The 126,833-nt window shown below is 41.0% G+C and overlaps 9 protein-coding genes across 11 annotated transcripts; 3 read left to right on the top strand and 6 right to left on the bottom strand.

Moving 5' to 3' along the window:
• Positions 1–2,297: 2,297 nt before the first annotated feature.
• tmem271 (transmembrane protein 271) lies at positions 2,298–3,089 on the bottom strand. Its single transcript, XM_029511980.1, has one exon. The coding sequence runs from the start codon at positions 3,087–3,089 to the stop codon at positions 2,298–2,300; it is 792 nt and encodes a 263-aa protein (XP_029367840.1).
• A 6,979-nt stretch (positions 3,090–10,068) lies between these two features.
• On the bottom strand, positions 10,069–13,728 carry fnta (farnesyltransferase, CAAX box, subunit alpha). The gene is made up of 9 exons (XM_029512781.1): positions 13,574–13,728; positions 13,064–13,149; positions 12,675–12,789; positions 12,320–12,424; positions 12,019–12,145; positions 11,629–11,777; positions 11,359–11,421; positions 10,806–10,998; positions 10,069–10,682 (listed from the first exon to the last, which is right to left on the bottom strand). Exons 1-9 carry the CDS (start codon positions 13,699–13,701, stop codon positions 10,515–10,517), a joined length of 1,134 nt encoding a protein of 377 aa, XP_029368641.1. The 5' UTR covers positions 13,702–13,728; the 3' UTR covers positions 10,069–10,514.
• Positions 13,729–14,668: 940 nt separating this feature from the next.
• On the bottom strand, positions 14,669–21,768 carry aup1 (AUP1 lipid droplet regulating VLDL assembly factor). 2 transcript variants are annotated; one of them, XM_029512479.1, is made up of 12 exons: positions 21,494–21,768; positions 20,217–20,354; positions 19,758–19,908; positions 18,996–19,183; positions 18,384–18,456; positions 17,750–17,823; positions 17,317–17,383; positions 16,995–17,097; positions 16,749–16,907; positions 16,468–16,604; positions 16,106–16,194; positions 14,669–15,012 (listed from the first exon to the last, which is right to left on the bottom strand). In XM_029512479.1, exons 1-12 carry the CDS (start codon positions 21,532–21,534, stop codon positions 14,967–14,969), a joined length of 1,266 nt encoding a protein of 421 aa, XP_029368339.1. In that variant the 5' UTR covers positions 21,535–21,768; the 3' UTR covers positions 14,669–14,966. The 2 variants fall into 2 exon arrangements, with proteins under 2 accessions (XP_029368339.1, XP_029368340.1); XM_029512480.1 differs by having other exon boundaries at positions 16,749–16,886.
• A 656-nt stretch (positions 21,769–22,424) lies between these two features.
• On the top strand, positions 22,425–28,726 carry ctsf (cathepsin F). The gene is made up of 14 exons (XM_029512387.1): positions 22,425–22,837; positions 23,383–23,493; positions 23,926–24,007; positions 24,753–24,814; positions 24,987–25,059; positions 25,421–25,534; positions 25,686–25,834; positions 25,950–26,046; positions 26,163–26,243; positions 26,358–26,477; positions 26,614–26,678; positions 26,910–27,000; positions 27,162–27,220; positions 27,924–28,726. Exons 1-14 carry the CDS (start codon positions 22,589–22,591, stop codon positions 27,996–27,998), a joined length of 1,428 nt encoding a protein of 475 aa, XP_029368247.1. The 5' UTR covers positions 22,425–22,588; the 3' UTR covers positions 27,999–28,726.
• Positions 28,727–29,163: 437 nt separating this feature from the next.
• Positions 29,164–34,650, top strand: eif1ad (eukaryotic translation initiation factor 1A domain containing). The gene is made up of 5 exons (XM_029512482.1): positions 29,164–29,302; positions 29,605–29,723; positions 29,813–29,921; positions 32,054–32,162; positions 32,242–34,650. Exons 2-5 carry the CDS (start codon positions 29,637–29,639, stop codon positions 32,441–32,443), a joined length of 507 nt encoding a protein of 168 aa, XP_029368342.1. The 5' UTR covers positions 29,164–29,302; positions 29,605–29,636; the 3' UTR covers positions 32,444–34,650.
• A 120-nt stretch (positions 34,651–34,770) lies between these two features.
• LOC115049606 (N-acetyllactosaminide beta-1,3-N-acetylglucosaminyltransferase 2-like) lies at positions 34,771–35,985 on the bottom strand. Its single transcript, XM_029511979.1, has one exon. The coding sequence runs from the start codon at positions 35,983–35,985 to the stop codon at positions 34,771–34,773; it is 1,215 nt and encodes a 404-aa protein (XP_029367839.1).
• A 5,332-nt stretch (positions 35,986–41,317) lies between these two features.
• Positions 41,318–87,774, bottom strand: nrg2b (neuregulin 2b). Its single transcript, XM_029511978.1, has 12 exons — positions 87,363–87,774; positions 64,281–64,443; positions 62,120–62,238; positions 60,939–61,062; positions 54,781–54,839; positions 51,409–51,432; positions 48,559–48,661; positions 47,170–47,299; positions 45,881–46,008; positions 45,203–45,418; positions 44,169–44,352; positions 41,318–41,797 (listed from the first exon to the last, which is right to left on the bottom strand). Exons 1-12 carry the CDS (start codon positions 87,772–87,774, stop codon positions 41,318–41,320), a joined length of 2,142 nt encoding a protein of 713 aa, XP_029367838.1.
• A 3,760-nt stretch (positions 87,775–91,534) lies between these two features.
• On the top strand, positions 91,535–94,693 carry purab (purine-rich element binding protein Ab). The gene has a single exon (XM_029512854.1). It carries the CDS (start codon positions 91,598–91,600, stop codon positions 92,441–92,443), a length of 846 nt encoding a protein of 281 aa, XP_029368714.1. The 5' UTR covers positions 91,535–91,597; the 3' UTR covers positions 92,444–94,693.
• An 8,168-nt stretch (positions 94,694–102,861) lies between these two features.
• On the bottom strand, positions 102,862–118,687 carry psd2 (pleckstrin and Sec7 domain containing 2). 2 transcript variants are annotated; one of them, XM_029513040.1, is made up of 13 exons: positions 118,393–118,687; positions 112,614–112,811; positions 112,262–112,342; positions 111,477–111,628; positions 110,215–110,273; positions 108,698–108,787; positions 108,483–108,526; positions 108,181–108,371; positions 107,988–108,058; positions 107,373–107,530; positions 106,409–106,553; positions 105,942–106,085; positions 102,862–105,675 (listed from the first exon to the last, which is right to left on the bottom strand). In XM_029513040.1, exons 1-13 carry the CDS (start codon positions 118,440–118,442, stop codon positions 105,445–105,447), a joined length of 1,614 nt encoding a protein of 537 aa, XP_029368900.1. In that variant the 5' UTR covers positions 118,443–118,687; the 3' UTR covers positions 102,862–105,444. The 2 variants fall into 2 exon arrangements, with proteins under 2 accessions (XP_029368900.1, XP_029368901.1); XM_029513041.1 differs by having other exon boundaries at positions 111,516–111,628.
• Positions 118,688–126,833: the final 8,146 nt, after the last annotated feature.

The following is a 126,833-nucleotide window of genomic DNA, read 5'->3' as shown; positions in this document are numbered from 1 at the left end:
AGCTGATAGAACCATCAGACAGAAGTTTAATTCTCCATCTAAAGTTCTGCATCATTTATATCCTAAAGACCAAAAGCGGTTGAGTTAAACCAAATGAGCTCTTTCTCATCTTATTTTGACTTCAGTCGTTGAAGACCGTATCGTTTTTCTTAAGTAAGCAGCTCCGTGCTTAGTAAAAGTATCTAATGGAGGTTGCACTGATGATCTTCACCAACTGTGACATTTCACTGTATTTCAGAGAGGAACAGCAGAAAACATTGAGGTGAAAGTGAAGTTAAATCTAAATTTCTATAGCACCGCCAATGTTTTACACACAGATTGAAAAGTAAAAGTAAAAAAAAAAAACAACAAACAATCACAGCAGGTCCCCTGAAACAGATCCAGGCCAGCTAATTCATTAAACCCAGTGTGATACTGCTGACCTGGACCAGTGCGCTCCAGGTTGATGACTTGCTGCTGGCAAGGACACACTCTTTATTTCTGCTGCCGGGTCTGTCTTGTGTTCAAAGGAGTCTGAACCTGAAGCTTTCTGCTGATGGATGCTGCAGGTGACTTCCCCTCCTGCTCTTAACACCCCACCATGAAACTTTTAGGATGTCAGCTTCCTCGTGACCTCTTTTGTTCTCCAGTTGGCTGTTGGGTTAATCTTGGTGAAGCTGTATTTTTACAGGCAGAAACCTTAAGTAGGAAAGAAAAATAAGAGGGTTCTGTTTTTCCTTTTAAGCCTTAGCCTGTATTCAGCTGTAGCATGCAAAGCCCAGCCTAAGTAGAATGAGTGAGTGGTAAGCATCCTCACACGGTTTGAAAAGGATAAGAGGAGGATTATTGCACTGAGCCACTAAAATACTTCTTAAAGTTTTTCTGCCAAAGTGCCCCTGGAGAAACATTTGGCCACGGATGCTCATTTGAGGGCTTTATTTTCAGGGAAAATGGACCGTTTCAATTTCATTTACCACAGAACACTGTTGTTTGAAGGGGGGCCCGTAATGATCACAGCCAAATCTATCATTATATTTTTCCGTCACTGTTCTGGCCATTAAGTGAAATTAGTAACAGTGAGGTTGAAAAGGTTCTGATGGTCCAGGGAGGATCCGTGCTGAGAGCTGATGTGTTTGTAGGCGCGTGTGTGTGTGTGGTGGAGTTCATGAATGATTGCAACTCTCATCACATGGAACAATATGGGAAACGCTGCTGCACAGTTTGATTCTTTTAAATTGGAAACTGCTGGACCACCGTCCGCCTGCATCATATCAGGACAGCCCGGTCGAGCAACTGCATTAAAGGAGCCTCTAAAATAGTAGAGTTTGTGTTATTGTATCATTACCTAACCCGCCTGGTTTTTTTTTGGTTTTAAAGCAAACATCCCTCCGTATCACCCTGAACCCCACAGGATCATGTGATGTGTCATCGATACGAGCTGTGAATGACCAGTTTTACATGTAATTCAGGTTGCAGGCCATTAATGTCTGGAAGATTAATCCTGACGGTTTCACAATGATGTAATCAAATGATCTCAGCTTGAGCTTGAAGGCGACAGAAAGTGTTGAAAGCTGTGGAGCTTTACAGATGTTTGCCAGGCCAGCATTATAAGACGGTGTCATGTTGCTGGATGCTTTTATACTCATGATGAATATTTAGACTTCTGCTGCTGGCTCGTTCTATTAAAAGTCTACTTTTTCGATTCTCCCAACTATATGGAAGTGAGTTAAAAATGTGGAGTGGAGGCCGCACACTGGGTCACATGCTGAGCACGTTGGAGTTTTTTCTTTGTTTGGTTTTTTGTATAATGACACTCCTGACACTTTCCCAGATGATGTTGACCTATGAATTAGCCACAAAGTAGTTAAAAGAAATGAACTTTTGACAACATCAACCAGCTCTCCAAAAGCTAAACTTGGAGCAGCTTCACGACGTCAGATGAGGTTAAATGCACTTTTTATTCACAGGTAAAAATGTTAACAGCAAACATTCAAAACACAAACTGCTTTTTTTTTTCTTTTTTTTTTTTTTTTTTCATACTAGCAAGCTGTTGCGTTTGTGGGCCTTGATCTGTCTGCCTGTCTGGGCCTGGATCACTTTGAACTGCTCCTCTACATCAGTCTGACTGGGGATGAACAGTATGAGCTACCGGGGCAGGTGTGACCTCAGAAAACATCAGCATGAGAAGCCGCTGGCCTCCAGAGGAACTTACTGTTTTCTGTTTGTTTGTTTGTTTCTTGGAGAGGATGAGAGGAGCGGGCTGTTGAGGCACAAAGTCACTGATTGTCACAGCAGAGGAGAGCGCTGCTCCAGAGCGGCTATGTGTTGCATGCCTCGGCGGGGAAAATGTCTTCGTATGCGGGCGGCAGTTCGCTGGGGAGCGGGTAGGAGAAAGGGAAGCAGTGGTTCAGCTCCGGGTCCGTGGGCGAGTATCCCGGCAGCTCGATTGACGGATGTCCCCCGCACTGCACTTCTGCACCTGTCTCATCAAACACGTTAAAAACACCCAGGTTGATGTAAGACACCGGCTGGAAATCCGCCGAGGAGCAGTCCCGCTCCTCGTTGAAGAGGATCGCTCCGGCTCTCTGTCTCTGACACTGGCGGCTCCTAGAAAACTGCGCTGTTTTGTACCTTTGGATGACCACCAGGTTGATGAGCCCGAGGAGACACTCCAAGGTGCTGAGAACAGTGGAGATGACCAGACTCCGCTGATAATCCCTCAGCTGCTCGCAGGCAGGGTTCACAAGCACAGAGTGGAAGCAGTAATGGGAATATTTCCTCTCCACCAGAGAAGCCGTGTCCCCGTCCAGCACCGCGCCGGAGAAGGCGGTGAGGACCCCCAACAAGAAGACCACAACACCGAGGAGAAAGAAATTCCTGCAGCCGGGCTTCTCCGTGCAACAGAGCAACGCGGAGCTCAGCAACACCTGCCCGATTCCCACAAGTATCCCGGAGTAGAAAGCTCCGGCCGCGGCGCCGAGGTGGAAATGCGCTTTCACCATAGATCCCAGTAAGACGCATCTTAATCCAACGACAACTTCGCTCAGGGCGCACACGAAGAGGAGGGTGCTGGAGAAGACGGCGCACAGTCCTTTCCCACTCAACTTCATTATATTCCACCTCTGCCGCTCTCGATCCCTCTCCCTCCTTCCTCATCCTCCTTGGTGCTCTCCTCCGTCTCCTCTGGAAGCACGCTCACATCGGGACATCATCTGCCGGTGGCTCCGCTTCAGAGCGGCCGATCCTCGCCGCTGTGGCGTCTCTCTGGCATCCCCACCGCTTTACAGGAATATATAAATAATTAATGGCAACAACCTAAGCCTTTTTTTTTTGCCTCTTATCGATGGCTGTAGCTCAGGATCACCTAACCGCCCATCAGGCTCTTGAGGCACTCTCCTCAGCAAAAGTTTTTTCCTCCTGTCTCCTCCTGAGCAGAGAGGTTCATCTGCAGTCAGTCCGCCGGGGTTGAATGATGTGTGGCGTGTTTTTTGGTTGTTTTTTTTTTTATGTGGTAGAGAAGGAGGCGGATGCTCGAGCTTGAGATGTCTGAATGTCCTGTGGACCACTGACCCACCGGCCTTCAATCCCCCCAGCACTCCTACAGGGGCTTTAAGTGCGCTTCGTTGTGAGGGTTAAATGGAAACGTGAATAAACGACCAAAAAACAACAACAGAAAAATATAAATAAATAAAACAACGACATCGAAAACAAAACAACCATCTAAAGTAAAGTGGTTTTTTAGGATCATTGATTTCTTTACAGCCATTTAAAGCCTCGTGGTAAAATTACTTTGATAGAAGTGACTGTCGGAAATTACCTCTAATTTGTGCTAATGGTAAACTGGAGGCAGTTTGGGCGGAATCATGTCTTCTGTATCACTTCAGTGTGTTATAATTTAGCTCAACTCATTCCCGTGGTCGTTATATGGACTCCATACATACTGTGATACCATCCTTTCATATTTCCTGGTGAGGGCTGGAGTTTGTCACGCGGATGTTTGTGGAAACCAGAAACAGCAGCATCAATAATGGAGCAGAGGATGAGCTCTGTCCGTGGTGCTGAAACGGCCGGCAGGGCCAGATGGCCGCTGACTTCTCAACATCTTTCCTCTCAGTCAGCATCCTAAAAAAACACGAGGCCTTTCAGGAGAAACCAGACCTTCACGTTGCACAGACATAATAACGTGTTGTGTATGTGGGGACACAAATGCGGGCCTTTTTAATGCCCAAACGACCTTGTGAATTTTAGGGAGAGAAAACATAAGATGTGGAAGTACTACAAGGCAAATTTTGCGAGAAGAAATTCTCGCGTTACATGAAGGCGATGACACTTTGGAGAAGTTCATATGTCATAGTAAAGAAAGTAAACAATACTTGACAGTGATATCCAAGATGATTCCTGTTAAAAGAAAACCAGGCAAAGCAGATTAACAGGATTCTCCATAACTCATTAAGTTTAATTGATTTTACATGGGCAAGCAGAGCCTTTCACTATGTATGTGAAACGTTTGACATGCGATGATGGGTAAAAGATAGTCATCAAGTCATAAAGCCATCACAGTTCATCCTATGGGAACAATGAATACCTGTAGAATACCTTGTACTGGCTTTCTTCAAGTAAATGCTGAGTTCACACAGTGTGTGAAAAACAATGGCCTCCCACTTAGAAGAAAAAGTCAGGGGGTCACCAAACGTATTCACCTTCACCCTCCAGGAACTGTGAACATTCATGTGTCAGACTACACAGATAGTTCATCTGTGTAGGCTGGACTGATGTAAGGTTTTGGTTAGCATATAGCCTCAACCCTACAGGCTTACTATCACAGAAAATCCAAATGTGTCATTGAACCAGTGTTAGCTGAAACACTGAATGACCAAGTTGACAAATTTCAAGGATACGTGAAAGTGATCTGAGTTGGAAAATTCTTTAATTGATTCTTAGATGTGATTTTTTTTCCAGTTCATTAACACTGGATGTGAAGAACTTTCAGAGGATGAGCAAGAGTGTTTGACTTAATGAACCAAACATTTGAACAGATGCAGGTGCAAGAATTACACCAGGGAAAGCTCTCACTCATTCATTCATCACAATGAGCCACCTCATTGACTGTACCAGTAGAGCTGCCAGTAAGTAAGTGAGGTTGTGAGAGTGTGTGTGTGAGAGAGAGAGTCTAATTAGGTCATTATTACTTTGCATAGGTTTACAGAGAAGAGAAGACTCTGTGAATGACAAGATGACGATCTGCTGAATGGCTGATCGATTGGCACTTGCTGTGAGTGTGGGTCGGTTCACTGGCAGTAAAGTGAATGTCGACACCATCAGCAGCAATAGTGAAAAAGAATCGAGCCATTACGTCACATTCTTTGACCCAAACAAGCTCAACTTCAGCAAAAAAAAACAGACAAGCCTGAGCCCTCCCGTCTGTTACAGAATTGCGTAACGTCCGTTCTTTGCTGATCAGGAGATTTAAAGTCATTTCTACATTTGTTGTTCCATAATGTGGGCGTTGTGAGGCCTTTTGAGACTGTGACTGTGATCACAAGCTTTACAAATAGACTTGGACCTGGCTTTGGTTAAAGCGTATGTACCCAGCATGCATTTCAATTTTGGGAAAACTCAATTGTCTGACAAATTTGATGAAGGAGTAGTTGTTGACAGCATATGCCTTTGGTAAGGAGACAAGGAGAGCACCGCTCACCTCCATAACATAGACTATTTCTCTTTGTTGCTCACAAACTTGGAAGGTGCTGCTACTGAAGAGGAAAGTAATTCCCATCCTCCCCCCTGACATCACTGCAAGAGATGGAGGGCTGCTGCAGAATCAAATGTATTTAAGCAGTAAAAAGAAAAACACACAAAACACGAACATACACTATTTACTGACACACAAACATTCAGACAGGTTTCTCATGTTGTATGAAAAAAAAAATCACCTTTTCTCCTTCAAGAACAGGTTTTTAACTTACATCAGTACAAGTTGCAGTGTGTGTCTGTGTGTGTGTGTGTGTGTGTGTGTGTGTGTGTGTGTGTGTGTGTGTGTGTGTGTGCGTGTGCGTGTGTGCGTGCGTGCGTGTTTAGGGCCCATTGGCTCAGCTGTGCCAAGAGTCAGCTGTGAAGGGACTGCCTTGGCATCTCAGCTGCAGTTTTACAGCAGCAGTTACAACAGCAATGACAAGTCAACCTGTAAAATCCTGTGTTAGCCTATAAATATTAATGAGTCCAGAAGAGTGCGCACTCTTGCTGCCTGGAACTGGGAGGGAGAACATTGAAAAGAGGAATTGTCTGAGAACTGCATAGAATCAATACAAAGGTGGACCACTTGTCTGGACCACAGACAGGGCTCTTCAGGTGAGCAGGACTTTAAGGAATATAAAGAAGCAAAATGGGCAGAGAGCAAGAGTCTTATTTAAAGCTGCACCGAACAATATTTTTATATCAATAGTGGATTAAATGACTATGTGTCATGCGAAAGGAGTTACCTGTAGTTACTAACCCACCAGCACCGGGCTCAGAACTGCCCCACAGAGCTTTTTGGTGGTTGTGACCAAACCATAGCTAAAAGGAAAATGAATTGGATTTAAACTCGTCAGTTAACCAAAGACACCTTATTTCCCTGTGACAGCCGAACATTTGAAGATTTTTGAAGCAAAGTCAAAGAAACCTTTCTTCATCACTTATTTTGTGAACTTCAGAGGAACGGCAATAATGCCAAGGAACAGATACTAAGTAATTCATGGTTTTGCCAGTTGTTACAGTTTTATGTGGTGATAAGATGCTGTGATCTGATCTTGAACTTGCTGTTTCCTCCAAGTTGCCAAAAATGAAGTGATGCAGCTTAAAGTGCGATATTGGGAGAATCTGAGCATCTTGGGTTAAATGATATGAATTTATTATGATGTTTTTGTAGCTTGACTCTTCATTTAGAGGTGTGATATAACTGGAAGTTTCCCTTGTTGAGAAAACCAAAAATAGACCAGTAGAAAGGGTTCTATGGAGCATTAAGCTCACTATTACTTACAGTAAGTGGTTTTGAAAGGTTGTGTCACCATGTGGAGAATAACAATCTGGAAGAAACGCTGAATCTTCAGACATCAGTTCAATGACACACGGTCTCCATTTTTAGTCACTAGAAACACAAAACTAACTTTATTTCCTCCCATAATCTAAATCAAAAGGCAATTTAACGTTAAACACTTTCTCTGGTCATTTTAATTTGCACTTCTTTATGTAATAATAAACTTCATTGCCCATCTATGAATATTTTAATTGGTTTCCAGGAAGTGATTTTTAATCAGAAAACTCCTGTAAAAATATTTTTCATGGAGTAAAAGTTACATAAAGAGCCATGTAAGGGTGAATGTTTCCCACACTAGGCTAAGCCATGGAATTGGTTATTATTACAGACTGACAACAGTTTGTGCTGGAGCAGAGTCTGTTCATGCAGCTTATATCATTTTGTTATGCTCAAAAAAAAAAGTCAATTATAAATCATCCTTTAGGCACTGGCTGGTCGGTCTGGGGACAGCAGACGCATAAACTTGATTAATACCTTCAGTACATTTCCTACACATTCAGTCCCCTCACCGTGTCTGTTCCCAGGACAGTGTGATGGGTTAGCTGTGTGGATAACACTGCTTCAACAGCCACATGGACGAAGCTGAGACGCAGAGCTGTTTGACAGAACGTATACCTACAAGAAACAGTTCTTATTTTCATTCAGCCCTATATATACCAGACCAACTACTGGCTTAGTGCTTAAAGTAGCTTTGAAAATGAGCCAGAAACTCATTTGTCAGTTTTGTAGTTAACACTAATGCTGCTTAATACAGCAGTCCTGCAGTCAATTCTGCTTTCAAGAAGGTTATAATGGTCTGCATTAGGTTCAGCTGGGTGGAGCTCAGCTTAGTACATCTTACATCTTTAGAAAGCTGGATGCTGTGGGTTTTATTAAGCTTTACTCTAACAGTGGTAAAAAGGGCATTTGTTTGGTGCTATTTCCTGCCAGATATTCATATATTTTATCTGAGGGTGTATGTAGGTTCAACTCAAACTACAGCACTTTTTCTTAAATTCTAATGAACAAACATGTAATTCAGTGTAGTGGTGTTTCTCAGTTTCTGAACGCTGGAGCTTGGTGGTACTGAGAAATGAGACCAGCTGACTTTTTGTCTCTTTCCTTATTTTAATTTGCTTCTGGTCCAACCAGCAAGGGCCAAATTGCCAAAAGGGAACCACTACTAGCAACATTCAGTGTTCAGCTCAGTGTAACTTTTTGTATATTTCCCTTTACCTGAGATGCTTTTGCAGGGTTAAAGAGGGTGAGAAGAGAGCTTTTTGAATGTGGTGCTTTCTTGACAGATGGGATTCACCTTGGCCTGCTGTGTATTATCAGCTTTGTAGTTTCCTAATAAAATATGTGTATTACAGCAGTGCATGAGGCAGCATAGAAATATGAGTCTTTTTTCAGGTTCTTGTGCATTTGAATATTTTTTGATCACATTAAAAAACGTTTTTAACTTTACTACATGGGAACTTTGTTGTCTGTTTGTTCCACAGTTGAATCAGCTGGAAAGGACAGTCAGATGACTTGATCCACTCATGTAATCCAGATGTTGTGAGGTTAGAGAGGCCAGCTGACAGGGAGGACAGTTATGAATTAATCTGTCTTGCTGCTTTTGCCAAACATGTAGATTTTTGCAAAATTTCTGTACCAAATGGAACATCACATATTTAGAACAATAAGGGCCCAACATGGTACTGATGCTCTTGCTGTGTCAGTGTAAATAAATAGCTGACTCTATGGTAGATTAGCTTTCTTTTCCCCCATTTATAAGAAACTGATGTGGAGACCGTGCCCCAGTACACCTGCCTGTTGTTCATCACCAGCCTGTGGCTCCACTAGGCTTCATAACTGTGGTCATGGACATCTGAAAAGGAGACAGATTTCCAGCTGCTGCTTGCCTTCTTTAATGTTGTTAGGACTTGTGCTGGGTTTAATTTGTATTTCAATTATGCACTGTCTGGGACCTTTTTTTTTAACCACTAGGGAGCAGTGTCCTCCATACAATACCCAAAATGATGCCGCAGGTGTGTGGTTAATTTTGTATAAATAGCTGAAACTTTGAGGCTAATATTTATATTCATTTATATTGTGGCCTGGGTGGTTTTCTCCAGCATTTTTATTTCAGGACACAAAGATGTAGTTGTAGCCAACAATTATGCCACATTAGACAATCTGACTCACATCATTTGCCTGTTATGTCAGTACACAGCCATGTCATTACTGCTCATGACGTGAACATACTGATGTCAGAGTCCTCTGGGCTAATCACAAAAAGCAGAAAAGCAAATATTAAGTATTCAGAGAATGAGTAATTACAAACTGCAGGCTGCTTGGTTAGACTAGGGGGATGAAGTGTCGTAGTGTCAGCAGAAGTAGAAACAGCTGCATCTAGTGGACTTAATCTATTTCCTAGCTCCAAGGGAGTCCAGGACATGAGGCTGAGACTTTCAATGCATGTTGTATGCACAGGGGCTGGTTAGTTCACTTTTATCCTGGCCGCACAGCTCAAGACCAATGCGTGCAAAAAAAAAAAAAAAAACCCAAACAAACAAAAAAAAAAACTCAGTATAGGCTGCAAAATTACTTGTCTGCATGCACTTCATCCTCCCAGCTTCTTTATTATGACTGGTATATTTAGTTTTAAAACGCTGCCTTTCATTTTTCACTACGCTCTCTGTCTCATGAATTATTAGAGTAAATTCAAACTAATGTTCAAAGACTTGTAGGATGAGTGGCTTTACAGCAAGACTGATGTGGCTTAATTAAAGTAACATTAGATTCACACTGTGACAATACAAAAATGTCCTGTATAAGGAAAACTCCTATACAATATCTCACACACACACACACACACACACACACACACACACACACACACACACACACACACACACACACACACACACACACACACACACACACACACACACACACACACACACACACACACACACACACACACACACACACACACACACACACACACACACACACACACACACACACACACACACGAGTACTCCTGCTGGTAGAAATTGTTAAATTTAATCAGATATTAATTCAAGGACCTACAATGCCAAAGACTACAAATTGGATATTAGTGTGCTTGCAGACCCACAAACACGTGTTATCAGTACCCTTGGCTGGGGACTACTGTGAGTCTAAACAAAGCTGTCAGTAACCTGGATGAATGTATGACACTATCCCATGCACAACAATATAGTGAGGTCTGGAATTGAAAACAAAAATAATCCCAAGTAACATAGGTAGATTTCAGTAAGCAGGAGATTTACTGAAATATAGTGAGAAGTATTATTTGAGTAGCAAAACACCTGTTAACCTTGAAGTCTTTCCCTACGCAATCATATTTAAACACCTGCACCAATATATATTATAGCATAATATCAAACTTGGATTGAGTCTGCCAAGAATGTTGTTGAATGAGGGAGGAGTGCAAATAGTTCCCAGAGGTTTAGCTCATTTGGTGCTGCGCAGGTGCAGGTGCTGATGGTTCAGTGTTTCCTGCCAAAGGCCCATTGGAGGGATCACTGCTCCCATATTTGCCCTTTAAGGAACGTCCCAAAAACAGCCAGTACTCCTTGCGGATGGTGTCCTTCTCCTCTGCTAGAAGTTCACAAATCTTCCACGCAGGTGCAAACACAACAAGGGTGAGAAAAGAATAAGTACATTAATATTATAAAAGGTAAAAGTCTAAGTTGCAACTGTTTCTAATGATATATTTTCGATTAAAAGAAGCTTCTACCTCGAGAGCCTTTTTTAAAGTTTCCTTTTGTTCCTCTTCTTCAACATGGTCCTTTTGGCTGTTGCTCTCCAAAGCATCCTCATAGCAATCGAACAAAAATGCTAGAAGGTAAGGTGAGCAGTATGCCTCCTTTAGCTCCAGGACACTCTCCACCAGGCCTGACTGAGATGACAGACCTCCGTCTTGCAGCATCCTTGAGGAGAAGGAAGAAAAGGAGAAAAAGAAAGGAAAAAAAAAAAAAATAAGGATACTGTCGGTGAGCTTTTCCATTTTTAATAACAGTCTCCACTGAGTTGCTCCCCTCTAGCATGCCATATATTCTGGATGTCTGAATAAGGAAGGCACATAAAAATCAGTGATTCTGCTAGAAAAAATGAAGGAAAAAAAAAATCTTTTGTGGCAGCTTTGAAGAGGATAAACGTGCGAGTGTACACAAGCGCGCACACACACACACATATATATGCATATATACACACATATGATAAAATATGCTATTTGCAGATCTCACATTTACTGTAATAAAAATATTTTTGATTTGAGTTTTTCATCTTACCCTTTCAAATAGTTCCATGCACTTTCATTGTGAGGCGCCTTTCTTATCTGACTCAGACAATACCTTGGATTAATAAAAAGGAAAATAAAGGAACAAATATTAGCAAATCTGATGAGTATTACACTAGAAAAACAAACAAAAAAAACCCAGGAACTGTTCTGTCTTGAAACATTTAGATATGTAGGGAAATCAGATCATATAAATATAAGCTATTTAAAGTAGTTTAATGTAAAGTGCAGATTAACTGTAACCCAAAGAAATACTACTCACTGAATCTCTCTTCCCACTATGGCTGGATCCGAGAAACCTGTAGTGTGAGAAATCACAAAATGCCTCTGGTTCCACGCGGAGTTATTCCTCACATCTTCTTCCAAAAGATTCTCCACAAACTCCAGCTCATTATCCCACAGTTTGTACTCCTGAAAATTAAATAAAAATGTTGGCATCAAGCTTGTTTATGTAATCATGTAGTGCTTTTAGCGGTGGACCTGCCCTGCTGGAAACAAAGAGTGACTAAAGACAGAGTCAAACAAGACACCAACAAATATCCAAATGAATAAGTGAAACATTCAGTTTGGCAGAGAAGCCCACTGTGGGCAGAAAACTGGACGTCACTCCTCAGTGTGAATGCCAAACTCTGCTAAGAGCTCCAACACCTACCTGGATGACCCACTGTCTGTGCTGCCAAGCGTGGTAGTTCTTTGCATCTTGGCTGAGAATGTCTGCAATGAACTCCAGCTCCTCTGAGGGGTCATTCAACCATTCGACCACCATACGTCTGTGATGCCTGGAAGAGGAATTAGGAAACCCATCCTTATATTTAATGTTTTCATTAAACAGAATGATTTTTGAGATGTCCTGCTACCATCTGCCCTCCTCTTCTGGCCCCTCCCCCCTTACTGTCACATGATTTAACAGTGGATAGACAGGTTTAACTTGAAATGTAATGGCCAGCACTCACCAGACTTGATAGTTTTTTGGCTGCTCCTCAATGATGGCAGTGATGTACCTCATCTCCTCCCTTAGGTCCTTCGATAGGGTTTGCAGTAGGACCCGCCGATAATGCCTGCACATTATCAAACACAGATTTGGTTTACGCTTCATTTTGTTGAGGATACAGTCATTTTCAAACATAAACTTATGCAACGTTGTCTCTCAATTTCATTTACATATAGTGTGATTGAAACATGAAATGTTAGACATAGAGTCTAACGCTTTCTTTATAAGTATCATTTGGGAAGTAACTCATATGAAAATAAAATACTACAAGATACCAAATATTAGCCCTCTGCGCTCAAAACAAGCAGCAAACTCACCAAACTGTATAATTTGCAGCATTTAGCTCAATGGCATCAGCAGTCAAGGCAAAGGCCCGCTCACTTCTTTCATCATTCTTCAGGAGTGCACGGAAATAGTCATAAACATCTGCGACTGTTGGAAGAATTATACTTACAATTATAATTGTGGAATTCAACAGTATATCTCTGACCGAGACCGCTGCTGGTCATCTGTTAGGGATGGATGTCTGCAGTACTAAAACCATGACCTGCATGAACTATTACTGATCTGAAGATTTGAAACATATAATGTTGAGCAATTGGTATCATAGGGGGTTGGAGTTAGGGTTGTGGCTCTGCAGGGGTCTGTTTGTGTTTGGTGTCCTTCAGTACTCGACGTGAAATCCATCTCTGTGTAACAATCTTACACTTCTCTGAGTAGGCGATCTTCACCACAGGATTTGGTCCATCATCCTGAGGAACAGGCTCCAGGTCAGCCCACTCCTTTCTGTCTCTGAAACGCAAGAACACGGAGGGGGGATTATTGGCTGCTGACCCGCAACACCGCCAGAAGGAGGCTCATGCGACTGACTCCCCTCAGCCTGAGCTGACCGCCTTCTCGAACAAATTAAATAGAGGACATGTAAATCAAAGCTGCAGTGCTTGTTGTAACGCTGCGTCGGCAAATTGAAGCTGCACCTCGGTGAGTTTGTGAAATGCTCCTATTTGGGGCGGGGAATGAATGACAAAGCACATCCATTAGCCGGTTTATGTCGATTTAAACAAGGTCAATGTCGCAAACATTAGACAGACATTACCGGACACTAAAGTAGTTAGCAATGATCATTTTGTTGTTGCGAACTAATGTTACTGGAAGGAAACACAAAGTTGACCGTTGGAGCAGCTGCCAAGGTAACACAAACATTTGAGAACGCTACCTGTAAAACAAGTATCGAGTCGGATCGACGGCATAATCCTCCCCGAGCTGCTCCTCGGCCTCTACATCAAACTCCTTGTCCTCTTTGGCCCCTACAGACTCATTTGAAGTCTCTTCTACACCTGACATCGCTAACTTGCTAGCTGGAAGCGTCTGTATTCAGAGACAGGAAGTAAACGTCATATCCGGCGAACGCTGCCTTTACGGACGTTGGGAAACGTATCATTTATAAACGCTGTTTTTTGGGTTTATAATTTAAGCAAATGATATGATAGGTGATCCCCAAACAATTTTTGGGGCTTCAGATAAAGTTCAAAGCGATGCTAAATTGAAAAGCATATCCGATGCTGTGAAAATATAAAATAATCTGCTTTTCTGAACATCTCCTGCCAAGATGTGACGTTCAAGGGACAGTTTCCTGCCCATGAGCAACCTGTCGAAACTTCTACCATCAAAGTTTAGCTAAGTTTTAACATCATGTGGGCAGTCTGTTCAGTGTTCTGCGTACAGATGTTTTTGTTATTGTCTTTCAGCGTTCAAATCGTATTAATAAGGGTTTTTTTTTTTTTTTTGGTGCTTAGATTAAACCAGTGGCTCCTGAGGTCCGTTTCAACAGGATGAGGTGCTGGAGTTGTGTGTCAATATAGTAATGGTTCTGTAAATTTGCATCAAGACTCAGCTTTGTGTAACTTCCCTTCGTTTTCTCCTAAACAAATATACTCAAAATGTATGAATTACCGTAAGTCACTAGTCTCCACTCTTGGCAGTTGATGTGATTCTGTGATACATCCTCCTGAAGCTGAAGAAGACAGCAGAGATGACAGACTTTCTCTCCAAGTGTTTGGGGACCACAGAGCTTCAACAGCACAAGTGGAAATCTATTTTCTCGGCTCCCTCTTATGGTAGGATTTGGCTATCCTGTCATAATTAAATGAAAATCTAAGTCTGAACAACTGAAACACAAAGCAATCAACTTTTGCCAAAGCCCATTTACAAGGCAGTCTTCAAAATTATATTAATGTTGGAACATTTGAATAAAGTCTGACTTCCAAAATAGTGAGAGAACTATGATGTATTTGAAATTATTTTGTAGACACAAGGTCAAGCTGAACTTTATTTTCATCAATGACTCTGGACATTATAAAAATAAATAGATGATTCACAGTCAGTGGATCATTTTACAAATTGTTATCAAAATTATGTATCAGCCCAGAATGAAGAATTAAAGACATGCATAATAACCATTGCATCAACTTATACATTTTCTGAATACTTAACAAAATGTGTTTTGTGACCAAACCTGTTGACAGAATATAAAATCACCATTCAAATTAGACAGCTAAGCAAGAACTTCGTTCTGACAAATTTTCAATGATGGCTTGACCAAAGTGTGTTCAGTGACTGTCGTCTTGATCCAACCCATGTTTTTCAATGTAGCGTCTGGAAGAAAAAAAAAAAAACATGTAAAACAAACAGTCAGCATTTATTTCACTAAATAAGAAATAAGTTTACTCCCTTTTTACACACGCGGAACTTACAGAACTGCCTCTGGACTCACCCTTGTTATAACAAATTTGGTCATTATCAATGCTTTTTTTTTTTTTGTTAGAGAGACTAGTTAAGCTAGCTTTTGAAATGAATGGTACCAATAAATATTGCACAACATCCCTGTGGGATGTTTTTTCCATGCAAGTTTTAGATATCCAGCCATTATTTTGCCATACGTTTGGAGTTGTATTTTAAGCAACTCTGCACATTTAAGTCCAAAAATTAACTCACCTTTAATCCTGTATAACTATTTCTGGCCCAGAAGTTTGCTAATAACCCTTTTAAGGTTTCAGCAACGGGTTGCTAACTTTATATGTTGGTTGTTTGTGATGTGCATTTGGTGTACAATGAGTTTGTCAGATATTTTTGCAGAAGACTATTGGCAAATCTAAAAAATGCCACTAATGTGAGATAAACAGACATGTGGGCAGAGAAACCAAACTAAGAAGTTATAAGACATTAGCAACGTCTTAAGAAAAAGAGACAACACAGTACAAAATCTAAGATTGGTCATTCTACTTGTCAAGCGATGACTTGCTCCTTCATTGCTCTGTCAGATACTCTCTGGATTTCAAAAATAAATCCACATGGTGAAAATTAGCAGACTGGGTAATTTTTGCATGCCACTGTTGCCTTCCACATCTGTAACACTATTTAGAATCAATGTTGAGTGACAGACACAACCCTAATTTAGTAACTCTCAAACCAAATGAACATTACATAACTGTTCATTCCTGCACAACTGCAAGATGTTGTGCATAATGAAGCAGGGTTGGATCTATTGAGGTGTCTTATTAACATGAGCTGAACAGACATGGAGCATTTCCAATCATTTCAGAAATATGATGTACCTTAAGGTACACGATAACTAACTGCATCTTAAAACAACTCTCTTATATATCTTTAAAGTTATTTGTGCCTTGCCCCCAAAATGAAAAAAATCCAAAAATATTTTTTAAATAATAATAAAAAAAAAAAAACCCACCTTCTTGCAAAATTATAAAGGGCTTCTTTTCTCTCTTGGAGTGACAAATGTCTGTCAGCTGGTGATTTCCCAAAAGATTTGGCAACAGGCTGTGCATGAAAAAAAAAACAAAAAACAAAAACAGCACACACACAAAAAAAAAAACCCATTAAAAACAAAGTCAATGATACATGTACTGCACAAATTAAATCAATTTAAATGCATAACATAAGATATTATGAAATTAATATTCCTATGTGCAGGCAAAGATGCTATTTATAAATCCCATGAAAACTAAAGAATACTTATTCATATATTCACAGAACATGGATCCTACATAATACATAAATATGCTAGAGAGCTAAGAGATCAAAGCATCAGACCTTTATGGTAGGAGGAGACCCAGAAGAGTAGGAACTAATCTTTGAAGGTCCGAATGTAGAAGTCGCAGTGGCTTCCAATGTTTCGTCCTTGTTCTCCAGTAGATTTGTTATGGTGGTGTCCACACAATTAGTTTTTGCTGTGTATTCAACAGACAACTGTAAGTGCACATAGAGTTGAAGAAAGAAATAACAGAATGTGCAGAGCAAAGTGGAAAAAAGCTCCAAAGAGGTGGCAGGGATATTGGATCTAAAAATAAATGTGCATTGAAACTGTGTCAAACCTAAGTCCTTCGCAATGACATTCAGTGGCACATGAGGCAGCACATCCTTCACTTGTTGCGCCATCTTTGCAATCCTACGATCATCTGTGCCCAAACTCTGGACCATGAACCCAAGTCCGATGGAGCTAGGTCTGACACCTAGTGTAAGGAAAAGAGATGCTGACATCTCCAAAAAAAAAAAGACCACTGTCTGAAACTTAAGAAGTACAGAAAAGAAAGTATTGTGAGTTTATGTTTTCTACTTACTTGTAGATGTTTGTGGTATGCTGTGTCTTTTCCTTTTGATGTGCTCTGCTTTATCAGCTTTAGTAATCTTGGTGGAGACCAAACCAAGTTCACTTGCTAATAGCTGAAAAACAAGATACACATTAAAAACTCACTAAAATTATATCTGCACCTATGAAGCAAAATGACAAGGCATTGATGATACAGCTGGACTAAATATAGACTATAATTATGACTCCTTATAATTTGCCCAAGAGGGATATGGATGTAGACACTGGAGTCGGGGAAATGCATTGACTTCAAAACTATATGCATCCACTCAACCAGTAAACATAGGTTTTACCTCCTGGACTTTGTTGGCAACTTCCTGTGTGGACTCGCCATCTTGTCTGGAAACTGGTGGAAGCCAACTGAGAAGAAAATCATAAGCAAAACAAGTACTGTTAAGAAAATGAATGCATCAAAAATTATGGCAGAAGAAAAGGGTTCAAAATCACCAGATGACTATTGAACAACTAATTTAAAACCAAATGAAATGTATGCTGACAAATCTGCATTACTTCCCAGAGATGATGGTCTTGGGGTTGGGACTTGTTTCAAAACTAAATGTCATCAGCTTTTGTTTTGTTTACTTGGTGGATCTAGATCAAGAAACTTGCATCTCTACAAAATCATCTTTATTTAAAAATAAACTAAAACTACTGGTTATGTGAATATTGTGATTTAATTTTAAAAATCAGTTGCTGGTAGAAATAATGATACAAATTATTTAGTACCTTACATGATACACTGTACATGGCGCAAAAAATGTCCACAAGAGCTCCACCAGCCAACTGGACTCGGGTGTATTCTGTGAACAAACAAGAGCCAGCAGTCAGTCCCAGTGGTTCATTACATGGTAACCTAACATGCCCTAAATTCATCTATGTAAGCACAGACAGGCAGAGAAAGGATGAAGACAATAATAGCTGTAGCGAGGTGTCCTGGAGACTCAAACAATCCTGCAACAAATAATAACTTTGCCAATAGTAAAAATCTAAATATTAGCCGTTGCTGCACAGCAACAAAAGAATTACTTTGGATCCTGAGATGGCTGGATGGATTAAATTTAAGCAGCTTGCAGCTACTTACAGGAAATTTCACTCATTTTGTATTGATTTTCCGCATCTAAGAAATGCATTATTCTCCTTTTTCGATTTTCTTACCTCCTCTCTATACTGACATTTTGCATTTTAGTAAGCTGTTAAAATCAGTCATATTGTTACATTTTAGTTTAGATGTCATTACTTAAGGAATACCAATAAATTATCTGAGCTGTATATTCTGTTAACACAACATAGTCTCAATAATGTTGCCATTATTTTATTATTTTTCTTTCTTGTCTTAAAGGTCTAGTTAAAGTTGCTTTACCAAAGCAATCCATGGTCTGGTCACCCGTAACGCCACAGGCTGGATGGAGTCAGTCAGGGAAAAAGGCCAGGAACTGTGAGGAAAGTCATTATACATTAGGTAGATAAGCGAATAGAAGGAAAATTGTCCCTTTACTCGACATTTATTCTAAAATATTTCTGCAGTTAATACCATCAGTGAGATAAAAGAGTAGAATGTGAAGCAAACTGTCAGTAATATGTTTCATGCAAATTTAATCACTGTGAAAAATTATTCTCATTTTGACTGTCAGAGCTCTGTGAAGAAAAGAACTGCTGCAGTTTCACTTTCTTACATGAATGTTCCCATCAAGTCCCATAGAGGGAAATTTGTGCAGGGAAACATCCACCAAAGCAATTTGTCGCCAGTTGCAAACTGCCATGGATGACGGATAAAAATTTGGTCCTGGTTTCATAACTTTTACAAAACTTTCATCTTGAGTCGCTATGCTCAAAATACAGATGGATCCCAACAGTTACTGTTGTACTTTAGCTAGTTTGGTTGGTAAATGTAAAACTATCACCCAAAAACAGAAACAGGAGAGCAATAATTTTAATTATTGCTGTATTAATTTTCTGCTGTGTGAAAGTTTACCTAAATTTGAGCAGGCCAGCACGGCCGTTTGTGGTGTCCTCTTCAGGAAACAGGAGCAAAGGTGCGGTGCCTTCAGTAGAACAGTATCTCTGAAGAGACTCTCCTATGGCTCCTTGTCCAGATGCTGAATTGATTTCAAAGAAGCCTCTTGCCCAACACAAAAACCCTGTGGAGCCTTCCAGCTGGGGCTAATGAGTAGAAAGACAAGATCGCCAAACAACACAAATACCATATTCAACAATACACAAAACAATATGCTGCACAAAACAAAAAACACATAGAACACAGAATGTCAGAGGAAAAATAAGATGGCCCAGACAGTGAGCAACTACGACGACACGCATTCCCGTGCACAAATATGCATTTGTCATCTACTGCTTCCAAACACAAATTGCTTTCATCATTGCACTTTCAGCGGAAGATTATCTGTGCTTCTAAAGTTAAACTGACACGGTGATTTAAAAGGTTTATAATTTCTCCAGCTGTTAAAACAAAGCACAATAAAACTACAGGGCATTGGCACATCTTAAGGCTGAGCTGTGTCTATTAGAGCTGTAATCTACACAGCTTTCAGTTAGACATTGCTCAGTTTTTAACATGATAAGATTTTTCAGAAGTATGCAAACATCAGCAATTACATCACTGCAGATGTCAATTAGTGCAGCAAGTGTGTCACTCATGCAGTCAGCATGTAGTGTTTCAATGGTGGAGGGCTGCCTGAAATCATAAAAAAATCTGTAAAATGTCAAGTTAAACACTCACAGTGTTGCAGGGCGTCAGAAGGTTGATAATGTTGTGGTCAAAGACTGTCACGTGATTGCATATGTACAGCTTGGTGTTCTTGTCTCTGGAGCGATGATTTTTCTGTCTCACGTGCATTCCCAAGACTGAGCACATAACTCTCACAATAAATCTGTGTAAAAGACACATTTGAAAAACACTTAGCTGCCATTTTCCTTCAGGGTTTTTATTGGAGGGGCTTAATTTAATGCAATCACTCTAGTGTGAGAGGTGGCCATTGCAGAGTGAATTGGATAGTTGGATAGAAAGTATGCATAGATGTGTGTTTTAGCATTAACCATGTAATTTCACAGAGCTTATGATTTTTATGCATGACACAAATGTGATTACTACCACAGGCACTGCTGCCCCAACTACAATAAGTATTACTGCTGAGACAAACAACATTGAAATATACTGACAATATAGAAAAATACTTGCCTTCTAATAAAACTTTCTGGAAGTGCACAGCTCACCAAAAACACGTGTATACCAATAAAAATCCGTATTAACATCAAGCAAATGCCAATTGGAAAGTAAATCATCAACAGCAGGAGAACAACTGCATCCTTGGGGAACCTGGACAAGACAGACAGTACATTTTTAAAGAAAGTATTATTTCACTGCTGGTGATATCTTGACAAGCAACACTGATCTCACTAACAGGTAGCAATGATGGAAAAAAACCTTACTCAAGGAAGAAAATCACAAGACATGTCTGGACTCCATTCTGTTACTTCATGTGCATGTACGGACTCACCAAATAAACGCAAATACACATAACCACATGAAAGATAAAATACTTAATATAAAAACGTCACAGTCTGCAACTGATGCAGAAAAAACTGCTGGTAACTTTTTTTACTTTTTTCACACCTGCTAGAAAACGCTTCAGTGTGGTTTTGAATAAATCTCCTATTTTTAGAGTCAGATCCATCCATGCCTTTCTCTATAGAATCGGCATATCTGTGAGTTTCATTCTGACATGTAACCACAGCCTGTCCCTCTGTTATTACACGTGTCACACACTGGCTGGTTTGACCTTTAGCTGCTAGAGAACATCTAAGATTTCCAATACTGTTCCGACCAACATCATAATAACTACTACTGCACGGAGAGGTCTTATGTCCCGCCTGTATTTGATATATGGGTCATCTATATTTGGTACAGACGAGGCAAAACATTTACCTTGCAGAGCTTACCTTCCAGATCTGTTATTACTGTCACAGTTACTAGATCACTATAATCCTAATACACAGCAGAATAAGCATTACCTGGACTATTAACTCCAGTGTTAAAAAAATTGGGCCAAATACAAAACTTCATGGGTTACTGTCAGGACGGTTGAAATTTCACATCGCCAAATTTAACAACTGTCCGAGGCTAAGCTAGCTAGCCCGACAACCTTTCAGCTAATGACAGCGTAACGTGATTGACAATAGCTTTATACAAGGTAACATGTTAATTTTAAGTAAAACCTCAATATTATCTTCAAGAGGGCACAGGTAGCTAGCTACCACTAGCTAACTACCTGTATGTTTTACAGGCGGTCTAATGTTGGCTAGCAAAGGCTTCGTGTTGCCGCTAACAGTGCATTGTATTTATTGGACTCACAGTTAAGAGCGTATTAATGTTATCACTGTGGCTAATTGGCACGAGCTAAAGGCTAAAGGTTACCCGATCATCTTTCATCGGCTATCTGCAGTTAGCTGACTTACCGACGGAAGTCAAACATATCTTCAATCCCCCGAGTCTCCATGTCTGCCAGTCAGACCTTCACTCAGACGCTAATGCTAAGACGACAACCTGATCCCTAAAAATAACTTAGTCATAACGTTCACGACAACAGTTTTGTGACCCGGTGGGGAAAATAACTGCTATCGTCACTGCTCATCCGATGAAAATGTTATCAAGGCAGACGGACGGGCAGTCTAACAGTGTTAGCTTAGCAACAGATGTTTCTGACCGCGGTGCTAGCAGCGCTAGCGGCTCTCGTCCACAGAAACAAACACCAAACTTCCGGCTGCAATACTCAAGAATAAAAGTCCCCCGGAAAACGAAAAACACGACTGTCAGAAGCACTTTCAAAATAAACCTCCCACCCTTTCCGCGCGTTATAAAACCAAATTACGGTATTTTGTTGCCATCTAGTGGTTGGACTTGAAACAGGCGACCGGACACCCATTACAGTGGTGGTGTTATTTTTTTTAACCCTGATTTTTAGATGTGACTAATACACACCGTTTCTATCTCATTATTGTAAATGATCAGTGAAATAATCAAAGGTCCAAGCCTTTGCTGCTCTATGAAGGGATGACAACTGCTTGGAGATAGGGAGCTGATATGGTATAATATACGGGATAATGAGGGCATGTATTGAAAATGATCCCTCTGGTCTGTCAGTGTCAAAATTAGACTAGACTATATTACCCAGTTTGCTCTGCCTGAACCTCCCGCCACTGCCCCACTTAATGAGAGCGACACACTTTGGTATATGTCATCATTGTCGTCACCAATATCTCCATCTTACTGTTTAGTTTTTTTTTTAATTTGTTGAGAATAAGATTGTGTGGCTTGTTGTTGTATCTTGATGGGGTGATATTTACAGTGTGGCTCTTGAACAGACCCCGCCCAGTGATGCTCACTGTCTCCTCCCACGGCTTCATCCCAGACCTGTTTGGCAACAACACCGAGGCTCTTGTATAAACGCTGCTGATAACTTCGTATCGATCTGTCCTCTGGGAAGGCAAACATCGCTGTATTTAACTGAGCTCGGATCGGACATCGGTCCCTTTTTCTCTTGACAGCACAACATGGTGCTCTGGTTCCGCTCCTGTCCGGTAACGCTGTGGCTGGCACTGGCCGCCCTGCTGAGCACGGTGCTCGGGCTCGGCGAGGACCTGGACCGGCCTCTCTTCGGGCCTCCTGGCTCCCCCATCCGGCTGCATGAGTCCGACCCGGGCCTGAAGAAGGCTCTGGACTTCGCCGAGGAGCGCTATAACCGGGGCTCAAACGCAATGCACTTCCGCAGGGTCAGCCAGTTCATCTCTGCAACCAAACAGGTACCATAAACACATCGTCTTTATGTATTCTCAATATAATGTCGACATTTTCGGTGGCAGCATAGATAGATTTACTGTGAGTGCCCCATTTAGTGGTGTTGATTGTCTGTAAACAACAGAGATAAACCAAGAGGCCGGAAACAACATGGATTACCTTCAAAATAATGGCACAACGCAGTCACTGCGCAATAACGGTGACATAAACAACACTGTCTGAGTGTTCATTATTTCCTTCTGAGCGGAAGTCACATCACTGAGTTGAACCTGGTTTCTTTGGGCTTGATAGCACGATTAAAGGGCCAAAGTGTTGTCATTCCCTGCACATCCATGGCAGCTCCAAAGAAACATCCAGATGCTGCAATACATTCAACATAGTTTTACACAAAGCAGAGAGGCTAGATATCACTGAAATACAGCGGTCATGTGACCATCAATGTACAAAGCTGCAGCACAATCAGCATCATTCCTGAATATATGTGTCATGGCAAGTTTTCTTGTTTATACGTTAAAAATGGCCACTGTATGTGTTTGGGTCTGTTTTCTAGCTGGTTAAGGGAATCCGCTACACTATAACAGTGGAAGTGAGTAACACTCAGTGTAAGAAGTCTGCCATGCTCAGGACATGTGACTTCTATCCGGAGACACAGAAACTCAAGGTATGATATGAGGGTGTGTATGTGTGCGTGTGTATGAGAGAGAAAGAGATGAAGGGAAATCAGGCCATTGCCTTGGTTTTAAATGAGCAGATTCCTCCAATAAGTTTGTAATATTTCATAATGGAAATGTGCTTTAACTCTGTATCGATTTATTATTGCAACAGTTCTGTTTGTTCAGCAGACACATCACCAGTTAAATGATCTTGTGACTTGAGTGAACCCGTGCACGCTCATGCCATGTGCCCTCATGGATGCACACACTTGGTTGGAGATTATCCATTTTATCCAAAGAAATACACAAATGCTCTAATTGGAGCAGTATCATTTTGAAAAATTTAAAGAAATACACAAGAATGATAATATAATAGTTTAATCAGATCAATGCAATGGTCTTACATCTGCATCAGCTTTGATTGTTTCTGTCTATTTCAGACAGAGCTGTGTGTGTTTGAAGTGTGGGACGTTCCCTGGCAGGGCACCTTGACTCTGCTCAAACAGAAGTGCATGCCTAAAGGTCAGTCAGCAACCAAATAAAGTGATCACTCAACATGACAAATTCTGACGGAAGAACAGAGTTGTGAGACAGTGAATGTAGTATCTTTTTTATCTTTAGTCATAGTCCAAGAGGTCTAGGTTGATTACTATTTGTGTCTATGTGATTTCAGATTATTACTTCCCCTGTAAGGACAGCAATATTTTTTCATAAGACAATGACCCAATCCAACTGATGATCTTTAATGTTGTTTTTGCATCACTGTTGTATCGATTGGCACTAATCATGCCAGGCCAACCAAGGACCTTGTCACTCAGAAAGACTATTTAAATATTATCCTCATTTTGACCTTAACTTGAACCTTAAAAATTATGTTGCCAGAAAAAGTAACTGACCTTCATGCCTTGGGTATTATGTAACTAAAATGTTTACTAACTTGGTCAATAAGTGACACATTATACCAATGAGATCGATGAGGTAAAACTTTATGAGCCCAGTTACTGATGTACAGTTCATTTCTATTCTCAATATAAAAAAAAAACAACAACAACAAAACCAGTCAGAATTTATTTAAGTCTCCTGTCTTTGTTGCCCTGCTTTGTAATTAAGTGCTTTACTTAATCATGTGAAAATTCAGATTCCATTTAGCAGACTTAGTTGGAAAACCAGTCAATGCACTTTGAAAGGCATGAAGCATGAATATAGATGTGATCTTGTAGAACATTTACCATGTTTTCAATAATGGCTCTCCTCTTATCCTCATCAGTTGAATCTCAAGTGGAAGAAACCAACAAGGTGGAGGATCCGTCCACCAGCCAGGCTTCAAAGGTATAAACAATGTCACTGTCGGACTAATAACAGAACTGACAGCAAAATGTTGTTCGTGTTCAAGTTTGGACTTCCTATTTGTGTCTTCTCTCCAATTTGTTGGAAACTACTCTACTGCTGATTTGAACTTGGCTTGTGTTGTTCATACTGTCTTTTTTGTTTTGCTAAGCAGGAGTCTGTAGAGCTATTGGGACATTTCAAAGAGTTCATGGTTAAATTCAATAAGGTTTACAGCAGCCAGGAGGGTGAGTGACACTTAAGCACACCTTTAATCTACCAGGTATTGTGTTCCTGTGTAAAAACCAACCTGACATAGATTGTTTGCACTAGTTAGTTATGTGTTAGTGTGAATAAATGTTTCCCAATTAGATACAGAGAGAAGCCAAGATGAGATACTGAATATAACATACCCAAGACAGTTAAACACAAAATAAATTATTAATATTCATACACAGAGGAGCTGTTTATATCTCAGTGTTTATCATCTAACTTTACACATGCGTTGTTGTATAGAGAATTGAATTAAGACATGTTATCAATGAAAAAATTAAGTCTATGAGCTAGTAAAGCAGTCCTCTCATATCCATTTGACCTTTGACCTTCCAGAGACAGACCGTCGTTTACAAATCTTCCACGAGAACCTCAAGATGGCCAACAAGCTCCAGGCTTTGGATCAGGGTTCAGCTGAATATGGCGTTACCAAGTTCAGTGACCTCACTGGTATGTGTCTGGTTGTGCTTGTATTTGCACACAACGCTCAATGAGGAAATGTATCTTCTCCTTTTTGTGTCTTTGCATCAGCTTTTCTTAACAAAAATAATTCTCTTATGTAACACGAGCATTGCACTGTTTTCCATCTGTTTGTCTCCAGAGGAGGAGTTTCGCTCTACATACTTGAACCCACTGCTCAGCCAGTGGACTCTACAGCGACACATGAAACAGGCCCCTCCTGCCCGTGGTCCCGCCCCTGCCAGCTGGGATTGGCGAGATCACGGAGCTGTCAGTCCCGTTAAGAACCAGGTATCAACATACGGAGTTGATTATGGTGCAGTTGTTCCCATTATCATTCTAATTAATGAATAAATTACAGATCCTGCAAATGTCATACTGATTCATGGGGGTGTGTTTCTTGCAGGGTATGTGTGGATCCTGCTGGGCGTTTTCTGTTACAGGCAACATTGAAGGCCAGTGGTTCCTGAAAAATGGAAAATTGCTGTCACTTTCTGAACAAGGTAACTATAACACATACACACAAACAAACATAGATGATAAAATAATTCAATTCTCCTGCAGGAAAAAACTGTTTATAGCACTAATTTGATTGGTATATTGATTTGTTCCCTCACAGAGCTGGTTGACTGCGATGGTGTCGACCAGGCGTGCAGAGGAGGGCTGCCCTCAAATGCTTATGAAGCCATTGAGAAGCTTGGTGAGAGTGAAATGATTGGATGGGTTTGTTTTTTTTTTTTTTTTTTTGTGCTGAATGCTGATTCTGTGTGAGCACTTTTAACCATTTAATCTCGCTCCCTCATGTGTGGTTTAGGTGGTCTGGAGACGGAGACTGACTACTCTTACACCGGCCAGAAGCAGACTTGTGACTTTGCCACAAACAAAGTGGCTGCCTATATCAACAGCTCTATGGAACTGTCCAAAGATGAAAAGGGTGAGTGGGAAAAAAAAGATAGAAAGAAGAGATTTTCTCTTAATATATACACAAAGTAAATCTTGCATGATTATTTGTAATTAAAAATTTCAGATGTGGCTGTTGAATTGACTAATTCTGAGTCTGTTTTCCCCAGAAATCGCAGCTTGGCTCGCTGAGAACGGACCAGTCTCTGTTGCTCTGAATGCTTTTGCAATGCAGGTAAATATTCACAACCCTTCACAACAATGAATGGATCACTAACATTAGATCCATTTACCACACTTATATCAACTTCATATACATCAAGATATAAAACAAAAATCACATGAAAAAAATCAAACAAAAATAATCCAGTGGAAACGACAATGTCAATGACAATGTCATTTCCACTGGATTGTAATTATCAGCATATATTCTTATTCTATTCAATTTTATTCTTAATTTCTGTAGTTCTACAAGAGGGGTGTGTCTCACCCTTTTAAGATCTTCTGCAACCCCTGGATGATCGACCATGCTGTGCTGCTGGTGGGATATGGAGAGCGTACGTTTTTCTTTTCTATATTATTTTATCCTCTTTTCATTTACTCCGTTTCACTAAACAGGACAAACACGTTTCTGTCCTGTTTATTACCATAAAAATATTAAAATTTTGTGTGTTAAGATGAAATCAAGCCCATTATGTGGACGTTTCTGTAATTTCAGGTAAAGGTATCCCATTCTGGGCCATCAAAAACAGCTGGGGAGAGGATTATGGAGAGCAGGTAAGTCAGTGAAGCTAAAACTAATGATTGCTTTCATTATATATGATTGTGCCAATTAATTTCTTGGAAGAATTATTTAATTGAGGGCAGCACTGCAGCATAGTGGTTAGTCCTATTGCCTCACAGCAAGAAAGTCGCGGGTTCAGTTCCCAGCCCGGAGTCGGCATATTCTCCCCGTGCCTGCGTGGGTTTCCTCCCAGCGTCCAAAGACATCATGTTTGGGTTACTTTGTGACTCTAAACTGTCTGTAGGTCTGAGTGTGAGTGTGAATGGTTGTTGGTCTCTGTCTGTCTCTGTGTGTTGGCCCTGTGATGGACTGGTGACCTGTCCAGGGTGACCCCGCCCTCACCCAGAGTGAGCTGGGATTGGCTCCAGCACCCCACAGAGACCCAGAAATGAATAAATGGTTGAAGATGAGTGTGTGTGTCTGTAAAATGTCGCCAATGTACTCAAATAGAATTCAGTGTCACAGACAGGTAAATATGTTTCAACTTCATGTCAAGACATCAAGACAGTCTGGCTCTTGGGTTGCCTTTTACTTTATTTTGAATAAATTTGTTGTCGTTCTAGATGACAGGTTGAAAAAGGAACGATAAAAATTAAGTTACTTTTCCCCTTTGTTGCGGTCCATTTAAGATTGTGTGTGTTTTGTTTCTCTCCCTATCCTTTTCTCTCTGTCTTTGTCTCGCTCTCTCTCTCACAGGGTTACTACTACCTTTACAGAGGGTCCAACGCATGTGGAATCAACAAGATGTGCTCATCTGCTGTTGTCAATTAAATAGCAAATACCCATTTTCAAACATACACACACCATCGCATTACATCTACTACAGCCGTACTGTACCTCTTCAAAGCACATTTGATCCAGTATGCGTGAAGAGTATCACACTAAGTCCTGCTGAAGCTACTTCTCCGTTAAACCAGAGTAGTGTTAAACCTCTCTACCTACCACCTGATAGCACTTTATCAAAAACATACCAGCTCTGATAAACCACATATAACTCATCATGGCTAATTTAAAATAGATTTTTTGCAGTTTTCATTCCAATAGTCCTGCAGGTCATAATGACTTTTGTGTTTTAGGCACAGTAATGGAACCCATCTGCGATCAGGTGTGTGCACTGATAGGTGCGGCCCTATACCTCCTCAGTTTTCTTTGATGTTTTCTTGCTAGGATTTCTCTGAATATTGTGAGATTGTTGAGGTGGGGTTTGGAAAGATTGCGGGTTTTCCATGTAGTGGTTTGTACAGTGTTACAGAACTGCAGTGCAATTGTTCTAACTAATAACTGCTGAGGTGAAAAATGAAGATTAAATTTAAAAAGAAATTGTGGAATCCTGTCTTGTTGATGTTCCTTTCTTAGATAACTGTAACCAAAAAAAAAAAACAAAAAACAAAACTGTCAACATAGACTCATAATAAATGTATGTTTACTTTGGTGGACATTACAATCAACATTATGTGAGATTGCAGTAGGGTTAGGGTTAAATAGGGTTAAATAATTTCATTTGTCGCTCTTATTTTGTCAGCATCGGAAAGTGATGAATGATTAACAGACCAGTAGCTAAAAGTATGAAAAAAAGTATAGATTCGAAATCTACCATCAATAAAGACAACCCTTTCTTATTCGTGTCGCACTTAACTGAACACTAATGATCTTTAATGTTGCTCAAGTTGAGATTTTATAAAACTCTATTTCCCACAATGCAACTCTCATACCCATGCAACAATTAAACCTGCGTTGAGCTTTAGGTTTGGAGGACAAAATCGGATAATGAATGGCGATTGATATTGTGTCGCGACAAAGTACCTATCTAAGTATATAATGTTAATTTATATATGTGATTAGACACAAACAGGTTGCCCTTTAGCCCATAGATTACAAAAAAAAACACGGAAAGAATGTTTTATTTTGAAAAGCGTGACCTGGTGGATCCCGGAACTGAAATATCTACTGTTGCCAGAAAACCGTGGCGTGTGGCTCAGTTTACTGATATTCGTCCCAAAGTTATCCGCTGTCGGTCTGATCCTTCAACATCGCCTGCTTCCATCGGACACAGTCACGTCTCGTCTTCTATCAAGGTGAGTATTTTACCTGAGCTGAGCGCGAGGATGCGTGTTGACACAGTAACAGTTAGCGTTCGCAGCTAACTCACTACCATTCATGTTTATGGAAGCTGTGAGCAAAGTTGATTTAGAAGAGGTGAAATGCAATCATTCTTTGGGCCATCGTAGGAAACACGAGGAAGCTGGTAACCAGCTAGTGTTAGCTTAGCTATCAACTCGTGTTTCGTACGTCACAGCACGAGTTGTTTGTTGACCATCCCCTTAACGCCAGTGGTCCAGTGATCGTCACAACTTTGACCTTTGACCTCTCTTCTCAGCTGGAGAAGGCACTTGAAGCTCACAGTTTATAATGTCACAGGCCACCAAACGCAAACACGTTGTCAAGGAGGTTCTTGGAGACTTTGTCACTCTGACGGAAAACCAGCAGATTGTGAAGGTGAGCAGTGTTCGCTGCATTAACCAAATGGACACCGAACAAGCTCCATCTCTGGTCTAACTGCCCCCATCCTCCTCATGCCTGTGCAGATTACTGGTAGCCGTGGCAACAACCTCCATGAGACAGTCACTGCTATGGGCGAGACCTTCCTGGTGAGCATGCCCACCAAGTTCCGCAAGAACATCTGGATCAAGAGAGGTAACTCCATAAATGCCAAACAATTAAATATGTCCTTCAGCTCAGAAGTGAAATGAAAGTTGTATCTGCCTCTAAATTTTTAGAAACTGATTTGATTAAATAGAAATTATAATGCGTGAATATCTGTATCAGTAACAGTTTTTCTGTTCAAACAAATGTCATAGTGTCCATATCTTCAGTCTGGCCCTCTTTTGGAGAAAATAGCTTCATTCAAACAGCACAAACATGTCAAACAGTCCAGCATTGGAAACGAGGCAAAGTGTTAAACATGACATGCACAATTCTAGTCATTATTTATCAAAATGAAAGTTCGTTTCAAATTAGTTTAAAAATGCACTGCAAAAATATCACTAGTCTGATCTTTTAGTTGAACTACTGATAGATAACCCAGTAATATATTTCTAATGTGAGTGCATGTAGAAATTTTGGTCTGAAATATTTTTTAACAAATACTGCTGTGAGATGATAGCAGATGATGTTTTTGAAGAGAATATGTTTCTATTATCTCAATAAAACAGGCCAAGATCAGCCATTAGAGTGATGATATATTGGTTATTGCTGGCTGAAAGAGATTTCGTCTTTGCTTATTTGCTTCTTTCGGGAAACTTCTCACAGACTCTGTATCACAGAATCATCTCCACAGATACCCAGTGGGTTTTAAAATCATTTATATAGTATGTGCAAGTGTTTGGATTGTAGCACCTGGAGGGAAACCATGCAAACTACCACCACTGATATTGCCATTAGAATTATTGTTGTTATTGGTGGTAGTAGTAGTAGTAGTAGTATAGGTCTGGACTTCTCAACACCTGTGCTTACACACAAGAATAAAAATGAAAAGTGCAAAGCCCACCATTTAAATATTTAAATTTCCCTTAAAACACTCCATAACCATAAAAACTGATAAAACAACATCCTGGCATGTTCACACTTTTCATCAAAAGCATTTTAATTCACAATGACCTTTCCCTGCTCACAAAGAGCTCTTGACCAACAACATGACTAAGAATGGCACAACACCAAGGGGCACACAGCAGGAAAGGAGTTGTCCTGAGGCAACATTTCTAAAACATCTGGACACATTTATGCCACTTTTTAAACAGTGCCCATCTGCAAAATGTCCACACAGCTCTCCACATCTACAGAGAGACGACTACAACCACAATCGCTGGAACATAACAGAGTACACAAACACAACCGCAAAGCCAAGTATCTAATTATCTCCACACAAACACATGATGGGTGATACAGGAGGACAAACGGATGCTTCCAGTTTGTCAGCAACATGCTGTCCTTAGACACATTTAAAATATGTATTCACCAAATAGTCAGGTTATTATTATCGAATAATAAACTTTTTCTCGCTATTAGAATGTATCATTTATCATTTACTTACATCATTCACTTTATTTTCGAAGCACTTTTCAGAACTTAGAGGTATAAATGGCCATTTTTAAAATCTGGCTTTATGTTGACAGTTTTTAACAATAAGGGGTGCTACCTAACACACTTTTAGGAAAAGTCAAAGACTGGAGGGCTTGAATATTTCAAAAAAGAAAAAAGTTACATACAATTAAGAGACAGCTGCGGGTAAATTTTTACTAGTGCCAAGTATCTAATTATCTCCACACAAACGCATGATGGGTGACACAGGAGGACAACATGACAGAATTAATTTCTACTCACCATTCACTAAGGGCGAGTCTTCTGGTGTCGGGCTTGTGTTGGAATCCGGAAGTGCCAGCAAAGACAGGCAAAGTGCAGACAGTTTCTTTCCTACAATCTACATGTAAATCAGGCATAGTGCGTTAGGGTTAGCATGACTCCAAACAATACAATAAAACTGATCAGCTTAAATATTAGGACAGCCATTGTTTCTCTGTGACTTACAGGTTAGGATAGCCAGTGGAAGAGCATAAGACCACATGACAGCTTTCTTCTGTGAGTTGAAGTGGGGCAGACTTTTAGTCCTTGCAGGTCATCTGTTGGAGTAGGAGGGTTTACAGTTTTGCACCTAAATTCAATCTGAGGGATGTGGCCTGATGAGTTTTTTAGTTGCTGTTGTTTGTTTGTTTGGTTGGTTGGTTTTTTTGGGGGGATGGACAAATTGCGTGTGCTCTGTGATCCTCAAGGTGACTATGTGATTGTGGATCCTATCGAGGAAGGAGAGAAGGTGAAGGCGGAGATCAGCTTCATCCTCTACAAAGATCACATTCAGTACCTGCAGAAACAGCAACTCTGGTGAGTGTGAACTCACGCAAAGATGGCATTAGTTTGTCAAGTGTTGGAGTGGTGGTGATGTTCCCTTCATTCTCTCCAGGCCAGACGGGTTTATGGATGAGTCACAAGTGCAGGACAAAATAAACAAACAGCAGGAGACAGAAGAAAAAGATGAGGAAGAGGAAGAAAGTGACTCTGAAGATGACGAGAGCGACCTCTTTGTGAACACCAACCGCTGTAACTACCAATGCAGTGACAGTGAAGAGGAGGAGGACAGTGAGGAAGAAAATGAGGAAAAATAGGGAAGGACATGAAATAGTTAATGGCAGGAGCACAGAAGAAACAAATGAGAGAGAGAGTTGTGAAAATCATGCGGCAGCTGCTTTGCTGTTACCTCTGACTGATATGAGGTGGCCCTCGTGCTACAGCTCCGTCTGCGGTTGTTGTTTCACAGCCTGTTGGAGTCATTAAATGGCTGTGCTCAGTGAGTGGACCTGAATTTACAAGAAATGGACAAAATAAATCCTGGTAAAATTGTTTTCTAACTGAAATTGATCAGTAAGTTAAAATTCATCAGAAATTGAATAAGAATTCTGTGATTTTCTATTTCTTCTCTTGCTGAAAATCTATCACAAATGTAAGTCTTGTAACATACTGACTTCTAATGAAGTCATTGCTGTATTTGCCATAACATTACACACCCAGGCAACACAGTATCTTTGCAATATCATGCTAATGTAAACTGTGATGTCTACCCATCTTCCTCCATGGAACAAATTAAATGTGTTAGAAACACAAAAATGGCACCACAAAAAAAGTTACTCTCACAGTTGGGTAAAAATTACATGTTTATGTTTACTTTGTTTATTTGGTGAATTGAAATGTGTCAAGTAGTTAGACTCCCCATTCCTGTCTAACCAGTAGGGTGATGTTTTAACTCATGTCTGTCAGACATGAAATTAAGAGTGAAATGGCTCTAAATAGGCAGTTTCCTTTGTCATAAGCATAAGAAGATGTTGTCAGGTTGCTCTACTTTCAGCCAACATTGCATCAGACTTGATAGTTGCTCACTGTGACTGATCTCTGCTGCATCCTCCATTTAACATTCCTGACTCTTGTAATAACAACAAACTATTTGGAAATAGTTTCATTCTTGAGTCTGACTTCACCTGTTCATGTTGCAGTAGGAGAGTTCAACATGTAGTCGCAAATATTTAAGTCCACACAGAAAAATTATGCAGAGGCACATATATGGAAATAAACAGGCATACATCATGTGTACCGTCACAATATATACCAAGACATAAAGCTGCGGAGGAGTTTTCTCCTATTTCTATTGGAACCAGTTCTACTGCATGCCTAAACAGAAATTATCAAAACCGCATACACATGTACAGAGACTCTGAATGTTTATCTTACTATAATTAACTGTTTTAGTGGCTTTGTGTTTCTAGGAAGCCCAAAATGCTTTAAACTGTCATAGAAATATTAATTATTAGATCTGGAAGTGTTTGTAAATCATGCTTATTTATGATGGTTGCTAAAAAACAAAAAAAAACAGCTGCCGCTACATTCTTAAAACTATTTAGATGAGCCAAAGATTCAGGAGGATGACATACTCGGAGGTGAAAATTGCCCAATTAATGCATTATCTCTGTATCACGTTTAGTCTCATTTGGGCATCATGTTATGTATCTTAACAAAAAGAGTATTAATGCAGGGTGAATTTCCATAGGCCTACCAGGCTGTCCCATTTACTCTCTTGTATTTATTGTGAAAACAGCCTCTATCACACATCAGAATAGGCAGACTTTTGTGTTGGTATGAGCACTGTTGTTTCATCCTTCTCTGAAATTTCTCGCTAACCAATTTCTCTGAAATTCCTGTGACACATATAGAGATTCACCCTTTTTAAGAAAGGTCAACTCTCTATGTTTGTTTGGGGTGGAAAAAAAGATAGAACAGGGAGTATTGAAAGCTTATTGTGAGATGAATTAACCACAAATAGGTCACAGCAATGTAGAAAAATGTATTTTATACTTCCATCACACTGTCTGATTGATGATGTAAACGTACAGTGTTGACCTGCAAAAGTAACTCAATGACTGTAAATTCATCTTAACTCTTAGCTTGTTTTGACTCCTGGCTGCTGATGTAGGAAATTGATGCTCAAAGCACATGAATGGGGGAGTTCACTGATTCAATGACTCTGCATGCTGCTGTTACAGCACCACAGTGTTTCAGCCAGAGATGAAATTGTCACTTTGCACCTAGCATTATCATCTATCTCTCACAGCAGCTGCAAATCTGACACACAGAGATCAAACAGTCTAATGAATGGTTAGCAGGGATTGGACAAACATGTAGAAGTAAGATTTTTTTATTTATTTATTTATTTTTTTTACAAAATATCCTTTCCTTGTAGTAGAAAGATTGAATTATCAAATATCAGTAATTCATTCCTTGTGTATCACCCCAGAACCTGGATTCATGAAGTAAACAAAGGAATGTAAATAAATACAGCCACAAGTCAACACGCTTCACTTCTTTAAAACTGCAGCAGGAAATGTTTATGTCTCTACTAGGTCTTTACTATCTTTAGGCATCTTGGCTTGTTTGTCATCTTCTCTTAGCTCCTCAGAGGCATGTCCTTACACTGGGTGTATGTGTTATTCATGTCAGCCCACAGTTTTATCAACTGTTGGGGGCTTCTTTTGTGGACCAGCATGATTCTGTGGTACAAACAGGGCTCTCCCTTCTCCTTTTTAGGAAAGTCAAATGTTAGGAAGGCCGGGTGGTGAATGGGGGACGCATTCAGCTGAAACATACACATACCTACATAAACATCATCGATGGGGAACAGGTGAATCTTTTTAGACATGTTGTATAGCCGTTTGGTCAACAGGCCTGAGTACACCACCCCACCCCCACCTGCATATAGGGGATAGGTGCCCTTGTAGAAACTGTGAGGGATATAGTATTTGGAGCTGCTGAGTCGGTTTGGTGTGGCTCCACGTATAACATCTCCAACCATAAAGTCTTTCATGGTGCTGCGTGCTTTTGGCTCCTTTAGCAGCTCTTTCAGGTGGGTTATCATTTTCGGGGTGTTGACAAAGACATCCTCGTCTCCCTTAAACACAAAGTGAGTCCGGTCACAGGAGTTTGAGAACCACCTCCAAAAGAGCACATCCTTCAAGGTGAGGTTGAAAAATGTGTCTCTGAAGTCCCACTGCAGAATGTCTCCATAAAGATTATTCTCTTGCTGCAATAACTCTGATATATTTACACCCAGCTCCTCTGGGTTTTCTTTGCCAAGCAAGAACACCCTGCGGACGAATGCTCCACCTTCTTTTCCTCTGCTGCTGTTTGGCCTGTGCGCTGCCACCCACCCTTGCTTACCCCAGGTCTGTCGAATGGCCTGCCGGTTCTTAAAGTTCAGCTCCTTTGTTTTTATTGCCAAGAGTAGCAGAGAGGCCTCCTTCTTCTGTTTTGCTCCAACCCCACACACTCCATTTGGTTCGATGAGGGTTGGGTAGTCTCTTTTTTGCATGTTTCTCACAAAGTCTTGTATCTGTTGTGGTAGCTTGTCAAAGTTTCTCTTTATGCTATTCACGTCGCTAACCTCAGAGAAACTTTGCCTTAGTAGGAACTCATAAGAGGTGCTTTTGTTAAATCTCCTCTTGCTGCTGTTGGGGTGCAGCATTGGGTTAAAATGCTGGTCAGTGATTTTTTGGAGATGGTTCCAAAAGGGTTCCAGATTCGAGTCAAGCTCCCAGAAAGACTGAGGAACTGGGACAGGGTGGCTCTTGTTTAAATTTTGTGAGGCTTCAAAATAAGGATTCATATTCTCCACAGTCCTGGACAAGATGTGATGTATGTGCAAACACATGGTGAGAGCTGTGTATGTGAGCAGCAGGGCCAGGACGATACATGGACTGCACACACAGATTAGCACTTTACGCCAGTGACAATGGTACTGTCCCATTCAAACTGCAAATATAAAATACAACGGCATTAGAGTTAGTGCACACAATGTCCCATGAATTAGTCACACAATAACATAAATTGTCAACGATGAGAGAGAAAGGAAAACGATGTCCAAATTTGTCTAGTCCATAAGAGAGGATGAGTGTATACTTGAATGTTAACTAAACAATTTCCCCCAAAGTATCCCCCCAAAGGCAGATTGTGACTTCAGCAGATGGATTTCGCCCAACTGCGTCAACATTTATGCAGCATTTATGTTGGATAACCTGATAGTATGGAGCACGAATGACATAGCAGGTAGAGCATGTGTCCAACTAAACAGGAGGCAAGATCCTCATCAGTGAAAATGGTCAATTGCCACATCTCATTTACCACTTTCTCTCTCTCCCACCAACATTTCCTGTCACTGTTCAATCTGTCCTAGCTAAGAAATACAGATGGACCAAGAAAAAAAGTGTTGTAGAGTAAGAAAGCTCCTGATCATCTACCAAAAAGACCAAAGATTAACTCTTTCCCTTTAAGCTATACAGATGAAGAGATTCTACAGCTAATACATTGTGTTGTTTGATGAGATCAGCTTCTAAAAAAATTCGGATCAGCACTTTTCATTGCTTACCTGCTTTAGGTGAAGGCTCCCTCATTCACTGACTACTCAGCTGTTATGACAACCGAAGCTGAAGGTCCACGCTGGTAAGCCGATGTCCCAGCTATGTTCAAGACTTGCACTTTTTTAAGAAGCAGTAAGGATGTAATCCAGAGATCATCTGGTGACATCCTGCTTTTGTAGTCCCAAACTGCCCTGGCCAGGTGGCTCAGACAGAGTGTCAGGTGTGTATGTGCACAAGGGATCCACCCACTGACAGAGCCAGAGTGAACAACAGTGACACTGTCACTAATTAACAAGGGCAGGTTGACCACAGAGATAAAAACTGGAACATAATAATACATAAATATAATTACATTAATATAATTTCAATTAAACTATTGCACGATACAAATACTTCTAATTTCAATGTATATATGCATATATATTTATATATACATTTCCTTTCTTGTTTATTTATTTTTTTCAATTTCTGTCTTTCCCTTGTCCAAATTCCTGGTATGTTTACACATACCTGGTAATAAAACTATTTCTGATTTCTGATAATAATCTGTCTGATAACCTCAATTCAACTCAATACTATTAACTCTTAATGTTGCTGCTGATACATTTTACCCCCATTCGTGTCTAAGTTTAATTTACTATTTACCATATCTATGGTCTCCTAAACAACAATAGTTGGGCTAATTAACACAATAATGGCAACATCACCCTAAAGCCACCCATTCATCTCGTCGGACAGGATAAGTCTGGACGGATCTGTTCTTGAGATGCCTGGGGCTGCTTGCACTCCTGAAATTTCTCTCTTGCAACACTTCAAATTACAAAAGAACCATTAAATAGCGAAATCTCTCTCACACAAAATACGTTTCAATGACTCTTTTCTGAATGAGTAGGGCATTAGACATTGATTTCAGGTTTTTCTGGCATTTGAAACAGTGATAATGACTCATTTGGTGTGTGTCATTCTGTCTCCTCCATTGTGAATTTAGAGAAACTAACTTGGTTAGTTTCTCTAAACTGGTCTGACCTGATGCCTCTCAAAACTGTATGAGATGAAAAGACTAAATCATAGAGGTGTCCTGCTGATGTGTTGACTGTATGTGAAATGTACCTCTCCGGCCCAGGACCCTGGACGCATGTAATTTTTAATAATTTATACTCAAAATTAATTAAGGCAAAAGGCAAAATGGCAGAAAAGTTGTTCAGGAGTTGAGGTTTTTGCAGAATTTGTCAAATATATGGACAGATGGTAGCAGAGTGATGTTATGTGCTTAGCTAGTTCTTTTAAATGTCTGACAATATAGAGTTCCATTTATTATTAGTTAAATCCAATTTCTTAATTCAGCTGAATTCTTTCAGTAAAATAATGTTTGTAATTTTCAGTATAGCATATGGTCCTGTGTGTATGAATAAAACCCATTTATAATAGCTCATAGGGGGAGGTCACCAGTGCTGCCATCTAGAGGTCCTTGCCCTAAACTCTGCCTCCTCCATTTTCAGTGAACATAAGATACCACTGACTTTGGCCATATTTATTTTTACTTTAATAAAAAAAAATTAATAATAAAAAACAGCATTATCGCTTTCTTACAAAAATGACAGTACTGTTTCAAAATGGTAGGAATAAAGTTTTATTTTTCATATGAAGGGGTGGTTTTGGGGTTTTCTTCTTTTACAAGTAGTATGTTTTTGATAAAACTTGCAAAAAATCTTCTAGCATATTCCAAGAATGGTGGACATGAAGAGAAGGGGATTTATTGCTGAATGTTGAAATGAAGACACATTTTTATTTTTTCACCGAGTGGAAAAACAATTTGCTTGCTGCTTTTTCCATGCACCCAACTACCAGTACCACTAGGACATGCAGGGGGGAGGGAAGGGTGACAGGAGAGGAGAGGAGAGGAGAGAAGAGGAGGGAAGGAAGGGGGAAGGAAAGGAGGGCGTGAGGGAGTCGGTAGGTAAAAAAGACAAAGGCAAACTGCTTGACAAACAAACATGGTAGGGTTTCATGTCTGTAATGGTTTGTGTGTGTGTGTGTGTTTGTGTGTGTTTGTGTGCGTGTGCGTGTGCGTGTGCGTGTCTCAGTGTTTGCTTAAGTGTGATGTTTGCGTATGTGTGCATGTAAAGGGAGGGGGGGAGTGCAGGGTGAGGAGAAAGGGGGTGGGTGGTGTTAACATCTCAACTAGCGCTAGAAGCACACTACCCTCACTTGCAGTATTTCCACATTGCAAATCCCAGATTGATTACAGTGATATTAAGACAAAACTAGCCAAACCTTTGGGCCATGAACCCAAATAATGTTTTTAGAAATTTCTAGTATGATTCCCCTGAATCTGTGGGGCTCTTTGTCATTTTTAAGATACTTTCTATATCTGTGATCCATGCATCTCCTGTGTGAAAACAGAAAACAAAAAAAAAAAAACAAAACAAAAAAAAAAAACAACTCTACTTATTGGATATGAACTCTTATAGGGACATGTTGTATCTGACTCAGTATTATCTTCCTCAGCGACCTGTGAAGTGGCGGGGAGAGGGTCTCTGAACCTGATGCACATTTGAGGTGGAAGAGTTTCTGACATGATCAGCCTTTTGTTAGTGAGCAGTTCACTTTACTCATTTGGAGATGGGGCCTAAATCCATCTGCTAGTTGCTTCTGAAGGTTGATAAAGGGGTGAGAAAGACATGGAGGGGAGGGGCCGGGTGATGGGGGTGGAGGGGCAGACAGACACATAACAGATCATTCAGTCAATATGACCGAGCAAAAGAAGTTCAATCAATAAAGGTATAGGAATGCAAATCAAGGATGCAGTAATCAGTATTATCATAAACCACCACTTGGCTGTGAGCTAAAGAAACAAAGTAGAATCAGACTCCTGCTCTGTAGCAGTGTGGCCCAGCACTCAGCGACCCGCAAGCAATTTTCCCCATCAGAGCAGTGCCGTCGCTAGTGGGGTGAAAAGTGGTGGCGATTCTGGGGGCCCGCAGCTGGAGGGGGGCCCGAAAGTTTCCAGTAGGATTATATTAGTAAAAAAGAAAAGAGGAAAGAAAAGGGGAGAACCCAGAGCGATATCCTCCTCCTCCTCTTAAGGGGGCCCAGAATTCCTAGCTATGTCCCCATCAGAGTGAACAGATGGTGTCTCCAAGTTTTTGATCATCATCAGCAACATCATCGTTGCTGTGACCCACACACAGCCACACGCATGCCCACTTACACACATGCACACAACCTTTCAAAATTTAAATCAAACAAACCAAAAAAAATAAAAGCAACTGAATTTCCCCTACTGATTCCAAGAGTACCCAGGCTCCCTAAATCATGGCCACGTGTGAACTATGGACTCAACAAACCTGATGCACGGACTGGAGGGATGGGGCGGGACGTGGATCTGGCCTGCGGACTGAACTGTGACTGAGATGACGAGCTCTCTCTGGTTTGAGTCTTTTGGCTGTGATGTGATGGGGAAGTCCTGAGACACAGTGCGGCTCTAAGCTGCTGGCATAGGAAACGGGCGGGCTGGGCAGTCCACGGGAGGCCAGAGTCAGGCTGGATTACAACTGGATTGGTTCGGTTCGGTTTGGATCGGCAGCTCCCTGGCCAATGAGGGAGGTTCTTACAGTGCAATGGAGCTTCTGGCAGCGTGAGGATTGGTGGAAGGAGTGTGTCAGTCACACAAGAGACCACACCCTCCAAGGTGAACTGAGGCGCCAACCAAATGAGGCTTCATGAGGTACACACACTCACACGCACACACACACACACACACACTGCAAACATTAGTGATGTCATGGCAGCACCCTGAACACCTACAGAGGAATCTGGAGTCACTGTCCCTCAACAACTCCTTCACGCTCTGATTTCACAGAAACAACAACAAATGACTGACAGGCAGCGAACGAGGACAGAGATGACTGATGTATGTTCATCTGGAGAGATTCTTCCACAAATCATCCAAGAAAACTACCCTACACATCCGGTTTGCGTCAGTGACTAAATGTCCCTGTGAAACGAACGCGTCGCATGGATCATACTCATGTAAACAGACACCTTTTACACAGGAGGAATCAATATTGCATGACATAATCAGATCACAGTTCAAAAAGAGGAAGATCCCAAATCAGAGAAAAAACCAAAGCAAAAGGAAGGAAGAGGGTTGGTCTCTATAAAAACGAGGAGTCTTTATAAGAAAGGCTACAAAAACTCAATGGGACCTCCGACTTCAGCATACAGCAAAAGGCACCACAATATTATTCTATTTATCTAACTCGTGAAAAAATTGGCACGTAATTCTCTTATTTTTTTTTCATCTCTCATAATGCTGTAAATCAAAAAACTTTACATATAAATATTTCCCCCCCATTATAAAAAAAGTCTTTGCTGTTAGCTAGTAGACAATTTTTGCTGAAATGAAAATAAATATTTCATTTGTTTAGAGAATCTGTCTGTTATACAAAATAAAAATATTTCTCCTAGATGCAGGTCTCTAGTCCACTGGTTGTGTGTGGGAGGAGGGGGCGTGTGTGAGGTGGTGGTGGTGGGTGGGGGGGTATATGTGGTGGGGCTGTTGGGCGGAGGGGGGCAGTCTTAAAGGGGCATGTTGTCAGCCTTGGAGCGCTGCGGCTGGGAGCCGCGGCTCTGCCCGTTGCTGCGCGTCCCGGGCCGACTGAGCCCGCGGTGAGTCCGTGTGTCCGCACCGGAGGACGAGCGGAAACCCGGCACTGATAAGGGCGGGTCCACGTTCATGTTCTGCATACTAAGGAAAGGTGTGCTCTCCCCCTGAGCATCCTCCTCCTCCTCCTCCTCTTCCTCCTCCTCCTCCGACTGGCTGAAGCTCTGAGAGCTGTAGTCCCGGAGCCCCGCGGACCGCTGGGAGATGTGTCCGTTGAGGCGGTTGCGTCGCGGGCGACGCCGGCTCCGGATGGGTTCCCGTGACGAGGCGTACTCCTGCGTGGTCTCGTACGCCTCGTCGTCCGGGAGGCGGTACGGACTGGACGGTAGGCTCCCGGTGCTCTCCGTCAGGTAGGGCCGCCGGGGACGCCGGGGCTGCCGGTACAAACTCCCATCCTAAGGACGGAGGACAGAGAGGACTCAGCATCACCTCAGCACTCAGGAAGATGATCAACGTGTGAGCGTCCAGTGAAACAAGCAGCTGCATGCTGTTTTTTTAAGAACGAGCACATCCTGAGAAACCACCGTGGTCTCATACAGTATCTCCCCTTCTGTCTGAGGCAGATAGCCCAGCCAGACTGGGTGATATCATGAACATGTGCACTCATTTATATGAGCTTTACGCCTCAGACACCATCCGGAACATGTACGTACATACAAAAGCACAAATTGCGCATTAATCTACACCAGAAAACCGTCAAAACAAACGCTGTGCTCACGATGTTCGAGTGAAGACATTCTTAAACTGCAGTGCAAGGCTGTTTTGGATAGTTATGTATATACATCAATCAGCCATAACATTATGACCACTGACAGGTGAGGCAAATATCACTGGTTATCTGGTTACCTTGGTAACTCTCAGTGGGTGGGACATGTGACGCAGGAAGTGAACAGTGACACTGATGTGCTGAAGCTGGAGAATGATCAGGTGTGAGGATGCGAGCACCTTAGACCAAGATTAAACTGTGTTGTGTAGACCACAGAGACAATGCAGGTTAGGGTTGGTAGGGGTCCAAGGAGGGAGAACCAATGAACACAGGGTCAGGGGTCATGGCTCACTGGTGGCCATAGAAACCGTCCTGCCACTCATGTGGATGTTACTTTGACGTGAAGCCCAACCTAAATGTTGTTCAGACCAAGTCTATCCCCTCGTGGAAACAGTGTTGCTTAATGGCAGCAGTCTCTTTGAGCAGGATAATGCTCCCTGCCACACAGCAATGGTTTGAGGCACAACGACCAGTTCCCAAGTGTAAACTTGGCAGCAAATTCTCCAGATTCTCCAGAATCTTTTGCTGGACAAACAAGTCTGAGCCACGGAGACCCATGATCATAACATCCATCTTTCAGGATTTAAAAAAATCTAAGCTGATAGTATTTCAGTCCTATATAGCTTCAGAGACCTTGGTGAGTCAGGGCTGTTTTGGCAGCGAAAGGAGGACCTAAACAATATTATGGTTATAATGTTATGGCTGATATTGTTGTAACCCACTTTGAAAGATTTGCGTCTGCTCTAGCACTGAACAGGCTCTGGGCTGAGCACCACAGCGAGGGTAGGGAAGTTGCAAAAGATTAACAGATGGATTCAACAAGGCTGGTTTAAAAATTTTCACTAACTGATTGTACATTGTCACTCTCACCCTGCTGCTCCAGTTGGTCATCTATTTTTTCTATTAGACTGTTATTCAATTAGTCTAATTGAAATTAGGACATTGTTCCCAACAGAGACCTGAGAACAACAAACAATCACAAAAACACAAGCAGCTAAACAAAGGCTGTACAATCACTCATTGGATGGAGCTAAAACAGAGATCAACAACAATTAAACTAATTTAAACTTTAAAGGCACAATGCGTCAGTTTTTTCTATTGCTACATAGCTGTCATTAGCATTGACAGCTGTTTGCTTACCAGTCTAGAAGAAATGCCCTGATTTCAGCATTTCTTGCTGTTGCCAGCAGTGGACAGCAATGCCAATGTAAATGCTATACATACAGAACAGGCCAAAAGTTTGGACACTCCTTCTCATTCAAATGAATAGGAAAGGGTGTCCAAACCTTTGGCCTGTACTGTATATATATATGTATTTTTGCTTCTATTTCATTTCCCTTCTTCTGTCTCAAGTAAGCATGATCAACTATTGGCCCCAACCCTACGAGCCTCTGTTTGGTTACTAATCTGGTCAGTTCTGAAAAAGTAGTGCTGCTCATATTATATTACTACATACAAAATACAAAAAATGACTGAAGCTCTTGCTTCTTTATTTGCTTCAGCCATTGTAAGCAGAACTTACAGCTACAGTTTTTGAAATATTGAAGGGAAATGTTTGACCCTATTTTGAGGAAAGTTTGCGGTCTAGGATAGATATAGGGCTGCCTATACAAAAGTTTTACAGTCGGAGGATTTTGTACATGAAGTATGTTTGATTTTTGATTCATTGTGATGTACAGAGGCAGCATGGTGCAATAGTGGTTAGTCCTCTTGCCCCACAACAAGGGTCAGATTCCCTGCCCCCTTTCTGCGTGAAGTTTGTCCAAAGACATCATGTTTAGGTTAACTGGTGACTCTAAACTGTCTGTAGGTCTGAGTGTGAGTGTGAGTGGTTGTTGGTCTCTGTCTGTCTCTGTGTGTTGGCCCTGTGATGGACTGGTGACCTATCTAGGGTGACCCCGCCCTCACCCAGAGTGAGCTGGGATTGGCTACACCAACCCACACGACTCGGAAACAGATAAGAGGTAGATGTACAGCGTGTAAAATATTGTCCCACGTACATCAGGGCACCGTAGCAGTGGCTGGTCGTCATCTCTGTGGTAGGCAGCAGCAGCAGGGGGCAGGGAGAGGGCGTGGCTTGTGTTGGGTGAGGTGATCTGGAAGGTGGGCACCTGGGGTGGCAATGCGGGGTAGTGGAACTCCACTGGGGACAGGCGTGCTGGCGTGGTCAGTGCTGACACATACCTGGATGAAAAAACAGCAGTGGGTCATTATAGCCTCTATTTCCGAGAGAGTGGCACAACATACATTAACTTTAAAACTGCACTGAGAGCTCAACTCAACAAGCTACATACGCTGAATTTACTGATGTTTTTTGTTTGTGTTGCTTTTCTGCTGAAGACACCAAAAGGGTGAAAAAAACACTGTTGGTGAGAGTCACAATGAAAATCTTGTGCATGATGATTTTTTATATATGTATCTTAATTTGGCTCTAAGATGCTGTATGGGTGTTTCATTGCAAGTGACTTTTTTGTACACTTCCCCAGAACTTTTGATTAAAAAGTAAGTAATGGAAGGTACTTCTCTGACTCAGACACAATTTGTGATTTGGACGTTTGGACGTTTGGATGCACTCCAATTCAAATATTTACTACACAGCTGCACTACACAAGTGGAGGGTTAAATTTTTAACAAATTAGATATTTATTGAGTTTATTTAAGTTCAAAATTTGTCTGAAATGATGTAAGAAGCAATATGGAATCATGAAGAAAGCCAATGTCAAGATATCAACAAAAGTCATCAGTTCTTTATTTTATTACAATCCTTAGATCCCAGGATCGCACTGATTTATAGTTTTATTACAATTATTTTTTTTTTATTATCCCTGAAGTAGTGAAAATGTCAAAATAATGAACTGCCACTTGGGGTCGCCAAAGAGTGTGCTGGAAGTGACTATAAAAAATAAATGTACAAGCAGCAAAGCAAAAGTGTTGTAAAGTCACGAACAAACACATGGGCAGAGATGACCCCCCCTCTCAGCCACCATCACTGTCAGTACAAACACACAGACACACACATTAGCACCTCCCCTACCTGTCACTGTGAGGTGAGTCTCTTAGAGAGTCATAAGAATCCCCATACTGCATTCCCGGTCCAGATGTGTCCGTACAGCCCCAGTGGGCGGCCCTCCTCGCCATGCATGCTGGGCTGCTGCACTTACTAGTGCCCACAGAGCTGGACAGCCCCCCTGACTGGCAGTCTGAGTTCATACTCTCTGTTCGCTCCATGCTCCACGTCTGCTCCTCGTGTCTGTAGGTATTTGAAGGAGGAGGAGTGAGGCGTGGATCTGACCTGCTCTGTAGTCTATCCTGATTGTGTCTCACAGCCTGTTAGTCAAGGTTTAGCTATAGCCTAATACATACCCTGATTTTTAGTCTATTTTACTCTAAGGGAGAACATCATTTAAAAAAAAACAAACACAGGAGTCTTCCATTAAGGGTTTTTTTTTTTTTTTTTTTAAACTTTTCCATTAGTATTTATTCTCCCATATCACATCACATATTTTCTTCCTCAGCCTGGTGACATCAATCACCAGGCAGGTTACCTGGTATGAGGGTTTATCCATCTCTGAGATTTCTCCCTCTGCCCAACACGAGGGAGGTGGATTCAACAGCAGCAGTAAAATTTCTCACCGGAAAGTAAACTGACTCTGTAGGATCTTGCAATGCAATGTCATCCTGATTTTTGCGTGTCTGTGTGTGTTAGACCTACCTGGAAGCGTGTGAGGCAGTGGTAGAGTGGTGGGAGCGGGTCGACATTCGGCTGCCTGCGTAGTTGCCTGCACCCTCAGCTCCGTGGCTGATCACACACTCTGTTGTAGGGACACTCGTGGGGATGTACTGCAATAGACACACATTAAAACACATTTGAATATGTATATTTTTTTTACTAACAAACGAGAAAATATGAACAAGCCGCTTTCAATGAAAGGATTCTTTGTACATATTTAACTCCACATCACTCATTTCTTTTCACCGTGTTTTCACTGTTGCCATTATGCTGACTCATGCCTATTATGTTTCCAACAGGAAGGTAGGTGTTATCTGCCCTCTCTGTAATGCCTGTCAGCTATGTGCCACCATATTTCCCTCTGTTGTCAGTGGATCGGAGTTTTATTTACACAAAACTCTTTTGGAGGCAAAACTGCTCTGAAAGCTAATGGAGCCTTTGTGGTAGAGTTAAATCAAAGTGACACAGCTAAATAAAGTCTTTCATCATCCCCACCTAAAGACACATAACCTGGCTGAGGCTTAATGGGCTTCCTGCAGTTTGCTCAGATGAAATTTACATCTAGTTTTACTGTCTCGTTCTTCTTCTAACCCTGCTTTAGCATTAATGAATATCTGAGGGGATTCTGAACATTGTGACACCACTATTTATGGGACAGTTATATTTAATTTAAAGCTCTGATGTATCTGGCTTTATCTCAGCAGCACTTTGATAGAAAAGCAAAGCCGAGCAGACAGAATGTGCTTTTTGATTGTTGCTGATAGATAACTGTAAATGAATTGCTATTGTTGTACTGGGTTACTTTTATTGTTCCAGCTACCAGAGGCTGAAAGAACATCACTGGTGCCAAAAATGCCTCCAGTACAGTTTGGCAACAGCACTCACCCTGGCACTAAATTTGTCTTTAAGTAACATCTCTAATTAAAACAAAAAAAGAAAAAGAAATAATTCAACCTATCCCTCTTGCCATGAATGGACAACTTTTCTATGTTTCTAAAATACATTCTGGTTAATTTATTTTGTTGGATGTGGCAAAAAAAAAGAAAATAAAAGAAATTCTGGCTACTTTTATTTATTTATTTTTGCCTGTTGAGCAGTTCAGCCTGAGAAAGTGTCTGCTCTGTCAGCAGTGACCTGTTGTAGGAGTCATGTCAGCATGAAGATTTAGGGCAGCGAACTCGACAGGATTTTCCTTGAGGTTCATTAGATAAACCTGACATTAGGGCTGTATGCACCTGTCCCTGCTGTGTGTTTCTACGGGTTGGACTCACATCAACCATGGGGATCTCCTCATGACCTGGTCCAGGGTGGTTGGGTCCGTTGGACAGAATGCGGGTGGGTTGATCCACACACTGGTTTTGGTTCTGGTGTAGGTGATTCTGCATCTTCTTCCTCTGCTTCCTGGATGAGAGGTGACAATGAAGGAACAATACATGATCTGGAAAATGTGTTAATCTACAGAAAGTGACGAATATCATTTGGCAAATTGTTATACTCGGTCCCATCTTTTTTGTTCTTTCGTATCTTTCCATTTAGCTTTCATTACTTCTTTTGGTAGCGCCTCTATCTACACATCACATGATTTTTTTCATTTTATGATCACAAATAATCAGAGCACTACATCACTCTCTCTCTTGCAGTCACATGGTCATTAGTTGGGATCAAATATCAAATGATGAATCAAATTATTTAATACTTTAGTATTCATTCTACATAGCCAAAATAGTGATTAACTAACAATACAAAAAACAAACAAGGGCCTTTCATTATGCAGCAGTGCAAAGTAATTTCTAAACCTCTTAAAGGATATAATTTTAAATAACTGTTAGAAGTTAAAAGAGATCAAACCTTCCAATATTTTGCAAATAAGATGATTTTTTTTTTTCAGTATTTCCTCCCTTCATGAATCATCAGAAGACATCTCAAATGTATTTTTGACCAATGTAAGGCTTATGCCACCTAGGCTGGGAACCACTGAACTGAAATTTAAATTGATGAAATAAGAAAAGTTCAATCAATTGCAGCAGTAAAATGCTACTTTTGCATCTAATAACATATGTGTGTATAACATATCAATTGAGTGCATTTTGTCCTAGTCTATTTAGATAGATAGATAGATAGATATATATATAGAGAGAGAGAGCGAGAGGAAAGAGATTTTTTTTTTTTACTGTGTGCGTGTGTGTGACACACATATACTTTCTTATAAATGTTATATCGTACATTTATTTAATATATGGAAGACATTCATTCATTCATTCATATTCAACTCATTGTCCCTCAGGATATCCATCTGCCACTCACAGCTAACGTTCCAGGCTACAGGTGTTCACCCTGGAAACGTCATCAGTCTATCACAGGGCTGACACACATAGAGACATACAGAGACAAACACTCATTCACACTCACATTCAGGCCTACCGCAGTTTAGACTCGTCAGTTAACCTGAAGCTGCATGTCTTTGGGCTGTAGGAGGGAGCTGGATTACCCAGAGGGAGACCACACAGGTACAGGGAGAACATGAAAACTCCAGGTGCCGGTCCCAGGCCCAGGAATATGACCCAGAACCATCTTCCTGTGAGGCAACGGTGCTAACCAGTGTGGTGCCCTTTGTAATACATGTATGAGGGGGTTATTTGTTGTTCTTCAAAGACACGTACTTGGTTTTGCAGTAGGCCACCACACAAACGATGCCAACCACCAACAACGCCACACAGATGCCTGTGATCGTCAGCACCCGCCTCTGGTAGAGCTCCTCAGCCTCTGTGGAGGGAAACACGTACACATACATACAACACACACATGTTTACATGCACACACACATACATTCATGTAATGCATACACACAGTAAACACAAAAAAGAAAAAAAGAAAAAAAAAAAAACCCACACACACATACACAGCATGAGTGCGTCTCCATTAATGGTAACTGGTGAAACAGTGTTCTCACTATTATCTGTTGCCGTCCTATCGCCTACTCTATCATGTTGCGTCTTCCAAATTGAAATCTACTACACTCACACAGTGCTACTACAAGGAGTAACTGTACAAACTTCTTACTATAGTGATGAAAAGCAAAGACATAAACCTGCATCCTGACATGAACTCCCTGTAGTACCTACACCAGAGTATCTATAATGGTCATGGGGATATAATGCTACAGATGGCTCTCCCTGGGATCTGAATGCATCATGCCAGTATGGATGGAAAAAAGACAAGTCACTAAGATGAACGAAAGAGAAACAAATCATTTTCCAAAGTGTTAACACCACAGTGGCTTAAGAGTACTATATATATAAGATAAATATCAGGAAAAATGCACAAAACTTTATTTTACATTTTGAGTTTTAATTTGAGAAAAATACAGCAACCTGTTTTTGCCTTAACATGTCCTTATAGTTTCAACTTTCTGAATGTGATCAACCTGCCATATTGACAGTTGTCTACTTTAGTTTCATTACTAAAGTTGACGTGGATTTTTCCAACAGAAATGACTTAATTCCCTCCTTCTGAAAGTGAGGATTTCTTTGTTTTTAATATAATTTTATTAGTAATTTATCTCGAAGCTGAAAATCTGTGTTTTGCTGTCCTGTCTGGACAGTGGACTGTGTCTTACAGGAAACCTACAATTCCCGATAGCAAGACTAGAAATTAGACTGCAAAAAAAAATAAAAAAATCAGCATAGTAACCACTTCTCTTACTTTTCAAAGGGGCAATTTTTAGGTTTTTTCTGCAATTTCTTCAATATTTTCTTGCTATGGTAGTCATTATAACATAACAGATTATCGTATGCCTTCTGAAGAGAGCTTCATTTTCTTTATGAAGTTACTAGTTGACAGCATAAAATAATTTTTACAAAGCTAATAATTTTTAAGTTTTGCAAACCATACAACTTTTATGTAATTGATTGATTTGATTTATATATATAAAACACTTCAAATACATTTTGTATTAGGCTATAACATTCGGGCCAAATCAATTTGGGGTAGATGACACTGCACTACATTCATCTGATGATGCTTTAATAGGTCTGTGGCAATGCTGCGTGAATACTTCCTCACTTACATTAATTCAGATCTCGGGGCCTCCTGTGGTGTAACACTGTGTCAAAATTGCAGGTGCAACGACACAATGACAGAGGAAGCAACAAACAGAACAAGTGGGGAAGAGGGAGAGAGTAAAAGAAGAAAAAGCAAAGTGGCGAGGAAGGAGGAGCAGGAGGACACATGTAGACAAAGGGAAAGGACGGGGACTGAGAAGGGACCAGGGGCGTGTCCAGGAAGAAGTCACAGGGAGACAGCAGTCCCCATGAACCAAAGACTGACTAATCCTTTGTCCCCTTATCAACTAAAACTGGATTATAGAGGCCCTTGGATTGTTAGTTATGGCTAAATTAAAGTCCCTGCAGGGTAACAAATGCTTTTCAAAGTCATATAGTCTCTTAAACACAAATAATTTGTTAGTTTTAGTTCCAATATTTGCTCTCAGTTTGAACTAAAGCTGAAACTATTTACTGCACAGCTGTGCCTGTGAGCAACCCGTGGGGAAAACTATGCTCACTAGATACTATGTATCTGTTGAAGACAGGAAAACAGACAGCAGATTTTTTTTTTTAAATATATAATTTCCAAAATCAGTTGGTTGCAGTAGCAGGTAATTCAAACATTGTCCTCTTTACCTAATTCATCAGCTCACCTTTCCCCCTCTCCCTCCCCTAAAAAGGTCTAGACACGCCGCTGAAAGGAGGAAGAGGAAGGGGGGAGGCGCAGGATGGGGGAGTTTCTAAATAAAGGGCCTCTGTAGGGATTGACAAGCCTACGAGAGCCTAGGCCTGGCATTGTGTGTGTGTCACAGGGTACTGATACAGAAAGGCAAAGGGAAATGGGAAGGCGAGCTCGCTGGCACAGTGCAGCCGAGAGCAATAGTGATTTAGGACAGGCGAGCTCTTGACTCTGACATTGAGTCAATCATGGGCAGAATAATAAGGACTGACTATGTGGTCAGGCCTTTTGCTGGCTTTTGGCAACACTTTATGAAAATATTCGCAGCTTTCATGTTTTTATCTGACAGGCTTCTGAAACCGATATGAACATTGCCAAAGCCCAGAGGAGAGGCCAGGTAAACTGTATTTATCGATGATGTGAAACATAGTTTGACTTTTTGGACAAAGTAGGTAGCTTTTTCTCTTTGTCATATTCTGATTCATATTAAGACTCTTCATTATTTTAAGTTGCCTCTGCACTTTGGTTTATTAACATATCCTTCCCAGTTAATTTGTCTCTTTCTTCAGTGGCTTCTTTTCAAGATTTGTTGGACTATAGGACGAGTGCATGCAAAGAAGGGAGGTTACATGTCTTGAAACCAGGTTAGTGGGCACAAGAAAAAGAGGGACAGGTTGAGACAGACCTTGTTGTTGGTTTTAGAAAGAAGATGGTACAATAATGTGTGACTGTGAGAGGATCTTGGCAAACTCTTTAAGCACAGCAAAATGAATAATAATGTTCCATACCCATAAATTCAATTCTGAGAAGCTCTGCCAGTGCAGAAAGTTGTTGGTAAAAAGGAAAGAGACAGATAAGGGTCAGATGTAATGTCCACTTTGGCGCAGATATATTATTTTCATGTCCTGTATAGGGTGAACCAGGATATAAGTTAATTCGTGCTGTCATACTGATTGACATGTGTACCGTCCAGTAACAGACAGACAATTCAGACAGCCTCAGCTCTGTGACCCCAAGAAATGAAAAGAAAAAAAAAAAAAAAAAAAAGGAACTCAAACAAAATCAAAAGCGAAGGGAGAAAATGAACCAAAGGCGGAAGGAAAGAGAAGCCAGCAGGAAGAAAAGGCATGCACAGACAGAGACAGACGGACAAAGACAGCAAGACAAAGAAGCCACATCACTTACTGCTATATTTACTAGACCTCATTTCTGGAGTAAACAATGTTGGACAGAAATACAAAATTAAAGAAAAAAAAAAAAAAACAGGACAAAAGAAAAGAAAAAACAAGAAAACAAAAGATAAAAAGCACTGAGTTACTTTCCAACATAAAAACACAGTACAGTCAATGAGGCTGGCACAGCAAATGGGGGTGGGTGCTGTAACCCGTTTGACTAATGGCAACTGTGTGCCTTTGTATCGATTACAGCATACCTCTCGTATAGCACTTTGTCTAACTATTGCTGTGTACTGCTATTATAACCTCTCATATGATTTACAGAGAAATCATGTCAGCATTCCCAATTTCCATAGCTTTGCATGCATTACTGACTGTAAAAAGAGGAAAAGTCAGCCAATCTCCTGTCCACCCTAACCTGAGCTGCTCTACATTGTGACAGTGCTTTATGCTGGCACCAGTAGAAAAGCAGGCAGTGACAAACCAACAGAGACTGAGAACAACAGAAGGTGTTCCTTCAGCTGACTGAAAGAGCATCACAAAGCAAAATAAAAGCACAACAGACAGATTTCAGCATGTGGACAAGGCTTGATGGTGGGGTCAAAAATAAGAAGACATTACATACAGTATGATAGTTTGTGATACAAAACACAGCCTTGGTTTAAATTTGACATTATTCAATGCGGAAACTTCCACAACAGACAAACAGCGAAACAGGACAACGTAGTACAAAGCAGAAGTGTTTCACCCCTGAAAACATGAGAACAAAGGTCATTCGCAGCCCTGCGTGTGTTCTCTCTGTGATTTCTTCGACATAAACTGACATGTTCAAGAGTCAAAAAGCAGTTTTTAAGAGGGAAAGCGGCAGGGCCAAGCCTTAAGTATTGTACAAGATTTTTATGTATCTGAAAATCTTTAGTTGTCCAGAGTATCACAGGAGAGTTACAAAATATGATCCATTTGTATCACATTGATGTAACAGAAATAATTGGCTATTTTGGGATATCAACATTTGCCTTCCAACAGGGGGTTAGATGAGAAGATTTAACTACTCTCACATCTGTATGCTAAGAAGTTATGAAACTGCAGCCAGGAGATGATAAAATGAATTTAAGCCAGACTCATACTATAGGAGTTCCTCAGCTATTCTGAAATTGGGTTCCATCACCACATAATGTTTCAAACATATATAGCTGTGGAACCACGTGATCTGAGTCCCAACATGGTCACTACATGATGTGAGTCACCACATGATCTGAGTTGGAACTGTCGTTGAGTCTGATAGATAATAAAATTTCTCTCTTAGTTCTCTCACACTCAGGACTTTATAATGTTTTACCATGTACGGATTAATCCAGCAGGTCAGCTTGCAAGTCAACTAGCTAGCACACGCCCAACTCAAATTGTGTTGTGACTCAGATTGTGTAGTGATAGCCTTAGGTGTAACAACTTGTAGCGTTATAATAATAAAGGTTTGCAAATTGTTGAGTTGTCTAATTTTCAACAGGCGCTGAGGGTTTGCCTTGTAACTTTTAATATTTGCCAACAGTAGTATGCTGACAAGAATCCAATCAACAGTTCAGCACATTTTACTCCCATTAAACCAAGAATTGTGTCTTTGACACGATAATTTATTTTATTATTATTATTATTTATTTATTTATTTTTCTTTTTCAAAATAGCAAAGATAACTTTTAAGGAGCCAGGCAGTTTCTCAATTTCTCCAGCCAACATACACTGGCATAACATACTCGCATTTTTGTTCATGCCATAAAAATGTCAAACTATTCCTTGAATACCATCATACTGTGATGAGAAACGAAACATGCAACATCATTTTTGGACACATTGGAGGTCAACCTTCAACATTTCAAGCAGCATTTAGCTATATGCCATAATGAAAGTACTGTTCGCATGGTCCATGGATGCTTAGAGTGGAAACAACAGGTTATCACAGTCACCACAGTACGGTTTACCTGATATCTTAGTTCACTGAATGAGAACCCATTTCGCAGCCATGAGTAATGCTTTCAAATCTTTTTATGACTACAATTGTTGAGCATATTCTAACTCTAAATCAAACTCTTATTCACTTGCCAAATTATCAGGATTTTGGCCGATCTGTAGCTTCTGGTAAAAACTGATGGTTGTTATAAACAATGTCTCATATTGTTCTCCATCTAAAGCCGTCTAAATTGTCAGTCCTGCTCCTTTTACAAGAAATAAAATCTTTTTTTTTCCTCTCTGTTAAGGACGGCCAGAGTACAGAGTAAGGTCTTACAACCTTCTATTAATAGTTTCTATCTACAGAGTTTTGCGTTTTCACAGCTGGAAAACTAAACAGCACCGATGGACCATACACAAAGTGACAAAATGTTGCAATAAAATCACATAAGTTTAACCTCCTGTATTGCTTGTGTTTATTCTCTGTCTCCTCTGTTTCTCTTTAAACCCTTTACTGGATCAACCTTGAAGAGAAGTATTTTGTAGGCGGTTTATATCTTAAAAATGCAGGATTTTAGAGCAGACACATCATAGGAACGTGGTGCTTACTGTTGAATCGTCAATTATGGGGCTAATTTAGCAGCTTTCTAGGCCACAGCATTTCAATGATGAGCAACTGGGAAAAAACATCTTGTGTGTAAATTAGAAAACATCAAAATTTGTTGTTTGTGGTTACCAGGGGGCACCGCAGAGGAACCAGGGGAGACAGGAGAGGAGGAAGGGGTGGACACAGAGGCATGCAAACTCACACTTGATTATACACACCTTAACTTCCATGAAACAGAAGAGCTGGTTTGCACACACACACACACACACACACACACACACACACACACACACACACACACACACACACACACACACACACACACACACACACACAAACACAAACACACACTCACTGCTCTCTCCATCCAGCCCCTCCAATGTACCATGCAGTATTTCAGTGGGAAGGAGACAGACAAGAGCAAATGGACATACTGTAGAAACCGGCCATGACGGAGTTTTGACAGCGGTCCCCCGTATAGTCATTGGGACACCTGATGGAGGGAAAACAAGACACAGAGGGGGCAAAAAGGGGGGTGGGTGGGTTAAAGGGTTAAAGATACAGAGGGAAGAGAGAGGATAAAACACAAGAGGAGGAGGAGGAGGAGAAATACACAAAGACAGATAGAGAAGGGGGAGAGAAAGGAAGGGAAGGAGGGAGACACAAGAGAGCAGAGAGATGAGGGATTAGAAATAGCACAATCCACCAACTACAGAGAGAGAGCGAGAGAGAGAGAGATGACCTGCATACCGTGACGTCACCGCCATCAATATGACATCACTTCTACAGTTAAGACATCAACACAGTCATGAGGGTCAAGGGATGGTGGGGCAGGAAGAAGGAGGGGTCAAATGTACAGTTGTTAGCCTCTAACCCCTCTCATACACAAACAGAGATGCACACAGGGACATAAACATACACACACTAACAAATGTGTCATAATATATCACAAACCCTCATTCATTGCATCTATTCCAAACCTCTAATTCAAAACATGATGAATTAATAAAGTAAAGTCAAGATAAACATTGAAGTACATCCGATTTATAATTGACATCCATTATTTTGATTTTCAGTATAAAAAACTATTTTCACAAATGATGTTGTCCCACACAATGCACAGGCAAGGCAATAAGCAAAGTAAAAGGAGAGAACACTGGTGTGTGTGCCGGGTTATGGAGCACTCATTATATACATTTTTTCTGAAAATATGTATGATATCATGATGGAAGTGTTTGACAATGTGTGAATTAGTTGTGTTTCTCAAAGTTTTTTTTTTTTTTTATGCCTTAATCCATAAAACAAAACAAAACAAAAAATGCCAAAGTAGAAGCAGCACAACAGGCTGTCAACAGAAAACATATTATTACCTTTTGAGGCTAATGTGATAAACATCACTCCTTTGTATATTCAGCAGACACAGAGCAACAGCAGCTTTTAGCTTTTAGCTGTGTTTTTGGGAACTTGGAAAATGTCACCTATTCCCTTTTCTTTTTAGCTCTGGTTTGGTCTTAGCCAACTCTAAGAGCATTATTCATTTCTTTAGCTCTTACAAGCTACATTTTTCCCACCAGCTAATTCCTAACTTCAGCTGACCTCTGTTCAGGTGCGGGCAGGTCATATATATGAGTTTCATCAGTGTTTCTCTGTTTTGAAAATTCAGATGAGGACAGCTGTGAGACTGAACTAAAACAACAATAACACAAGTTTCAGGCCATGAATCAATGAGCTTAAAGAAACTGTGATGCTCTGATGAAACTGCAGAGTAAGGTGATGGATCCCTGAGGGTTCGTCTCCATTGACATTACACACTTGATCCACTGCTAATGTAAAAAATAAATAAATAAATAAAATTGATTAGAGAAGCTTCAATGTAACTTAAAAATACTTGTACTGAATAATCAGCTAAATGAAATATCTCACTAAAATTAGAAGGTGGACACGACAAACAATATATATATATATATATATATATATATATATATATATATATATATATATATACGTGACACAGCCTCTTCAGGCATGTGGATATATTCTGAAACATTTATGACTTCAAAATGATGCAGTGTGGAGCTACAGCTGTGCTGGATACACCAACCGACATGTCAGTAAGTAACCATAATGTCTTTGAACATGTCTTCTAGAGGTCATTGTATTTATGGTTAAAGTTGCTTGACGTTGGAGGTGAAGTAATCCAGCAGGATCAAAATTGTTTGACCTGATTAGTCATGCACATGCAGCAGTTTCACTGAGTGCTGCAGTGTTTTTGCCTCTTACCCATCACAGACTTTTTGCAAATACAAAAAACCTTTATATATCAAGTAGGTCTTAAAGAATTAGCTCCTGCCAAAAGCTGCAGTGTGGTGTTTTGTTTCTGGATGGGTGGCGAGCTGTCAGTGATACCACCGGCTGAATATGATTCATGTTCTGGCATTAGGCATCAAACTCACAACACTGAAACTAACAAGCAAGACTCCTCAAGGCATCACAGCAACTTGAAAACTGATTCACATACATGGTCCAAAATACTGGCACTCTGGGTGCTTTCTTGTGGCAGGTGCTGTTGATGATGTCCTTCTGTAAATGCTCATCAGCGCTTTAAATGAAACACAACAGAACCTATTTTGTGAAAATAAAAGAATGCAAATTCTGACTTATCTTGAATTGTGTATTATAATGGGTGTTGTGGCTTCTACTCAGCCAGGTGTTTGTCCTTTTAACTGCTATAGTTGATTATAGATTAGCTTTTGCTGCAGTCACATGAAAAATAGGCATGTAATAGTAAAGCCTGAGCCAACCACAGAGGACATTATACTGCCAATGAATCACAACAATTGATGAAGTGCAGTAGTATGATATTATGGGTGTGGCCCCGTTACAGTCATTATAGTATAACAGAAGCCCTGAGCCCTCATAACAACAGCACTCTATTTATTACAGTGATTTAGTAACTGATCAACAAATTTGTCTAGTTTAAAATGTGAGGGCCATCATCTTCCCCTCATCCGAATACCGTCCACATAACTGACTGGGTATCCTTTTCTCCTCTTTCTCACCACTGAAGAGACAACTTGCATTTTGAATCAATTACAGCAAAAACCCTCAGAAGAGCCCACTCAGCAATTTCCCATAGAGTTATAAATAGAGCAGAGAGAGGGAGAGGTGGGAGACACTCGGAGCAGAAGCTGCCCTATTCCAACATAGCTTTTACTGTATTTATTTCTTTTCTCTTCTGCCTCTTCCCTTTCTCTCTCACTGTCTCTGCTTCCCTCCACCCCTCCTTAATCTCCTCGTGTTCGCTTTCCCTTTTGTTTCCCAACTGTACTGTTCTCACAGGCCTGAGAACAAGCACGGGGTTAGAAAAAGCCAGCACACCTTTTGTTCCAAATGTCTAAATGAAAACAAAGTCTGTGATACATTTTGTTATATTCATTATACAAAGACTCATCAAAATGAAGATTAAAAAAAAAATGGATAGCATTATGTTCAGACATCAATACAATTCTGAACTCTTGGCATTTTGTAGATTAGATTAGATGAACTTTATTGATCCATGAAGGCAAATTCGGCATTTTCATCCGATAGCTGGGAATACAGGGGCTAATGTTTTCTGCTAATGGCCAGATGGGAGTTTATCAGCAAAGTTCTTTTTAATCAGAGGAGCTATCTGCAACTCTACACAGACAACTGTAACACAGGTTGAGAGGAACAACGAGTAAGTAAGACACATTAAGCTTTAAAGTGCCGATCGCTCACTAAGGGCAATGCTTGCATGCACTGATTTCCACTTTAACCTTCACACTGTGTTTTAACCAGGGTGCCTCCTGTCCTCCACTTCAACCTACAGACTCCATTTTGCAGCACAGCATTATTTTTCCCTTTAGGGAAGAGGCGATTATATGTTTCCTTGGGCAGCAAAAAAGAGCTTGCAAACACCACCTCAAATTTCAGGGATATTAACAATTATTTCTGCCTGACAATGACATGTCGAGAACTGATTTGTAGCTGTAGTGCAGATTTGTGAGCGTGTCTGTGTGTGTGAGAGAGAGAGAGAGCAGAGGTCTACATATCTCAGGAGTGAACAAGCAGCGCAGACAGTCTACAGACAGCAGTCTTATTTACATCCTGTTATCCACCGGCTCCAACAGACAGGCCAACAAAGGATGACAAAACTGAGAAGCTACAGTAACTCTAGAAACGACTCTGTTGCTACCTTGCTAGTTTACCATAGCTTGTTTAAACATCCAGTGTGTTCATATATAGAACAATCATGCAGATAAAGTTGTTCAATCCTGAACAGTTTGTAGCCCTAAATTTCAACACACGCAGCTTGTAATGTCTGCATGCAGCCTCTCAAACAAAGTTTTCTGCTTGTCAGCACCATGAAAAAAAATCCTGATTTATCCTTCAGCAATGACCGGAAGGTATATCAGATGAGAGATAGAGAGAGTCATGGGGAGGGGGACAGAGAGAGAGAGGGGGGGGGGGGGGGGGGGGGGGTAAGAGGTAGAACTGTCGAGAGACAGAAAGACATGGAAATGAAGAAACAAGAGTTCAGCTCCCGAGCAGACACCAAAGGAGATACAGGAGATACATCCAATTGTAAAGGAAGAATAACAACAAAGCTCTTGATCATGTTTGACTGTACACACCACCTGCTAGCCACACTGTCAGGAGAGGCATTTTGTTACACCGCTATAAAATGATCCAGTGCGTATGGAAAGATGGAAGTGGAGGATCAAAATCTCTGGTTTAGAAAAAAGAAAATACTTTTTCACAGCTCAGGTTAAATTAAATCTTTGGTGACAAACGCAGTTTGTATTTAAAACACTGCAATGAGTGTAAATCTGTACTGTAGCATTTCACACGTACCAAAGAAAGGCTATAATACTAAATCATTTCTGATATGTTATCATTTCCACCTTTACCATCGTTGTAAAGATGCTACAGGCTTTTCTATTATATATATATATATTTTTTTTTTTTCATATTAGAATATTCATTATAATGTCATCATATACTTTATATATATATATATATATATATATGTGAAAAGACAAAGCTGAGGAAAAAGGTCTAAGCTGTTAATATTTTACTGACACTATCCCCACACTGAGGCAAAGCATCTGCTGAACATGGAAAAAATTGTTCTATGTTAATTTGTCAATAGATTAAGGTCAAAAGTGAAAACAATTTGGGTATGTGGGTCTGTGAAATCTCTCCAAAGGCCAGCTGGCAGGTCAGAAATGTGGCCAAGAGACTGGATTAATTTTGGTTCAATTCCCTGAAGCAGTTGTAGTGGAGGAGCTGATCTTGTTCACCTCTTAAAGCTTCAATAGAAAAAGCTAAATGGAGGCGCTGTCATTTGCACTTTGAAGGCTACGTTATCCTCTCACTTTGTCATATCTTACATAGGAAGTCCAAAATGCCTGAAATAACAAGGAATAAATACTAAAACTTCCTGTGGAAGTTATTTTCATTGAACACTGTCAGATAGACGAGGCTTCAGGCTTATGTCATCCCACCTTTGACAAGCAGTTTGATGTTCATTTAGGTTCCTCATGTTGTCTCCACACTGTCAACTACACAGCTGACAGAGTAGTAAAGTAATGGCCAATAATCCAAGAGGAAACCAGCTTCTCTCATGTTGACCCTTCACTTATACAACTAATGGCTGAATTAATTAAATAATTAACTAAGTCCAACTTATATAAGTTATGTAACAGTAATTTTTATTACGAGACTATTAACTGAATGCTAAAATGTATCTGATGCCAGATAGGTGATTTTAGATTAGCACATTTAGTTATTATTGTTTCTGACAACTGTAGCTACCAAAAGAGGAAAATAATAGATCATGCAGAATTAAGTTGAGAAAAAGGGAATAATAAAAATCGGAATCACTGTACACTTATGACCTATGACCTGTCTTCAGTTCTCTGTCCACTTTGTCTCCCTGAACACCCTCAGCGGGCACAATGTTTTATGGTCACATGCCAACAGAGACAGCAGTTTATGTACGATGTCAGCAGGACATCCTGTTCAACTTTTCATGTCAGTGCTGTTCCTATGAGCAACACTGTGCTCAGAAACATTTCTGAGCACACTACAAGCAAAAGCAGAACTAGCATATCCCTGCTGTCCCATCTGAGGGGCCAAGGCGGTCTCAGGCTTTTTTGTTTTTAGACCACACTGTATATTGTTGACCATAACAGCTTTAAATCCTCCCATATTCATCTCCATTGGGTTTTACTCACATAATGCTAGGAGGTGAAAATGATCCCACCAGTTTTCCTCTCTTACTGAAAGGTATTGCAGGCAACCCTCCCTGACATGTAAACTACAATGATCCTCTTGCAGCAGGACACAACATTTTTTGAATGTCTCAATGTCTTATACAGTGACCATTGGTTTGGGAAAGCGGTCTCAGACTTTTGGACCCTGCTTCTTATGAGGTGGTACAACGAGGGAACAGAAGACAAGGTAGAGCAGTGACGGGCGACACATAGAGAGTGAGATGCAGAGAGAGACGGGGGAGTGAGTAAAGTGATGACCGAGGGGACTGGGGCTGACTGAGCAACCAACTTACTTGCAGGACAGCTGGTTAATACCATGTATGAAGTAACAGTCCCCTCCGTTGACGCAGTGGGCCTTTTCCGAGTCATTGCAGCGCCTCGCGTGACTCACACCCGGAGATGGTGTAGTGGTGGTCACTACAGGGAGGAGAGATAGTGAGACAGGCAGACGAACAGACAGAGAGCGGGAGAGAGAGACGGACAAGGCTGTTACCTCCTTGTTTAAAATAACAAAGTGTTCAAATGTCAGATAAAAGTGCAATGGCAGCTACAGAAGATATTTTGCCAGTACCACAGACTTTTCAAACCTCTTCAGTGAATTTGAAAGAGGTTGGTGTGACAAATCTTTCTACTGTTTGAGCAGCATGAGTCCCTTTCCTGCACTTTGTACAGCTCCTGGTTTGGTGAGTGGAACGAGGCAGGTCCAGTCATATACATCTGCTAACACCCAAACACCTCACCTCTTTCTTTTTCCTTTCAAAATTTCAACATTTATTTATAAGCAATAGCATTAATTATTCTGTCTTCATTCATCTTTTGTGTTTTGCAAATACTACCACAGTTTTTCTTATCTGGACTCTCTCTGGGTTTTTATATCTTTAAGTATAAACATATTTTATCTGAACAGATTTATAATAAACACATTATTCTATCCTGGCTTTTTAATTCTGAAAAGGGCTCTGCAGGTGTGCTGTCAAATTTTTGTGTAAAAGCCAAACCACTGAATGTAACACTGTAAAAACTCTCATGTCTTTGCTAAAACAGGGTGATCAAATTTTATTAGCCAATACAAAAGGAGACACCCAGGGGGTCTTAGGAGGTGGACAAAAAACACTGGATTCAAGTGTCAGCTTTTAAGGTATAAAACAGTACAATAATACAATCATCTTGATTAGTATCATCACTTTTGTGACCATTAACAGGCAGACAGAAAAGTGGATTGACAGTCAGATAGATAGATAGATAGATAGATAGATAGATAGATAGATAGATAGATAGATAGATAGATAGATAGATAGATAGATAGATAGATAGATAGATAGATAGATAGATAGATAGATAGATAGATAGATAGATAGATAGATAGATAGATAGATAGATAGATAGATAGATAGATAGATAGATAGATAGATAGATAGATAGATAGATAGATAGATAGATAGATAGATAGATAGATAGATGTGTCATTTCTCACAGATCTGCACGCTGATTATACTCGTGGCATTTTCTTGTCCCAGTGAGTTTTCAGCCACACAGGTATAATTGCCAGAGTCTTCAACACGGACACGACTGATCTGCACCTTTGAGTTTTTTCTTCAGTGAAATTGGGAGAGAGGAAGAGAAGGCGAGAGAGGAGAGGAGAGGAGAGGAGGATACAGAGCAGATAAAAAGGTGCTGTCAGTTACTATTTTTTCATGGGAAAAAAAGAAAAAACAGCAGTCATCTATGACTGGAAATGAAATGGAAAGTTTTACCTCCAGTCTCTCAGCAAGACACAATTCAATGCTATGTACAAAGTTTTACTAAAGCTAACATACAAATAATATCAGGATTGTTAGGTGATTTACTATTCTTAAAAACTGAGGACTTTGGAAAAGCAAAGGATAGATGCTTAAAAATAGGCCACAATAGCACCAAAATTGGACAAAGACATTCAATCAGAAAATAAACTGGAACCACCGTTTATTAGCTGAGTTTCATTTATTTTGTAGACCTACTGTAAAAGAGGGTGATTTATAATTTTGAATGTTTTCAGCATGTCAATACATTAAACGGTTGGTTGCACATAAATGGTGAGATTTTATTACCAGGTGGTCTATATCAGAGCAAATAAAACACACCATGTGCTGTCAAACCTTGTGAACATTCTTACATTGACAGACAGTTTTCACTGTGCACATTTAAGGTCACAAATTGCTCTATAACACACAAAAACACTCCCTAGAACCAATCTCTTATCTTAGAACTGAGACACAGAATCCACCGATGATGTTTCATCTGAGGTTTATATTGTATTATTTTTTATGTTATATTATTTTCTGTAATATTATGCATTTTATTATATATATATATATATATATATATATATATATATATATATATATAAATAAATATACATATACATATATAAATATATTTATATACATATACATATACATATAAATATGCTGATTTGGTTTTTCTGCCTCTCTCTGAAATTTATATTGTTTGTCATTGCCTGTCTTTTTGTGTGGATTTAAACTATACCAAACTGATATAGCACATAGTCCTGGCAGGTACGTCTACTTTGTCCCAGAATGTAGCACCTCAAGGTGGCCCATCGGTTCCCAGCCTGGGGCCTTTCTGTGTGGAGTTAACATGTTCTCCCCGTGCCTGTGTGGGTTTCCTGCAGGTACTCCAGTTTCCTCCCACCATCCAAAGACATCATGTTTGGGTTAACTGGTGACTCTAAACTGTCTGTAGGTCTGAGTGTGAGGGGTTGTTGCTCTCTGTCTGTCTCTGTGTGTTGGCCCTGTGATGGACTGGTGACCTGTCCAGGGTGACCCCGCCCCTCACCCAGAGTGAGATGTGATTGGCTCCAGCACCCCCCGTGATCCAGAAATGGAAAAGCGGTAGAAGGTGGATGGATGGATGGATGGATCCTTGTGAAAAAAACTTATGTGATTCTAATGCATGTTAACTGTTACTGAACTTTACGAAGCGAAGGGACAGTGGACCTAGGCTTTCATCTGATAGCAGCTGTTTCAGTATGATGTCACTTCACAGCCACTGTGCAGGGAGGAGGACTGATTGAAGAAAAACACCTAAATGTAAAATCTGTGCTTTTACCTGTGTAACTTTGTCATTTTAATGTGAATATCAGAACTACAATCATCACTGATATATCACCTCATAAAGTTTCAAAGCTTTTTTAAAATAATGTATTTATTTTTTATTTTACACGTACAACAAACACAACATTAGCTTTCGTTTGGAGTTGCATCTCTGGTCAAACAAGTGTAAGAATATTTGGCTTTAGCTCATAACTGCTGCGTTGTGTTCACCAGCTGAATTTAGTCACTGAAGTCTGGTCAAAGAACTTTTTGCTGAAAGCAGCTGCCTACTGAGACTGTGAGAGCAATGGAAGTGAACAGTAGCGTGTCCGGCCTTAAAACCTAAACACAAAGCAACTTCTTTTACACAGAGTGCCACGGGGATGATGTCGTTTTGTAGGCCAACCCAGAAGTTGGCATCATCCGGGTTGGGGGCTTTATGGAAGTTAGGGAATTAGGAAGTAAAAGTTGTTTTCTAAAACTGATCAATAATCAAGTTTCTCACTGTCACCCAAACCTAAGGCTGAATATTCAGGGACTCACTTGTTGGTCTTTATCTTGAGGTCTCTGCCTTTCTGAAGCTCATGTCCATCTTTGTACCAGCGGAACGAAGGGCTGGGACTCCCGGTAGCCTCACACTTCAAGTACAGCTTGTCCCCTTCCGTCAGTGATTGGCCTCGCACGAGCCGAAGCTTAGGAGCAGAGGCTGGACCGAAGGAGAGCGAGGGAGAAAGACAGAGAGATATACAGAAGGGAAGTTACAAAAACAGAGAGTGAGAGGGGAATGGACTGGATGAGGAAAAGAAATGCTTGCATTATAAAAAGTAACTAATAAATTTAATTTACTTATGAATTTGTGTTTGTGTGTGTTTGTATGTGTGTCTGATGAAAACTGTGAGGGTTCAGATGTCAGGGGTCAAATCCTGAGGCATCAGGTCAGAGACTACATGAGACATGGCTAAAGAAAAAAGGAAAAAAAAATAATATTTGACACAACAGACACACACATGCACACAGTAAAAAAGCACTCTGGTAAGATATGAATCCTGAAAAGTAAAGACAAACTGAAAGCCTGTGGAGGAAAAATCTTGCCTCAAAAAATATCTGCAGTAGATTTTCAGTATGTAACAGTGTGTGTGTGTGTTTACGTGTGTGTGTGCGTGTGTGTGTGTGCATGTGCTTCATCAGCCTCAGGAGAGTTTCACTCTCTCTCTTCTCTCCTTAAAAACTACAACAGACTGCATCACTGACACCAGCGTAGGCAACACACAGAGCAGCTAAGGCAAAGAGACAACTCAGCACCATTTACACACACACACATTCTACACACATGTTTATGTGCAAAATGTGGGCCTAACACACCCACACTGGCCTGCATAGAAACACACAAAGTGATAGGACACGCTTGATCAGCTACAAGGCTCGTGTTGAACAGGCCCACAGCTCCTCACTGCTGCATCTTCCATCTACTCCTCATATATGTGCAGAGGATACTTGAGCTTTATGTATTTATATAAGACACAGGAGTGTCTGTGGATGTCACACTGAAAATCTCAAATTTCACTTCTGTATTAGATTTGGCTCAACGACTCATACTTGGCTATGTCTTCCTCTCACACTAAATAGAAGAGAGAGGGCATTTACCATTGAAGAGCAAGATGTGACTGTGATAAATGTGCTGCTGATTGCTGGCTTTTCCCAAAATGTCAGGAAGTGGCAGGAAACATTTGGTTCAGAGACATGGGGTGACACGGTGCCAAAACTCCCATTCACACAAACTGTGTCCATGACAGTCTCTTTACAGAAGTTCAAAATGGTCTGCTGCTGTGGTCATATATGGCTGGTTCCTGGTTGTAAATAGAACCAATTAATCCCAACATGATAGTTAGGACTGCAGAAAGGGGTGTGCCTCGATGTCTAGGCCAGAGCCAAAAAATACAGATGATAACAGAAAATGAGCTATAAATGAGATTTAGACATGCAGGGCAATGTATGTCAGTTACTGGTCTAACTGTTTTTAACATGGCAAACATACTGAGAAAAGACAGGTGCTTAGATCTACTGTCACAGTCTCAGTGCCGATTGAAAATGATTTTCTTGGGCCACTACTGATTAATTAAGTAAGAATAATCTCTCCAGAGGGAAACAGTGGGCTGAGAGTGAAGTCCCGCGGCCAAACTGGGATAGTCAGCAAATTAAACAAGTGGAAGTGGAAAAAAAAAAACAAAACAAAAACCTCTCAGTGGAGTGAAAAAGTAGAGCCCCCGTGAAGTACCCTCCAAACAGCTGGCAGTTATGTAAGGAGGATTTAGGTATGATTTTTAGACTCACAACAAAACAAGCAGCACATCCTTAAACCCATTTCTCACTTTTTCTAATATTTAGTCTTGCCACAGACGACATACACTGTTGATGAATAATTCTGTGTCACACCAAAGTAAATCATCCCAACATCACCAGATGCTCTCTCTCTCTCTCTCTCTCTCTCTCTCTTTCCATCTCTCCGTCTGCCTCTGTCTCTGTCTCTCTTTCTCTCTCTGTCTCTCTACATGGCTCCTGGCTTATAATGAATTAGACTGAAGAATAGCACTGAATGTCACTGTCATCATATATTTTTTGGAATAATTTGCCTGCTATTTTGGTATTTTCTTGAATGAGACTCCAGATGCCACTGACTCAGTTCGGACTGGAGCCTTTGATCAATCTTTACTCGGCTCAAGCAGACAAGTTCTGAATTCACAATAGACTTTGGAGGCACACAATCCACATGCTGGTCCAAGGTGTGCTACATCCTGGATAGGTCACCAGTCCCATCATTACAATCAATCACATTCACACTCACACTACAGACAATTTAGTGTCACCAACTGACCTAACATGTCTTTGAATGGTAGGAAGAAGCCACGCAGGCTCAAGGAGAACATGCAAATGCCATACCAAAAGGCCAAGAACCTTCTTGACAATGACAGCGATCATAATCACCACTGCTTCACTGTGCCAAATGAAATACAATAAATGCCATTAGAGACTCTTTGGAAAATGTGAGCCCAGACTTTGAGTGTGGATGTTCAGAACAGCTATAAATGTGGTCGGTCGGGCTAGCAGCCCTTAAACTCCTGTTTTACACCCCCATAACCTGCCACACCAAGTGAACCATACAGGGGACAGATAGTAATGTGCATACTTTAAAACATGACAGCTCACATCTATAGTAAATAATTGTGGAATGAATGTAGCATTATAACATGGACCTGGGCATTTTCTAGGTCTCCCTTCAGACAGAAAAAGATGGTGGGAAGGAAACAGAGTATAACCCACATTTAAAACACAGATGAGTTACTGGTTTTATGATTTTGTCCATAGGAACACACCAATTTGTTGTCTATAATCTAGTCATGACACGCTGCTTTCTATAGAACAATGAGCAGCCTGCTTTTTGTTTTCATCCTGCATTTTGCTCTGGATATTTTACAGCAGGCAATGAGCAAATCATGGGAACTGTAATCTAATAACCATGTACCATATGTGGAAAAGAGATGAGATTTCATTGTGGGAGGGGCGACTTTAGGCCAATTCCAGCAGTACGGATTTGACATTTAGACTCACAATGACAAAATACCTCTGAGAATAATAATCTTTGTTTGTGTTGTGTTTTTTTTTTTGTTTTTTTTTCAGAAGGAAGTTACAAAGTGCTTCACAGTCAGTAAATACATTAGAAATAATCAACAGTAAATTAAGTAGAAATGCCACCAAACAAAAGAAAGAAAATATAGCGAAGGGATACAACACAGTGGGATCAAATGAAACTTGCAAACACACTGATTTTGTACATCCTGCACAAGAAAAAACATGGCAGCTTCGGTAAAACACCTATCATCTCAAACCCTGAATGAATCAGGCTGTTGAACTACAGACGTACTCTCCACAAACACTACACTACAGTTGTTAACATATTTGTATCATTTCACTGTGGCAGGCAGCAGAAGAAAAAAACAGACAGTATAATAGCTGTGACTTCTCCAAAACCAGGGAGTTCATTTAAAATATGTGTGGGAGAAAGAGTGAGGTGTTAAACGAAATTTAGGTCTTCGCAGATTGGAATATTTTTCTATCGCTTGGCAAAACAACCACGAGTAGGAGGTTAAGCCACACAGGAGGAGAAGGAGAGGACAGCCAGTTTGCCCATACATCCAGAGTTAAATAACAGTCAGTCCTTCTGTCATTCTATTAATCAATCCCTCCAAACTACCCCAAGTGATCAATTCAATCACATTTGCAGGAGCACTGCACCGCTCGTCTTCCTCTGTGCTGTTCACATTGTGTGGCCAGAGCTGTGAATTATGTCAACCTTAAGGTTTAGTGCGACATTTTGGGGAAATAATCTCATTTACTTGCTTGCTGAGAGTCAATCGATACCAATCTCATGTCTGTGCAGTGAGAACACAGCTAAAGCTGAGCTTCTATTAGCCTAGTTTAGCACCAGTTCTTTAGAAAGTGAACACTAAATCAATCAGCACTAACCATAATCAAATATTTCATCTTTCAAAAGTTACAGCACAAGATCAAGAAAAAATAAACTGGCGTACTTTCAAAAATGCTGGACTATTCCCTTAAGGGAATAGATGTCTTCCTCAGGTCTTCAGCTGCATCATGGTGGGCTTATCACCAGCCAATGTGACAAAGTGTTGAAATGTTCTGTTATAATCAGCAGCAACGAGGATTCAAATGACTCCTTTGAGTCAATGCCCCCCCTACTAGCAGGCTGTGACTACATGGGAAAGGAGGGAGTGACGGTGAAAGCCAGCAGTAGGAAACTGACAGACTTCTTTGCTAATGTTATTCCTGTATGATTGTTTAACATGGTGAATTTTAGGAAAAGAAGTGAAACCTTAATTCCATTACTTATCTCTATTATACCGGATGGGAGGGCCAAAATGAGTCTAAACTGTTGCAGCCCTCATACGTTGGCCCTGCCCTAGCAACCTGGGGACCCTGCCCTCACCCAGTGTCAGCTGGGTCTGACCCCCCCAATGGGTAAGCACTATGGTTTATGATGAAGGTACCAGATGTAAACACGATGGCATGAAAAAAATATAGTCCGCATTTTACCAAGAAACAAACTCATTCCTTCCCACAATAAAAGCTATTTGCATCTAATTTGCAAGAAAAACGTTTTGAGATAAGACTGAAATACATTTGTCAGAAAAAAAATTACAAAATGTAGCTGCAAAATCATGACATACTTCTAATAAACAAATCTGCCAAATATTGAACATATCTGATTTCCTGTTAATATTGGCTTTTTCAAAACACAGCTTGACAGTTACATTTTGGCACATTTTAAATTTGGTATGATGTTGAAAAACTCAATATTGACTTGAAGCACACAGGATGTGTTTACTCTTTTCCAAATTTAACCCTAACCACAGTCTTTCCATCGCTTAACTGAGAAAAAAAATGCTGCCAGTGAACAACATCCAGGCAGCATTACATCTCCTAAAGAAATGCAAGTGGCAACACAAATTAGTTGTATATAAACACAGTTTCTAGGGGTCACGTTTGAAGTGGGAGAGACTCAGATTTTTCAGCTAAAAGAAAGCATGATAAAGGGGGTTGTTTTTTTATTTTTGTAGTTTAAGTTTCCACCTCTACAGTACAACTATTCAGTGCAGATTAAACATGCCAATGTACGGAAAATCAGACATTTTCTGTTTATGTTTGAGGTACCAAAACTATATTCTGCTATTAAACTCTCCCTCTATTTTATATTAAGTTCATATGCACTGGAATCTGAGCACCTTTTAACTTGACCTTGGCAGAACTCAGAAATCTGAAATACATGCCTTTTTATTTTTCAACCAAGTGGATGAAATTATCCCATTGTTTTCAAAGTTAATTGACTTGTGAAAATGAACTTCCCAAATCATAACAGTAATGCTACTGGCATTGGAAAAGACCTTGAAACAAGATTATTTTACGCCATTAGCGCATATTTTTCCTTGTTTTAAGACCAATAACACTCATGTGAGGTTATGTTTTTCAGAAAAGCTCCACTTAACAACCACCTGGTGGGTCTAAGGTGAGACTGTCAGGCTTTTAAGCAAGAGTAGAGGCGAGTGATGAAAAAGGGCCTGCAGCAGCTGTGAATGGTGAATTTGTATGGTTAGCAATGAGATCATCTCTCTTCAGTCACTATGAAGATTTTTATCAGTCTGGGGAAGTTAGCTGAAACCCAGGAAGAAATTGCCCTTCATGCATGTGACATCTGCATTTCATGGTTGTTACAGTGTAGGATTGATTTTGTCACTACAAACTTCAGAACCAGTTTTTTACTCCTTTTAAGCATCAGGCGTTATTCTCCTGGCCACTTCAAACATCCTTATGAGTCTGTCCTTTATAATAATTGATATTTTTAAACTCTTAATGTCTTTGTATGGTTACAGTTTTTTGAAGTAATTGAATCAGATTGTTCATCATCAAAGACCTTCTGCTCTTATGCAGTGCATTACCTTTAAATTAAATTCAAACGTGATTGATCAGGACAGGCCTTCGCCAATCTTATTTTACAGTAGATGCAATAATTCATTCATATATAGCAGGTAAATTCTTATGGCTGAATCTATAAGTGCACATATTTATAGTCCAATTTGGTTGGTTCTGCTCACTCTACTGTTGCTGTTTGATGTTCCTAAACCAAATCACAAATGCTGATAAAGAGGAATTTGCTGTGATGAGTTCTCTATTGAGTTTTAAAATCATTTTCTCTCTGCCAGAAACAATTAGCACCTATAAGGTACATTAGGATGTTGGACAGATGACGTCTTAAATAAATAATTTATTTGATATTTCAGTACTGTCTCGTTGCCTGAACCTTCATTTTCACTGCATTAATTACCAAATGTACACATGTAAGACAGCACAAGGATCACAAGAAATAAAGAAAGAAAAAAAAAAAAAAAAAACCCGACACCTCTTCCCGAGCATCTGCGAATGCTCTACTTCTATGGAAGAATTTCATACTAGAGACTCGATCTTTATTAAAAGATCAGACCAATGTAAAGGAAACCATTTGGAGGAAAGGGAAATACTACTTTATTGATTTGTCAACTGTATAAACAGTGGGGTTTTGGAGGGTTTTGGAGGGCGGATACATGGGACGGAATCAGACATATGAGGGTAATAAATGCTGGGACAATTTATCAGCTGTGAGCTTTAACAGTTCATACAGCATAGTATGAACGCAATCCTTCACACAAGACTGTCAAACCACATGGAGTCCATATTACACTGAGATAACTAGTAATCCAGTCTACAAACATGACATTTTGCTTTAGTTAGTTCAAATGGAGACTCTTTGTTTTAGTGTCTTTGAATTTTTCCCTGTAAAACTATCCGTAAACATACTGGAGAAGCTCCAAGTCAGATAATAAAGCCCATGGGTCCTGTCAAAACCTCCACTAAGATATCACAAAACATCTATTTTTGGCACCTCTGTGTAAGTAAAGAAAAAATATGAAATATTCAAATAAATACATTTTAATGGACTTGATTTGGAAATATTGTGTTAGAGGTTGAAATTTAGTTTGTTAAGAAATTATTCTTTTGACTGCAATAAAGAAATAGAGAACGAGAGAGAGAGCTAGAGATATGAAATACATGTGCACGAACACAATTAGAGTAGATTCACACATCCCACACAGCTCAAGCAACAAGCAAGCCATAAGAAGTCTAATTCTGCAGCTGCATTCACAAACAGACAGAGATTTTCCAGAGCACTTTGAATGTGTTTGAGAACATGTGTGAGGCACACAGGCATACACAGACATTTTATTGTCTGCACTGATATGTGCTGTTGTCTGTGTGTGTTACTGTGTACTGAATGTGTGCTGATCTAAGCCTTTTGTATCATTGAGTGATGGGAGAATTCCTCAGTGAGAGCAGTGAGGGGTAGGGAACGTGGGTGGGGGATGGACTGGGGGAAAGGGGTGGTGGTGGTGGCAGTAAGGCAGCCACAAATGGACAGCACTGTCTGACCAATAGGCTGTGACCAGCCTGTTCTACTAGCCAATCACATGTGACCAGCGCTCCCATCAGCTGTCCATCAAGAGGTCCTTCTTTCAAGGTCAGCTGGTGCTCTATCCCTCTTCTCCTCCCTCTCATCCCCCTCTCTCTCTTTGTCCAGCAAAGCAGGCATTAAAAAATTGATCAAATTTCTTGCTAAGTATGATCCAATAAGTGAGAGTGATATGGAAGCCAAACCAATTAAGTGTGTTCACAGACAGGTATGGCTCCCTGGGAAGGCAAAACCAGCAACATGCCTACATACATGGCCTGACCATGTGTGCATGCTTGTGTGTTTGTGTGAATAAGTGAGTCAGCTGAAAGTAGTGCAAGTGTGAGAAAAGAAGCTTGGCACATTCTACACAAAACGTAGAATGGCATGTGGAAACTGGTTTGTGTGATTATGGAGGAAACATACTGTATGTATTACATCAGCTGTATGTGTGTGTGTGTGTGTACATGTGAGTGTGTGAGAGGGAGAGGGAGAATGTGCCTGTGTGTGTTCATGTATAAAAAGCAGAAGCTCCTTCTATCTCATTCTCCGATCAGTGTGATTTCTGCAGCACACAGCTGTCACCATGGAAACCAGGGAGGGAGCAGGAGATAGAGAGAGAGAATGTAAGGCAGAAAGAAATGTAGAAAATAAGATTGAGAACGAGTAAGTGAGACAGAAAGTGAGAATGGAAAATGGAGAGAGGGAGAGAGAAAGAGAGGGATCAGGTGAAGGGGGGGGGGGCACTGGCTGTGTAAAGAAAGCCGCCACCACAGGCCTTCATGCAGCATCACCCAGATAACCTCTGCACAGCAGCAACCCCAGGCCCAAGGCAACCCTCCGTGTGTGTGGTGTGTGTATGTGATTTGAGAATATTTAGCTGTGTGTGTGTGTCCGTAGTTGTCTTCCATATGCATATTTGACAAGGAAAATCCTTCTGTGTGAGAAAAAAAAAAAAACACTTCCTTCCATTGCTTTATGCTTTTTGTTAATACACACACACACACACACACACACAAACACTTGACCTTGTCGGTCATCACTGCTGCTGTACATTGTTCTACTGGCTGCAGTGAGCTCCATTAAAGTATATATGCACCTCTGAGATTAAACTGAAATCAGGTTTCTTTCAATGACACACATACACAACTTCGCACATACACACAGAGAGACTGTCTTTTGCTGTAGCTGAACATTCAAGCCTTTTGTACAATATAGAAGGAAGAGAGTGGGTGTGAGAAAGTCAGAGAGAGAGAGGGAAAAATACAAGGAGAAGGTTTGAGTAAGAGAAGTCTAGATAGATAGATAGATAGATAGATAGATAGATAGATAGATAGATAGATAGATAGATAGATAGATAGATAGATAGATAGATAGATAGATAGATAGATAGATAGATAGATAGATAGATAGATAGATAGATAGATAGATAGATAGATAGATAGAGAGGATGTGCAGAGTTGGTAATGAATAGTTAATGAAGGGCTTGAGGGCAGAGCGGTAGGGAAAAGCTATTCTCTCTCTCTCCTCTTTCTCAAGGCTGGGAGTCGTGTGCAAGTCATTCTGCTCCCCACCTGTCCTCCATTTATCTTTTTTCCTTTTTCCTCTCTTCCTGCCTCCTACCCCTTTCTCCCCTCTCATCCATCCATCTTCCCTCTTCTCTCTCTCACCTCTGCCTTCTTTCCTGTTTTCATCAATCCTGCTCTCTCACCACTCCTGCCTCCATTTCTTATCCTCTACCCCTCACCCTTCCCTTTCGCACCTCTCATCTCTCCCATCAACCTCAGCCCTTCAACACACACACAGACACACACACATCATTAACTGCAGGCTTGTAAGGCAGGCCAACAGACACAATTCTCCTGATAAGGGGATTGAGGCATTGATCACATCTGTCCTCCATGACAAGCTAAAGATTCTATAGAAGGAAAGGCAATACCCCAATGCCCCGATGGGAGGTCATGCAAAGACACTGTCAGAAGGAGATGCCCTCCTGCAGCTTAAAAAGACACACAATGACGGGATTTAAATCTTGTGGTGTGCCCCAAGGTTCAGTGCTTGGTCCCATTCTTCTCTGCATATACATGCTGCCATGACAATTTGTGCGGATACAATACAATTCCATTGTTACCATGGGTTTAAAAAAGTAGTTCATCATAATCATGGTAATGTACATTACTGCATGATTTTATTATTCAAAGATCCAACATGTCTACATATATGCATTTAAGAGACATCTCTGCTGTCAAAACCTAGATGAAAAGATGATTTTTCATTAAGCCTTAAATGTCTGTGTGACCTATATGCAAATGTAGTGCTTCCAGTGGACTTTTTCCTGCTTACTGTGCAATTGTCAAACTCTGAGTTAAGCACACAGACAATCATATAGAGGAGGGGTCGGCAAATCTGTTTGGGCAAGTTTGTTTATTTATTTATTTATTTATTTATTTTTAATTCATTAGATGGTAAGTCTGCACATAATCAAGGGCTTATTCAGGAAATGAATTGATAAAAGAAATCAAACTGGAATCTGTTTTGTTACTGATTGACTTAATACTGAAGTGGTATTACTTTTTCATACTACTTCATAGGTCTGTGAAGGAAGGAACAGAATCTTATGAAATTCAATTAGAAATTTTCAAAATTAAACTTATGTAGTGTTAACATTAGCCTTTAGCCAGTATCTAAAGGCTGCTAGCCGCCGTTAATGGATAATAATAAAGCGGCCAATATTGCTGTGGCCACCAGGTACATTAACACCAATAATAAGTTCAAAGACTTGGAAATGGGCTTTACTAATGTTGAAATTCCCCATAAAGGCTAATGTGTCGCTCCTTAAGATGCTTTGCCAAGTTTGATGAGCTACTTGGCTTTGACTTCGTCATCACCGCTTTGTAGCTGTTTGTACACAGGCTGATTGGGTAAATGGGGGCCTTCAGTACTGATACTTGCAAATGAGTATCATATCCAGATAAAACGTTTTAGCATCAATATTCAGGAGCCATATTCAGTATTGAAACTTTCTGATAATCACAGCATGAAGAGCTCAATATGGATAGAACAAAATGAATAAGTGGCTCGCGAACACTAAAAATCTTCCCCTTTGTCTCTTGGAACAGCTCTGAAGGGCTTTCCCAAATTAATTTACACCCATGCCAACTCTAACATTTTGCAGGTTTTAGCCTCGCTGAGGACTCAATCAGTCATCTATAATGGATCAAAATGCTACAACCAGCATCATCACCAAACCCAACTGAGCACATAGAAAATAAGACTTTGTAAGAAGTCATCTTGGCTGATTATAAGGCGAGTATACTACATGGCTTATGACAGCAAAGAATATTTATGAGAAGGGCAAGGACAGTCTGGCACACCTCCAGTACACTGCATGTGTGTAAATAGTTGTACAAAAACAAATAGTCACTCTTTTATTCTGAACCAAAATGGTGGGCTGCAGCTCCAAATTCTGAACTAGGTCAAATTAGAGGCACAACTATTATAAACCAGAGGTAAATAGAGTTGTATTATAGGATTATTCAATTAATTGACATTCAAATAATTCATCAATTGAACTGTTTCATGATGTCATCACTGTCTTTTCCCTGGCTGGTGGAATCAGTTTCCAAATGCCAGTTACAAGAGACAAACAAACAAACAAACAAACAAAAAAAAACTGACCACCCATGAGCATCAGAGAACTAACCCCTGAGAGAGAACGCCATATCTCAAAAGATAAGGATGAAAGGGGTCAAAAAGTGAGAAGAATAAGAGAGAGCAAATAAACAAAAGGTAAAGGACACGACAGGGGCGGGGATCTTCAGTGGAAAATCCCCATCAACAGATCCAGATTCACACTGTGTGATCGTAAAAAGGAGCAGAGGAGGCTGAGCTTTGTTGGAAGAGTCAGCTTAAAGTGCCTGACCTCTGAGTTGAGGCTGTAGGATCAGAGTAGAGCAACGTAGAGGAAAAAAAGATGCTGATTAACAATTAGTTTGGAGAGCAGAAAATACAGAGACTATCCCAGAGGAGCTCCACCCACCTGGCTCCACTCCCCACCCCTCTGCTGCTATGACAAGCCTCAGCTGTGAACACATCTCTCATTTCTTTCGAACAGAATTTGTCTGCTGTTTTAATGATGCATCTTTCTCAATACTCAAGGTTTTTGTTTTGTTTTGTTTTTTTTTTTGATGAAAAAGAAGCAACAGCAAAATCCTCTCTGGCCCTAAGACTTTTCTTTGCCAAGATCCAGAATCCAGAAGATGAGGGAAGTTTGTCGGCTCAAAGTAAATTGTAGAGAGGACAGGAACTGGAGCCATTTGTCTAAAAACAACCTCAAACAGTCCTTCTTCTGACTGGAATTGATTCTTCTCAAAACTTTCAGCTACAATTACTATTATCACTATTATTAGAATATTGCAGCTTAAATTTCAGCAGGTTTACATAACGAAAGAGCAAACTGTGTGGGGGTTAGAAATCTTTTAAATAAAAGTGCCCAAATTACATAAGTTTGACAGTAGTTGGACATATAAAGTAAAATAATTATTGCATTCAATATTTGTCAATGACAACTCCTACTACAACCTTTCATAGCCGAGCATCCAATTTGTACTTGTTATAATGCAGCTAAGAGTTAACCTTAGAAAAGAGCAGGTTATGGGATGTATTTTAGAGGACTGACACAGTCTGCTGACTAAAGAAGAGGCTAAAGTGAACAAACTGAAGTGTCCATCACCACTGAGCTCAGTGCACATTTGCTCAACTCTGGCTCAATGTGTGTTGCCTCTGATATGGCGAACTGGAAGCTCTCCTCTGTCAGGGAAGCAAAATTCAAACACTTCAAATTGTGCGGGTCACACAGCAGTCGACAGGAGTTAAAACTGACCTCCAGCATGTTACAGAGCAGGGTCAAAGTTATTTTGCAAGTCACAGATAAGATTTCCAGCCTTGACTGAGTCAAGGCTTCGATTTTGAGTCGAAGTCAAAATGTGTGTCTTGATTCTAATCATTGTCATAACTCATTGTCCACCCTTCACAAAATCAAAGATGATTCAAATTTTTTGTCAGTAGTATCAATCACAGCTCAGACTTTAAAAATTAAGATTTGCACCTTTATTACAAGCTTACAATCTAATAACATGTAACAAAGGCCTCCTGTCTCAAAGTGTGGGCTATTATGTTTAAGGACATGCACATACTACACAATAAGGAGGAGAAGCGGAGAAGGAGGAGATTACTTCACGTATGGTAAGTCTATTTGGGTTTCCCATATTTCTGGGTCAATTTCTTGTTCACTGGGGCAACAACAAAAAAAGAATTGCCTGGAAAAAAAAATTTAGGTTTCACTAGCCTCTTGGCCTTTTATTTGACTGGCACAACTGTGCATTGAGGTCCCACTGGCATTTCTGTAGCCATTCAAATGAACAGCAGTTTGTTGAGAATTAACCAGCACTTTGCTACTTTGTATGTTGGCAGCACAAAAAGCAGTGACAGGATATAGCTTTTAATGTCAAATTTCAGAGAATATAACCTCAGTGAGCTAATCGCTGCATGATCCTTCGCCAGTTTGTGATGTTTTATAGCAAAGAATCAAACACAAGATTTATTGTTTGAGCCCCTGCTTTCATTGGCCAGGGTGCTTATTGACTGCTGCTGAACAGACAGCTTGTATCTGACTCTTCAGCTGTGCTTTGTCATTTCCATTTGGTAAAGTAATAGACCACACTTCTTTCTTTTTAGCTAATAAGAAAGATGTGATTTTAGGCTGATTAGCTTCTGTTTTTTACAAATATAACCTCTGCCTGATTGAAAATATGGTTAAACCAGGAGAAAAAAGAATTATTTGACTTGTGACTTCCTTTCAACACAGGTCAGAGGAACTTGGGGGTGTTACAGTTGTTAGCTGGTGTAAAATTAATTAAAATGATCAGCTTTGAGTAATAATTTATGAAACTCAGAACGATATGGGGAACAAATGATTGCACTCTCTGTCTACACCGTCCTGTTTCAGCCTTACACAGCTTATCTTGGACAACTCAGGCTTATTTTATAACATGATTATAATTGCAGATAACATAAATACCAATGAGCTGTAGTCAAATAGAAGAAACACTAATCTACACTGAGTGGCTGAAATGCAGGCACTAGTTTGCAGGTGATATGCGGGAAATACATAGATGACACTAATGAAGACAGACAGTACACCAGTAGGACTGTAACCCTGAACACAGCAGAATAAATTGTCATATGCACTTTGAGCTAGTTTATCTTCTGTGAAGAGTTCTCTCTACGTGGTCTGATATTATAAAGATTATAGAGATAAAGGTTGTTGTTGTGCAAGAGCACAATTATTAAAATGTTTAAAACATATTCAATTTAACAAAGGTCCAAAACAGTTGTTTAAAAAGTTGTATTTATCTGTGACATTGTTGTTCAAAAACACACTGACTGAAAAGATTGTTTAATTTGACTTGGTTTATTTTAAATGGCTCTCACATGCAACCTCCTGCTCCCCAGGAAACTACTGTGCCCAGCTGTTTTAGAAAATGATTGAACCTTTTAAAATGATTCTGTATATTTGTGAGCTGTTAAAAGATTCACATCTTCAGTAAAACCCAAAACGGTTAAAGCAAAGGGCAGTGTACACGTTAGAGAAAATGCAAAGTACTGACTGACGGACTAATGAGTTGTGGATTTAGGGACTTTACATGGGACTGGCCGGAAATAAAAATACAAACAATAATCTGCCAAACTTGAAGAAATCAGGGATTACGGGAGGATATTTGATCAACATAAATAGCAGCATTACATCCGCCAATGTCACTATTGGGTTCACATTATTTTTGACTTTCATTCTTCTGATGCATCTCATGCACAGAAAATCCACAGTTTCTTATTGTGCTGCAAATCGAAAGAATAAACAAAATCAATCTTGAGAATTTTGCTGAAAGGATTTGCAGCATAATTGACCAACTAACAAATAAAAAAACTCAATATCCTGATGTAAGTTGACAAGGGAAGGTGAAATTTCATTTCATGAGTTAGAATCAATGTTTTACCAGCATCTCCTCTATTAATGAGCACAATGATCCTTCAAAGAAAAAAAAAAAGAAAGGAAATCCACTGCACAAAGGCACAAGAATATCAGCCCTGTTCGGTCACAATTGTTCTCACATTGAGGTATAAAACGTCAGAGCAAACATACTGTATCACATATTTAATACTATCAGCCACAAAGCTATAATAGTTCAAAGATAACATCTAGAGAGGCAGAGGAGGACATCTGGAAGACAGATGAAGTTACTCTACTTGTCACCATCAAAGATCCCCACAACAAAGCGAGATAAAGATAGCCCACCTTTCTGAGCCAAAGATAGCCTCCTATATAGAACCAAAGGGATGTTTTAACCCTTTTGTTGCCAAAGACACATACTGCACAACATTGCTGTTTCCCTGCTTGAGTGGCATTGTTCTTCATAATGGTATGAATATCAACTAGAGCAACCACACTGTCAGTCAGGACAGATTTTTTATGAGATAGGTGTTCAGATCAGAAGCACCTAGGCAGTAAGAGAGAAGGGAGATGTTGCTGTTCATGAAGTTCTATCTGGAGGACAGTTGAAAATGTCATTTTACAACTTCATAAATATCAAGCACTTGCTGACTGCATGCCAAACCCTTACAGTGTGGCACAGCAGAGTTACCTACAGAGACAAAGGCCAAAGATTGAAAATGTATTTCCCAGAAAACAACAGCAGGCCTAAGATTTACTAAACAGTGGTAAATGTGTCATATTTTGATGTTTCATCTGCATTATAAACTGACAAGCGCTTGGCATGAACATTTCCAATTATTCAATGGAGAATTTGATGTCTATCTAATTCTTTGCAGAAATAATCGCGCCTGAAAAGCAGAGGGAGCATCAGCCAAATCCATCCTGTCTGAAACAGGCACTTTGCTGATGCAGTGAGGAGGGTGTGTGCAGCAAAGGCAGCCGCATGAGTGTGTGGGTGGTGTGTGCTGTACATCTGCATGTGTGTGTTTCTGTGTGTGTGTATGTGTGTGGAGGAAGCAGGGTTATACAAAGACCTCGCTCATTCACAAACTGAGCCATGTGGCACTGGGCTGGTCCCTTTAAGAGGCATGTGTTTGCTACTAAGGCTGACTGCTGGAAAAGATGAGTGCTAATACATTATTCACAAGCAAGGACACACGGACACACACACACACACTCATACACACTACCTAAGTGAAGGATACAAGTATGGTGTGATAGTATGATACTAATATGGATACATGCATACATGTTGACAAGAAAAGTTGATCAGTATAATGTGAGGACAACATAAAGGAGCAAAGATATCCTTCCTCATCCTACCTCCTTCCCAACACACTCACACATACCCTCACACACTCACACACTCACACACATATACGTGCAGGCAGCAGAGGGGAGAAATCCTCAGCCTTCTGTTATTCAGTGTGCATAATTTATAGCAGCCCCAGATCTCCCTGCTAATGACAGCACACTGGGGCATCTGCAGCACAGCAGCAACAGCAACAGCTAACTGGCATGGCTCTGCGCGCAAGCGTGTGTGTGTGTGTGTGTGTGCGTGCGTGCGTGCGTGCGTGTGTGCGTGTAGAGGTATAATGCTCTGTTGAGACAAGGACAGTGAGAGGGACAGAAGAAGCGTGGAACAAGAGAAAGAGACACACAGAGGGTGTCTGAAATAGACACAGATAATGCAACAAAGAGGGGAAAAGGACGAGACAGACAAGTGAGAAACCTCTTGCAAGACACACAGACACACACAGACACACACATACACACAGAGTCTTGTCAAGTCACAGTTTTAAGCAGTGAGTCTCCCTGTATGCACATTCATGATAATGTAGAGTTTGTGCTTCAGTGTTCCACCTTAACTCTGGCCAAAGGTGGAATATATCTTCATTAAAGAATCCACGAAGTACTCGTCCCAATAAAAAGTCTGAACACATAACTCACATGCACCAAGAAGCTAGAAAATCTACAACCTAGATTCTGTTAGGTCTGTACAAACACTTTTCTTTGGTGGTGAGCTAATAGAAGCAGTTGCTCAATACAGACGTGAATGTGAGGGCAGAGAGAAAAGCTATAATAAAAGAGTGAATTCACTGGGATTGGTTTTAAAGACTTGTTCAAGGGTGTGGCCTTGGATAAATTTCCTGTTGTTTTGATGTGCTGCCCTAGAGCAAAAATCTCCTAATTCTGGGATTTGGAGATCAATGCCACAGTGGTTCTGCCCTCCAGCTGCTGTATACACTGATGTAAGGCTGAGCTGAGAGACAGCAGTGCATGCTAGCTCAGAGAAATTATACTGCTGCTGACAAGGTGCTGATGCTAGACACACACGCAAACAAGGTCTTATATGAGCTGGTCAGGCAGCGAACATCATCTCATATGCATGCACACAGCCCACAACTACACGTGAACAGCACATTACCTATACACACATGCATGCATTATGTTTTACGGTCACAGTCATTGGTTGAATGTGTGAGATCTATGTCATAGATCACAGCTTAATTAAAATAGTCATTTCAATGGTAGAATCTTATTTTTTGGGAAATATACTTATTCGCTATTATTCCAAAAGTGAGATGATAAGATTGATCTAGTTTATATACGGAGCTGAAGTCAAGACAGGATTAGCCTAGTTTAGCATAGAGACTGGTAACAGTGGAGAGGAATGGAAAAATTGAGCCAAGCAATTAATCTAAAGCTTAGTAATAAACAAAAAATAGCAAAATATAATTCATTCTTCCATCATCTGCCGCTGTTCCGTTTCCAGTCATGGGGGGTGCTGGCGCCAATCCCATCTCTCATTGGGTGAGGGCGGGGTACATCCTGGACAGGCCGCCAATCCATCACAGGGCCGTCACACAGAGACCAACAACTACAGACAATTTACAGTCACCAGTTAACCCAAACATGATGGGAGGAAACCGGTGGGAGGAAACCGGTGGGAGGAAACCCACCAAGGCGTATGAGCAACCTCCACACAGAAAAATCCCAGGCTGGGGACTGAACCCACAACCTTCTTGCTGTGAGATAACAGTGCTTACCACTCTGCTGCCATGCTGTCAATGGGCAGTGCTGTCTTTAAAAAAAAATATTGATTTATGAACAACTATTTAGTAATCTGCCCAGGACTGTGTGGAATGACACACATTCACCTATAGCACAGGTTGCCTGGTTCTGTACAGACACAATGGTACCAACTGTGGGATAGTCACGCATCTCTGCTCCAGCACGTTACAGACCTTCACACCACAACATGATGTATTTTCAGCTCTGTGGATGTGCAGACTCCAACAAAGCAGTTCTAGTCTGTCTGTATGTCACATTTAGTGGATTTGGATTGTGTACTTTTGAACTCTTGAAATAAAGCTAGAAACTCCCAGTGGCTCTCAGTCTTTATGCTGAGCTAGGCTAACCATGTTACGCAGTTAGCCTGCAGCCAGACACAATATTGATGCCAATCTTCTAATCTCACTTTGGATAAAAGATCTAATTTAATCTAATAAGAATATTGCTCAAAATGTTGAACTACTCTTGTAATCCTGCTAAACAAACCTCCCCTAAAAAGGATAATTTAAGACAGGGGAAGGAAACACTGCAGTATTTCAGTAGATTAATTTGTATCATTCTATGTACAATAAAATGATCACTGGATTCAATGAGGTGAAAAAGGGCCCAGGCTATTACTGGACAAATTACAATATACATTCTTGCTGAATTTATTCCAAGTCTCAAAGCTAAAGATCAATCCCTCTCTCTCCCTCTCTGTCTTTGTTTCTCTCCTCCTCTCTGTGGCTGACTGACAAGAGACTAAGCATAAGCTGAACCACTCATTCCAGCTACAGTCAGCTACAGCAGGACTGAGGGAGACAGAAGGGGAGGGGGGGGGGGGGGGGGGGGGGGGCATGAGAGCTGAGGTATGCAGCAGTAGATACAGCACCAGTGACAGGAGCATGTTTGGGCATCAGATAAAGCTATTTTAGGAAGAAACTGTCAATGCATCTCAAAAGGTATGCCAACAGCAATGATCAGAAAAGACCGACATTATGCTTCAGAGTGGAAGATATTGGCTTTGTACTTTTTAACAGGGAGTGCAAGAAGTCCATGCACTGAAGTTATTCTCAAAAAGAAGGAGTAGTAAGGGAGAGCTGTGATGGAGGTTGAGCTGAGTAAAGACATATTGTACATGGGGTTTTATTTGTTCAGGAACAGAGGTTGGTTAGGTTCCTCACCTCCTGAGGCCTTGAATTCTGTGTAAAACATTTCAAATTCTTTGCGAAAAACTGTACATCCATCAGATTTTTGGGAGGCATTGACTGCCAGAGTCAGGAACGTGGGAAGGGGGATGAAGTGTGGGAAGAGGAGAGGCTACTGGAGTAACTATGGCAGGCTCTATAACATTAACAGTCAGAGGGAACCTGGCCACTCACCATTTAATCAACACTGGCTCTGCTTTTGGAAGATGGAAAATAGCTCTGCTATCTTTTATATGGCAAAAAAGATTTACTGTCTCGTAATTTCGTCCACAGCGAGGGGCCTGCACTTCTAACTTTGCACAACCGTAGCTTGCTGTAAATGTCAACTTTCACTGGCGGAAAAGCCTGCATAAAACATAAAGACAGTAGCAGCATATCCAGGTGCCAGATATTAGCTTAGCATTTGTACTGCAATATTGTCTGCATTACTGTGAATAACACTGATATCATGAAGCTGAGAAATATCAAAAACAGGATTCAGCAGTAAGTCCAACCACTGCAAGCAGGTTAGCCACATAGGATTAGTTTCTCAATGTCTGTTTTTATAAAATGTATACAAATCTTTGATGACAGTTTTAATAATCAAGTAAAACTGATAAATAGAAGTGCATTAGTGGAGCTGTAGTGGCATTTTACCTGAATAAAGACAGAAAAAGGTAACAATGTCTTATGGGCTACATGTATTATCCTACATAAGTTTAACATTCCAATGTTTCCAGGTTCACTTAGTTGCAGCGTTTGTATAGAGAGAAGATACTGTCATGGTGGCACAAGGTGAAATATTTTCTTCTTGTTCAGGAGGGAATGTATGGGTCTATTTTGATGCTTTATCAGTGTAATCAGGGTGGGTATTGTAGATGTACCTACACCCAAAAGGTTAACATCACAGAAATAAAAAGTAGCATCAGCTTTTTGCAGTATAATAATGAATGATGAAAGATGAGATATCGACAACTGAAACAGAAGCTGCAGCTGGAGTATGTTCCAGCCCAAAGAAATTGGTAGGGGTGTCTACAGAGGTGGGCGCTGCAACAGTTGTGCTGTGATTGGGCAGCTGTGTTTAAACCTGATTTTTGATTGGTTAAGCTTGTGGTGTGTGTCTGCTGACACACCCCTTAGCAACCCATTTGTGAGCTGCAGTTCTGTCTCAAATTAAACTCCGGCCCTCTCATACATGTCTCTTCACTGCTGCGCAGTTGTTTTTGTCCATTCTCTGCTCATCCACTGGCTGCTCTGACATTCGAGCATCTGCCCTATGAGACAAGCCAATGAGCGAGTTACAACTCAGCAGGACACCCATACAATAAACAATCAATACTGGACATTTTACAAAAGGGATTATTAGCACTTCTCAACAGAATGTTTGAATGTTTGAGATGCACTAAAGCTATGTAAAATATGTACATTAGAAGCTACATTTATAGTGCAAAGAAAAATAACATATATTGATGTTGTTCCTGCACCCTCTAAGCACTGAGTTCAAATATTTTCAGTAGTTAGGGTTGTTGCCCCATAACAAGAATGTCACAGGTTCGTTTCCTGGCCCGGGGCCTTTCTGTGCAAAGTTTGCATGTTCTCCCCGTCCCTGCGTGGGTTTCCTCCCACCATCCAAAGACATCATGTTTGGGTTAACTGGTGACTCTAAACTGTCTGTAGGTCTGAGTGTGAGTGTGAGTGGTTGTTGGTCTCTGTCTGTCTCTGTGTGTTGGCCCTGTGATGGACTGCTGACCTGTCCAGGGTGACCCCGCCCCTCACCCAGAGTGAGCTGGGATTGGCTCCAGCACCCCCTGTGACCCGGAAACAGATAAGTGGTAGAAGATGAGTGAGTGAGTCAGTGAGTTTGTGACAACGCTTTGTTATTTAGAGAGAGAAAAAAAAAAAAGATGCATCACAATTTCTGAAATGGATTTTAGGAAGTGATGATACTGTGGACACTACGAGTTGCCTCATGAGATCCATGCACTGTATTTTGTGGTGTCCAAGCAAACTCTGAAGTGTCTAATTAGGTTGTATTTCTCCCTGAATCTCTGGGTCTCATTGAGTGAGTGAGTGTGTGTGTATGTGTGTGTTCTTGTTCTGATGTCCCAGTGGGGACTCTAACCTGAATGAACATTAACCCATCAGGAGATTTATGTCACGGGGGGACAGAAATTGGTCCCTACAGGGAGAGACTGTTTTTTGATGGTTAAGTTTTGGATTTAGGGGAAAAATTAAGTCAGGGGGGTTGGGGTTAAGGTTCAGGGTTAGTTGTAATGGTTGGGATTCGGATAGTGGGATCAAGAAATGGATTATGTCATTAATGAACCCATAGAGATACTGGAACAAGACAATGTTGTTTGTGTGTGTGAATCAGATGTGCGTTTCTCTTCCACTGAGCTTATACCTGAATCTTTTTTAAATTCTATCTTAATTGTGACAGCACAGTCATAAATAAGTGACTGGATAATTTTAGCATATCACAGCGGTAAAAATAGAACATCACACCGTTGCTGTATGAACCCTTTGTCAAGACATCCCTGTTACTTCCTGCTAAGATATGGCACTTTCTTGACAGCGCCGGCTTTACAAAAATGTGGGTTTGAAAAACATAAAAATGGAAAAGGAGCTTTGGTATTTCATTATAACATTATCTCACAGGTTTTTGCCCTCACATTTATATATCCCAACATATTTAACCCCAAGAGGTTTTATTGTGGAGCTGTACTTTAAATATGAGAATAGTATTACACCGGCAGCACGGCAACATTGTGGTTATCGTTGTTGCCCCATAACATTGTGGGTTTGGTTCCCGGGTCTGGGGCCTTTCTGTGCGGATTTTGCATGTTCTCCCTGTGCTTGTGTGGGTTTCCTCCGGCTACTCCGCTTTGCTCCCACCGTCCAAAGACATCATGTTTGGGTTAACTGGTGACTCTAAATTGTGAGTGGTTGTTGGTCTCTGCCTGTCTCTGTGTGTTGGCCCTGTGATGGACTGGCGAACTGTCCAGGGTGACCCCGCCCTTGCTCAGTGTGAGATGTGATTGGCTTCAGCACCCCCAGAGACCCGGAAACAGATAAGTGGTAGAAGATGAATGATTGAAAAAATAAAGTGTTAAACTGTCACGTTAAGGCTTCATTCCTATGGTGCTTCCTGCCCATTTTCTTCCCCACTAAGGTTTACTACAGTACAAGCAGGCGCTTTAACACAGTGATAGACTCAAAGCTACATATTGTAGTTATATCATTCCAAAAGCTGTGAAGCACTTTAGATACTGACAACACAGGTGTAGCAGATCAGTCAGTTAGAGTTAGAATTGGTACAAACTTTATTTAAATATTCTCCCAAGTTTTGTCCCATGTGCACATTAATGCATTTATAAAAGATATTTTTGGGACCATACACTGCACAGAGTTTCCTCACAGGCCTGTTCAACTGCTGCACATTGTTTTAGCTACATCTCACAGAAATGTATAATTTCAAAAAAGGAGTGCTATGTGACTTTGTTTTGTGGGATTGTGTTGCAAAAACAAAGGCACGGTTTCACATATCTGTGGTGGAAACTGGCAACAAGTTGAGAGATTTGAACTGTTACCACCACCCACAGACTGTCACTGCAGTCAACACTGGCACTGTCAAGATTTTGCCACAATTTCTGATACAAAGCAACACCAGGTTTGACATCTAATGCTGGCTGGAGGCAACAATACAAAGTTTGGAAAGGAGGCTACCTCAACACAAGGTTGTGGCCCCCGATTCCCATCGCATTCTCAGACTAAGTGACTATCCCTTACTGACTGACACACACACACACATACACAGTCACTGCCTAAGCTCTGTCTGCATGCTCCACCTTAAGACTCAATATGAGGCTACTTCACTGTAATGTGATGATGCAGAGCTCAGGCTACACTGAAGTTTCATCAGTCTCCTCTTTCTGCCTGGGAAGACTGCGCTGTTTGGAGCTTAACCTAAGTTAAAGTTAGATTTGACTGAGCTGTTTAATTCTATCACACACACACACACACACACATATATATATGTAGACAAATACCAATTTCTCAAGAGAAGCACGCACATTGTTAATTTCTCTAAGGGTAACCGGGTTTTGGAGGACTCGCGCTCGTGCATCAGTGAATGCATGCTGACACAGTGTATAGACTCCACACGTGCACGCGCAGCCAGAGAGCTGTGACTGTCTCCTTACATCACCATGGCAGCTCCAGTGGCCCTTATAGTGCGCTGTGGGTGCACGGCAGGTAGCAGGGAAAAGCCTCAAACTTACCGCAGTCCTCACACAACACTCTCTCCACATCCTTCTTCAGCTCCGGCTCGCTGGCGTCTACAGGGGCGTACGATGCCTTGAATACCAAGGGCTCGGCGGTCGGGTCCATGAAAAAGATATATCTGTGGTCCTTCTCCACCGTGGTACACGGGGCCTCGGAGCCGAAGTCCCCGACGGTCACGAGCTGCTCCCTCTCAAGGCCGCCGCTGTTCACGGGCCACACGTCCAGCACTTTGACATTCACACTGTAGGGCTCCCGGGAGGAGACGTTCTCCGGGGAGGAGCGCACCTCGCCCTCGATGACCACGGCTGATCTGTACGCCTGGTCCTGGAGGGAGTTGAGACTCGGGGCGTAACAGGCGAAGGAGACCCCGATGACCAGCATGGAGAAATGCACTGGATCAAGCCTCATGCCGTCAGCCTGTGCTGTGCTGCAGTGCTGCTGGGCGGCGGAGCGAGCTGGAAGAGAGAGACGGCGGCGAACGGGCTCCGGCAGAGCAGGCAGGGCAGAGCGGCAGACCTTGTGGAAGTGTCCATGCCATCTGTGTCTGCCGCTGCTTTCCCCATACGGCTGCTGGCCTCGGATGGGGGGACACACCAGCCTAAGAACCGGAAACGGCCCGCTTCTGCATGCTTAAAAATGTGATTGCTGCATTCTCCTTCACCAACCACCCTCCCCCTCTTATCTCCCCTTTTCCTGAAAGGCAAAACAAGACTCGTAAATTAGCCCCCTCTCGAAGCCAAGGCTGAAACCCCTCTCTCTGTCTCTCTCTCTTTCTCTCTCTCACTCTCCAGCTAATAGGCTAGCATCGCATGGGTGGGCGCATTGCCTCTCTGGAAGGAAAAAAGCAGCTCCCGCGTACAGGGGAATCACATAGAAACGATACGCACTCCACGCACACGCACACGCAAGGTCGGGTCCTTTTATCCACTTATTTCGATCGTCAAAAGAGTCCCCCACTTCTGCGAATCCGTTAGTCGGTGAGCAGATGAAAAAAGGGGAAGAGAAACCCGGGGAGGGACGGACGGGATGAGATAGCAGCGGTTATCCGGTGAAGCGATGCAACAGTAGCGCGCACCCTCCAGCCGCGTCCCCTGCGCCCCTCATCAAACGCGAGCGACTTACGTGAGCAAACATCACCTGCCCGGTCACTGGCGTCGGCTCGCCACGTCCTGCGCAAACACTCTAATGACCCGGGCACCCACCGGCACACCGCCACCGACCCAACCGCGGCATGTGACCATGCCGGTCGCCTGCGTTAAGCCTCTGCGGGTGGGTGCTGGAGGAATCACGCACTCAGTGTACAGACACACAGCATACAGTGCGTCTGTAGCCAAGCCCTGCAAGGCGCCCACTGTGGATCTCCGGTGCAAGGGGTGCAAGAGAGGCTATAGGCGACTACTACACACACTGCGGATAGTTGTTGCGATGACTAACGCTGCGAAATTCTCTCAATGGATTCCTCAGCATGGCGAGGCGAGCCGAGAGTTTGGAGACTTCAGCTTTAAAAGCCCCAAGTCATATCTGTGTTCTCCGCATGCTGCTGGAGAGCACACAGCAAACCTGGCATTCTCCACACTATTATGCAAGTTATTGCAGTTCCCTCATATTGCCGAGGGATGTTGTACAGTTAAAGGACTCTACGGCAACACGTGGAAGCAGCAGTCAGGTTAATCTGCGGGTATAATGGTGGAAAGACATGCTACCCATGTAGTTTGCCAATCCTGCACAGCTACAGCTAACAAATCCACCTTTTCATTGAACACATCTCCACCAGTGAAACAAGAGCTTTGCGAAATATGCTCAGATTTTTTTATTGATTTATTTATTTATTTATTTATTTTTGCTTTGTTTTGTTCTTTATTTGTTTGTTTTTGTGTTAATCACCAGTATCCCCTCCTCCCTCCACCATCAAACCAGTCCCTGCCTCCATCTCTGTATCCATCAATCAAGCCATTCATAAGATTCTCCTTTCCCACCCTGTCAGGAGCCAGCCACCCTTCGCTAGAGGTCGAAAGCACACCCTGTGAAAGGGTAAATATCATGTCATAGAACTATGGATGACTGAGATGATAAAGAAAAGCAGGAGTGTGCGCCCACATCATCGCCTCATCCTCCCTTTTCTCCATCAGCAGCATCTCATCAGGGACCCGTCTCTATCCATGGTGCTGAAAGCCTTGACAGGTTTAGTGCTCTGACCCAACAGGCCAATCACGTGAAACCTCATATTGAGTAAAGGCCATAAGCCAAACTGCTGCAATGACAGTCTATCTCCACATTGCTTTTATTTTTCTTCAGTGTGAAATGTACTCTTAAGATCCAAATGGGCAACCCCTTTAACCTGGAACAAAGAGGACAGCCTTGGTAGCTATGTTGGGCTATCAAACCTACAGGATAACTTTTTATTTATTTAATTTTTTTAATTTTTTTTAAAATCATACATGGTGAGAGCTCTACATTACTAGAGTTGTCCCGGCCATTTAGAGACAATCTCAGCCTTTCAAAAGCTCTGATCTGTCCATTCAGTAACCCACACCCACCTGTTTTCCTCTCCGCCCACAGCCCACCCATTCACTGATCTGCCTCTCCTTCATTCTTTCAACTGCTCATGCATTCATTAGAGCCCCCATTCAGAGACCACACAATTTAAGCATTTCCAAATTAAGCATGAAAGCAAATCATTTGTTGACAAAGTGAAGGGGAGTAAAAACCGATTGCAGCTGACGTACCCAAGGATGACTGCCACCAATTGCCCCTATGAATCCCCTAGCACCCACACTAAGTCTCTGGGAATGACGAGAGGACCTGTCTTCCATATTTTTTAAATTGCACTGGCATATCAGCAGCTGTCTTGATGAGGTCATTTAGATTCGTTATTCAATGTCAAGGTATGCTCTGCTTGTGTGACACTAAAATATACTCATATATCACAGTGATGAGTATATTTTAGCCCCATTTACAGTCACCATACTGTTACTGTCTTTGTAGACAGCACCTGACACTCCTTTCTTCTTTGCAACTGTGTTTCTTGCGTTACCTATGCTATAAAATACTAATGGAAAAATCAAACGCCATCTGTCTTTATGGTTATCATCTGCTGTCCGTGGTTCTGAAAGAGACGCCAGCGACTAATCTGCTCAAACTTCTGATGTGAGTTGGTGGTAAGAATCCCATTTTCGTGTTCTAGGTTTTGTTTTTCTGACTAAAATGATAACACAATTATTGAGTCGAGTTAACTACTTTAAATACTCAGATGATGGAAAGCATGACACCATAGCAGCAAATCAATTAACCTACAGGCTAATTTCCATGTTGGATTGATAGTTTGTCTAGAGGCCACCCCAATGATAATTTTAACAAATAAATGAATGTTGTCAGTATTGTTGTTACTATTATTAATAATTTATCAAAATAGTTGACAGTCAATTTCCTGTGAGTTAACAAATTTATGAGCCGAAGAGACTGACAATATACATTTCCAATGCTACAAATTATTGACTTAAATAATACTAAAGAAACTATGGAACTATTTTCTCAAACTGAGAAATCTGTGACTCAAAACAGACTGGCTTGTTCTTCCAAATATCTATAGATAGATGGGTAGATACACACATATACATACACATATGCATATGACCATCAAAAGCTTCCCATTGAGAAAAAGTGGCACGCAAGCATGTCCAAATGTCCAATGACAGGGTGATAATTCATGATGCTTCAGTGTGCTCGCCTCCTCCCCCAGCCACCCACACATAATCACTGTTCATTCAGAAATGTCTTTCCCCTGCTCTCTCCTTCTACAGGGAATGTCCGGGTTCGCTGTCCGTGGTGCTGAAAAAAACCCCAACCCAAAAGCCACCAGGTGTGACTTAGTCCCTGTTCTGGCCTTAAATTGCTTTTAGACCGTGTTCAAGTGTTACCTATCTATCTATCTAGATATTACTGGGCTACTGCAGTGCTCTAGGCTCATGAGGGGGGCGTCTAACTTTCAGTTACAACACCCTGCTGTACCAGAGGCTAAAGTGAAAATTCTGTCCAACGTTGCAAAAACATCGCGGGTGTCTTGAACGCAGCCTGCCCGGAGTACTACAGTAACACTAACTACAGTTACTTTCATTTTTTCACCCTCTTCTCCTCTCTCGTCTCGCGATAGAGCGGCGGAGTGGTTTGACGGGCAGTCGAGGTTGCAGCAGGCAGAGGGAGACGGTGGAAGGTAAAGCAGGGAGGCAGCATCATGGCGGACAGAGACAGTGGCAGTGACCACGGAGGGCCCACCGCAGGCCCCGGTTCGCTGCCCCCGGGTGCGATGGGCGCCATGTCCCGGCTGCAGCATGACACCGAAGAGCTCGCCTCCAAGCGTGTCGACATCCAGAACAAGCGCTTCTACCTTGACGTTAAGCAGAATGTTAAAGGCCGCTTCCTAAAGATAGCCGAGGTCGGGGCTGGGGGAAACAAGAGCCGCCTCACTCTCTCCATGTCGGTCGCCGTGGAGTTCCGCGATTATCTTGGGGATTTTATCGAACATTACGCCCAGCTGGGCCCGACCAACCCGGACATGGTGCAGGATGAGCCCCGGCGGGCGCTCAAGAGCGAATTTCTAGTTCGAGAGAATCGGAAATATTACATGGATCTGAAAGAGAACCAGAGGGGGCGGTTTCTGAGGATCCGACAGACCGTTAATCGGGGGCCCGGTTTGGGAAGCGCGCAAGGCCAGACCATCGCTCTGCCTGCGCAGGGTCTCATCGAGTTCCGCGACGCTTTAGCCAAACTCATCGACGACTACGGCGTGGATGAGGAGCCGGCGGAGCTCCCGGAGGGCACCTCGCTCACGGTTGACAACAAGCGCTTCTTCTTTGACGTGGGCTCCAATAAGTACGGCGTCTTCATGCGGGTCAGCGAGGTGAAGCCCACGTACCGGAATTCCATTACGGTTCCGTGCAAAGTGTGGTCCAAATTCGGCAACACCTTCTGTAAATACGCGGATGAGATGAGGAAGATCCAGGAGAGGAGTAGAGAGAAACGGGCCTCCGAACTGCTACCTGAGGGCCCGCACGGCGGAGATGACGGCGACGATGACTGACACGGATTTTGGGAGAGCCGAGACGAATCAGCCGAACTATGAGAGAAAAAGGAGACTTTTAACTGTAAAATAGAAAGAGAATTTCCAAGGGAATCACCCCACACACACAACCTCCACAGTCATGGCAGCACCTCTGCTGTCTCCTTACTCATTTTACTGGATGTCACCCCACTTACCACCATTGTAACAGTAAGCCGCTGCTATCAAGGATTGAACTGTAAGATAAGAACTGTTTCCTACTTGATTTAATGACAATGAACAGAGTGTTTATATCTCTATCAACGAAAGATTTTGCACACATCAAAGCTATTTCGAAAAAAGAAAAATGTTTAAATGTTTTCAAACTGGTAATAGCTATACTAAAATTTAATCAAAAATAAATCCAGAGGTCTATTATATTAAATGACGGTCTTCATGTAGAACGAATATTTGACATCAGCACAAAGAGTATATATTATGGACTTTATGGAACCAAAATCTGATACCAGATGTATAGTTTATTATAAAGGTACGCAGAATAAATACAAAAGCGCTCTCAAAGTGTATGAAGCTCTACAGGCCTGTAAACACCTGTCAGCATGCGTGTAGGCTCCTGTTTTGAAAAGAAATCCAGCAGAGAGTTGGCTAGAGTCTTTCATTTGACCTAAAAACGTGAAAGGCTAATGAAAACATTTCTATCATGCCATTATGGAAACGTTGAGACTCGAAAATAAATTGCCTATTTTGTGGGCCTCAAACAAATGGGATCAATCAATCTCTGAGCTACTATCTTGAATATCAACCCTCTTGCACCATGTCCATATAAACTTAAAGGAGAAAAAAGTGCTAACTTAGATGTACTAATTATGATTTTGTGAATCAGCTGTAAAAAAAAATCCTTATTAAGATACCCACGTTTTCTGTGGGTAAAGTTTTTTCTTTGTTACTTTGTTGTTTATTTTTCCTCCGGGGGTGGGAGGTTGGGGGATGCAAAAGGAAAAGGTCCACCTGTGGGCTTGCAAGGCGCGGAAACAAACAAAAACAAAAAAACATACAAAAAAGAAAAACACAATAAAAAAAAAAGACGCGTCAGCGCAGCGCGCGGCGAGGCAACACATCCTCTCTGACGTCATTACGACCCGTGCCTTATACACTCCACTCGTTTACGTGTCCTCACGTGGATGGTCTGTGACCTCGACCGCTGTATGTTTTCATTTACGAGTGCTGTTATGTAGGCAGAAATATACTCACCAGCACTGCAGGATTTACACCCCTGCAGTGCATGGAGCATGGGTGGCAACGGCAACAGTTGGGTGAGAGGCCGCTGGTAGCCTGGGGGGCAAGATAGGCAGCAGGCAGAAATGCAGCTCCACGCTGGAGCAGGCCCTTTAGATAAGTGAGGTGGTGCCTATGTACATTCTGGAAACAAGTGGGGGCCCCTCTGAGTTTGGGCGCCCTGGAGCCCTGAATCCCTAGCAGCACACCTGGCTCAGTGGCCTCGGAGTAGAGATATGTCTCCCTGGATCAGGAAGCCACCTAGGTTATACCACCTGTGGCAGCACCGGGTGCAAGTATGGAGATTCATCCAGGGATGTTACTGGTGGCTTTCCACACCATATGCACCAGATGTAAAAAAAAACAAAACAGCAAAAACAAAAAAGAGAATCAGGAGTGGCTGGATGAGGCTGTTCGTCAGAGCTGAGATGGATGCCGTTAAAGAGCCAGGCAGTCAGCCAGCCAAGCTGGGCCAGTCGGCCGGTCCCATGCAGTCAGTCTGAGTGCAGTCCAGTGGATGTAGAGGCCTATCAGTGCAGGGCCAAGGCAGTATCTATCTCTTTATGGTGCTACAGCCCCTTGATCACTGCTTGGGGGCCTCGCCGCTCAGAATATGTCACTTTTGCATTATTGTTATTCTAATGCTTTCTTATTCGTCAAAGTTCTTTTCTCCACCCTTCATTGTCCAAATCATGTCAGGTTTCTGCCTCCCAGGCAGAGGAAGCCTTTGCCTAGTGTAGGACATTTCATCTTAGTGTGCAATATTGTGTGCGTGCCAATCGCGGCATTGTACCACGTGTACAGACTATTAAAAGACGAAAAAAATGTATAGGATATGTGATCAGTAGTTATTTGAAAGCATGATGATGAGGTTGATGCATCTGCATTATATTTCCGAAATGTGAAGTCTTTCTTCTCAAGCACTTGCTCAAGGTGAAAAAAAAAAAAAAAACAAAACAAAACGTCACACCAGTAGTGAGGTATTTTTCCTGTCATGTTCTGTAAACCAGTAGGCTGCCTTGTCTGTCTCTCAGTGCGCATAGACTAGTTTGGGTGTTTTACGTCCCCCTATGGAGTCACCCCAGAGAACACCCTTTCCCTCCTTGTTCCTTCTCTAGCACACATGCAACACAGACTGTCTGCAACCTTTAATAACTGTCTGGATGTCAGCCCTTCTGCATGGCCTGTGCTGATGCTGAATAGTATCTTGGGGCTTGGGTCCAGGGGTGGCTGACACATACACCCATTCTCCCCCTGTAGAGGCCTCTTGTTGTAATCTGAGCGTTAGGGAGGCCTCTAAAGTATTTTGAATGGTGTCTCGAAATGCACAAGGCCTCCTGTCATTAGAAGCCAGGAAACCGTCTTTTTGGAGCCTGAGTCCGACCCTTCTCTCGCCTGGGACTCTGGATTGCAGGACAGGTGATCTACGATTTGACTTTGGCTTGTCTCCGGTTTCACTTGAGCTAGGTGATAGTGATCAGCCGCAGCGGACCCAAAGGACAGAGGAGTTTGTTGTTGTTTTTACAATGAGGATTACAATCCCACTCTCTGGATCCAATGCATAAGAAAGGCCCCAGCTCTTTCTCCACAGAGCATAACATGTCCAAATGCCTCTTTCAGACACACAGCCCATCCCTTCATTTTGACCTAATTGACCTCTAAGCTTACACTGAAGTGTTAGTTAACAATCAATATGCTCTTGAGTGATTTGTTCACCTGTCAGCTTTATTTACAGCCGTGTGGCCTATAGCTAATATGACTGAGTCCGGTCACAGACCCAGTCAGAGTGGCATGCCACCTAGCTGGAATGAAGGGAAATACAGACTGCATGGATTGCAGCTTTAGAGGCCTTGGCAGGATAAAAGCTGTTAACGTAGTTATAGCCTGGGTCTCGCAGACGTGGGCTAGCTGAGGCTAGGCTAAAGCAGAATTCCCCTAAGCACATCTGGGCTCAAAAGGTATTGTTGAATCCTTAAAGGTTTAAAAAAAATCTGTGCTTGATTGGTTTTGGCTGTGGCAATAGAGCCAAGAAAAATGTTCCAGAAAACCCCATCTGTGCTACATAGGACTTTTGGCCCAGGTTTGTCTCTGTGTGTTGGTGAAAGGCCCGATGAAGCCTGGCACTGCACCGTAGGGGCTTACGAGCAGCGTTCCACCACGACCTCCTGACCCGGCTGTCAAACAGATCCAGTTAGGGCTTTTCTCTCAGTTTTGGGGAAGAAAATGACATCTCTTTCTCCTTTCACAGATCATTATATTTCCTTGCACTGGCTCGTGAATTATAAAAAGTCCATCTCCGTTAAACACACATCCAAGTCACCTATGACTATGTGCTCAACAAAGCACATCTGAGGTCAATCTGAGTTCACCCTGAGTTCAACATCAGTCTGTTGTGACACAGAACTTCCCCAAAGTGTTCTAGCTTGAGATTAATTTAATTTAGGCCTCCAGGAGGCTCATACAACATGAAAACTGGAAATACAACACTTCCTCTCTTTCTTTCTGTAATGGCCAAATATAAGAAGAACTTGAACCTGCTCAGAGCTTGCTTTGTGATTGCCTCACTTTTTGAAACGCACATTTTTTGAAGACTAAAAGACATGTCGTTTTGTTTTGTTATAGATTGTAATAGCTAGGTGCTACCGGGTCAGTTGTTTTTTGTGCAGGATTATTCTGTTGTGAAACATGACACGTCCATTTGGGGTCATAGCTCTGTCTGAGTTACGGAGGAGAAGGAGGAGGAGGCGGACACTCGTGGTTTTGCCAATAACTGTGTGATCCAGTGTGATTTCTCAGTTTATGAGAGCCCATCCAGTGTCGCAGCAAAACCTGGAGTGACCTAGCAGCCATGTTGTGCCCACATTACACGGTCATCCATTACTAGGATTCAAATGCAAAATGGTCAGCAGATGTTTTTTGTCCTGCTTTCTGTATGAAGTGTCAGTGGTCTAGCTGCATGCTGTCCTCGGTGGCTCTGGCTACGTTTAGTGCACAGGTGTGATGGTGCGCCGAACTTGTTAGCCCTGCCTCGAGTGATGTTCTGATTGTTATACAGTGGTAGCCATCATAGCAGTCCTTAATCATGAGCTTACTCTGGAGCTTGTCTGTTACTACTGCAGTGTGCATTTTGTCACATTTTATTTAAGAGTGTTTTCATTGCTCAAACAACCTGTTGCTCAAAGTGACCAGATCATTCCTTTCAAAGTGTAAATGATGACAAAATAAATAGTTGACTAGCTACTAGGATCTAGTTGTATGTTCTGAAAGTCTGACTGCTACGATGGCTCCAGCTGAAAGTGCTTTGTCTGCCTGTCCCTCACATCTCAAACAGGGAGTTTGTCCATGTTTATGACTGCATTCAAACAGCCACATGTACACGACTTCTAACTGAACTTCCACGAACAAAATGACGGGAGTGGCTTCCCGTCTCTACTAAACTGTTGAAGTACTGACTGAAAACTGACTAAACTTCTATTGAGGTGTTCCAGACAACCAAATCTACTCTGTTTTTGGTTTTAGTGTTGTAGTCTTTCATTGGCCATTCAGAGTTCCCTCACACAGCCAATCGCGGCCTCTCCTCAAAGCCAAGCACTATATGACTCATCACAAACTACTACAGAGGAGCTCATTCAGCATGCCTTCTGTTTGCACACACACCAAGAAGTAGGGTCCATCATGTCTGCAGACTGTATAGGTTACTGTTGTATGTATTCTTATAAAGACATTCTTTCAAATGTTTTAAAGATGTTGGAAAATGGATCCTGGATTTTAAGGGGTGGGGTCAATGCACAATGAACATATCCCATGTCAGTTTGGTCTAAATCCCTTTACCATCCCCATATGAGATAATATGTTGTATCTTTCAAAAAATATTTTATCTGTGGCGTGTGTGTGTATATATATATATATATATATATATAAAAATATATATATATATGATTTGTTATATATGATGCTCCTCCTTTCAGAAAAATATAACATATAAACAGGAAAAACATATTGCTGTTTTTTTCTTTGTATTTTATACTTACAGAAAGCATTGAATAAAATGGATAAATACTTGCACTTTAGATATATTAAGAAAAATAAAAATCTGCATATTATTTTTGATAGGGATCTCACATTCAAAGAGTATAAATTACAGGCTTTGTGACTATTGCTGGACAGAGATGTATTGAGTTCTACTTATTGAAGTATATTTTGTCTGTGTGTCAGAAGGTTTACTAAAGTAAATTGCATGATAAAGTAGTGCTACACCAATATTGTTCTTTTTTTTTTTTTTAGTTGGTAAAAATGTCTGAAAACTGTGATAACAACCCTCTTGTATCATGTTCAATCTCTCCTCACCCCTTCTAGAATATTTCTAACTGAAATATGGCCTTTCCTGACTACATGACGATGGTGCTTACTTTGGCTTTGACATCAAGCTCATCCCATACATCTCAACATCATCATAACTCGCCTCCTCACACTTCATTACTTTTTTGTTATTTACACTCACTACCTTATTAAATTTCCATTGATGGCAAAAAAGGTGTGCTGTTTTGTACATTGCTGTTTGTTTTAATGTTGGGGGAGCCTTGTTGTCTGAAAAATGACTAATCGCGCAATAAAAAAATCATTCCACACGTCCCTGTCTCTGCACAACTGCCTGAACACCACACAGTCATACATGTATACAGTCAGCAGGGCGGTGCTTTACAGGTAAAAATAAGCATTATGGAGCAAATATCATATACTCTTAAAATAGCCATTCCTTCTTAGAAGAAATTGACAGTGCTGGTTCATTGGTTATGCATGATGATCACGTATATGAATGAGATGTAAATTATATGACCTCCTTTAATTTATGACTTTTGCTAATTAGCTGAGGTCATTTCAAGTTTTCAATGAAGTTTTACAATGTGTCCTTAGAAAGCTTGCTTAATTCATTAGTCGATAAGAAATGCACAGACGGATACAAAGAGTAGGTTTTGTGCAGCATTCCAGACATCTGCTTCTGATTTCCATGCAGAAATAAAAGAAAGACGGCCATATTGTTGCCAGTAGGGAATAACATGCTGCTGACAGAACAGTATTGACAAACATCAGCCTGGTTTAGAGTTTCCAGTCTGTAGAACACAACAGGTGAGTGCATCAAAAGCAATAAAAGGGATGGGACCACACATTAAATTCTCAGATGTTGTGAACCAAATGTTATAAGTGTGGAAGCAGTGATACTGTGGCAGGGTAGTGATGTGAGAGAGAAACACTGACAGGTGTGGGAGTAAATTGGTGATTTTTTTTCCTTACACCGTAAAAATTTTATTTCCTTTTTTAAAAGCATACCGCTAAATGATGATCAGGCAGACGGTTCAAAAGTCACAAAAGACACACGGGCTGAATTAAATTTAACCCCTAAATTGATGCACTGGCAATGGCAAAGCAATAGTGCATGTGTGCTTACAAGCTCTATCTGAATGGATATCTATCTGTTGCATTTACAAAGCATTCTCACTCCTCTCTGTAAAGTGTCCTTTTGTTCGTAGCCATGTGCGCTGCATCAAATTATAGTCTAAAGGGGACTAATACCATGATGAATATGTAGCAGAAACCTATTGTACAAACTTTTACCTTAAATGACAAAATCTCTCTTCATCCAAGTCAGTCTGTTGTTATGTAAGACTAAGCAACCGGGCAACAATTCATTTTGGAGATGTCGCTGACTAAAAACACAATAAACATTTCAAAAACCTTCTGGCCAAATTAAAACATGGAACAATAATACAAAAACTTTCTAATTTTCAATGTTTTTTGTTTTAATAAAACATTTTCAGTAATGTTTTGTGGTTTCAATTAATTTTGAAACTGCACTGTGCATCAGATTTGAATAGAATAATTACAGCAAATATGAATACGCATACAAACACACATATAACATCTTACCTCTTCCTTGTCATTGAGTCAGCCAGAAGCAGGTGGGGCAGATTAGCGGAGGTTTCATGCAGTTTTTTGTTGTTTGTTTGTTTCTTTTAATGCTGCATGCTGCTCAGGTGGTCCCGTTGCCTGAGCTGGTTGTCAAAATTGGAATATGGAAACAACACAGATGCAACAACTAATACTTGCTGCCATGTTTTGCTGCTGGTAATAAATATGGACAGCAACCACAGGAAACAACCTGATATCGAATAACTGTTTGCATTTTGGCCAAAAATGTGTTGCACAACTGATCAAAAGATTCTCTTCGTTGAACAAACTGCCGCCATCTTGCTACGTATTTTGACGCCATATATCGCCATCAAGTGCCAAAATGTTTCAGAGTTTACGTTCAGATTCTAAGGGCCGTTTGTCAGACAGCATTGCTTCTATTTTGAGAGTTACAGTTTTTTATGTAACGAATAAATTACAACGAAAACTTCCGTTTAGACATAATCAATGTCTTTCTGCAGCCGTCATAAGGATCATATCTGGACGCTCGCGATGGGCGCACCGATTCCGTGGTATGATATATCGATATTCACACGCTACCCATTTGAGTATCGATTACTCTAATAGAGTATCGATACTTATCATTAAATGCGAAATACACGTGTCACTTCCCAATCTTTAAGGCCAACTTAATCAGGGTTTTGTGCCGAAACACCCCCCGGCAGCACAAACTTGGACCAGTCCACTCATGTCACGTGACCAGAAGAGACTCGGTACTCGGTTAGCTGTTAGCCTGCTAGTAATGACGTAGCATTTGTTTTATTAGCGAATACAGATGGAGAAAGGATTGTGGTACGGGCTTACTTTCCACCTGTGAAAAATATACGGCAATGTGTCGTTTGGGTGATAGGAATTGTCATGTGACTTGTATTTAAGTGCTATGTTTTGTTTCAGGAAATCAAAGAAGTATTGGTAGTGATTAAATATCCTAAAAAGTTATCGGTATCGAATCACAAAAGCGTGGTGTCTCTAGCAGACGCCGCACTGACGGATCGTATGTCAACATCGCCGCCATATTGGTAAGGGCACTCTAGTAAAGGTCGTTAATGGACAGATGCCTCACTCCGATGTGTTAATGGAGCTCTCCGCGACACAAACCAGATTCCGGAATGTTACATTTCACAGGTAAGACTGAGCAAGAAGTTGTCCTGTATTTGGCAGTATATTATCATGTTGAGAGTAATGTAAATAGTGTTATGAAAACTTCCATTCACAGTTTTTCCAGAGATAATGAGCTGCAGAGCTCACACTGACACTGCTGACTCACCATTAACCCCATACTATGTATATATCTGTATTATTTGTCTCAATGATCATTGTTACTTGTATTGAAATTAAAATTTAAAAAATTGTATAATTAACGATTAAACAAGCTCAGTCAGTTTAATGTAAATTGTAGTACTCTTTATCGAGAAAATCCCACTTTCCTCATAGACCTGTGGGGGATAATAAGGAAGAATTGCCTGTACCAATATGGCGGACACGCTGACGTATGTGGTTGCTGTTTCAACAGTAGGTTTCATGGCCAAATTTTACTAATGAAATCGGCATTTCACAGATGATTTCTGAGAACTTGTCTGCTGATGCAGGAGAAATAACATGAGTTTACCGAGGGGAAGAATTAAGTGGTAAGAAATTTGGTGCTTTTAAAAGTTTTTAGATTTGTGATACATCCAAAGAAAATCAGGCAACCATGCAGTACTGCATCACTGAACTTCTTCTAGTATCACTGGTACACATGTATTCAAATCAATATAGGTGTCTGCATAGGCGCTTTTAGCCCGTTTTTGGGGGGTGCTGCAACAGCCCTAAATTGTAAAAGATTTTTTTTTTTCATGTTTTTCCATGTTTAATAAGCTGAAGAAATGTCAAAACCATATACAGTATATGGTTTAAACGTAATATTTTAACAACAAAAATACAGCAGCAACCCCCATGCTTCGAAAATGGTTACCTCTCATTATTTTATTATTTATTATTAGTATTATAATTTTGGAGATTTCAAGCACTTTTCTTTTTTTTGAGAAGTTGAATTTTATTTATGTATTTGTATTATATAATACAGTCAAGAAGGAAAAAGACAGAAACAAACATTGAAAAAGTCAATTTCTGTTCATGTGTTTTACATTGCAGTGCATTGTATTTCAAATAAAAGCCCAAAAATAAGACTAAGGTCCTTTTTTTTTTATTATTTTTTTTTTTTTGTATTTTTGGCACTCACTAATGGGTGCTGTTTTACACCAGATACATACATATATACTGTTTATATGTATATGTTGAGGAGGTGCTGTATCAAAATGAGTTGTCTTCCTGCAGAACCTAGTGAATTTGTCCATACATTGGTTCAGGGATAAAGTCTGCTTTTCTGTTATATATTTATTTCATAATTCTAATCCATTCCTCTTTTGCTGTAGCTCAGCATTTAAATAACTTTTCTTAGATTTGTTGGTTTAGTCACAGTGTTTCCTCTACCCAAAATGTGTTATGCTTTTCCTTCACAAATGTGGGAATGATGGTCCAAAATTGTATTTAAAATGTACAAAACAGTGAAATGTATCTTGCCTGGCCGGCCAGCACTCTGAGTTCTCAGCCCCCCTAAAGCTCTGATCCTAGAATCGCCCCTGGGCGTCTGATATGTCACACCATGCAGGGTTTCTAGGTGTAACGCAGCAGACTGTCAAATAGCCTACTATTTATGCCATAATACAGCATGCTGCAATATCCCCAAAATCACTGCAGCCTGTTTTGACAATCTTTTGTTTCATTCTTTCATCAGCCATTGTTTGTGGCTATGAGGCACTTCAGACCAGGTCTTTTATTGAATTAATAGTTGGTTGATTCTACCCAGTGTGTGCTAACTTCTAGCTCTTAAATTCAGTCTAAACTGTTTGAGTATCTCCCAAAAAGTTCACATATTGGAACATGCTAGATTCTGTCATGTTTGCTCAAAATACTACACAGTGCGATAGCCATAGAGAGATGTTAATGGCCGGACAAATTGTTTCTGTCCAGAGATGATAATCTAAATAAAATCACAACCACAATCCTCTGTATAAAAGCTTACTTTATGAAGCACAGACTAAATATTCAGTAAATATGTCCTTTACATAGTATGAGCATCCTGTCAAAAACAGTTCAGATATACAAACAAAACAAACAAAAAGATCATTGCTGACATCAAAGTGCCGAAGTTGTCATTTTTTTAAATAAATCATAACAATCAACTTTTTTTTTTTTTTTTTTGTCACAATCCTATATTACAGCACAGGCCTACCCTAGAACATTGGGAAACAATGGTTAGCACAACAGCCAAAGTGACTATAAGGAGAAGTCTCCCTGTAAGAAAGCAGTTTATCCTATCAGTACAGCTCTATAAAATGGTACGTCTGCTCTCAAAACTCTGCTTCGTTTCAGCATTTTGGTCTGTACAAGGATCCAGTTCCAGGATTCCAGCTGTGATTCCAGGTTTCCAGCTAAGTCTCAAAAGGATCTCAAATCCCATTGGTCACTATTAAAATGATTTACGAAGCAGCAGAAGCACTGAGTCCAGAGCCAAATATGTGAAGTTTCTTACTGTTGATCTGCAGCCCTGGTTACATCAATATGCTTCTGTGCCACATTGAGGCTGAGTCTGGGGGCACTAAGCTCACTGATCTACAGTTGTGTCACAAGCAAACTATGTAGAAAAAGGAAAGTTGTGCACGTGTGTGTGTGTGTGTGTGTGTGTGTGTGTGTGTGTTTGGGTTGGAAAGGATCAATTAAGGTGCTCAGAAATAGCAGTACCACCGCCCCTACCACCACATCCACACTTCCTCTGAACATGACAACTCTTTGAGAAACAGGCTTAATTTATTGTATTCCTCTGTTTGGGAAAAAAAAGTGTGCTGGATGTCAGTCGGCCTGTTCTTTGCTAGTAGAGACGGCCTTACTAAGAAAACCTAAACAGACTCTTCTTAGAAAACAAGTCTCTCTCCTTCCTCCTCAACCATGTGGAAGGCTGTTTTGATGGAGACACTGCTGATGGGAATGTTTTGCTCGTTTCCAGTTTTCTGACAGGTTTCTTGAATTTAGCACACCAATCACGAGCAGTCCTGCTGCTACATTCTATGGTTAGCTAGTCTCTGTGTAAGATAGGCCAAGGCCTGCTTTCTCAGAAAAACCTCCATGGTGGGAATGACTGCAGAGAAGGGAATATACCTGTACAGGTAAATACTGAATGCAAGGCCAAAACAAGCTGTAATAGGTCCATGTAATATATTATAAATGAGATAAAGGATTGGTAAGATTTCCTGGTTTAAGAGGTCACTGTCCAGCTATTCTCTGTCTTTGTGCTGCAGATGCTTTTGAGAGACAGAGGCCTGATTGTGATGGCAGTCTTATTCAGCAGATTATTTCTTACTAAACATGCTCAACAAGTTCTTTATACAAAGACATGACCCTGCCATATTTACTTCTCCCTGTTGCCTGCAGCCTCCACATCCCAACTGGAATCACTTAAAAAAGCATGCCAAAGCACACGCACACTCAAACACCAGTTGACCCACTCATACTGTACACGTGCCACCCACACTTTCCTGTTCTGCCTGTCATTTTAATCTTCTCTCACACCTCACACCCGACCAGAAATGTATCAGCATCACCGGCTCAACAGACTCATGAAACAAGGAGAGCCGTTTGAAGGATAAATGGCACAGTGCTTTCATTCAGTCACATCCTGTTATCCTTTTTTACTTGTTAAAAACAAACAGAATTATTGATTACGTGTCATAATTATGGGTAGCGGCAGCTCAAAAGCCAACTGACGCAAATTTTTTGATCCCTCTGACAAGTGAGTTTGTAACACTCAAAATTCCTCAACAGCTAGTGTCGGGTAGCCCTGGAGTAAGGCACTCAGCCTCCAGTTCTGTGGCAGGGCAGCTCAGTGAACAATTACACCCATGTGTTCACTTGGCAGCTCCTATATGCATGGGGATATATGCAGCTGTATGAATGTCCAGAAGGAAATTGCTGAAAAAGAGCATGTCCACTCTGTTTAAACGCTCCTCCGATGTGAATAAAGGATAATTAAATAAATAAATAAATAAGCTATACGTGGCAGGGACTTGTTCCTTCTGAGAAGTTCTTTGCAGAGTTTTTGTAACTCCAGGACAGATATGTTGTATCTTCACACACCCAAACTGTAGGTCCATACACAAGCTTGTGAGTTGCTGGGTGTGTTAACATAAGTGGAAAAATAAAAAAAAAAAAGGGCCAAAATGCTACAGTAGTACCATCTCCACCACGTCCATCACTGTCTGAGAAGGACAAGACAGAGAGGACAGAGGCAGAGCAGTCTGAGTCCCTTTCTTCCTTCTCTTCCTGGCCTTTAACTAAAACTATAAATTACGCAAACTTTTGCTCATAACTAAAAACAAGTTTCATCTAAAAGAACTGCATCACTCTGAGTCATCAAAATAATACTGATAATGCTGCGATCACAGTAATGATCATTTTAATGTGCAATAATAAAAGTTCAAAGAACTGAGGTTTGGTAGGGTCACTTATTGGGTATCAATGGTGGGCTCTTCATCCTCTTCATCTCTTGCTCAAGGACAAATTATCACCAGGGTTAATAGATTCTTTTTCTCCCGTTGCTGCCCACTCTTACTGTACGGACAACAGGGGCAATGGAGGAGCCCAAAACACAGAAGACTAACAAAAACCCAGTTGGGAGGATTAGCTAGTTTAGCTTGGAAGGATGTTGCTTTGTGGGCTGAGGTCTCAGGTCGTCATCCCTTCCTTCAGCTCCTCTGTCCTTGGGCGGTGCATTCAGTGGCCCTCCCGTTCAACCCACTATGTGTCTGGCTGATGGAAGGGGAGGACTGCGTCTTGCGGAGGTGGCACTCTCGGCCTGCCAGCCCACCCTCCATGATCAGGCCTCCCATCACGCTTGCCTCAATCTTCTCAAGGTCATCCGTCTCAGCACGGATTTTGGCTTGCAGGAGGCTGATGTACGTCTCATACCGAGTCTTCTGCTCGGGAGGGGAGGGGAGAGGGGGTTAAAAACATTAGACCACTCATTAAATGTAACTTATTCATATAATTTCAAATGATCTCAAGAAACATTTTACATCAGATTTTATACGTTCATCTAAAATTTTTATCATGTACTTATATACTTCACAAATTATAATACAGATAAATGTAATAGGACAGAAAACACCACATGATTTTTGGTCTTTTAACTAGTTCTGCTCAAAAAAAAAAACAAAAAAACAAACACTGCCAGAGTCTGTACCTCATATGTTAGGTAGTGTTCTTTGAGCCGGTACTCCTCCCAGTCACGGCTTTTAGGGTCGACTGAGGGTGGGTTTTTCCGGTGCTCCTCCAGCTCCAGGCTCATCTGTTTTAGTTTGCTCTCATGACTCAGCAGCTGCTCCTCCTGAACCAACCACAGCACAGTCAAAAACCAGAGGACCCCCGAAACAGTACATCAGACATGCACAGACACACACACAATATGTAAAACTGTGTAACCCTTGTACAGGTTTTTAAAGTAGAATGACTATACATGCTGCTAAGATGCACTCGAGAATAAGGAAATTTACAAAGTATCAATTGGAACTGTACATATAGTGTAGTATTGACAGTTGTGTATTGTCTAGAGACCAGGAAACTAGAAAACACACCAAAGAGTGTGACAGCTGCCTTTGCTCCCGATGTTTGTCACCATCTGTGAATGCATGGGCGTGTGTGTGTCTGTACCTGGTTAAGTCTGGTAGATGAGGATGGAAGGATGGGCCTACAGAATTTTTTCATTGAACCGATGGCAGCAGGGAAGGCTGGAGCGGAGAACAGCGCTGCCACCAGGTTTATCCGAAAGATCCAAGACATCATCTCCTCCTCACTCCTGGAAGGGAGGGGGAGGTGGGCACAGTCAGTGAATAATTACAGTTCATATATTTTTGTTCTATACTTTAGTTTTCAAATCCACACGGGCTTCAGTGAAAGAAAGTGCTGAGCAACACTGACAGGGATGGCTTTTTAAATGCACATTTTCAGTTTTAACTTTAAGAAAATCTGAATTGTTTCTACACTTTGCTCAAGTTGAAAATTGAGGAATTAATATAAGCGTAACGCAACAAAGTGCGGGTGACTTAAACTAAGAACTGCATATTGCTGTGTAGAAGTCACTTTTGCAGCTTTTCATAAAATGTTTTAATGAAAACCCCGTCATAACATTATAGCAGTCTAAATTCAAAATCTGGACTTTTAATTTTTAAAACTATCTTAAATTTTTCTTCAGGTGATTTCAATTCATACACGAAGCCTTACAAATTAGTGCATACCAAAGTGACAAACCGTATTCACATCGCAGACGTTTTTGAGGTCAGCAGAAGGTAATTTTAAGTCTCACTTTGTGAAGGTTAAAATTACATTCAGACATCACAACATACTGTATGTTTCATTAACTCATTGAATTTCAATGTCTTCAATGAACCTGTAATCTATCAAAACACATAATGCAAAACGTTTCATTACCAATAAAATCCCACATTTACACCTCCTGCTTTCCTGTTAATGACGGGATTGAAACACTAATCACAGATAAAGTAAAATGTTTTATGTTCTGTAGGTGACAGCCAAACTTAAAGGCTTGTGATAAAATGTGCTATTCAGTTGCATTTGGCTTTTAATAATTTGCAGTATGATGAACATGGGCACTCACGGTGCCTGCAGCAGATAGACTCTCCAGTCTGAGGTTTTGAGCTTCAATACGTTGGCTCTCTTGCTGTAGTCAGTGGCACGAGTGGCTAAAGCATGATGGATCCGCACTGCGTTCTTCAAGTCCACTTCTGAAATGTCAGTGTCAGGCTTGTACTCATCCTAGGTGAATAACAAAATAATATATGAAAAAACAAACTGTTGGACTTATTTTTGGTTCCAGTTCAGTCATTCAAGAGGCAAAGTTTATCTTGGCCAGTGCACAGATGCCTGATGATGTAAAATAACATTCCTATAGACAAATATCCATATCAACATCAAGATAAAACAGTGTCAATATTATTCTGCGTGTGGTAGGAACATGAATGGATTCATTTATCACGAGGTCAGTACATGCTTCCTGCCAGCAGGGGGAGACAAACACCAACTAGAGCAGCCATGCCTCATTTCTTCTCTTTATGCTATCTGTAGCTCACTCCTTCTGGAACACACACATGCAAGCATGAACACATGCGCACAAACGCAGCAGAGCAGAGCAGCTAGCAGCATCCACCACCCCAGTCATAGTGTTGGTGAATGTGTGTTTCTATGGTAACAGAGCAGAGGATGAGTTGCATACCTTCTGGAGATACAAGATCATCCCCTTCAGAACCGCATAGAACTTCTTCCAACCACGGCGACCTCTTGGGGCTGTGAGAGAGGAAACTGGTGAAAATACATGCATATACAAGTGTGTGTGTGTGTAGCTTACAACTTTACTGGGGAGTGTGGTCACTAAAATGAACTGTTTGTGGTTATGTTCATAAACTCACTGCGTTTGCCATCCATGTCCGCATGGCTCTTACGGGTCAACACTCCATGTTTGTAGGTGACAGCATTTAACAGAATAGGAATAGCGATGAAAGGGTTACTGCCGTCAGTTACCCTGGCAACACGTTTATTCCCGCCCTCACATTGCTCCTCCACCAGCTCTGACAGACTCTTCCTCAGCTCCTCCTCCTCACTGCAAACACACAAATATCCATTCAGATAAACCTAGGGTACCTTCCTTATAATAACTCGAATGCCCTAAATACTTTCCTACTTGAAAAAAAAAAAAAAAAAGCATACTCACACTGCCCACTCAAGTTTCTCATTCTTGATTGAGTTATACAAGACCTGTGTGGGCAAAGCAAGAAAAGAGAGAAACTATAAACATTTTATTTCACATGTGAGTTTTAATTAGACTCTGGGGAGTCAAACTTCCTTCTGTGGGTGAGACAAAGAAATAACAAAGATCACAGTGACAGAGCTTTTCTTGTTGCATTCACTCAGGAAAAAATTCAGTACCTTTAATAGGTCTTTTGGAAAATCTTTGCCATTGTTGAGGCCATCTAGGTTACTAATAAACTGCTGGCAAGACATCTTCTTCCCGATGTTCTGAAGAGAGAACAGACACAGAAATAATCAGCCAAAAGAGTTAGTTGTTACATGAGATTTTACCTTGGTCATTTTCGCTCAATTTCTTTCTGCTTATCTGGACTAACATGGATGCAGTTTTGCAACAATCCACTGAGTGCCAGTGTTGTGTTGCTGGAGTTGTGCAAGTAATGATGAGTGAGGGTCCACTTCTGTTATACCTTGGTGAGTATCAGTTTATCACACCTCTCTAAATGCTGTGGCTTGCTTTACTCATGCATGATCAGAGGAGGAAAACATAGGTAGGTGTTTATGCACTTATGCCTCCTTCTGCATGAATCAGCTCTGTACCCTCAACAAATACAGATGTGTAACTAAAACTGATTTCACCACTGAGAAAAAATTTTATTTGGTTTTTTGGCTTTTTATTCACATTTTACTCTATGAGACCACAAAAACGGAGAAGCCAGGCCTGTTTCCTTTACTAGGAAAAGTGCAAAACACTAAGGGTGGAACTAAGTATGCATCACAAACATACTCTCCATTTACTCATCAAAAATAGGAGACGTGGTGTTTTTCAGACAGTTAATTAATCACAGTGTCCCTGGTTTGAATCCAACAAGGGCCCTATGCTGCAGGATCATTCCCCTGTTTCCTGTTGGTCTCCCTGCCAATTGTGCATTAAAATAAAGGCAGAAAAGCCCCAAAATACTGTTAAACTTTCATGTAAAGGCTGTAGCAGAATGAATTCCTCATGGATTACAAACTCTTGTCATGAACTTAACTTGTTCTTCATGTTGTTTATGAACTTTAATTTAGATACAAATAGAAAATTTCATCTTAACTTTAAATATATCCCCAAAATTAGACCCTGACACTTGAACAATAATGAAGCACCAAGACATTTCACTGAAAAATTATGATTACAAATTGATTTAGATGTGATCTATATCATGACAAAGGTCTTCAATGTTATCATTACCTCAGAAGAGGATAGTGTCAGTACTATAAGTATACTTACCACCTGCAGGGGCAGAGAGAGACCGGGGGGCCACATTTGGTTAGCAGAGGATTTGAAAAGGAAGAAAAGGAAATTGAAAAGAGCGGCAGGATATTAGTTAGAGGAGGGACTTTCATGACAAGTACTATTAGCAGGGAGTCAGTGGAGTTGAGCAGAGGGCTGGAGGAAAAGATCAGGCATAGTAATGGAGTTTTATGTTACCCAACCAAAGTGCTCCAGTTAAAACTGAACAGAGACTATTTGAGGAGAAGAGAGACAGAAACAGGTCAGAAAGTAGGCCATGGATGGGAGAGAGAAAGGCAGAGAGAGAGAGAAAAGGGTAGACAGAGGAGGGAAAGAACAGGGAATATTAACAGAAAAGATGTGATTGGATAAAGAGATAGTGTGAATCCTGTTGAATTTGTAAATAAGTAAGTTTGGTACGTACATGCCCATGTAGATCGGTGTTAAGCAGCATGAGCGCACAGGTTAATGTGTGGGCTCCATCTGCAAAGGCACAATGCACAAGCCAGAGGTCAGCTAAATGTCATGCTGTTCCTCCACACACACACAGAAATTCACAGGAACGCAATGCCACAGATTCCTTTATGGTGGATGCAAACTGAAATTACACACAAATGTGTGCAGAGCTGCATCAGTGTTTTCGCTTGATCTGTTAATTCACCTCAGAATATGACCACTGCAACTTGTGTTTTGACATTGCACACAGCTGACAGGGGCTGTTATGAAAAGAATGGCACAAACCCAAAAACAAGAACAAGAACAATGACATCATCACTTGACAGAAGTGCAACAAGGTAAACGTAAGTAATGGTGCTAACAGTTATTAGGTAACAGCCTTTAGCGTGGTTTACTGAATTAGCTACTTAAGGCATCAGAACTGAGTTGAACACAGTGAGGGTTTCTTTACACAGCAAAATGATAAATAAAAAGTTCAGATAACATTCATGCATCCATCCATCTTCTACCCAGCAAATGTTCTGGACAAGGGGCAGGTTACAGCTTGGACACGTCACCAGTCCATCACAGGGCCAACACAGAGAGTCAGACAGAGACCAACAACCACTCACACTCACACTCAGACCTACAGACAATTTAGAGTCACCAGTTAACCCAAACATGATGTCTTTGGATGGTGGGAGGAAACCCACGCAGGGACGGGGAGAACATGCAAACTTTGCACAGAAAGGCCCCGGGCCGGGAAACGAACCTGTGACATTCTTGTTATGGGGCAACAGTCCTAACTACTGAAAATATAATAACTCAGTGCTTAGAGAGTGCAGGAACAACATCAATATATGTTATTTTTCTTTGCACTATAAATACGAACATGCAAGCTCCACACAGAGTTCAAATAACAGTTACCTGTTAATTCGGAAAAAAATAGGCATTGCCACTGTTGTGTAGCCAATTTCATCCACTGCCGTAATACCAGTTTGTTTCACAGGAATTACTCAGGTTTGACATTTAAAATAAACAGAGTGTGATGATATACCTAGTTACAGGGTTCTCCCAAACACTGTGCATCTGTGACACCGCACTCTGTTTTGTCATTAAATAAAAATTTGTGTGATAACCATTTGCTAAAGCAATTTGTTAGTATAACATTCATGCATATTTCTGTACAAGTTCAAAACAAAAATCTAGCAGTTATGGCACATTTCTCTTGATAAAATTGTTCCTCATTACCATATTTGCTATCACCATCATCATCCTCATGGCTCTGACCTTCAGAGGTGGGTGTCTGGGGGTTGCAGTGGCAGAAGCGTCTGGAGAAATGGACCAGGACCCTCTCTCTCTCCTGGGTCTCTCCCATCAGTGGAAAGGCCTTTAGGAAGTTCCTGTCGTGCAAAAAAAATAAATAAATAAAGTCGTAACGAGGTCAAAGCCACGAGGAATGATTGTGCCGTTCAATAAATTTGTTTTGTTTGTTTGTTTGAACACACCCAAACTACATCCTTGCTTCTGTGTGCTTGAAGTAAGTGAAGCAGCTTCCCTTTATAGATTTCCCAAAATGCCCCAAATTATACTGTAGACTTTTGGGCATTTGGACTTTTGATGTGACACCTAATACTCTGATATTTTATTATAATTTTATATACTGAATTCTAAAAAGATTCTTCGCAGAAATCTTCAGGAACGTTTACACTCCCCCTTCCAAAATTAAACACTTGAAAGAAATAAGAATATGATGATTATGACATGTTACATGTTCCTTCTTAGCAAGAAAATGGAGTCCAGTCTTGGATCTGAAATGAGGCCTTGCAGCTGGGTACCCTGCATCATTTGAGACAGCAACATGTCAGGTACAAGGCAGTGATTTATCCCACAGCTGTCAGCAACACACAACTGTACTCACACAACAGCTTGATTAGCATAGAGTAAATTCTTTGTGAAGGGGCTAAGTGAAAAACATTCATATGTATGTCTGTGTACGGATGTCTCACCACTTTCAAGTGTTGACTGTGCATTACCTCAGGGCTCGATCCAGCGACAGGCCAGAGAAATCAAAGAAACTCAGGTACTCTGATGCCACCAACTGGCTAAACTCGTTACTGCAGAGAGAAAATAGCAGAAAGAGGCATCAGCAAATCAATGTGGCACTGAGGTATTAGACTATGACAGGAATGTTTTCTTGACATTACCATGTAACAGATTATGCTTCTATTAACAACTAAACATGTGGTTGTACACCAGTCAACCACAAATTAGTATATGATGTGTCTCTTTCTGTCTCATTTTCATTGTGCACATGTAAAAAACTTTCCTGTTTTGGGGGATTTATCAGTCCATGATCTATGTGTTGGTGTGTGAGTGCATGCTCACTTCTTGCCCAGATGTCTGGCCACATCACAGCGCTTGAAGCCCTCGAGGTGATAAAGGCGCTTGGCCAGCCTCTTGGCGGCCTCACAGTCTGCTCGGCAGCCATTGGCCAGAGTGTCGGTGCTGCCGCGCTCCAAACGCTCCAGACTGCCCAGATCGCACTCCTCTGAGTCAGACAGCACGTCTGTGAGGTTGGCATCACTGATGCACACACAAACATACAAACACACACCCAAGCAGGTGCCCAGGTTAATGAATGGAAGACATGTGTCACTGCATGCCCACTCACTTATAACTAGACAGAGGAAGGTGAACTTAAAGGAAGGAGGAAATTCAATTATATAAACATGTTAACCTATACACAAGCAAAAAGTCAAATGAGGTTTAAATGATTTGTTTTGACACTGACCCACTTTCACTGTCACTTAATGTCCCACTTTGATGCAGCAACTCTGAAGGCTGATTATAATGCTGTAGCAGATTTTACCTGCTCTTCTGAAAAGCTCCTCTAATCTCAGACTGTTAACCTCTGACACTATTTGAATTAAAGCGCTGTGATATAAAAACTAATAGCTCCATATCACTTCCATTCTACTTATTTTAGGCAAATGACCCTGAAAAGTTAGAAAGTCTAAATTTGCCTTGAGCAAAGCACCCAACCTTCAACAAATCTGGTAAAATATCCATCCCATTCTGATTGTCTATCACTAGACTGCCTATGCCAACTGTGAATGGGTGCAACTGTGTGATTAAAGCAGGGCGTTTCTGCAAATTACTGAATAGTCTTGATCAGCCCTGCAGGGGTAGTTATATTTAAAAAATAAAATCAGTTGCCACAGCATTGAATACACGAGAATGAACACATAGCTTCCATCGCCAAGTAATGGCCTGCAAAGTCTGCATAAATGACAGATGTTCTCCAACACTTCATTCTTTGTTTGAAGTTACAATGACTCACATTGACACTGTAACCGTTCTCAAAATATACTGCAATGTCTGAAACTGCAGAGCATTATACATGTCTAAATACACTGAACTCATAATCCACTTTCCATCCAGGGTCGGCTAGATTTCCACTAGTTGCTGTACAATTTTATTTTAGGGTAGGAAAATCATTTCAATTCTTTTTCAGATTTACAGGGAGAATAATGTTTATTCGAAGTAATTGTCCTAGGATTTACAAAATGAATCTTTTAGTTTGGAAAATGAAAAGTAATAGATGTACAGTGGAGACTGCACAAGCTGACATCAGTGTGGGTCACACAAAACTATGGATCCCATAAGGCAACTCATTTCATCTTTCATCAGATCCTCCCTGCACTGTCAAGGACCACACCTGAAATCCTGCACTCATAGTTTGTAACAGACTTTCTGTCATAAATTTGAAGCCCGATCAGAGTTTAACCACAGTGACATCAAAAGGGATATTTTCCATGGCCTCCATTCAAGGAGTTTACTGTAGGTCGGGTGGGTGAAATGGCCTTTAATTAATACTGCCACATATTAAATCTATTGCAATGCATGGTATATATCTTGATAAATACATCTAATCTAAAACACTTAATAAATGTCTTATTTAACCATTCTAGTCCCTGAAACATTTGTCTGCATTGAACCATTGTTTTAATTTCTTATACCTCTATTCTTACTATTTGAAATGTGCATGCAAAAAGAGGGAAATCACAATCAAGAGCAACAGTGTTCAACAAGATTCAAAGAGAGACACATCTAACCAAATGCTGTTTCCTTTCTGAACCAATTTGTCCATCTCCATCTTCAGTTAGTATTTGTGATCAAGTCCAAACTCATTTGGCAAATGACTTCTGCCACTCTCTTCAATTCCCTCAGCCTTAGCTAGCACAACACACATACCTTGCCAATCTCGTGAACACGCTCTCGCTCTCTCTCTCACACACACACACACACACACACACACACACACACAGGGTGGGGGGAGTGTGTTCTCTATGACAGGAAAGCAGCCATGGAGGGAATGAAGCAAAATACCCAGGTGACAGATTAAAACAATTACTTGGCAAAAAATTTACCAACTCATAGTCAACTGGCTAAGCAGTAGCAATCACGAAAAGTATACTAATCATCGTGTTAAACTTGGTGGAGTTGGCCCTTAATGTAGAGAACTAAAGCCACAGCAAACTACAGAGCAGAGTGTTTCCAAAAGACACAGTTTGATGAACTGTTCATAGGAGAGTGTCTCCCATAACTGTTAGTGTCATCAATAGAGAAAAGAGAATCAATGCAGAGTATCAATTAGTAGCCTCCTTCTTTATTTATGACTTACTGTGAGGTTTGATTAAGATATTGAGCTGAGGGCACTGTACTGCAGTGCACTGTATACATCACAAATTACTCCACACCAGAGTTAATCAGTAGGAAGTTAATTAGCCTTTTTAAATGTCCAGTGCAGATGGTTTGTTTTTGATTACATCTGTAAATCATGTTGTTACCTTTGTTTACTTCATCTCCTTGTGAATAAAGGAATTTTGAGGTGTCATTATTAATTGATATTTCAAAGAGACATAGCAACTGGCTGACAAATCCTTAAATGTGTTTTACAATAGGAAAAAAATGATTGAAACATATTAATTATGGTTTCATTCATCTTCAAAGAAAATTATCTTTAACCACGTTTTTTTTTTCCTTTTTAGATTTAGTCTTATCTTATTGCTGCCAGAGAACATGATATTTTATTGCTGTCTCAGTTGTCTCTCTACATGCTAAAAGATAAGATTTGTGAGGAAACATGGAGTAAACTTGATAGCTGATGAATAAAAAGAAAGACTTTAAAAGAGAGACCTTTAAGAAGCAGATGATGAATGACAAGCTTGATTTTCTAAGATCATGGGATGGCATGTGGAACACTAACATGATTTTTTTAGGCAGGCCATGATCCATTGGAAAAGTCTGGGAACTGCTGCCTTACTTTGTCCAAAACAAACGAATCCCAATCATCCCTGATGATAAAAGCCCGATTTCAAAAAAGCTGATAAAAACAACAATTCTTGCACTCTTTTCTTGTCCTTACTGGCAAAACAACAAAAAAGACCTGCAAACTAGGTTTATTTCTGAGGAAAGGTTGTGCTCATTTGCCTCCATCAGTCTAAATTTCCCTGCTTCCTGTTCTGTGTGTACATCTGTGCAGCAACATCAGCATTCTTGCCAGATGATTCAGATGTTTTTTGCATAATCTGATCAGCCCAATTGCATTATCCTCACAAATTCAATCCATTACCCATTGTTGTACTGGATTTTTGGGTTACCATGGATAAAGCGGAAGCCAAGTGACCTGTCCTACACGAAGAACACCACAAGGCTGTCTATTACAGACTCACATGAAAAACAAGAAACAAATTTATAAAAAAAAAACAAAACTAAAAACTAAGAACAACAAGTTTCCTTTGTCAGAGTCAGTCACCTGCTTTCCCATGCTGAATGGCTAACTATCCACAACAGCCGTATAGCTGACCTCACGGAAGGGTCCTAGACTTCCCTGCTCCTGGCAAGGTTACTTAGCATGTTTCAGCTGACTCATTAGGCTCTTTGACCCCGGAACAATTTGCGCTCTACAATGAAATACTTCCCCCAACATCAGGGACTCAGGATCACAAGGACTGTCAAACTCCTCAGCTCTGATGGGTTGGGTCATGCAAAGTTCTCCACCTTATCGTGGTGGAGCATCGCTGTGAAGAATGACAATGAGACTGAAGACACAGTTGAGTGAGTGCTGTTCCATTTGCCCTGTCCATGGGCTCACCCTTAGGGACAGGGTGGGGGACATGTATATCCGGAAGGGGTTAAACCACTAGTTTTTAGTCTGGGGAAGGGGCCGGCTGAGGTGGCTTGGGGATCTGATTAAGCTGCTTCCTGTACTGCAGACGTGTTTTAGATATGTCCATGAGGGACGACACCCTCAGACAAACCCAAAACCTACTTAATGATCTACATATCGTACATACCCTGGATAGTCGCAGGATGCTCCTGGAAATCCAGCCAAGTGGTTGAAAATTGTTGATTTGATAGATATGATTTGGAATATATATATATATTAGACAAATGCCTGTGCAAACATTCACATACATGCACATGGACCCACGCAGAATAAAATGAGTCAGTGGTAAATAATTAACACAGTATATAGCTGTGTGTTTTGAGTCTGGTGAATTAATATTGACAAACAGGGGATAGCAATTTCAGCAAACTGCAAACACCTCATAAATCATTCACAACTTGTGTTCAGCATGAGGCGAAAATAATGCAGGGCTCCCCAAGTGCAATGCTGTCTGGCAATAATAGACACACAACCTCGATGGAGACACAATTTTAAGTATCAGATATCTAGTGCAGGCCATTTATGCCAAGACAGTTGGCGTTACAGAGGGCCAAGTGGCACACAGGAAACTGATTTGTCTAACTAAACACACAATTCTGTATCCCCAGGCCACACACACTCGCTCACTGCAACCGCCACACAGTCTGTGTGTGCGAGTGTGTCAGACATAGAGAGCATGATGGTGCATGCCAGTGACTCACACACTAATCTTTTTGGCTGTTTACCACCCACACCTACAAGGTGTGTCTGCATGAGTGATGGGGGGGGGTCATAGTGCCATCCTCTATGATGGTAATCAACAATTATGGGATTAACTGTTTTATGTAATTCAGGGATTTAACAGATGTTTGTTTCATTTTTGTATGTAGTGATCAGTAGCTAAGTGAGGTACCATAGACATACTTCAGAAATACACACATAAGAGCTCTTTGTGTGTGTTTGTTTGTCAGTCAAGTTATCTGCTGGGGCATGTAAATAGACATCTCTGCAAAGAGCAGTGGTCTGATGTTGGATTTAAAACAAAAACAACAAAAAAAAAAAGAGCAATAAAATCTGACTAATTTACTTTCATCCACTGCTCTGATGACTATACCAGCTGATGCTCAACAAACACGGAATCAGTTACATCAGTTTAACTCAGTAGAATTTTTTGGTTTGTTTGAGTGACAGGACACCATCTAAGGTTTCGATTGTTGTCTTACACTGGCTGCGGTTAAAAATACAACTCAGTTCTGAAAATATCACCTTGCGGGGATCAAACCCTTTTTTTTTTTAAATTTGGTTTTGCTATAAATCTTAATCCATTGGCCCAGTTAGAGTTGAAACATCTGATGAATAGATTAATGGCTCAACAGAAAATCAGTAGAGTTATTTTGCATTATTCATTAATCATTTGCATAATTTCCCAGAACATATGTCAAACTTCTCAGTTTTCCACTTTATTTCATGCCTTGGAGCTATCCAGCCAATGATTAGTCAAAATATATTGATTTATTGATTAACGTAAGTGCAGATTGCAGTTCTGACATCTGTATCATATTTTCCTATAGTAGTGATGACTGAAAATAGCTATGAGGAATTATTACTCGCAACTTTAAATGACCTACAATGGAAATGTTTGCTAATGTTCAGTGAAATTCTCTTTAAATGCACTACAGTGATAAACTGGTACTATGAGTCATTAAAAGAAGAGGCTGATAGGAAATAGGCCCGAATTTGGATTCAACTGTACTTTTCTATATCGTTTTTCTGGGGATAGACCATTCCCTTCAGGGTTATTCTAGCAGAGCTGTAGTGATTTTCGCCAGAGTAAAGTCTCACTACAGCTACCTCACTATTTCCATTTTGCCACGCAGCCTGACATTAGAGCTCACACCCATTAGGACGTAAACGTTTCAAACAACCTCTTGTCCGAAGAAATGTCAAACTTACAGGAGATGCAACAAAAAGTCGAAGTGAACATCATATTCTTCTTTCCACATTGTCTCTCGGGTCTCGGAAATCAGCGGTTAAAGGCGCGCTCCAGTCCGACCGCCTCATCATCCAGTAGGCGATCAAATCTGCATCGGTCCGGTTCGTCGCTGAACTTGAAGCCAGATCCGGTCAGATTAGTTCAAAGCGGAGGTCAGCTCGAGTGTGATTACAGCCCAGTGAGCAGAAATCAGTCGGACAGCAGCGTTATTCCTGTGTGGTGACAACAGGACCTTTTCCTTGAAGTTCGGCCTGTGTGGGGACTCTGCTGAGCAGAGGATGTTGGGGGCGGAGCCAGCGGCTGGACGGACCTTTCCTGATGCTTCACAATGGGCCTGTGTGTGCCGGCCAGCACGGCTTCCTCTGCATTAAAGCGGCGGGCTGAGGGCCAGCACATCGGGTCAATACCAGCGGGACGTCCTGGATGTGGACCCCCGAGGTTCTCTAAGCCGGCTGCTTTCCAGTATGTGCTCACACTGGCATACAGGTACTGAGGAGAGCCAGCCTACCTCAATGTTACCCCAATGCTGCGTGGTTAATATTTCAAATGATTACCTCAGGTCTACCTCAGGTCTACATCCTCCGGATATAACTGTATCACATGCATCAAACACTCAAAGATTATATATGTATAAAATAACCTAATATCAAGGATATCTATGTCACGAATCCTTATTTGGTAAAACATCTTCTAAGTATTTATGTGAACAGCATACAACTATATAAAAAATAGGTCACATATATAAAATCGATACCTTTAAACTTGTATATGTTCCTATTCAGGGAGAGTGTTTGCAGAATTTTGAACCCTGCACATTAGGAGTGTCAAACTCAATCACACAAGGGGCCAAAACCCATAGCGTACATTAGGTCGTGGGCCAAACAGGAAAAAAAATGTTGAACAATCTAAAACCAGCCATGTTTTGAAAATAGATATGAATTGAAACAGACAGAATACTATATTTTGCCCATCAAAATAAACAGACTGATTAAATATTTTGTTCTCCATAAAAATGTCCAGTGAACACAAATACAAATTAAAATTTTAAATTCTAACCCTAACCCTAACCCTGAAATTACAGCCACGTTAGCTCCAAAAACAAGACACATTTTGTACACAATTGAAAAAATCCACAGAGGCCTGATTGGTGTGTCGTCATTCTATTCATCTTCAACCGTTTATCAGGTCGCTGGGAGTCACAGTGGGTGAGGTCAACATACAGAGACCAACAACCACTCACACCTACGGACAATTTAGTCAACAATTAATCCAAACATGATGTCTTTGACTGGCTTTTGGCTCTTATTGTGGGGCAATAGCGCTGACCACTGCCTGAGCTTCCCTGGTCTGTAGTTAGGGAAGCTAAATTAGGGTTCTTGCAGGTAGCCTATTGTTCGGCAGGGCATTGTTGCATTATGGGATTTGTAGTATGAATGTTATGGGCACCTCATACAGCCAGCCAATAGGTTCCAATTTGCAATTGTTCTTAGAAATAATAAATCCACATGAGCATTTATTTTCTAGGTATATGTACATCATATATTTATTTAATATATGTACACATATTTCATTTGTGTATGGGTTATTTTTCAAGTTTACCACTCATTTTAATGTTCCATGAGGACATCAAATTAGTCTTCCATCAGCTAAAATAGTGCACTTTATAGCGTAGTGCATACATAAAAAGAAGCATAAACGTCCTATAAACGCTGTTTCTGGGTCACACATTCTCCATCAGTGTAAACAACTTACAGTAATTTTGCCATCCACAGACATTAAAGAATAAGTGTTGTGTCACACTGTGCTATGGTATATGTCCCAATGACAAATATACACACACAAAAGCTTTTATAAAACAAGCTGACACATCCCTGCATGCTAACCTTAGCTTTTGTAGCCCTCCTTCCTCTTTCTAGTCTGGTGGAAAGAAGAACAAAAACAGAGCACAGAGAGACAGCTGCAGGGTCAAAAGTAGAAAATTTGATGGTGGTAGATGAAAATAGAGACACATTTTGATTGGTATTTGGACAGACCTGCATGATTGTAAATCTGCAGCTTATTAGGAAAAGGCAAAAACAATGACTAAATTTCCTTGACAACATCACAAACGTTCAGTCAGCTAAACTCTGGCCACATGGCAGGTTTTTTATCTGCTTACTGTCATGACTCATGAACATCCTTTATCATTTACACGCAACACATTTTTCACAGGCAGCAGAATTTACAAACCTATTCAAGTGCAGATGTGATGCTCTCAGAGCAGCCAACATCAGGAAAAACTGATGCAGTTTTGGCAGTTAGCCAGAGGAAGATAAATTAGATAAATAATATTTGCAGTCTAATAGATGTTTTTATTTTGTGCTTCTCTGTAAGTCCGCCATACTTTCATAATGTCAGAGTTAGAGTCAAAAATGTTTTGGAAGCGATGTGCATCCAGCTGTTTCCAAGAAACCAATAAACTCTCAAATCACAAAAAAAGTCACAGGAGAAAAGTAATTACAGCAAAAATCCTTTTTCTATCCAAAATGGAAAGAAATATGGTGTCATCGGAACTTTCTGTTGCAATATAAGTAATCCATGGTAAGTCCTGCATATTATGAATTGTCCTTTAAATTACATATAAAAGAATTCATACTTTTTTCAGTTGCAGTTTTCTGTACTTAAGAAACTCGATCTCAACGTTTTTAAAACCAAAACAGACAAAAAGACATGGAACATCAATTGCATGAAAAAGGACAGCAAATGTATCTGAGGCAAATATCACTTCAGTCAAGACTGACCCCAACATTCGTGGAAACTCAACACTAAAAGTAAAAATGAAGTGCACCGTTGTGATTTCCAAAGCTACATATGTAATTTCATAATTGTTATACCAGCAGAAAACACTATTATTTTGGCACAATTCTTGTGAAATGTAATTCCTTTCTTGACAGAGCTGTGCATAATATTGCGGTCTGGTTTGTATTTTCTGTGTCGTTGTGCACACACAAACACAAATAAAGTGCAAGACCAAAAAAACACCTACTCTCCTGCAAACAATGGACAATGGTGACCTCTTTCGGTTGGGTGACACTAATTGTGTTCAGGTGTGTGATTGTTTTTAGTGAAACACTGAACATAACATCAGCTTCATCTGACAACAACTGGAGAACAAGTTCTTCTTAACAGCAGCTATGGGCTTATAGAAAAACAGTCACTAATGATTTTGACTGCACTTTTACTTAACATCATACAGGAAATGTTAACAGATGCTTCAGAGGAGTGAAGCTTGCAGCAAGAGAAACCGTGAGATGTCATAAAACAAAGTCAAGCTATAAATACACAGCGATGAATCTGTCAGTGCTCAAGTGACTCAGTTGGTGCGAATGGGTGTATGCTCGTCTGTGATGAGAGGGTGAAAAAAGAGAAACTGTATGTATTGCTGCTTGTGTTGCTAAAGTGTGTCTATGTGTGTGTATGTGTGTCCATGTCACTGCATGAGTGAGAGCCAGTAAAGGATAATCTGCAGGGTGTTTTAGAAGCTATGTAGAACCACACTAAGGATTTTATTCCCAACGTGACGTCCTGAAAGATATAGGTCTGAGAGAGACAGAAAAAAATAAAAGAGAAAGATTCAGCATATGAAGATATATATATATATATATATATATATACAGATATATATATCTGTGTCACAGTCTGAGTATTAGGGTGTAGGAGCGTCATGCACATTTTTGTTTACACACACATGCTGTTACCCCATGTGTCCTTTTTATATGTGCATTTCTGCACTAGGCAGTGTATATGAAAGGGATTAGTCCACACAGCAGAGCTTCTCTGATATGGAAACAACTGCGCCTGGCTTTTATCTTCTCTGCTTGGGCTTAGATCTGGCTGGGTAGAAACATATACTCACAGCAAGTTTACCCCGTGGATATACATTAAAACACATGCATCCATGCAAATGTGCAGCCAGGAGTATTGTACAAACATACATGTGTGCAAAAGAAATGCATAAATGTACATATCTGTATGCCTGACATACCATGACTTTTGAACATTAGTCGTTTAATGGGACTCTGTGCATAGTCCTCTATACCCATGTCAGTCTATTTATTTAGGCATTCTTGTGTGTGCTTGTTTGTGAACCTTCATGCTACACAAAAGGTCACATTATCACATGCAACTAGTTGGCCCCACTGGGCAGACCAGGTTGGATATGTACAGTAGGAAGCTGCTGGGCAACAGATAAATACACTGATAGATAGAGAGTGTATTTTCATGGCAGATTCAGAGCTTCGATGGATTAAGGTTAAGCTTCTATCTCAATGACAGTCCCACAGGGTACAGAGGGACCCAACTCATGGAAAGCAACTGGCAGTTGAACCCACTATCCCAATGAAAATGTGACTGGCAGTCTAATTTAAAACACTACGCGACTGTGTGACAGGCCAACAAACTACATGATGCATAGACTGAAATGCCTGAGGACTAACAAGCGAGTGCACTGACTAAGCGTCTCTACTTACATCATCACTGACTATTTGAAAGGAAACCTTCACCTCTTATTGCCATGTCTTAGATGGCATTTCCACAGGATCTGCAATATTTGCTATTGTTTTCTATATTCCTGTGGCTGACTGCCTACTTCACACAATTCACTTCATCCACTGGTGTCGGAGTACTGAGAATAAGCAGGAAAAGGATCTACAGAGAGAGTTTAGCTGAGGTAAGATTAGGTTCCTAGTTTCCTCTCAGGGCAGCATCAAAGCTCTCTCTGCTATTCAAGTTCAACAGCAATGCAAGCGCTGAAAATCATTTGACGATATCTTTATATTTGTATATATATTTTTATATAATGTACTGGTCTGTAATGTACGGTAAACTTTCAGTGTACAGCCACATTGAAATATCTCAGTAGGATTGAAATATTGAATAGTTTACTATATATTTAGTTATCACATACAAGTGAATACGTATATTAACAACCTAAGTGAAATCTCATCATATCATCCTGAGGGACACATTTTGACTTTATCTAGTAGTTTGTTTTATTTCCAAATGCTTCCAGAACTAACAGCAGTAACATTAGCATCAGAAGTACTTTTGTGCATGTGTGTGATGTAATTTAGCTGTAAATGTTACCATGATAAAATTACTATAAAGTTAAAAAGGGATACTCAGGAAATGTGGCCCAATAGCCAATATTTGAGAAATAATACAAAAATGAAGACACTACTAATGACTGACTACCCCATGAGCTAAATGTCTGACAAGTTGACTGACTGATGGATCAAGTTCCCATTTTTCATCCCTAACAGTGTATCTGCTCTGTCCTGAAGTTTGAAAAAAAGAGTCGTCCATGATGCCTGAGGAGCCTAAATGTCTAACTATGCCAATTCTGCAACTTCCCTGTGGCAAGAATGGGGGTAAGCAGAGGAAAGGAAGGAAAGATAAGAGGTGCCACTAAGAGAACAGTGTAGGAAGAGGAGGAAGAGGGGGTGGTGCAAAAAAGAAAGGAAGACGACAGTGAATGAGGCAACGCAAGATGAGATGGACTGGGATAAGATAGATGAATTGGACAAATGAGTGAAGGCAAGAGGTGAGATGGAGCAAACACAGAGATGCAGGACAGCATGAAAGAGAGAACAGAAAAAAATACAGAAAGACATGTACATGCTAACAAGGAATAGATTATGTCTGTGATCAGTACATTGAAAATGTTATCATTTGTACAATATTTTTTGTTTTGACATTCCATTTCATTGACAATGTTAATAATAGACTATTATTAATTTTCAAATATTATTGTCTCCCTGACTATGTTTTACAAACTGGTCTCCTTCAAAAAAGATAAAAGTCTTCCATTAGTACTCTGCCATTTTTATTATTAACTTTATTAGCCGTGCTGCTTCAAACTACTGCAATTCAATTGAGCTGAAATGCAGTTTTTAAAAATGATACCCTGTCCCTAAAGAAAACAAAACAAAGTCTTATGGTGCTTAAACTGTTTCCTCCAATGATTTGTATTCGAATTACTCATGTCCAAACCATTTCTCTTTTAATATCCTAAAAGACTGAAGTTAAACGGAGAAATGGGATACTGTCAGTGTCTTTAAAACTTCAAGCTATCGCTTTAAGACTGAGTAGCAGATGCATCCACTCTAGATTTAAGTGCTCAAATGTCTGGCAAGGGGGCTAGTATAGAGTAATAATCACTCCCTTACATACACACACACACACACATATACACACAAACACATTCACTCTCAGACCCTGCTGGGTAGAGGAAAGCTGAAGACGATGATGTCATGACATAAACAATAGCTCATTCAACTTGGCGCTAGTGGTCAGGAAGCAAGACCATGCTTAAAGGACAACATCTGTAGCCGGGGGGCTTATAACACATACAGAGCTGAAGACGAAACACCAGTAGAGTCTGAGAACAAATGCCACCAATTATCTGAAAAGATTGTGTTGGAGGTCTGATCTATTTGACATTCCAGGAGGTTTGTAACTGTAGAAACTGTGCAGTCGGGGGGTGCAAGCCACAGGGCCTGAATACAGGCCAGCAAGGCAGACCTATGGCTGTAGTTCAGATTACAGTGTTTTCCAGATGGTTCCTATTACTACATCCACCTTCAGTGGCTCTGCACTATCTTCTTTAGCCCCCTATATTGCTATTAAGGTAATTAAATGTTGGAAAGTTGTGTCAGCTGTTGCTTTCGTCTCACAATTCTTTGCAGTCTGTCTAAATGGTGAATGGCGCAAGCGAGTGATTATACTGTAAAAATCTCAGCATTGTCATAAAAATAAATATTGATCTGAAATAAAGTGGACAATACGCCTGCTGTTCAGGTTATTCCGAAAGGCACCCTGCATCTCATTTCCTCATAGCTGTATACATTTGAAGTGTTCGCCTCCTCCATGAATACACCACAGTAGTCCTTAAAATTCTATTTCTAGTGAAAGCAGGCCAACATTTATGCATAAACCTTTTGTAATGCACCACCACTATGGCTATCAACCTCTACTTGTGCAAAAATGCTCTCAATAAAATGGTTGAAGAAAGCAACAATCTGCTGATCTGCTTCATGAACTCTCTGTATGGGTTTACCAAGCTCTCTGGACTACAGGGAAGGAGCTATTTCATTTCAAATGCAACAGTCCAGCTTAAACTGTCACATCGAAAATACAAATCTACAAGTTCACTTGTTGCTGTTTAAGTCTTTCGTGCAAATGTAGTTCATGTTATATAAACCATTATACCATGTGCAATGACTGTTATCTTTTCCAAACTTATGAGGGACTTTTAGCTGAGTAAAACAAGCACTGATTTTACCGGTGCATCAATTTTCTTTTTTTTTTTTTGTCTGCATTTGTCCTCATAGTTTAACACCACAAGGTGTATCGAGTTTTTTGAGATTAATGCACTTTTAGTCTTGCAGCTAAATATATTATTATTTCAGATCATGTGTGTGACCATCAACAGCCCTCCCTGGAAGCTAGTTTGTGATCTTTATTGAGTGCAGTGACCTTTGTGTGGTAGGGAGGGCAGTGCTACACCTCAGTGAATACAGGGGGGGAATAAAGGACAGAGAAGATGCAGAAGGATGGAAAGGGGAAGGGAAGCAGGTGGTGCTGGTAGGAACTGGTGGAGTGAAGGATGCTGTGCTTTTCCTGTTACCTCACTCAGGATTATGAGAGTCCAGAGGATTTCTGTGTAGATCTCTGGAGAGATGGAGTCCAGATAATTGAAGGTGTCCAGACGGAGGAACCAAGTAAAAAATAGGGTACATAGTGATAGGCTGAGAGAACAGCTCTGCCCATTTTAGGCAGGATTAATCAATTCCTCATGATGTGACCCAACACGAGCTGGCAAGTGAAACCACACATGCATGTGAGCATTCCCTAAATATGAGTCCAGAGGGCCCAGAGATGGGTCAGGGGGCCAGGCTCCCCAGGCCCGCCACCCTGAGTGTGGGAGCACAAGAGGTGCCAAACCCAGAGAGTCACCATAGCCACACGGCATGCAGCAGCCCCCAGAGATCCATGGGGGCAACAGCCAGAACCACTGAACCACCCAAGCCAGCACATGTAGGACAGCAAGGCCCCCTAACCCCCATCCACCACCACACACCCCAAACCCAACGCCCCACCCACTGGAGGCACCCCATGGCCAGAAAGACTCACCTGGGGGCCTAAGCAAAGCCTCTGCGGGTGGACACTGGCAAAATGCTCATCAGGGGGAAGAGATGTAGGGGTGGGGACATCCATTTCATCTTGATTGAGTAGACAATCACTAGACAGCATTACCCTAACAGCTGAGTTTGCATACATTGACCAATCAGATGAAACATGATCCCCCAGCTCGGCCCCTTTCCAAGGCTCACAGCTGGCTCTCACCAGGTTTCCGCCACCT

The sequence above is a fragment of the Echeneis naucrates genome, chromosome 10, assembly GCF_900963305.1.
Source record: "Echeneis naucrates chromosome 10, fEcheNa1.1, whole genome shotgun sequence".
NCBI classification, from domain to species: domain Eukaryota; kingdom Metazoa; phylum Chordata; class Actinopteri; order Carangiformes; family Echeneidae; genus Echeneis; species Echeneis naucrates.
This window is presented reverse-complemented; position numbering and strand designations above follow the sequence as displayed.

Excerpts from the sequence above, each read along its gene's own strand:
- tmem271 (XM_029511980.1), bottom strand. The coding sequence starts at position 3,089 with ATGAAGTTGAGTGGGAAAGGACTGTGCGCCGTCTTCTCCAGCACCCTC.
- fnta (XM_029512781.1), bottom strand. The coding sequence starts at position 13,701 with ATGTCAGGTGTAGAAGAGACTTCAAATGAGTCTGTAGGGGCCAAAGAG. Across the intron at positions 12,425-12,674 it reads GCTGCAAATTATACAGTTTG|GCATTATCGGCGGGTCCTAC; the intron begins GTGAGTTTGCTG and ends GATAATGTGCAG. Across the intron at positions 11,422-11,628 it reads ATAGTGGGAAGAGAGATTCA|GTATTGTCTGAGTCAGATAA; the intron begins GTGAGTAGTATT and ends TATTAATCCAAG.
- aup1 (XM_029512479.1), bottom strand. The coding sequence starts at position 21,534 with ATGGAGACTCGGGGGATTGAAGATATGTTTGACTTCCGTCG. Across the intron at positions 16,908-16,994 it reads CATACCACAAACATCTACAA|CATCTCTTTTCCTTACACTA; the intron begins GTAAGTAGAAAA and ends TGGAGATGTCAG. Across the intron at positions 16,605-16,748 it reads TGTCATTGCGAAGGACTTAG|CAAAAACTAATTGTGTGGAC; the intron begins GTTTGACACAGT and ends TTGAATACACAG.
- ctsf (XM_029512387.1), top strand. The coding sequence starts at position 22,589 with ATGGTGCTCTGGTTCCGCTCCTGTCCGGTAACGCTGTGGCTGGCACTG. Across the intron at positions 25,535-25,685 it reads CAAGTTCAGTGACCTCACTG|AGGAGGAGTTTCGCTCTACA; the intron begins GTATGTGTCTGG and ends GTTTGTCTCCAG. Across the intron at positions 27,221-27,923 it reads GAGAGGATTATGGAGAGCAG|GGTTACTACTACCTTTACAG; the intron begins GTAAGTCAGTGA and ends TCTCTCTCACAG.
- eif1ad (XM_029512482.1), top strand. The coding sequence starts at position 29,637 with ATGTCACAGGCCACCAAACGCAAACACGTTGTCAAGGAGGTTCTTGGA. Across the intron at positions 29,724-29,812 it reads AAAACCAGCAGATTGTGAAG|ATTACTGGTAGCCGTGGCAA; the intron begins GTGAGCAGTGTT and ends ATGCCTGTGCAG. Across the intron at positions 29,922-32,053 it reads GAACATCTGGATCAAGAGAG|GTGACTATGTGATTGTGGAT; the intron begins GTAACTCCATAA and ends GTGATCCTCAAG.
- LOC115049606 (XM_029511979.1), bottom strand. The coding sequence starts at position 35,985 with ATGAATCCTTATTTTGAAGCCTCACAAAATTTAAACAAGAGCCACCCT.
- nrg2b (XM_029511978.1), bottom strand. The coding sequence starts at position 87,774 with ATGAGGCTTGATCCAGTGCATTTCTCCATGCTGGTCATCGGGGTCTCC. Across the intron at positions 62,239-64,280 it reads CTCAAGATAAAGACCAACAA|AAAAAACTCAAAGGTGCAGA; the intron begins GTGAGTCCCTGA and ends ATTTCACTGAAG. Across the intron at positions 47,300-48,558 it reads GTGGCCTACTGCAAAACCAA|GAAGCAGAGGAAGAAGATGC; the intron begins GTACGTGTCTTT and ends CCTCTCATCCAG.
- purab (XM_029512854.1), top strand. The coding sequence starts at position 91,598 with ATGGCGGACAGAGACAGTGGCAGTGACCACGGAGGGCCCACCGCAGGC.
- psd2 (XM_029513040.1), bottom strand. The coding sequence starts at position 118,442 with ATGTGGAAAGAAGAATATGATGTTCACTTCGACTTTTTGTTGCATCTC. Across the intron at positions 108,527-108,697 it reads TTCCAAAAGACCTATTAAAG|GTCTTGTATAACTCAATCAA; the intron begins GTACTGAATTTT and ends TTGCCCACACAG. Across the intron at positions 108,059-108,180 it reads GGACATGGATGGCAAACGCA|CCCCAAGAGGTCGCCGTGGT; the intron begins GTGAGTTTATGA and ends CCTCTCTCACAG.